At 37.7% G+C, this 144179-nt stretch overlaps 2 protein-coding genes across 2 annotated transcripts in view; one reads left to right on the top strand and one right to left on the bottom strand.

The window, feature by feature from the left end:
- The window catches only part of SMC5 (structural maintenance of chromosomes 5), a 19667-nt gene extending 13076 nt beyond the window's left edge, over nt 1-6591 (bottom strand). Inside the window, exon 1 of the mRNA XM_068227453.1 lies at nt 6414-6591. The gene's annotated coding sequence lies outside the window, so the exon portion shown is untranslated. The remainder of the gene's footprint in view (nt 1-6413) is intronic.
- A 39168-nt stretch (nt 6592-45759) lies between these two features.
- Nucleotides 45760-141571, top strand: LOC136871611 (GILT-like protein 1). Its single transcript, XM_067145073.2, has 6 exons — nt 45760-45945; nt 54198-54377; nt 90146-90322; nt 122057-122203; nt 122310-122372; nt 139800-141571. Exons 1-6 carry the CDS (start codon nt 45832-45834, stop codon nt 139824-139826), a joined length of 708 nt encoding a protein of 235 aa, XP_067001174.2. The 5' UTR covers nt 45760-45831; the 3' UTR covers nt 139827-141571.
- Nucleotides 141572-144179: the final 2608 nt, after the last annotated feature.

Below are 144179 nucleotides of genomic sequence, written 5' to 3'. Positions count from 1 at the left end.
ACTGTGCAACTAGTCCGCGCATACCAAGGTCACGCTAATACATTAAACAAAACTTGCATTAACCAGTTACCACACAGGGAAAGAATCACTCATTTAACACACAAGGTTTTGATGTTATAATTTTTTTTTTTTTAATCAAGGCATTATTTTTCGATGACCCTGTATTTCCTGCATCATCTGACTTCGTTCAACTGCACTCCTTTATACATTTGTTTTGGATTTACTGAAGAAATACTGAACCTGATGCAAGTATGGAATAAGCTATTAAAAAGCAAAACAATGGAAGAACATTGAAGAGTAAAGAACCTCATCACCAACATACTATATGGAGAAGAAAAATGGACAAAAGAAATTACCACAGAATTGGAGAAATATCACAGGAAGACCAAGACCAAGTTTACCACAAAGACAGAACTTTTCAATACAAACCAACAACAAAATCCTAGCAAAAGACATAGGTACAAGGAAAATTATTATTTGACAAGGACAAGGTATGTGGTAGATGGAAGCAGTACACTGAAGAACTATATGTGACCTGTTGCGCGGAAAGGGACCTGAAGTCGGATTTTTCATTTTTGAGATTTTTGCAGGTCTAAATTGGCATCAGATACTGAGCATTTTTAGAAAAGTGTTCATACTTTCTAGGTGCAATACTTCAGAAGGTATTCAATATTGTCTGTTGCCATTAAGAAAACTGTATTTTGAGAAAAATGCAATTACAGATTTCACTAATTTTCTTACCAGTTGTACAAAGTTTTCACGACATCGAGCGTCGAACTGTTGTGTGACATAGCTTGTTAAGAAGACCCATAGGTAACGCAAGGAGTCAAAACCTCGAGATGCATTTTTTTTTTACACCACAGACACTTTGCTCAGTTGTGCTGTAAAATTTCCATCGGTCACATATGAGGATGAAAGGCAAGGGGAGGAAAGTTATTGTACTGGGAACTGCGATGAGATTACAGAATCCCATAGCACAACAGCCCTGACAGGCCATGGCCTACCAAGCGACCGCCGGTCAGCCCAAAGGCCTACAGATTACGAGGTGCAGTGGGGTCGGCACGACGAGCCCTCCCGGCAGTTATTCTTGGCTTTCTAGACAGGGGCCACTATCTCACCATCAGATAGCCCCTCAATTGTAATCACATAGGCTGAGTGAACCTCGAACAGACCCTCAGATCCAGGCAAAAATCCCTGACCTGGCCTGGAATCGAACCCGGGGCCTCCGAGTAAGAGGCAGGCACGCTACCCCTACACCCTGGGGCTGGCTCAGCAGTAAGGTTAAGCTATTACAAAAAGTGAATTTGAGCATGTTCACCTCTTAAGCAGGGAAAGCTACCAATGTAGGTGGCATCGCAGCTGAACTGTTAACAAATATGGGAAGAAGGATGAGGGACTTATGAAACAGGAGAGTTGCCAGATGTTGTAATAATAATAATAATAATAATAATAATAATAATAATAATAATAATAATAATAAAATAAATGTTACTGGCCTAACGTCCCACTAACTACTTTTATGGTTTTTGAAAACCCAGAGGTGCTGGAATTTAGTCCTGCGCAAGTTCTTTTACGTGCCAGTAAATCTACCAACACAAGGCTGATGTATTTGAGCACCTTCAAATACCACCGGACCGAGCCAGGATCGAATCTGCCAAGTTGTCAGAAGGTCAGTGCCCAAAACCATCTGAGCCACTCAGCCCTGCGGTTGTCAGATGATTTAGAAAGTCAAACCACCGCAATTCCAATAATGAGGAAGGTTACCGAGTATTCCCATTACAGAACTGTCTCCAATTTACTCCATATTGCAAGAAACGAACTAAAGGACAAAATAGAAAACTATCTAGGTGAGGATCAATTCGGATATCAGTGATGTAGAGGAACAAAAGAATCAGATCTTGTGTTACTTATGATTCTTAAACTTAGAAGAGTGGAATGCAACAGGAACACTTATCTTATGTATGTTCACTTAGAGAAAACATTTGATAAGAGTAAACTGGAACAAACCATTCCAAGCCATGAAGAAAATTGATGTGGACTGGAAAGAGATAGATTTATCACCTTTATTGGAATCAATCAATCATTAATGGAAATGACAAGGAAGCAAGAATCAGAAAGGGAGTAAGGAAAGCATGTTCACTTTCTCCAGGTTTGTTTAATTTGTTTACTGAGCAAGCTATCATGAATATGAAACAAAAGATGAATGGAGTGGTGATTAATTGTGAAAGAATTTTCTGTATCAGGTTTGCAGATGATATTGTAGAACTGGCTGACTCCGACAAAGAAATGAACAGAATGTTGAATGTGATGTCCAGGTTCATTAACGAATGTAAATTAAAAAGACTAAAACTTTAGCTGTAAGTAAAAGCAGTAGAGCAGTCAAAATAAATATCAAAACTGAAAATATCACAGTTGAAAAAGTTTAGCATTTCTGCTACTTCACAAGCATGATCACAGAGGATAATCAATTTATGGTAGAAGTGAAAAGATGAATAGCTTTGGAGAAACATGCTTTCCTGAGTAAGAAATATCTTCTAAAAAGTAAGCACATTAGTTAGCTTTTGCAAAATCATTTGTGTGGAGCACAATAAATTTGATTATTTAACAGCAATAAACCAAAGAGAAATGTGGATGCTAGGAAAAGCTGAGCTGAAGAAGGAAGATGAGACGAACCAGCTGGTCAGAAAGAAAAACAAATGAACAAGTATTACAGGAAGCTGAAGAGGATAGGAAGTTAATAAGAGAAATGGAAGTGAGAAAAATTAAATTTACAGGACATATCCTGAGCCACAACTCCACGGTTACGAATAATGTAGACGAATTATAGACTATCCACTTCATGTCCGTATTGATAATGTAATCCAATAATTAATGAAGAAAAGGTTCCACCTAATCGATACTTTCTCTTTTATTTAGTTTTAGGCTATTTAAAAAGACATTAAAAATAATCACAGAACATGTTTCGAATGCATTGCATTCATCATCAGCTGCTTACAACTGGCTTAGGTAAAAATAGCTTAAAAAGGATATCGTGATTTATATTAAACATTAAAAAACATTAAAAAGCAGATGTTAGTAGAACGCATATAGGTGGGAGGGGGGTTTGGGAAGGGGAGGGTGCATTGAAGGCGGTTGTTAGTTGGACACTAAACTTAAAATTAAAAACACTTGTTGGACTAAAAAGTCTTAGGTTCACTATATATCTTGTAAGTTTTTCAGTAAAATCACTTGCTACTGGAAACTTGTAGGTTCTTTGATAAAATGCTCCTGTTGAATTGTTTGTAAAATGTTTGTCTTCTTAGAACAGCATCTGGTTTAATCCCGTCACTTATTTCTTATTAGGTGGAAAGGTGTGGCTTGTTGATAAATGAAGTCTGCTGTATGGTGTTTAACAGGCTTGTTAAAAATTGTATCGTCTGTATTACGAACTGTAACCGGCAGAAAAAGATTACATCAATTAGTTTTGGTCGTCTGGAACGTAATGGCTAGGGAGGCTATTAGTGTTAGAAGGTGTGGAAATGTGAACTTACCCTTGTCCTGTTTGTTTACATTACTTACCGTGCTGCAGGAGTAGGTTTGTTTCAGCTGTCTTCGACCTTGTGTTGTAGCAGTGTACTGTGGTCTGTGAGCTAACCTGGTTAGGAGGGAGGGGGGTAGCGAGGACGTGTCGTCATTTAATGTTTCGGGCGGGGAGGTGGCCACTGTCCATGATGTGATTGCTTAGTGTGTTCACTGGGCGTGTTTGAATCCTTCGTAGTAACTCCATGTATCTCAATATGTATTCGAATAAGGGGTTTCTCTGCTCATTTATTTTATTTAAGTTCTTGTCCCCATTAATTGACTAGTCCAGAAATATGTGGATGCTTTCCAAACTGTTCATTAATCTTCCCTTGTTCAGTCTATTGAGAATTACTAGGTCCTGTTTAATATTTGTAAATCTATGGCCTGTTTCACTCATATGAATTCCCATTGCGGAGAACCTTCTATGTTTCTCTGCATTGACATGTTCTAGGTACCTTATTGTGAAATTACGTCCTGCTAACATCTGCTTTTTAATGTTTTTTAATGTTTACTCTTTCCCACTCATATTAAAATGCATGTTTTCCCCAGAATTAAAGCAATTATTTTCAGCCATCATTATGATAATGCAGATATTTATAAAAATGTATATTGTACAAAAACTAATGAACAATTAAATCGAAAATGTTTTCATCAAATATAAGGTAGAAATACTCTAATGCTGTACTAGCTACAGGAAGAGAATGGCAAGGTCCTGCCTCTTTAGTAAAGTCCGCCGGTTCGACGTAAGACAATGTATTTGTCCACTGAAAGTTAGGCCTACAATCTATGTCATCACGCATGTGTACGTCGTCATTTCCTGAAATATCGTCATTTTCATTTTCACTTTCGAGTTCACTGAGTTCACTTGAACCACTACTAACAGTTCCACAATCAGGATTATCGTTCCCCAAACGTTCAATGTCGTTATTGCATAAAATATTTTCATGCGAATTAAACGTCGACGTGTTTGTTTGCAATATGTCACTGCCTTCCGTATTTCGTGTTCTAATATGCCTGCTAAGGTTTTAAAAGAAGAAAACTAATATCTTTGGTCTCTAGGAAGTGTTCATGCTAGTAACAGTAAGTTATATTTGTCTATCGGCCGATAGATGGCTCATACTAGAAGTAAAAGTACGCTTTACTACGCTATGGGCGGGAGAGGGTTAATATAAATCACGATATCCTTTTTAAGCTATTTTTACCTAAGCCAATTGTAAGCAGCTGATGATGAATGCAATGCATTCGAAACATGTTCTGTGATTATTTTCAATGTCTTTTTAAATAGCCTAAGGCTAAATAAAAGAGAAAGTATCGATTAGGTGGAACCTTTTGTTCATTAATTATTGGATAATGTAGACGATGCGGTATTAGGGAAGATGGGAAGAGACATCCTTTGGAAATCTTACCTGACTGATATACAAAGAACAGCGGGATGTAAGATCTATGCCACATTAATGCTGCAGCACTGAGTACCACAAGTTTCTTCTTTCCCCCACTCCCCCGGTCAAATATGCAGCCGGCAATGTGTGAAATCAGGTGAGCTCTTTTGAATGCATTATTAAACATATTCAAAACTAGATTTTGCTGATGGTGCATTACTACTACTACCAACGTATCAGTTATGAACAGGCTGCAAAATCAGGTACATCATCTCTGTAGTGCTCTGTACCGCGTGCAACTGATCATGTAAGTAAAATTGGCACAGATTTTTTTCCCCGCAATGGGGCCAATGACCTAGATGTTAGGCCCCTTTAAACAACAAACATCATCATCATCATCATTATTTTTCCACTATGATCCCATTTCTCTTTGGTTTACTGCTGTTAAATTATTGAATTTATTGTTCTGAATCCATAATATTTACTTGGATAACTACCAAAACATTTTTAATCACCATCTCTGAAGATGGAACATCATGGGATTATGAATGTATGCATGTGTATCTCTGGTAAGTTAGTTCTTCCTCCTTCCAGGTCAAGGAAATGCCTTCTGAAGAAATCATACTACTATTTCATGAACCATCAGACGAGGAAGAAGTGTGTGTTGATGGTTCAAAACCATGTTAGTGAATCTAAACAATCACTGGCCGATGATGAAGGTGCCAGGGATAACATGCACATGCAAGACGACTATATCTTACATTGTGTGCTGGTAAAGATCAATGTGCCATTTGGATTGGTAAACTATTGACAGTTACAAGAGAAACAAGATCTAAAAAACAAAATTAAAATACTGCCCAATCCAAAGCACAATGCTAGACACACTCCCAAAAAAGTGGAAGCATTCATAAATAAAGACATGATTGATGATATTGTAACAAATACAAATATATACATACAAGAGAAAGATCTGATTTACAATATTTCACAGGAAGGGACAGTTAAAGTACCTCACAATCAGAAATAATAGATCTTTAGGGAGTGTTTCTAATTGCTATCAACAGAGGCAGGCACGTTAACATCTTAGAACCATGCGTGTCACATGGCACTGAAAAGACAATTCTCAGAATAGAACTGGTAAGCGCTTTTTTCTAACTCTGGTCACTGAGATTCAACCATATAACTACCAGGAAAGAAAGAGAAGCAAATGACAAACTTGGAGTCTTCCACGATTTGCATAGTAAATTCTTAAGAAATATCCAAAATAAACAGAGCCTTGGACAATTTACGACTATCAATGGACACTTTTTGTGGACCACTGTGAACACTGTGGTTTTCCCAGGTATGGCTTGAAGGAGTATGCTTTATGTGACAGTAAGACTTCAAGGTGTACTGCGACAAACGGAAGAGTGGACCATATCATACTTCAAATCAACCGATGGATGTAGTAAAGAGGCCATCTATAATACTCACATGAATATTGCTACCGGCAACTACTATAGTAGCTGTCCTTTAGCACAACATCTACTGCAGAGAGGGCTAATGTTTCTTGGTACTATGAAGAAAATGGAGTTTCTACCAACCGAGATGCAAGAAGCTGAATCTTTCCCCTTGGGGTTTCAAGATGACTTTGTTCTGTTATCATCTGCAACAAGCAAGAATAAATGTGCAATTTTATTGCTAACAATCCATGACATTGATACTGAAACCAAGAAGTCTCATATAAACTTGTACCATAAGTGAACAAAAGGAAGGATCAATACTGTTGACCAAATGTGCGCTTCATACTCAACACAAACATGATGTGCTGCAACTGTATTTATTTCAGTTCAATATCTTTTAACGGACCATTTATATTGGAACTAGCTGAGGTACCCGTGCTTTGCTACGGAATTCTACATTGTATACAAAATTCTAGGTTAGGTAGAGTACACGTTGTGAGCAAGACTGTATTAAATTGCATAGCTCTTCACGTTACCCTGGAAACGCGACGGAGAAATCACCAAACGCCTTTTCTCACATGAAGACTGCTTTAGGGAATTTTCATTGTAATGGTAGGGCCGCTTGCCTACCATCAGTCACAATCAGGTTGGGGAATTGCATTATAATTGGAGACACTCACTCTCCACCTGTCTTTTTACATCATCAGAAAGACGTCTTAGTGGTTTTCCCAACTGAAATGAACATAGGTCATTACAATGACGTCAGTAGGAATGCCGGGAGTAAAAGCAATTATTTCACATGAAATACTCGATCAAATGAAAAACCACACATTTTTTCCTTTTAACGAACAGTACTAAGCTGTCGTTCTAAGATCCAAAGATCCAGAGCTGGAATGACCAGGCCGCAGAGAGCCGTTATCTGTGAACACACACTATTTTTTTCTGGGAAGGGGTGTGTGTGTGTCGAATAGTGAAGAGTCCTAGGGCAAAAATTATGCCCTTTCATTAATATGTTTCCTAGGAGTACTCGATGAGTCAGAAAATCTCAACTCACTACACTGGCGGTGGAAAAATCTATCTGACTTGGAGGCCTCCAATTTGGAATATGCCTAAACTGTAATTCTAGACCAGGTCATACTATTACTACTACTACTAAGTGAGCTTCTGCCTTAAGTATGCACACTCTCATGCAAAACAGCGCGTCAGAGTAGGGATCGAATAGCTGGAATACTACGACGAACCAGTGTGTTACGTACCAGCAGTACGGTATCAGAAAATATATGAACCAGAGGAATGACATGCTAAAGAAGAAAGTTTTCTAACTCCCCAGCTATTTCCCACCAATATTCAGTCAGGCTGTTATACACAGTACGCAGCAGTAATCCCATCTATCGGAGTTGAGTGGCAGCGTAAGAAACAAAGAACATGACAACAATGACCAATGTGACTGAGCTCGATAGCTGCAGTCGCTTAAGTGCGGCCAGTATCCAGTATTCGGGAGATAGTAGGTTCGAACCGCACTGTTGGCAGCCCTGAAAATGGTTTTCCGTGGTTTCCCATTTTCACACCCGGCAAATGCTGGGGCTGTACCTTAGTTAAGGCCACGGCCGCTTCCTTCCTACTCCTAGCCCTTTCCTATCCCATCGTCGTCATAAGACCTATCTGTGTCGGTGCGACAAAAAAAAAAAGAAGAAAATGACCAATGTAATGTTATTGTTGATCAATGTTATGCGCTTTCAATATTGTAGGCCTTCACATTTAGTTTTCTTCCGACTCTGAAATACCACTCTTATCATAGTCGGTACGGTAAAACTGAATAAAACATAAATTGTCGGAAATTGTATTTTCTATAACTTTTGTTATGTAGTACTTTTCGATAAGACCACTATTAATATAAATATTCGAGAATTAAATTTTAGGCCTTCCCCTAAACTACCATTTCACTCAGCATGAGTAAAGTGATTTATAGCCTAGATTGTAGCGGCTCATCACCTGACTTCACATACCGGTTTTCATTAAATTCTCTTCAGCCGTTTTCTCGTGATGCGTGTGTGTACATACATACATAAATTACGGAAAAGTAAAAAGTGCATTTCCTTGTTATTATGGACATGACCGAGACAGAAATACCATTCTTTCCAAATTCTGAGCAATGTACAGACAAAACTCTTATTTTATATATATAGATTATAAAATTTTAATCATCAGGACTTGTGGGACATTTGGTACCACATCTGTCAATTTTTCTGGAGCTTGCTTAGGTTGCACAAGATCAAGCTTCTAGAAGTTACTAAGGAATGGACGACCACGGAAGACTTAAATGGATTGGTTAAGACTATCGAAATGTAAACTGTTGGAGGTTTTGTTATGCTGTTTCGGTTTCCCCACCTCGGGCGAACTCCCTTCTGGAAGCGCGTCGGAATGTAGGTTCATTCTATGTAGATTGGACGTATTGTCCGGGAGCTCTGTGCTCCATGAGGAGAATCTGCATTATCTTTAATGAAGGTAGTTGTTCCAGATTTTCTTTCTTAGCAGTTTTCTGTTGTCATTGTCTGAAGATGTAACTAAAATAATTTGAACTTGTAATAGATTGGTTAAAATTTCATTTAAATCTCAATTCACTCTGCATATTGGAATAGATCGTCATAGCATCCTAATTTAATTTTCTGTCATGGCTATGTTAACCTTAATTTATATCACATCAAGACTAGCATCGGTAAGGTCATAGAATGTTTGTAAACTAATTCTATCAATTTGCACATGTCTTTTTCTTATTTTCCAAATTTGGCCATCCATGGACCGATAGAACTTAAGGCTTCTTGACCTTTCTTCTCTTCTCTTCCCAAAACCTCTTCATTCTTTCGCTTCTCACCTTTCTCTCCTCTTCGGAAATTATCCATTCAGGTCTCTATTTTAGTGGTTTCTCTTCAAATTAGTTTAGACTGTCGACTCTTCTTCTGAACTCTCTTCTATTGTGGATCATCTGCAATGTAATTCCAACTTTTTCTGCATCCTTCTTGACCTCTTCTACCCACTTGGAGGTGGCCTTTAACCCCATGATGTATTTGAAGATTCTTTTGGTCCACCGTTTGTCATCCATTCATACCAGGTGTCCATAGAATTTCAGCCTTCATTTCTGCATTGTGTCTGTGATCTTTTCAGTGTACTTGTAGATGTCTATTTTCAAGACATATGTATTATATGTGTGATTGTTCTCAAGCCTTATAGGTTATATTCATGTTTAGGTAACTGTTCTTTATTTCCTTTTTGTTTTGTTCTTTAAATAATAAATAGATGTTAACTAAATTAATCTTCACTTGAACTTCAGTTCAAAAACGTTCTTTGTATCGTGCCTCGTAGGGTCCCCTCCGCTTCCCACACCCTGGCCTGTAGTTGACATTTTGTTTTGCCTGATTTTATTTGGTTTTATGATTGTTTTTTAATTGTTCTGAAATTTAATAACATTTCCATGCTCTAAATTTTTATTTTAATTGTCGATACCCCTTTCAAGGATAACAAAGAACCACAAGGAGACGAACTCCAGCTTTATTCCTTTTAACATCTGGACATAGCTGGGATAAATTCACGTTTTATTCTTTGCAAAGCACTTGCAGAAAAGTTGTAGACAGAGTTTCCAAAGATCTTCACTATTTCTCTCCCATTATCGCTCTGAGCCACATGTATGGAGGATAACAGAACAATAACACTACTGTAACTTGCAATTTAGGCAAAGGACATGTGTGCAAAACAACATCTTGTGTGGTGTAAGGATTCTTACGGCGATAGAAATTCATAAAACTGAATGAAGATGCATTATATTCCTAAATCCATGACTGAATTAACTCGAATGTCATGAGAAGTAGAATACAACACACACACAGATCTCACTGACAATGAAAGTTCCCAAAACTTGTAACAAGACACACATCTTCCTATTTTTGTGGCTTATTACTTCCAATGCTTTTTAGAGTTTGCTTACTTTGTTATATTGTTTGTTTCTTAAAGCTTGATTTTTCAGTCCTGAAACTAGTTTTAAAATATTGACTGTAGCTATTTGGTCCTGTTTTCAACATAATAATGTTCGATATATAATCAAAATAATAACTTGAGATGTGGCATTCGCTGTGCTTAACTGATGAGAAAAATAATGGTGCACTTGCTGCAGGGTGAAAGGTAGAAACTGAAATTAGGAATGATTGTATTGACTAGGTTGTATCGTTTTAGATCATGATGATAAATTTCAATTAATAGTGGCTTATATTTTATTATAATGCAACTCAAATTTGTTGCTATTCATGAGGTATATTTTTGGGCTTATGCCGTGTAATTAATTATAAAACACACTCAACGTGTTTCGAAAGGAACCTTGCCTTTCTTCATCAGGATACAAGAGAGAAATGAAACGACGCATAACAGGTTGCTAGGAGAAAGCAACAAGGAAGTTGAAATGGTGCCCTAAGATGTAAACGGGATGCCATTTTAGCCCCAGATAGAGACAACGAATGGCAACAGTAAAGCATTACTCTCTAATGCTTCTGATAATAGGTAGCCATGATTCACTGAGGTTGTAGCCTGCATCGCGGTTGAAATTATCTGGGCGTTTACGTATTTCAACCACCTCCCTGATAATTCTTGGGCGATATTGCTTTATACGGGCAAGAACATCCACTTCTTGGAACAAGACATCATGACCAGGTGTTAAGGCATGATCAGCAACAGCTGATTTATCAGGTTGGTTGAGTCTGATACATCTGGTATGTTCTTTGTTTATCTATTAACTTCTGAGTTCAACTGCCATGTTTCAGTATCACATATTTCTTTTTTTCCAGTATCACATATTTCAACAAAGGACAGATGTAGATACATACCTAAATAGAAATTACTGAGCTCTTATCTGTTGTACTCATCGTTGGCAGGTGTTTGTAGTAGTAATAACACAACCTTGGGAACATAAGTGGCATCAATTAACAATAGAGCAGTTGGTGTAAAGGTTCTGTTTTTTCTGTAATCTTTCCTATTAGCCTTCCTTTGAAAATATTTGCTTTCTTCCAGCTCTACAACATTAGGGCATCTGAGGTCTTGGGAGGGGTCTTTCATACAACTTTCCTTTCTTAAGACTCCTTTCTCCTGCCTTCTTAACCCTTAGTGGTTGAATAAGTTTGATTAGTTATGTGAGCCTATACATTTATTTTTCTGAAATAGTATAGGTCTAATGTTGTCTGAACTTATGCTATTTTTATATTAATCCCAAACTGAAATACAACACTTGAAATGACTACATAAATGCTGAATGTAACTTAAAAGCTTTTAAGTTACATTTAACAGAGTCGACACTGTAAAGTATGGCTTCCTTCTTAACAAAATACATAAATGCTGGGAATGGACAATTTGTGCATATGCTTCTCTTATTTACTTTTATTCTCTGTATAGCACATCTTGAGCTGAAGGTAGTGAGTATTGTTTTAAGGAGAAGTACAACAGGGCAACCATCCCAGAGTGGAAAAAATGGACGGGATTCGACACTTTGAAAAATGAAGGTATTAGTGAAAGAAAGAAAAGTGCCATGAAGGGTGGGAAAATGGAAGATTCCCTAGGCCTTGGGAACATAAGGTCGGAAAAGAACAAGCGTTGAACAAGGGAGGTTGGATAGGATAGATGAAAGTGAAGAGCCTGGCACAAGCAAGTGGAAACAATGTGAGACTAAACTAAAGGCTCCGTGGTTGCCAACCCACACTCTCAAGTGAAGAGTCCCTACGGTCCCATTTCATCTCCTTTTACGATAGGCAGGGGATACCGTGGGTGTTATTCTACTTCCCCCACCCACAGGAGGCATTTTGAGCTGACCCTGCAGTCTAAGGGTAACGAGCCTGCCCCTTACCCGGAGGCCTCAGTTTTGATTCCCAGATAGGTAAGAGATTTTTACATGAATCTGAGGGTTTCTGCGAGGACTATGCAATCTGATCCGTTAAAGGAGAGATACTCACCGGGAGTATGTGTAAGTAAGGGTAGCATCCTGATTCACAGAATTTTTACTAAGCACACTAAGAACGTTTTAATCTATCAGAGTAACAGAGTGCCACTCCCATTTGACAACTTGGCAAACGAAATGGGATTCGATGGGGAGCAATCAATTTTAATGGGGCTCATCGAAGATATAAAGTAGAACTAGGTGAGTCACCAAAGAGGATGCATCTGAATGTATTAGGAGTTACTGATATTTGAGAAAAGAGAGATAACGAGGAAGAGGTAGGAGATTATGTGTTCTTGATGGGTGTTAGAAAGGGAAGGGCAGAGTGTGGGGAAGGACTGTTCATCAGGAATACTACTGCACGCAATATAGTTTCTGTTAGGCATCTAATTGAGTGAAAGATGCAGTAAGTTTTGAAAGTTGGAGGAATTAGGGTGAGAATTGTCTCAGTCTACTCACCATATGAGGGTGCAGATGAGGAGGAAATCGATGTTTTATGAAGCAATGAGCGACATAATGGTCAGGGTCAACAGCAAGGACAGGATACGGCTAATGAGCAATTTCAATGCGATAGGTTGAAGTAGAACTGAAGAGTATGAGAAAGTGATTGGTAAATGTAGGGAAGATATGGAAGCTAATAGGAAAGGGAAGCATTTATTGGACTTCTGTGCTAGTATGGGATTAGCAGTAACGAACACATTCTTCAAGCATAAGGCTATTCAGCTTATAAATCTCATATTTTATCCTGTATTGGCTAAACACAACTAAGGTTAAGTTATAAGTAGGTTCCCACCTTCCAATACTTATCAATTTCTATATAATAGTTTTATTAATTATATAATATAAACCAGCTTAATTTCTAGGACATGTTTCGTTCCGATTATGGAACATCTTCAGCTAAAATTTTTTGACAAAATGGCAAGACAATTAAAACACATTGATAGTTATGCTGATACAATAGCTAAAAGATTTGACAAAATGGCACAAAAATTAAAACACATATGATAGTTATGATGATAAAATAAAATTTTCATTCAGTGTCCAAATTTGGATACTGACTTCTTGAATTTTTAACCGACATGAATGACTCTTCACGACTCTCAACACTGACCTTAAAGGCATCTAATAAAATCTACACTATAATAAATGCCCATGCTCCCACTAATGACAAAAACAACTCCTCAAAAGACCATGAGGAAACAGAAGAATTCTGGGACCTATTGGACCAGACCATAGGTAACATCCCCAAACACCATATAAAATTATTAATAGGCGACATCAACACTCAACTAGGCAGAGAAAGAAAATACCGTGGCGAAAAATGGCCAGCACCAAGAAAACAAATAAAAATGGAGAGAGACTAGTTGACCTGTGTAGAAACCATAATTTAATCTCAAAATCTACATGTTTTAAGAGGAAACCTCAAAAACTCAAAACATGGAAACACCCTGACTACACTAAAGGAGAACGGCAACTGGATCACATCTGCGCGCACAAATATCAGCACAAAGAGATCTATAACGTCAAAGTCTCCGACGAATAGACACAGGTTCAGATCACTACGTAGTGTAAATTAAAATTAAACTCACTCCCCAGAGGAGACAGCAAAAGCAAGCCCTTAAAACTAAAAGAAAAATAGATCCTACCCAGCTAATCAACAACAAAAATTACCAGAAAGCAACTGAAAAAATAAAAATCACAGATAAACTTGAAGACTTAGTACACAACCTTAAACAAATTGCAGAAGACCTGGCTCCAATAAAACCACGTAAAAAACACCAATGGTGGAACAGTGAATGTGATGAAACAGTGGAGAAAAGACATCAGGCATGGCTATTACATCAGTCCCACAAAAAAAAAAAAAAAATATCCTATCAAAATCTAGTAAAACAGAGGAAAGAAACTACCCAAGTCTTAAGAAGAATAAAAAGACAACACCATAAGGACACACTGCAGTTAACTGAAGAACAATTCAATAAAACTCAATCAAGGGACTACGACAAAACCTTCAGAAAGCAGCTCCAAAAATATGAACCCCCGACCCTACTGATGAAGGATGAAAATGGTAAGCTGGCTCATAACAATAAAGACAATGCAGAAATTCTGGCTAAATATTTCAAGTTTTTAAATTGTGAGGAACCTACAGAACTCCTTCATTTGGACACCAACACCCCAATAAAAACACCACCAGAGAACATCAATCCCCCCCACAATAAAGCTCTGAATAAATTAAAAAACTACAAAGTGCCAGGAGAAGATCAGACCTTTGCAGAAATCTGGAAATATGCAGGAACATCAGCAAACGTTGCTCTCCATCAACAACTTGTCTCTATCTGGATTAAAGAAGAACTACCAGAACACTGCACAACAGCCCTCTTTCACCCACTGCACAAAAAAGGAGACAAAACCGACCCTAATAACTACAGGGGGATCTCGCTCCTAGACATAACATAAACAATATTTTCAATAATCATCCTTAATAGGATAAGTTTACAATTTAAGAAAGAACTAGGAGAATATCAAGGAGGTTTCAGACCCTGGAGGAGCTGTCCTGATCAGATAATGAGTCTTAAGATGATAATGAACTATAACACGAGAAGAAACAGATATGCTGATAACATTTGTAGATTTCAAGAAAGCGTATGATTGCACCCATAGAGAATCTCTGTTTAAAATTTTAAGACACCTTGGACTACACCCCAAATTAATAAACATGATAAAATTGACTCTCACTAACACCAAATCGAAAGTGAGTTTAGGGGTGCAACATCAGAGACATTTGAAATTAAAACTGGACTACGGCAGGGAGATGGGCTCTCACCACTATTATTTAATTGTGCTCTGGAAATGGTAATGAGGGAATGGTTTAGGAAATGTCCCCCCAAAATAAAGATTGGCCGAAAAATCAAAACAACTTGCCTGGGTTTCGCTGACGATTTAGCATTACTGGCAGTGGACAAAAAAGAAGCAAAAACCCAGATATCAGAACTTCAAAACATTGCAAATAAAATTGGCCTCAAAATATCATTTGAAAAAAACAGAAATTACACCCCAAAAACCAACACAACTAAAAGAAGTTACCATAAATGGTAATAAAATCAAAATAGTAACTCAATTTAAATATCTTGGAGAAGTAATAACACAAGCTAAATGAAAAAATCTCAATCCAAACAAGAACAAATAGATTAGCTAAAGCACAAAAATTTGCTATTTTGGTTTACATCGCACCGACACAGAAAGGTCTTATGGCGAAGATGGGATAGGAAAGGCCTAGGAATGGAAAGGAAGTGGCTGTGACCTTAATTAAGGTACAGCCCCAGCATTTGCCTGGTGTGAAAATGGGAAACCACGGAAAACCATCTTCAGGGCTGCCGACAGTGGGATTCAAATCCACTATCTGCCAGATGCAAGCTCACAGCTGCTCGTTCCTAATCGCACGGCCAACTCGCCCGGTAATGCACAAAAATTAACATGGGATATCTATAAAAAGAAATGTCTATCAATAAATGCAAAAATAAAACACTACAACACAGTTATACATTCTTCTTTCTTCTTTGGACATATCATAAGGATGCAGGATTCGAGACTTCTGAAACAACTAGTACAACACAATCTCGTCTCAAAAAATACCACAACAGGATGTAAATGGATCAGAGAAGTTTTTTTTCTTTTTTTCTTTTTGCTAGTTGCTTTACGTCGCACTGACCCAGATAAGTCTTATGGCGATGATGGGACAGGGAAGGGCTAGGAGTGGGAATGAAGCAGCCGTGGCCTTAATTAAGGAACAGCCGGAGCATTTGTCTGGTGCGAAAATGGAAAACCACGGAAAACCATCTTCAGGGCTGCCGACAGTGGGGTTCGAACCTACTATCTCCCGAATACTGGCCGCACTTAAGCGACTGCAGCTATCAAGCTCGGTAATCAGAGAAGTAAGAGAGGATCTGAAGGAAATAAGCCTTACAACAGAAGATACCACAAATAAGATAAAACTGAATATAAAACTCAAGAATACAAACCTCCGCTTTTTCCTTACACAAAACAAACCAACAACACGCATATTTTCAACTGAGGAAAGGGCACAAAGTTCGGAGCGTCTGAAGCAGTACTGGGAGGACGGCAAAGCCCGAACAATCCCTTCAAAGAGACCTGAACGATGGATGGACTAAAGTGATGCTATGTGGTCATAAAAGAAGAAGAATAGCGTGTGATATATGTTTGCAGACAAACATGGGTAGAAAATATCCAGGATGAGGAAATTAGAAGTACATGCACATGATTAAAGAAAAGTTACAAACAATGGACAGTAAGCAGGTTCAGGATACGGAAAGAGAAAGGATGGTGGCCGTGACATTAATTAAGATACAGCCCCCACCATTTGTCCGGTGTGAAAATGGGAAACTACAGAAAACCATCTTCAGGTCTGTTGACAGTGGGGCTCGAACAAATTTACTTGTGTAGAGTAGATTAAATTTATTTCAGCTTGTATTCCATTCAACTATGATGCTAGGTTATATTTTGGTTCTTTCTGGTTTATTTCAGAATAATAATCGAGGTAATCGGTTTGAACAGCAAGCTTATCTTGAATTACACTGTGTTAACAATCATATAAATTTGTGAGTGAATTATGAACTTTCAAACATCATGAAGAATTTTTTTTTTTATTTATCACCAGAAATTGCTTGTTTTATACCATATTGTATAATAAATATCAGCCTTATTGTAATTTGTGTTCATTTCTGTAGTTGTCAACCCTATCCTGTTACTGCCTCTGATAACTGATCAGCCAGCATTACGAATGGTACACCTCAGTATCTCTCGCGTTGCCGACGTGAGTTACGCCAGGGAAAAGGGGGGCAATATGCTATTTTATAAGGCGAAGGACTTAAGAAAATTTGGAAACTTTGTAAACATTAAAGTACAGTACATACATATCTTTATTTTCCATACATAGTACATACCATAGGTTTATTGGTAATAAAGAAAATAAGCCACTACTCTCCTCCTAAAACTAATTTACTATCTACTACATCTACTCAGTAGCAACCCACACGTGCGCGGATAGGCAGCACACATGCAAGATGCTACCGCAACCACAAACTACACTAATCACAAAAGTACCTTATCCTACTACATAAGACTAATTTAAAATATTTGGCTGGTTGTGGCACCTGCCCTGGTAAGGAAACTGGCCATCCAACCCGCAGATACCACCACCAGCCCCGCCTCGTGAGGTCGGATACCGGATCTCACAGGTCACTTGCTGACAATGTGTTTCCTCCCATACCTTGCTTAGCAGACCACATGTGGCTGACTTCCTTCTCTCTCCTCTTTCTCCACGTGCAGACATGCTTAAGCATTCCTTCCTTGGGATGGGTCAGGCCCACCCCTCCCCCTCAATGTTTCAAATGAGCACCTTGAGGCCTTGTGCCATGACCAATCTCACCATAGAGAAGTTGTTTAGGCAGTCTGCTATCATTCATATGCTGGATGTGACCAACCCATCTAAGGCAATGAGTGATGATGCTGCTCATATGCCCCTTCTCAAGAATGCCACACTGCTTATGTAGTCATCCCATTTGATGTTCATGACGGATCTAAGTTTCTGCTGATGAAAGTGTTCGTTTCTTTATGTCACAACGGTAAAGTGTCCACGTTTCACATCCATATAGTAATGTTATGACTGCAGCTCGGTACACCATTAGTTTGGTATATATTTTGAGATTCTTATTAAAGAAAACTTGGTGGGAGAGGTGGCCGTAAGCTGAATGGGCAGAGCATATTCTATTTTCCACATTATTTTTCTGAGTTGCAGCGCGTAGTTAGAACACTACCAAGGTACTAACTGCTCAAGAGATGTTCCTACTATGGTGACATTTAGTTCAGGAATGGTACTTTAGTCTTCTGGGTGTTGGTCAGACCAAATTATTCATAAGCTTCCTTAAAACAGTTGATGGATATTTGAAACTCCTCAGATGTATGGGCAGGTGTTGCATTGTCATTAGCATATTGAAGCTCCATTATGCCAGTATTATGAGTCAATCTCTGAGAACTTAATTTCCACACCTACATGGTCGATAGTAGAAGTCTCGTGAAGCATGGCTGCCAAGTACAGGGCGAAAAGGGTGGGGGCAAGCACGCATCCTAGCTTAAGCCCATTTGTGATACGGAATTCTTCTGACAGCTCATTCAGGTGAAGAACTCATCCAACCATTCTATCATGAAGAGCCATGTGAAAACCTATCACCTTCTTCTTGCCCTCGACTTTTGCTTCTACTTTCTTCAATATCTACCCTAACTCAGAAGTGCCAACCTTTGAAGTGGGTTTTCAGTAATTTTCCCTCCCCCAGAAAATTTTAGAGTCAAATCCAAAGTATCCTCCTATATTCTCAATAATGACAGCCTCTTTGGCCTTCCAGACAATAATCAATTCTAAACTATTTCATATTACACAATAAAATTTGCACATTACCAGTTAGTTACGTCTTAAAACATTAATTGTAGCTTGTTTCACACCCAGCAGCTGCTTTTCAGTGTGGATTTTCTTGAAGCATCCTTCCCCCTGTGATGGCATTTTCACTTCCTGAACTATAAGCGATTCCAGAGTAGATGTGCTTAACTCTCAGATACTCATGCGGGCTACAGGTGTAGAACAGTAATTTATTTTGTTGTGGTACACAGTATATTCCTTGGTATGTATTTTGATTCTCTCTATAGCTACCTGTCAATGGCGAGTGTGTTTCCGGCTTGACTAGGCGTGCCATTTGGGCACCATACAGATTAGAAGTGGCCTGGGCTACAATAGTAGCCTGTGCAAACATTGCTGTTTCAGTGCCGATAATGACAGAGCAAAGGAAACGTCGCTGTGCGGCGACCAAGGAGATGACTTTCAAATCAGTCGGTGGTTAGACGAAAGTACTGTAGTGATAGTATTGTTAGCAGCGATAGTGACGACAGTGAACAGTATGTACTTACACACAAAATATACCAAACTGAATCTGAAGAAGGTACAAGCAGTGACGAAGATACCCAGCCCGAGTGTGCAGCGACAAATGACGATGCAGGTACCGGCAGCAATATTGCAGATGGTTCATTGCCAAGGACAGTTTCAAGTGGCTAAGGGATCATCCACGTACTAATGTGCATACATGAGCACATAATATTATCGTGCACTTTCCTGGCCCTACGGGAATTGCTCGTACCGTGAAAACTGAAATTGAATGTTTAGAACATTCTATAGATAGCAATATAATACAAATGATAACCACAGTGACATATATTTATATAGGTGAATTAAGAGACAAGTTTGAACATAATCATGATGCAAAATTTACTGATACTACAGAAATACGTGCTTTGATAGGCATTATCTACCCAAGAGGGTGTCTACGCAGTAACAGGAAGAACAGTAAGCAAGTGTGGGATAACTTCAAAGGATCAGGTGTGGAAGCTTGCTATCTAGCAATGAGTGAGAATAGGTTCCACTTCCTAATGTGATGTCTGAGGTTTGACGACATTAGCGACCGGCACGATAGGACAAGTATTGATACACTAGCTCCTATTAGGGAAATATTTGAATTTTTTGTACAGAATTTCCAGCGTTTTTATGCACCAAGTGGATACTGTACAACAGACGAGCACTTGTTGGCATTCCATGGAAAGTGTCCCTTCAGAGTATACATGCCTAAGAAGCCTGCTAAATACAGAATCAAGGTTTTTGCTTTAGTGTGTGCTAAAATTGGTTATACCGTAAATCTCGAGGTTTACGTAGGGACACAACCAGAAGACCCCTACAAACTGTCTTAATGCTTCACAGGATGTAGTGATGAGAGTAGCTGAACATATACAAGGAACAAACCGAAACTTAACAGGGGACAATTGGTTCACATCCATATCACTGACACAGAAGTTACTCAAAGAGAAGAAACTAACTTACGTGGGAACAATAAGCGTGAAATTCCACAAGAGTTTAGGCCTAATAAAAATAGAGAACTAAACAGCTCTCTCTTCGGATTTCATGGGCCTATGACACTTGTTTCTTATTGTCCAAAGGAAAAGAAGACTGTTCACTTGCTTTCATCTATGCATCATGACAGTGCTATTGATACCAATATAGGTGACTTGAAGAGACCTGTTATTGGAACATTTTATAACAGAGCCAAAGGTAGAGTGGATACTGTTGATCAGTTGTGTGCTAAATACGATACTGCGTGTAACACCAAACGCTGGCAAATGGTAACCTTTTTCGATTTGTCGAACATCAGTGCCATAAATGCACGGTGTGTTTTCTCGGCCAATGATAAATATAAGAAAGTATGCAGGCATTTGTTTCTTGAAGCAGTCGCATGGGACTTGATAAAGCCACAAATGTCTCAGAGGTCAGAAGTCAAATCAATTCTAGTTTCTCATCGAAAACTTGCCGAGTTTCTTCTAGGAACTGCTATTCCTGTTGTTCGTCCTTTAGCTGACCAAGAAAATCAAGTAGGGAGATGCTTCTCGTGTGGACGAGGCAGGAATAAATCAACAAGGAAGAGCTGCAGAAAGTGCTATAAAAAAGTCTGTCCGAATCATTCTACGTGCATTTGCGAGTGTGCTTCAGTGAAGATGAAATGTGAAGTGTGACCATGCTTACTGAGTTTTTGGTCAAATTGTATAGGCCACAAAGGTAAAAATTGAAAAACAATCGGAGGAGATATTTTTAAAGTGCTCTCTAAAGAACCAGATAAACAAGGAAATGCCATTTGGTCCTTGTTTCAATGAGGGTGAAATCCTGACATTCGCCTCTCCGCGGTAGAGAGGGGGCAACCCTAAAATAATATTTTATATGCAGGCGGCTAATGAATGAAGGGACCGATTATCTCCCGGTATAAGGAGATCCCCTATACCAAGTGCCAACAGTCTCTTTGCGAGTGGACGAGCGGGTATGGGTAAGGGCACTCTATTGTCCTGGGGACAAGAAATTGTTCCCAAAGGCGGAGGAACCAGTTTGGTCAACGGCATTAGGATACAGAAGGCAACGGGAAACCACTGCATTAAAAATCCTCAGAGATATTCCAATAAATCCACATGGCATGGCTGCAACATCAAGATCGGAGCTGGCCATGTGGATCATCTACCTCCATTTGGAAACGACGGCTTAAGAAGAAGAAAATACCTTAAAATGTTCACAGAAACTCTAGGACAGTTTTTTAACCTGATATTGTTTTTATTTATTTAACATGCATGTATGTTCTAATGTTGGTATGTGGGTACTGTAACTATTTTATTTCTGTTTCCATGGTAGATTTCCCTTAGTATGAGATGCAATCAAATTTTTCTTCAAGGGTTTATATTTCCTCCTCTCAACAAAAGAAAAACCGACGAGTAACGCTGCATCTATGCCTAGCGCGAGTCTCTGAGGGTTAATGTAGGCCTGAGTTCCCTCTAATTTTCCTATCAACACTGAAAACTCTTTCTGTGGGAGCCTTATCTACCCTGACAGTTTCAAAACTTACTTCATTATTTTTCTCCCTCTCCTGACCCTGTTTCATCGCACTCTTCCTATTCTCTACTCTATATTTTCCTTTCCTACCCCCCCCCCCCCCCCCCTCGTCTGTAACACTTTCCTCTGCTGTACTACCTGTAGCTATTCGTACCAATCCCTCTCCTGAACTATCACCCTGGCTAGACCCCTTGGCTCTAAATTTCCTTTCCCTTAAAATATTAGCCCACTTCTCCCCTTCCTTGCGTACACCCTGTATACCTACCTGACCATGCACATTGTTTGAGGGAGACCTACAGTTATTCCTGTACTGCGTTAGAAGCCTAATTATCTCCCTGAAACTCTCTAACTCTTTCCTCATACTCGTTTCCTCAGCTATATTTAATCACATGAATTATGAAAAATCGATAAAAAATAACATACTCTGTGAATAAAAGACCAAAGGAAAGAAATAATGTAGGGCTATTCTACAGAAGGATTACATAACAATAGAGAAACCAATCTATAAGTATATAAATAAAATAAAAGTTTTGTCTGTAGATTGCTCAGAATTTGAATATGGTATTTCTGTATCGGTCATGTCCATAAGTAATAAGGAAGTGCACTATTCACTTTTCTGTAATTTCTGTCTGTATGTATGTACAGCTGAAGAAAATTTAATGAAAATCGGTATGTGAAGTCGGGGGATGAGCCACTACAATCTAGGCTATAAATCATTTTACTCACACTGAATGAAATGGTAGTTCAGGGGAGGGCCTAAAATATAATTCTCAAATATTTATATTATTAGTGGTTCTATCGATAAATACTACATAACTGAAGTTATATAGAATTGCATTTCTGATCATTTATGTCATACATTGTTCCTGTACCGGCTTTGATAACACACACATTCATGAATTTGTATTTTTGTTGCCAAGTCCATATCAGTGCCAATCCACGAGAAATTGGGTTAACAGAATTTAATGAAAGTCGGTATATAGAGTTGGGGAATAAGAAACTACAGTCTAAGTTATAAACAATTTTATCTGTCCTGTATGAAATTGCAGTTTAGGGGAAGGCGTCTAAAATTTATTTTTTAAATACCTATGTTATTGGTCCTATCAAAGAGTACTACATAACAAAAGTTATAGAGAATAAAATTTCGGGCCATTTCTGTTTTATTCAATTTTACCGTACCGACTTTGATAAGAGTGGTATTTCAGAGTCGGAAGAAAATTAAATGTGAAGGCCTAAAATATTGAAAGCGCATAACATTGATCAACAATAACATTACACTGACCATTGTTTGTGATGTTCTTTGTCACTTATGCTGCCGCTCAACTCCGATAGATGGGAGTACTGCTGCGTACCGAGTATAACAGCCTGATTGAATATTGGCAGGAAATAGCTGGGGAGTTAGAAAACTTTCTTCTTTAGCATGTAATTCCTCTGGTTCATACATTTTCTGATACCGTACTGCTGGTTCATAAAACTCACTGGTTCATCATAGTATTCCAGCTATTCGATCCCTACTCTGATGCGCTCTTTTGAATGAGCAGGTGTGCACTCTTAAGGCATAGGCTCAGTTAGTAGTAGTAGTAGTAGTAGTAGTAGTATGACCTGGTCTAGAATTACAATTTAGGCATACTCCAAATTATTGCACCACAATTCACTACATAACTCAAAATTCAACCCTGAAAAGAGCCGATTCTTAAAAAGAGCTTCTTCCTCCTCACTTTTATTAAAGATAGATAGATAGAGCCAGATAGATTTTTCCGCCGCCAGTGTATTGAATTGAGATTTTCCGACTCATCGGGTACTCCTAGGAAACATAGTTTTTGCCCTGGCACTCTCCACTATTCGAACCCACCCTCCGTAGAAAGACCAAGAGTGTTCACGGATCACGGCAGTCTGTGGCCTGGTCATTCCAGGTCTGGAACTTTGGACTGTTAAATCGACAGCGTAGTACTGTTCGTTAAAAGTGAGAAAATGTGTGGTTTTTCATTTGATCAAGTATTTCATGTGAAATCATTGCTTTTACTCGCGCCATTCCTACTGCTGTCATCGTAATGACCTATGTTCAATTCAATTGGGAAAAGCACTATGACAGTCTTTCCGAGAATCTATAAAGGTAGGCCGAGAGTGAGTGTCTGCCATTATAATGAAACACCCCAACCTGATTGTGACTGATGGTAGGCAAGCGGGCCTACCATTACAACGAAAATTCTGTAACGCAGTCTTCATATGAGAAAAGACGTTTGGTGATTTCTCCGTTGCGTTTCCAGGGTAACGTTAAGAGCTATGCAATTTAATACAATCTTGCTCACAAAGTGTGCGCTACCTAACCTACAATTCTGTATACATTGTAGAATTCCATAGCGAAGCATGGGTACACCAGTTAGAATACCAATAAAATAACTACCTAAACTACAATACTACTTATGCACGTTATAATTTTACAATTGGCTTAATGTCGCACCGACACAGATAGGTCTTATGGAGACGATGGGACAGGAAAAGCCTAGGAACGGGAAGGAAGCAGCCATGGCCTTAATTAACGTACAGCCCCAGTCTTTGCCTGGTGTGAAAATGGGAAACCACGGAAAACCATTTTCAGGGCTGCCGACCGTGGGGTTCAAACCCACTATCTCCCGGATGCGAGCTCACAGCTGCACTCTCCTAACCGCATGGCCAACTCGCCTGGTAAACAGATAGGTCTTATGGCGACGATAGTACAGGAAAGGACTAGGAGTGGGAAGGAAGCGACCGTGGCCTTTATGAAGGTATGGCCTCAGTATTTGCCTAGTGTGAAAATGGGAAACCACAGAAAACCATCTTCAGGGCTGCCGACAGTGGGTTTCGAACCCACTATCTCCCGAATACTGGATACTGGCTGCAATTAAGCGACTGGAGTTATGGAGCTCAGTGTGTTATTGTTTTAAGCTACCACACACTAACAGAAAACTGAGGTTACCCTGATGGAGATGATCAGTGGAATTTCATGTATGTTTCTATCCTAAATAGAAGATCGTAGTGGGCTTACAGTAAAAGAGAGTAACATTTGGCATAATTAGTAATATTATTAAAACATTAAAGTACATATGTACATACACCTAACTATAACACCACACACATGACTTTCTTTAGTGGCATTGTTATACCTACCAACTTTACAAAACCAAAAATCAGGAGATTTTGATATGAAAATCAGGAGATACAATTGGTCAAAACTGCTTATTATACATGTCTTGCGTAATACAGGAGCACTATGGTATATATTATAACACTTACTGTCCTAAAACCCGACTGTTGCTATATGAGGCTACAAGACTAAAAATTACACATCTCTATTCCCTTACAGAAAGTATGCGAATGAGATGATCGGTCTCTGATAAGCCTTTCAAAAATAGTATAAACTCATGCTCTACATTTGTTAATTTGTTAAAAATGAAGCCATGTTTTTCAGTGTTGACTTAGTTAAATGTAACAAAACACTGAAATAGTGTTTAGTGACAACGGACTTAACATCGGCAGTCTAGATAAATACGTTTTTCATTATATTAATAATTGTATATATTTTATTTTTTGTCATTACTGTTTCATGTTATCACTAATCTCTCTATCATTGACAAGTTTACGCTACGTAAACAATACTGTACATATATAAGCTTGTTTTTAAGTGATTTGATAGAATCTGAGGATGTTCTTGTAGAACGAGACATGTCATTCTTTGTATGTTAGTGTGTGTTTTACAGATATGTTTATAGTGTTTTAATTTACATTGTATTTGCTGTGTGTTTGACAGACTGAAAAGCCTTTGTTACATTTTACATTCATGCTCTACACGTATGAATCAGTCATGCGCTTAGATGCCATTACTTAGGAAATGCATAGATTAATATATTGCATCACGTGCCCGCGCGATTATCCAAAGCACAATGCAATTTTTATCAATAAATTAAAATTCACCAGAATTGTCTTCAAATGGCTCCTAAAATCTCTGGAAAAGTCATTAGTCGCTATCTTTGAAATTGTGTCACTAAATTCCTAAAAGAAGTCTCCAAATCTAGCAACTAGTCTCTCGAATCAATTAGACTGATGTGAACAAACATGAACATAGCATGCGAGAACGAGAGATTGACAATCGATATACAGGATTCAATAAATATCGCACATTCATGCGCATTTCTCGCATTAATAAACGTTGATATTTCATTTGAAAGCGGCCAATGAGCAAAGGTCTCCCAACCACTGGCGTACAAAGCTGAAATAGCGGGATTTGGAAACGAATGTTTGAAGTTCACCAATAAAAAGAAGCTAAAATCGGGAGGCGGGAAAAACTGTTGAAAATCGGGAAAGTCTTCTGTTACCTATGGCTATAATGAGAATCTTGAGTATTATGACCGCAAAGTCTGAATATTTTGGCACTGTTTTTTGTAATGTGCTGAGGTCCAGGGCTGGCAGCAAACAACGCCAAGTACCATGTCTGTGAAGTCTGAATACAGTTATCCATGACTGGCGCGGACAGTTCAAAGCAAAACATGGATGTTAAAAGTGTACCAGATGTAATAACCTACTTTAGCAAGGACAAAGAGTATTTTAATGCCTATTGCTCACGGTAAAATGTTTTGTAAAATTTGTAGTACAATTAATTTTATAAAAAGTTGGTGAAAACGAGTTGAACTCACTTCTGAACTTAGATGTGTATATGCTGCCATCTATTGACAAACTTTTAAACCAAGAATCAGCTGTTCAACTTACAGTGTGTTTGAGAGTATGGCTCCAACAAACAAAGCAAAACTTGATGCTTTAGCTGCAATTATATGTTGTACAGTGGTAAAAAGGAAGAAAAGAAATGCCAGTAAATGCTGGATTCGGGATTGGATCAAAAAAAAAAAGAAGAAGAAGAAGAAGGTAGAGGATTGCTGTGATTGGTCAAAAATTAGTTGAGGTTAGAAGACCTGCATTCATATAGGAATTCGGCGATTGTGTTTTCAGCCTCTTTTCTTGCATTTCTGTTGTGGTAAAGTGGCGTTTTAATTTCGTACAAACAAGGATATTTCTGGTATTCGTCCAGTAAAACACTAACAGCTTCCTTAGTCCACCCGGATCCTGCCATTTTAGAAAGAAGTGTTTGTTTACAGTCCAGCTTTACAATCTTCTCACAACGTAGTGCCAGCATCATTGTGATGTCAGCTTCCCTGATTGGTTCGTTTCGTAAAATTAATTTTACGGAATAGAACATGTCCTATTTTATGAAAAGTTTTATCAAAGATTTTATAGAACTTTAATTTGACCGTGAGCAACAGAAATTTTATAAAATTAAATTATTGTACAATAAATTTAACAGAAAATTTTACCGTGAGCAACAGCCATAAGGAAAGTGCAAGACCTGACTATTTTTTACAATGTGCTTTACGCCGCACCAACACAGATTGGTCTTATGGCGATGATGGGATAGGAAAGGGCTAGGAGTGGGATGGAAGCGGTCGTGGCCTTAATTAAGGTACAACAGCATTTGCCAGGTGTGAAAATGGGAAAACATGGAAAACCATCTTCAGGACTGCAGACAGTTGAGTTCAAACCCACTATCTCCTGAATGCACGCTCACAGCTGTGCGCCCCTAACTGCACGGCCAACTCGCTCAGTAGACCTAAGACTACTGCAAGGAAAGCTACATGCGTACCTGTAACATGCAAGAATACTAATAATGCACAGTGGATACTACTGGTATATTTATACGTAACAGTGTTCTCCCTGGAACCTTTTTAATGGGCTCTGCCATTTTTACAGACCGCCCGGCTAACATAATCCGGGTATGTGCTAGTTCCATCATATTAAAATGTATTTGAGTCGCTGTGTGTTCCAAATTTAAATTGAAATACTGTAAAACTGTTTATTCAAATGACAAATCTTCATTATTGTCAAAATAATTGAATCAATTACATCGGAGTTTAAATGTTTAGCTTGATTGCCACAGTGTCGTGCGTGAGGAGTGCCTGGATAAGCGTGGAATCGAATGCGATTCCGCATGATGTCACAAACCCGTATGGCACTCCACAGCAACAAAATGGTAAGTCCCTGTGTTACATGATTATGAACAAAGAATAGAATTGCAAGAGACAATTCTCATGGTTGGTCCGTATTGAAGCTGACTATAAGCAAATTATCACAAAATAATTTATTCTATTGTACCACCTATTCAATACAAGCCACGTGCTACGTGGGTGAAATTTACATAACTATGTACACTTCTTAGGAACATGTTTTGCCCCTTGTTAAGGGCATCATCAGCCTGTCAAAAGTCAGAATCATTAACCTACCATACAAGGAATACACTGAAAATATGTTACGGTACATTTTAAAAACATCTTAAGTTAACATGCTACAATTATAATATAGAAAAATGCCTATTACTAACCAATCACACAAGGAATACACTGATAATAATATGTTACACTTTTAAAACATCGTAAGTTAACATGCTACAGTTACAATATAGAAAAATGTCTATTACAAACTAAGAGTGTTGAGAATAAATAGTATCTGAACTCATGGGAAATAAATTTAAAAGAATGTAAATGAAAACTAAAAGAAAATTTTTTTAAACAAAGACCATGACTTTGCAGGTCTTGGGCTAGTAACAGTCGAAACCGGTCTCCTTATAATTTAATATATTGTACAATGTGTTGAATGGTGGAACATCCCTCAAACTCTATCTTATTAGATGCTTTACGTCGCACTGACACAGATAGGTCTTATTGTGGTGATGGGATAGGAAAGGTCTAGGAGTGGGAAGGAAGCAGCCGTGGCCTTAATTAAGGTACAGCCTGGTGTGAAAATGGGAAAACACGGAAAACCATCTTCAGGGCTGCCGACAGTGGGGTTCGAGCCCACTATTTCCCGGATGCAGGTTCACAGTTGCATGCTCCTAAACGCACGGCCAACTCGCCCGGTATATAAAGTAGTAAAAATTAAAAGAAGTGAATGTGGAAACCTCCTTGCGCTGGAAACAAATGATGGTAGTTCGATAACAGAGGAAGGGATTAGAGATGAAATGAAGAAGTATTTCAGCATGTCATTAAATGGAGATGGAGACACCATCACCTGTAGAACAAATGAAATCCAGAAAAACCAACCCCCATTAACATGGCTTGAAGTCAAAACAGAACTAAAGAACATACAAAACAGGAAGTACTTGAGCTTCGATGATCTCACCTCAGATATGATAAAGGCAGCTGGAATACCAGGCTGAAGTTGGCTGTACAGAACGTCTCAGTGATTCTGGAAGAAAACACAATCCCAGAAAATTGGAGAAAAGGGATCATCATCCCACTATTTAAAAAGGGCAACAGACAGAAATGTGGAAACTATAGGGGCATAACGTTGTCACACATCCTGAAGCTGTTGGAAAAGATCACTGAATGAGATTTAGCATCAAGCTTTCACAATCAAGACAGAAATCTACTCTGGGACTGCAGAATACCACAAAAAGTAAAAACAACCCTGTACCACACCTACTTCATACTCATTCTCAAATATGGTTTAGAGGCATGTACTCTACTAAACGATGACTACAGCAGAATTCAAGTAACAGATATGAGATTCATTAGAACTATGAATCAAACTATTAAACTGGAGCTGGAAAATGATTATTATGATGAGTCTGCAGACATATTTCACTTTGTCTATCCTAGGCCTAGAGATACTTAGTTCACTAGGCCTATATATCAGATAATGGTCTGTATCATCGCAAAATCCCCGGAAAACCCGCACATTCCTAACAGACTTCATGAATTCAAAGGAGTTAAGATATAGGCTAGTTTATTATGGATCTGGTGCCCCTACCCTCCCGTGTGTAGGAGTGAGTAGCCTTTTACTTGAAGAACGTATTTGTGACTGCTGCTAATCCCATAATGGCACAGAAGTCCAGCAAACGCTTCCCATTCTCAACAGCTTCCATATCTTCCCCACACTTACCCATCACCTTTTCGTATCCTTCAGTTGTATTTCCAACTCTTGAATTGAAATTGCCCAATTAGCACTATCCTATCCTTACTGTTGACCATGACTATAGTGTCACTCAATGCTTCATAAAAATGAAATGGCGTATGGCTTTTAGTGCCGGGAGTGTCCAAGGTCATGTTCGGCTCGCGAGGTGCAGGTCTTTTAATTTATTCCACCTATTCAATACTTATATTATCACGTATAGTTGTTACATAATTAAATTCTTAGTTACATGGGACATGTTTCGCCCTCAATTAAGGGCATCTTCAGCCTAAATACAATAATCAAAAATACAACTAAATTAAAAGTGGACGTTAAATACAATCATCAAAAATACAACTAAAATAAAAAGTGGAAGTTAAAAGTTTAGTCTGTTCTTAAAATTCAGAACAATAAAATTGTGAAAAATGATAAAATAAAAAGATGCTAATGGAAAACTGTCTTATGATTAAACTATAATCTTGTCAGAGACTAAAACTTCTATTAAAATTCGAATTAAAACAGTTCATATAAAATATTGGAAAATCAAAGTGGTAGTAATAAAAAGCCAACGACATGAGGGCGTGTACACAAGCATAAACTTGATTGTCATGAATACAATCTTTTCAAGGCCGTTGATGAAATTCGTAGTAAGTAAGGCAGAAGCATCTATTGAAAAATTGTAAGAGGCCGTTAGCACCGGTAGGTAATAAAATGGCTGAATCCTTGCCAGAAAATGTCAACAGATGCAGAAATAAGTTTTCTGTAAGAAAAGGAAAAGAAGAAATAAGAAATTGAACGTAAGGAGAGAATTCAGTCTTACATAATTTTGAAACAGATGAGGACTTACATGTAAGTGGAAGTTGTTATTTCTTAACTACTGTTGAGTTGGTTGCTGCCCGTCTGTTGGCTCTAAGTCTGGTGTTATAACTGTGCTGCAGAGGCGGTAGCGAACTCGGAGGGGAAGGAATAGGGGAGTGCGGAAGGGAGGAGAGGATGGGTGGAGTCAAATGTGACGAGGCTGACAAAGGGGCGGAGTCAACTGCATTGCTGGAAGTAGGCCTAATATCTGTAGGTATGGGAGGAGTATTAAGGTTTGAAGAATTAAATATATTAGGTATCCTAAATTTATTCGAACTAACTGACTTTAATAATTTCGGCATTAATTCATGTAACATACTTTTATTGTCCGTGGTTTCATTGAGATTCTTTTGCTTATTGTACGTCTGATCTAAATAGATGTATAAACTTTCTAATTCATTCAGCATTCTTCCTTTTTGTATGTTTCTAATTATCGTTAAGTCTTTCTCTATGGATTCAAATCTGTGGCCAGTCTCCCTCATATGCAAACTCATCGCTGAGTATTTCCTATGTTTTTCCGCGTTAACATGTTCCATGTATCTTGTCATAAAATTTCTCCCAGTCTGTCCAACATATGAAAAATTACACTGAGTACATTTAAGTCTGTATACTCCCGATCCTAAATAACGATTCTTATCATAATTAACTTTTTTATGATTAAAGAATATGGACTGGTTAGTATTAGTAGTTTTAAAAGCTATATTAAAATTATGTTTCTTGAATACGCTAGTAATCTGGTGTATAGCTGGATTATTAAAAGTGAATGTAGCATACTCAGTTTTTTTGGTCTTTTCTGGTATCAGATTCGTAGATAATTTGTTCTTAATTTTATTGATTAATTTGTTGATCATTTCTATTTTGAAACCATTTTGTTTAGCAAGGTATCTAATATAATTCAATTCTTTCTTCAAATTCATGGGAGATAGAGGGATTCTAAATGCTCTATAAATTAGACTGTGAAAAGATGCTTGTTTATGTGAACTCGGGTGTAAAGAGGAATTGTTTATAGTTGTAGATGATTGTGTCAGTTTTCTAAATATTTGGAAATCAAAAGTGTTAACCTTACGCGTAACTGTTATATCTAGAAAATTCAATGAGTTATCGACTTCGTCCTCTTTCGTGAATTTCAAATTAGGTTCGATTTCATTTAATTTATTTAAGATTTCTTGACTATTAGTGACATCTTTGTTTATGATTACAAATGTATCATCTACATATCTCAACCATAAATCTATTCCTTTAATTTTTGCTATTATTTCATTGTGTTCGATTGAATCCATAAATATGTCGGCAAGGATGCCCGATATTGGGTCACCCATTGCTAATCCATTCTGTTTATAAATATTATTGTTAAATGTGAAGTAGTTATTGTCTAATACGAACTTTAACAATCTAGTGAATTCTTCTACTTCCATTTTACTAAGATTACTGTGTTTATAAATATTATCATGAATGATATTAACAGTTTTATCTGTCGGAATATTCGGGAACATATTCACTACGTCATACGAACACATCATCTGGTTTGGAAGTACGCCAAATCCAAGCAAAATGTCACACAAGTCAATGGAATTTCTTAATGGTTGTTTATTAATAAAAGTGTAATGTCTTTTCAAAAAATTGTGAATGTATTTGGAGACTTTATACGTGGGAGAATTACGGCAATTGATAATCGGACGAATCGGAATATCTTTTTTATGTATTTTGGGCATAGCTCTAGTTTCCGGGAGCCTAGGATTCATATTGACAAGTTTTAATTGTTCTTGTTCAGTAAAGAGAGATGTGGATCTTTTAAGTAAGGCTTTTAAGTTGCGTTGAATTTTAGTTAGCGGATTTTTTGTTACTAATGTGTATTTATTATTATCAAAAAATCTTCAGTTTTTTTGATATATGTATCTTTATCCATCAAAACGATCGCACCCCCCTTGTCAGCCTTGGTTACTATAATATTGTTATCTTCAATTTTCGATTTCATGTTTTTTATTGTTTTCTGTTGTTTGGGATCAAAATTGGAATAAATTTCTTTAGCCAGTCTGGGTAATTTCTTCTTTAACTCCAATCTTACTTCATCTTGTACATCGCGTGGGAGTTTTGATATGTTCGCCTCCGCTTCTGCAACTGTGTTAATGATATCTATTTCTCTATCTTTATTAGGCCAATTGTATTTTGGACCCCTTTTAAGTAGGTCATTCTCTCCTTCCGTAAATTTTACCTTGGTCAAGTTAACTACCGTGGGAGTGACATTGTCCGATGGGCCCTTAATTTGTTCTTGTTTCGTTTGTTTACTACGACGTATTTGTGTGTCTATTAAATGATTCAATTTCTTATTCAATGTATCCTGTTTCTTACTAAGTGCGTATGTTAATTTGTGTTCCATGTGTTGATAAAAAGACTGCCATTCTAATGGGGCTAAATCCTGTGTCACCGCTAAGTGAACGTTATATAATTGCAAATTCAATTTGGACTTCTTCCTGTAATATGCCTTGATTTCATTTTTAAGCCATAATTCATTTACCTTATTTTGGGTTACATTATGGCTTGGATTGCTTATGTTCTTACGTTGTGTTGATTTTAGAAAAGTAGGTACAAGTTTTAGTCTCAGACATTGTTTAAGAAAAGCTAAATCTTTTCCTAACTTACAAATCTTCATTTTCAGATTGAGAAACTTATTTAATCTACATTTTGCCTGGTTGGCTGTCACATTACATGTTATAAACCTCATTTTAGGTCCGTATTGAAAATTTAACAGTTCAACAATGATAAAGGTGTTTTAATTTATTCCACCTATTCAATACTTATATTATCACGTATAGTTGTTACATAATTAAATTCTTAGTTACATGGGACATGTTTCGCCCTCAATTAAGGGCATCTTCAGCCTAAATACAATAATCAAAAATACAACTAAATTAAAAGTGGACGTTAAATACAATCATCAAAAATACAACTAAAATAAAAAGTGGAAGTTAAAAGTTTAGTCTGTTCTTAAAATTCAGAACAATAAAATTGTGAAAAATGATAAAATAAAAAGATGCTAATGGAAAACTGTCTTATGATTAAACTATAATCTTGTCAGAGACTAAAACTTCTATTAAAATTCGAATTAAAACAGTTCATATAAAATATTGGAAAATCAAAGTGGTAGTAATAAAAAGCCAACGACATGAGGGCGTGTACACAAGCATAAACTTGATTGTCATGAATACAATCTTTTCAAGGCCGTTGATGAAATTCGTAGTAAGTAAGGCAGAAGCATCTATTGAAAAATTGTAAGAGGCCGTTAGCACCGGTAGGTAATAAAATGGCTGAATCCTTGCCAGAAAATGTCAATAGATGCAGAAATAAGTTTTCTGTAAGAAAAGGAAAAGAAGAAATAAGAAATTGAACGTAAGGAGAGAATTCAGTCTTACATAATTTTGAAACAGATGAGGACTTACATGTAAGTGGAAGTTGTTATTTCTTAACTACTGTTGAGTTGGTTGCTGCCCGTCTGTTGGCTCTAAGTCTGGTGTTATAACTGTGCTGCAGAGGCGGTAGCGAACTCGGAGGGGAAGGAATAGGGGAGTGCGGAAGGGAGGAGAGGATGGGTGGAGTCAAATGTGACGAGGCTGACAAAGGGGCGGAGTCAACTGCATTGCTGGAAGTAGGCCTAATATCTGTAGGTATGGGAGGAGTATTAAGGTTTGAAGAATTAAATATATTAGGTATCCTAAATTTATTCGAACTAACTGACTTTAATAATTTCGGCATTAATTCATGTAACATACTTTTATTGTCCGTGGTTTCATTGAGATTCTTTTGCTTATTGTACGTCTGATCTAAATAGATGTATAAACTTTCTAATTCATTCAGCATTCTTCCTTTTTGTATGTTTCTAATTATCGTTAAGTCTTTCTCTATGGATTCAAATCTGTGGCCAGTCTCCCTCATATGCAAACTCATCGCTGAGTATTTCCTATGTTTTTCCGCGTTAACATGTTCCATGTATCTTGTCATAAAATTTCTCCCAGTCTGTCCAACATATGAAAAATTACACTGAGTACATTTAAGTCTGTATACTCCCGATCCTAAATAACGATTCTTATCATAATTAACTTTTTTATGATTAAAGAATATGGACTGGTTAGTATTAGTAGTTTTAAAAGCTATATTAAAATTATGTTTCTTGAATACGCTAGTAATCTGGTGTATAGCTGGATTATTAAAAGTGAATGTAGCATACTCAGTTTTTTTGGTCTTTTCTGGTATCAGATTCGTAGATAATTTGTTCTTAATTTTATTGATTAATTTGTTGATCATTTCTATTTTGAAACCATTTTGTTTAGCAAGGTATCTAATATAATTCAATTCTTTCTTCAAATTCATGGGAGATAGAGGGATTCTAAATGCTCTATAAATTAGACTGTGAAAAGATGCTTGTTTATGTGAACTCGGGTGTAAAGAGGAATTGTTTATAGTTGTAGATGATTGTGTCAGTTTTCTAAATATTTGGAAATCAAAAGTGTTAACCTTACGCGTAACTGTTATATCTAGAAAATTCAATGAGTTATCGACTTCGTCCTCTTTCGTGAATTTCAAATTAGGTTCGATTTCATTTAATTTATTTAAGATTTCTTGACTATTAGTGACATCTTTGTTTATGATTACAAATGTATCATCTACATATCTCAACCATAAATCTATTCCTTTAATTTTTGCTATTATTTCATTGTGTTCGATTGAATCCATAAATATGTCGGCAAGGATGCCCGATATTGGGTCACCCATTGCTAATCCATTCTGTTTATAAATATTATTGTTAAATGTGAAGTAGTTATTGTCTAATACGAACTTTAACAATCTAGTGAATTCTTCTACTTCCATTTTACTAAGATTACTGTGTTTATAAATATTATCATGAATGATATTAACAGTTTTATCTGTCGGAATATTCGGGAACATATTCACTACGTCATACGAACACATCATCTGGTTTGGAAGTACGCCAAATCCAAGCAAAATGTCACACAAGTCAATGGAATTTCTTAATGGTTGTTTATTAATAAAAGTGTAATGTCTTTTCAAAAAATTGTGAATGTATTTGGAGACTTTATACGTGGGAGAATTACGGCAATTGATAATCGGACGAATCGGAATATCTTTTTTAAGTATTTTGGGCATAGCTCTAGTTTCCGGGAGCCTAGGATTCATATTGACAAGTTTTAATTGTTCTTGTTCAGTAAAGAGAGATGTGGATCTTTTAAGTAAGGCTTTTAAGTTGCGTTGAATTTTAGTTAGCGGATTTTTTGTTACTAATGTGTATTTATTATTATCAAAAAAATCTTCAGTTTTTTTGATATATGTATCTTTATCCATCAAAACGATCGCACCCCCCTTGTCAGCCTTGGTTACTATAATATTGTTATCTTCAATTTTCGATTTCATGTTTTTTATTGTTTTCTGTTGTTTGGGATCAAAATTGGAATAAATTTCTTTAGCCAGTCTGGGTAATTTCTTCTTTAACTCCAATCTTACTTCATCTTGTACATCGCGTGGGAGTTTTGATATGTTCGCCTCCGCTTCTGCAACTGTGTTAATGATATCTATTTCTCTATCTTTATTAGGCCAATTGTATTTTGGACCCCTTTTAAGTAGGTCATTCTCTCCTTCCGTAAATTTTACCTTGGTCAAGTTAACTACCGTGGGAGTGACATTGTCCGATGAAATTCACGAAAGAGGACGAAGTCGATAACTCATTGAATTTTCTAGATATAACAGTTACACGTAAGGTTAACACTTTTGATTTCCAAATATTTAGAAAACTGACACAATCATCTACAACTATAAACAATTCCTCTTTACACCCGAGTTCACATAAACAAGCATCTTTTCACAGTCTAATTTATAGAGCATTTAGAATCCCTCTATCTCCCATGAATTTGAAGAAAGAATTGAATTATATTAGATACCTTGCTAAACAAAATGGTTTCAAAATAGAAATGATCAACAAATTAATCAATAAAATTAAGAACAAATTATCTACGAATCTGATACCAGAAAAGACCAAAAAAACTGAGTATGCTACATTCACTTTTAATAATCCAGCTATACACCAGATTACTAGTGTATTCAAGAAACATAATTTTAATATAGCTTTTAAAACTACTAATACTAACCAGTCCATATTCTTTAATCATAAAAAAGTTAATTATGATAAGAATCGTTATTTAGGATCGGGAGTATACAGACTTAAATGTACTCAGTGTAATTTTTCATATGTTGGACAGACTGGGAGAAATTTTATGACAAGATACATGGAACATGTTAACGCGGAAAAACATAGGAAATACTCAGCGATGAGTTTGCATATGAGGGAGACTGGCCACAGATTTGAATCCATAGAGAAAGACTTAACGATAATTAGAAACATACAAAAAGGAAGAATGCTGAATGAATTAGAAAGTTTATACATCTATTTAGATCAGACGTACAATAAGCAAAAGAATCTCAATGAAACCACGGACAATAAAAGTATGTTACATGAATTAATGCCGAAATTATTAAAGTCAGTTAGTTCGAATAAATTTAGGATACCTAATATATTTAATTCTTCAAACCTTAATACTCCTCCCATACCTACAGATATTAGGCCTACTTCCAGCAATGCAGTTGACTCCGCCCCTTTGTCAGCCTCGTCACATTTGACTCCACCCATCCTCTCCTCCCTTCCGCACTCCCCTATTCCTTCCCCTCCGAGTTCGCTACCGCCTCTGCAGCACAGTTATAACACCAGACTTAGAGCCAACAGACGGGCAGCAACCAACTCAACAGTAGTTAAGAAATAACAACTTCCACTTACATGTAAGTCCTCATCTGTTTCAAAATTATGTAAGACTGAATTCTCTCCTTACGTTCAATTTCTTATTTCTTCTTTTCCTTTTCTTACAGAAAACTTATTTCTGCATCTATTGACATTTTCTGGCAAGGATTCAGCCATTTTATTACCTACCGGTGCTAACGGCCTCTTACAATTTTTCAATAGATGCTTCTGCCTTACTTACTACGAATTTCATCAACGGCCTTGAAAAGATTGTATTCATGACAATCAAGTTTATGCTTGTGTACACGCCCTCATGTCGTTGGCTTTTTATTACTACCACTTTGATTTTCCAATATTTTATATGAACTGTTTTAATTCGAATTTTAATAGAAGTTTTAGTCTCTGACAAGATTATAGTTTAATCATAAGACAGTTTTCCATTAGCATCTTTTTATTTTATCATTTTTCACAATTTTATTGTTCTGAATTTTAAGAACAGACTAAACTTTTAACTTCCACTTTTTATTTTAGTTGTATTTTTGATGATTGTATTTAACGTCCACTTTTAATTTAGTTGTATTTTTGATTATTGTATTTAGGCTGAAGATGCCCTTAATTGAGGGCGAAACATGTCCCATGTAACTAAGAATTTAATTATGTAACAACTATACGTGATAATATAAGTATTGAATAGGTGGAATAAATTAAAACACCTTTATCATTGTTGAACTGTTAAATTTTCAATACGGACCTAAAATGAGGTTTATAACATGTAATGTGACAGCCAACCAGGCAAAATGTAGATTAAATAAGTTTCTCAATCTGAAAATGAAGATTTGTAAGTTAGGAAAAGATTTAGCTTTTCTTAAACAATGTCTGAGACTAAAACTTGTACCTACTTTTCTAAAATCAACACAACGTAAGAACATAAGCAATCCAAGCCATAATGTAACCCAAAATAAGGTAAATGAATTATGGCTTAAAAATGAAATCAAGGCATATTACAGGAAGAAGTCCAAATTGAATTTGCAATTATATAACGTTCACTTAGCGGTGACACAGGATTTAGCCCCATTAGAATGGCAGTCTTTTTATCAACACATGGAACACAAATTAACATACGCACTTAGTAAGAAACAGGATACATTGAATAAGAAATTGAATCATTTAATAGACACACAAATACGTCGTAGTAAACAAACGAAACAAGAACAAATTAAGGGCCCATCGGACAATGTCACTCCCACGGTAGTTAACTTGACCAAGGTAAAATTTACGGAAGGAGAGAATGACCTACTTAAAAGGGGTCCAAAATACAATTGGCCTAATAAAGATAGAGAAATAGATATCATTAACACAGTTGCAGAAGCGGAGGCGAACATATCAAAACTCCCACGCGATGTACAAGATGAAGTAAGATTGGAGTTAAAGAAGAAATTACCCAGACTGGCTAAAGAAATTTATTCCAATTTTGATCCCAAACAACAGAAAACAATAAAAAACATGAAATCGAAAATTGAAGATAACAATATTATAGTAACCAAGGCTGACAAGGGGGGTGCGATCGTTTTGATGGATAAAGATACATATATCAAAAAAACTGAAGATTTTTTTGATAATAATAAATACACATTAGTAACAAAAAATCCGCTAACTAAAATTCAACGCAACTTAAAAGCCTTACTTAAAAGATCCACATCTCTCTTTACTGAACAAGAACAATTAAAACTTGTCAATATGAATCCTAGGCTCCCGGAAACTAGAGCTATGCCCAAAATACATAAAAAAGATATTCCGATTCGTCCGATTATCAATTGCCGTAATTCTCCCACGTATAAAGTCTCCAAATACATTCACAATTTTTAGAAAAGACATTACACTTTTAATAATAAACAACCATTAAGAAATTCCATTGACTTGTGTGACATTTTGCTTGGATTTGGCGTACTTCCAAACCAGATGATGTGTTCGTATGACGTAGTGAATATGTTCCCGAATATTCCGACAGATAAAACTGTTAATATCATTCATGATAATATTTATAAACACAGTAATCTTAGTAAAATGGAAGTAGAAGAATTCACTAGATTGTTAAAGTTCGTATTAGACAATACCTACTTCACATTTAACAATAATATTTATAAACAGAATGGATTAGCAATGGGTGACCCAATATCGGGCATCCTTGCCGACATATTTATGGATTCAATCGAACACAATGAAATAATAGCAAAAATTAAAGGAATAGATTTATGGTTGAGATATGTAGATGATACATTTGTAATCATAAACAAAGATGTCACTAATAGTCAAGAAATCTTAAATAAATTAAATGAAATCGAACCTAATTTGAAATTCACGAAAGAGGACGAAGTCGATAACTCATTGAATTTTCTAGATATAACAGTTACGCGTAAGGTTAACACTTTTGATTTCCAAATATTTAGAAAACTGACACAATCATCTACAACTATAAACAATTCCTCTTTACACCCGAGTTCACATAAACAAGCATCTTTTCACAGTCTAATTTATAGAGCATTTAGAATCCCTCTATCTCCCATGAATTTGAAGAAAGAATTGAATTATATTAGATACCTTGCTAAACAAAATGGTTTCAAAATAGAAATGATCAACAAATTAATCAATAAAATTAAGAACAAATTATCTACGAATCTGATACCAGAAAAGACCAAAAAAACTGAGTATGCTACATTCACTTTTAATAATCCAGCTATACACCAGATTACTAGCGTATTCAAGAAACATAATTTTAATATAGCTTTTAAAACTACTAATACTAACCAGTCCATATTCTTTAATCATAAAAAAGTTAATTATGATAAGAATCGTTATTTAGGATCGGGAGTATACAGACTTAAATGTACTCAGTGTAATTTTTCATATGTTGGACAGACTGGGAGAAATTTTATGACAAGATACATGGAACATGTTAACGCGGAAAAACATAGGAAATACTCAGCGATGAGTTTGCATATGAGGGAGACTGGCCACAGATTTGAATCCATAGAGAAAGACTTAACGATAATTAGAAACATACAAAAAGGAAGAATGCTGAATGAATTAGAAAGTTTATACATCTATTTAGATCAGACGTACAATAAGCAAAAGAATCTCAATGAAACCACGGACAATAAAAGTATGTTACATGAATTAATGCCGAAATTATTAAAGTCAGTTAGTTCGAATAAATTTAGGATACCTAATATATTTAATTCTTCAAACCTTAATACTCCTCCCATACCTACAGATATTAGGCCTACTTCCAGCAATGCAGTTGACTCCGCCCCTTTGTCAGCCTCGTCACATTTGACTCCACCCATCCTCTCCTCCCTTCCGCACTCCCCTATTCCTTCCCCTCCGAGTTCGCTACCGCCTCTGCAGCACAGTTATAACACCAGACTTAGAGCCAACAGACGGGCAGCAACCAACTCAACAGTAGTTAAGAAATAACAACTTCCACTTACATGTAAGTCCTCATCTGTTTCAAAATTATGTAAGACTGAATTCTCTCCTTACGTTCAATTTCTTATTTCTTCTTTTCCTTTTCTTACAGAAAACTTATTTCTGCATCTGTTGACATTTTCTGGCAAGGATTCAGCCATTTTATTACCTACCGGTGCTAACGGCCTCTTACAATTTTTCAATAGATGCTTCTGCCTTACTTACTACGAATTTCATCAACGGCCTTGAAAAGATTGTATTCATGACAATCAAGTTTATGCTTGTGTACACGCCCTCATGTCGTTGGCTTTTTATTACTACCACTTTGATTTTCCAATATTTTATATGAACTGTTTTAATTCGAATTTTAATAGAAGTTTTAGTCTCTGACAAGATTATAGTTTAATCATAAGACAGTTTTCCATTAGCATCTTTTTATTTTATCATTTTTCACAATTTTATTGTTCTGAATTTTAAGAACAGACTAAACTTTTAACTTCCACTTTTTATTTTAGTTGTATTTTTGATGATTGTATTTAACGTCCACTTTTAATTTAGTTGTATTTTTGATTATTGTATTTAGGCTGAAGATGCCCTTAATTGAGGGCGAAACATGTCCCATGTAACTAAGAATTTAATTATGTAACAACTATACGTGATAATATAAGTATTGAATAGGTGGAATAAATTAAAACACCTTTATCATTGTTGAACTGTTAAATTTTCAATACGGACCTAAAATGAGGTTTGTAACATGTAAGGTGCAGGTCTTCCGATCTGACACCCGTAGGCGACCTGCGCGTCGTGATGAGGATGAAATGATGATGAAGACACATACACCCAGCCCCTGCGCCAGCGAAATTAACCAATTATGGTTAAAATTCCCGACCCTGCTGGGAATCGAACCCGGGACACCTGTCACCAAAGGCCAGCACGCTAACCATTTAGCCATGGAGCTGGACAATGCTTCATTAACTTGTCAACTTCATCCTCACATGGAGAATACAATGAAACAAGTCCCGTCCTAATTTCTCCAACTGCCAAATCTACCCACATCATTAACTCATTTACATGCCTAACAGAAACTATGCTGGGAGCAATAGTGTTCCTGATGAACAATCCTACTCCACATTCTGTCCTTCCCTTTTTAACACCTGTCAAGTACACTTTATAATCTCCTATCTCTTCCTCGTTATCTCCCTCTACCCAAATATCAGTAACTCCTAACACATACAGATGCATCCCCTTTGCTGACTCAACCAATTCTATTTTCTTTCTTCCATAAGCTCCATTAATATCAATCACTCACCCATAGAATCCCATTTCGTTTGCCAAGTTGTTTCCAAGGAGTCCCTCACCTGTCACAGTGAGACTCTGTTACTCCCATAGGTCCAAGGCTTCCTTGAAACGTTCTGAGTGTGCTTGGTAAAAAAAGTTCTGCGATCCAGGTTGCCACCCTCACTTGTACATAGTAGCAGTATCTTTCCTCTAACAAGTTAGAGATCATTGGTGGATTGCATAGTCCTAGCCGTCTGAGCACAAGGAGGGCACTGACTTAGAATATGTCCGAGATGGCAACTCCCATCCTGTAACAAGTAGTATCCTCACAATCAGGACCAGATATTAGGCCACTCAGCCCTTGCCCATGGTTCAAGAACTAGGACACGACTACAGTAACCCACACCACAAACAAAAAGGTAGGCCTATACCAAATTTTACTCTTGATTTATCCTAAATCCAGTATAATCTTCTATTTCCGATAGAAATTACTCGTACTACTGGTCCAGAGCTAGCCAACGACCAAACACCAGATCATAATCGTTTGAAGCTAAAATAAGAGTAACTGGACAAAGATATTCAGTAACAAAATAGGCCTACAACACGTTCAAGCGCAGTGACAAAACATTCAGTCAATCATTGCAGATATTGTTTTGTATCAGGCCTGGACCTGAACAGATAAAAGACGACACGTCCAGCGCAAAGCCACAAAAGAAAGTCGTGTGTGAAACGAAGTACTCGAGGGTATGTACATATATTTTAATAATGTTTACTAACTGTACTAAATTTTACTCTTGATTTACACTTTACCGAGCTCGATAGCTGCAGTCGCTTAAGTGCGGCCAGTCTCCAGTATTCGGGAGATAGTAGTTTCGAACCCCACTACCGGCAGCCCTGAAAATGGTTTTCCGTGGTTTCCGATTTTCACACCAGGCAAATGCTGGGGCTGTACCTTACGGCCACGGCCGCTTCCTTCCCACTCCTAGCCCTTTCCTGTCCCATCGTCGCAAGACCTGTATGTGTCGGTGCGACGTAGCAAAAAAAAAAGATTTACACTTAAGCCATTGCGATTTTCTATTTAAGATAGAAATAAACATGAAATTCTATCCATAATTTACATCGATGTAACCAAGATGATTGACGTTTAAACATGTACAATTTACAGAATAAGTCACAAAATTCGAAGATTACAAACATATCGTATCGAGAAAGAACAATTACTTTTCAATACTTCTTAGAACATCTCAACTGATATATTTTACAAATATTTTGTACCAACGTTTGCTCTTAAAAAGAAAAAGTGGCATTCAAAACATCATAATTACAGTCATAACATTCTGTCTCCAGACAAGACTTACCTATAAGAAACAGTTCGGGGGTTTCAATACTTGTATGAACGTATTAACACAAAATGCAGTATTAGTATTTTGTAACGACGTTTCCTTCTTAACAAGCCAGCGTTTTCATAACTACAAACTACGCATTACATCCTTATAATCTTTGTAGGGCGAAAAATTGGAATCTCGAAAGAACTTTCCCTCTCAAACTGTCATAATAACATAACAGGAATAGACCAGTGTTGCCAACTAGTAATTTGTTTCCCCGTCATACCTACACCCGGAAATCCGCCAAAATAAAAAGAATAAGGGTACCTACCTAGTATTTCTAGGCGTAAAGACAAGGAAAAAGTAAACATCTTTACTTAAAGACAACGATTAAAACAGTAATCCATCCACATTTTACATGAACGTTGTGAAATTTCGTGGTTATGTAGAATAATGATCGTATTTTTTCATACGTTTAAAAGTGGCACGCACAGTGGAAACTCAATTCATTATCCTGGTTTTAAGCTTGTTTCTGAATGAGGTTTTCACATCATTGAGCATACTGAAGGCGATATAATACGTAAACATTTCTGTCAGTAAATGCGTCGTCCGTCAAAACCATATTTTTTCTGTCACGTACATTGAAACTCCGTCGCGTTGGCGACTCTGAAACAGAGACAGAAATACAGCAAGGTTCACCAACTTTTACTTATACGCTTAGAGCAGAGCCATCTACAGTATAACTGTAGTCGGCTATGCTTTAGAGAAAGAAATCCAAGTTTATCGATGTAACCTATAAAAGTAATAAATACATTTAATGGCAGATTATCACTATACAGGCAGAAGTGTGGGCTCAATTATATTAAAGTATTACCGCCTGAATGTCCTAACATTTCGTGCCTGTGGTTTGGTATTACTGAATGCCATTCGTATTCCGTATGTTTTTCTTCTAGCATAAGTGAAGTGTATTTGTTAGTGATGGGTTGCGACTGGAATCGCGAAGAATCGATTCCATATGCCTGGGGAATCGGGTACCCGATTCCGGAATCGATTCCGAGGAACTAGTAGCACCATCTATGGTGCAGATACGTAAACACGTGCAGCACGAATGTGTTCTGTAATGTGAGTTCGTTTTGGTACGGTAGGTCTGTTTACAAGCCATGCCTGCTTTTATTGTAGTTTCCTGGAGTTATATACTCTAATGCGACTGTAGTTTCATCAGAAACTATGATCCTCTGTTTGAAACTATTCAAATTGTATTAAATCAAAACTTGTACGGGGATTATGACATAATATAACAGTACTCTTTCTACAAAATACAATTGTACTAAGGAGACAATCTTAACTAATGTTAAGCAGTGATGAAAAGAAAAATAGTAATTCTGAGAGTTTCTCATAATAATATTTAGTAGTAGTATGAAATGTTCTTATTTTTCTACAACTTTTCCCACACCTATGGGGTCGCGGGTGCGAACTGTATCGCGCATGTTGATTTGGCCCTGTTTTACAACCGGATGCCTTTCGTGACGCCAACCCTATGTGGAGGGATATAATCACTATTGCGTGTTCCTGCGGTGGATGGTAGTGTAGTGTGCTGTCTGAATATGAAGAGGAAAATGTTGGGACAAACACAAACACCCAGTCCCTGGGCCAAAAGAACTAATTGGAGGCGATTAAAATCCCCCACCCTGCCGGGAATCGAACCCGGATCCTCTAAACCGAAGGCTGACCATTCAGCCAGTGAACCCGACAGTGGTACGGTATGTTCATTGCAAATTAAATGCAACGGAAGCCAGTATGTTAGGAAACAAGTTTTATACTTATTAAAAATGTGACTTAATTCCACATATTTTATACGTTTATACTAGCGATAATTGAAAACCACATTAGGAAAATACAGTATGAGCATAATAACAATGCCGATTGCTACACCCAGTATCGAAATGTGTAATGTGATTTCCAGACTACCAGGGTAAATTGTTATTTCATTATGTGGCATAATTCATTCACGACAACCAGTTACACATTTCACTGTATACAAAAGAAATAGTAAATATTACACGTTCGAATTTACTCCACTTATATACGGAAGACTCACTCTATTGAGTGCGACCGGAACACTCTCGTGACGTCATCGGGAACCGATTCCTCGCATGCGACATTGAGTGCGACCGCGGAGTCGTAGGAACCGATTCTCGCGATTCCAGGCGTCATTCGCGCACATCACTAGTATTTGTGTCTGTGCGTGAGATTCGTGTGCGCTATATTTGTCGTGGCATTTTTGTCTTTGATGTTTATGTGAATAAAATGCCGTTCCTTTCCAGTGTTTTACGTGTTAAACTTGCTATTTTTGCAGTAATTTGTTTTGTACTATGGCAAGCATTACGTACTGTCCCTAGCTTGTCAACTATTTCAAGTGACGTAAGCTATTTCATCATATGTTTTGTAGTAATTCAACTTGTCAACTACACCCTCACATGGAGAATACACCGAGACAATTCTCGTCCTAATTCCTCCAACTGCCAAATATCTCTAAAGTACCTCTTCATCCTAAAAGATTATGTTTTTCTGAATTTCGGGACACGTCAGAGTATTGTGTTTTGGTCTGTAGGTACATCTTTATTGGTGACCCAGTTTAGACAGGAATGTGCACTAACTAAATGTAGTTTAATATAGTCTACTAGAGAAGTACAGCGGCCCCTAGAAAATGATCAAATGCAGTCTAGACCTAAATACTCATAAAATTCAATGTAGCTTGTTATAAACCATGTTGCATGTTTTAGTAATGTTAGTATAATATTAAAACAGATGGAGATGTGTCTTGCTTTTATGCTTATATTTAAATACGCTGTAAAACTAAGCCTTAACATTTGAACAGTCTAATTTCTACATAACCTACTGCTGGGGCTCAGTCCCCCTTCCCCTCCTCCCGAAATATTTGTGTTTACACTGGATACAGTTGAATTTTTCTAGCATTAACGTCCTGAACTTGCTCAGATAAATAGTAAATTTTGCCCAGAAAAATGTTAAGAATTTTAATTTAGACATAGTCACATAATACATTATGATGAATTATGGATGTATGATTTAGTTAGAAATATTGTACTCTTTGTGGTTCTATATGTTTGGCAAAAATAAACAATAGGCTGTGGGGCAATTCGACCTTTTCAGATTATCCTGCTTATTTTGGGTTTGTCATATGTTTGCACTCTTGATGCACTGTCATTTGGTTCTCTCTCACTCACGTCTCACGAAGGGCTTGATCGTGCAGTGGACAGAGCTGCCAACTGTTCATATAAAGAACTAGTCCTAGTGCATCGGCGCTACTTTCGAATTTACGAATCTCATGAAAAAGCCATTGGTCTGGATTGGTTAGACTATTGGTCTGGATTAAGCAAAGGGGGACTGGGGGCGTAAGCCCCCAGGTTAGAAGCCGCAAAGCGGCGCTAGGCCTCAAGTATCCCCCGTTACACCTCTATTGGTCTGGATCGGTTAGACCATTGGTCTGGATCAAGCAAGGGGGGTCTGGGGGGCATAAGCCCCCAGGTTAGAAGCCGCGAAGCGGCCCTAAGCCTCTAGTGTCCCGCGTGACACCTCCATTGGTCTGAGCAGTTGTGTTTTTCTTGTGCGTGGGTTGGTAATGGAATTCATTTACTTCATTGCTACGAGTGACGTCATATCCCATTGTGTCTCACCCAATGGTAATGCTGGAACATAGTTAGGCGATGGACTATGGCACGTGATAAATTGTATTAGGTTTTCGGTAATATGTATCCATATTTCACAATGGTCTCTTTTCTTCGAAGGAAACATATACCATGCAAATAGTTAGCTTCAATTTTCCTTATGTACATGTTGCACACACATTTTCTGCCCATTTGCTCTGCTCTTGGTCCTCGACATTCGGTGAGTGCGTTCTGGCGATGAGTTCACAACAAACTGTGAACAATTGAAGCAAGCGTACCAATCAAATAAGTGTGTGTGTGAGTGGCAACATGTTTGAAAAGGAGCAAGGGAAGGAAATAGTTTTCTTCAGCTGAGCTGTTTGCTAAAAAGACCAAAGTAACAAGGTGCCGAAAATTCGAGTTCCACACACAGAGAGACTAATATACCATTACCATCTTCAAGTACTAATACAGTGGCACGGAAACAGTTGTACAGGTGAAGAACTACAAACATAAGTACAAGAGTAGTTATGCAAAATTCATCGCTTTGCCATTTGGCAGGTATGTTGGAAAGCAAAATATTCCTGACGGCCTAAAGTTTGAGCTCCTAAAAAACTGTTGGAAAGCTAGCAGGACATACAATTTCCCAAATGTAACCAACCCTAGGTGGAAAGGAAAAGTAGAGTGTTTGTAAGTTTTATTTCAGTTGTATTAAATATCACTCCCTTGAGGAACCGAACTATAAGTTATTTTTCTTCCTAACCTGAGTGGGGTAAGCCTATGTGGGCTGTCACCCGAGCAAGCGGCTCTTTGACCGTAGAGAGGGATGATAGTATTTTAGATTAATTTATAGTTTGAGAAAAATATATTTTTACATACGTAATAAGAAAAAAAATATTTGTTTTTTTTTGGCAGAAATCGCCACCACTCCCAAAGGGAACACTCGGGGCAAACCCACATCGCACCCACCATAGTAGACCCTGCTGTTCCCCCATTTATTAAAATTCTCATCGCTCAGCTTCGATCCGTTTGAGGGACATCTTTGCATTTACTGTGTTTGATTTTAAGAACATCACTGGGGTAAGTGTGATGTATTTGGAAGGACAGGAGAGGTAAGAAAGTACCTCATCCAGAACTGGTGGAAGTTACTGGTTCTGATGTATAACAGATGGTAGAAAGTAACGATTACAATTTTATTTCAAGAAATAAAAATGCACTTTACGGGAGCAGTAGTAGCTGGGTGGTCTCAGGATATCTTATTCATAAGTTAGAAGTAACAAACATGAAAGTCAACAAGTGGATGACTTGCAAAACATGAAAGTAGCAAGAATGATTGCTGGTACAAACAGGTGAGAACAATGGCGGGAGGGTATTCGGAACGAGGATATAAAGGCTAAGTTAGGAATAAACTCGATGGATGAAGCTGTACACACAAACCGGCTTGGGTGGTGGGGGTCATGTGAGGCGAATGGAGGAGGATAGATTGCCTAGGAGAATAATGGACTCTGTTATGGAGGGTAAGAGAAGTAGAGGGAGACCAAGACGACGATGGTTAGACTCAGTTTCTAACAATTTAAAGATAAGAGATATAGAACTAAATGAGGCCACAGCACTAGTTGCAAATAGAGGATTGTGGAGACATTTAGTAAATTCACAGAGGCTTGCAGACTGAACGCTGAAAGGCATAACAGTCTATAATTATAATGTATGGATGTATGTATGTATAAAAATGCACCTAAAAATACTTTTTGTAAAAGGAAATGATTACAAGTAAAAATTGCCAAGAATTTAATCGTTACAAATAATTTGATTACTTTTACTCAATTATTTCCCAACTCTGATAATGAGGTAAGACATTTCTTTATAACATTCAGAAAGAGGGACATGCTATTCCCTGGAAGGATAGAAATCTGACTGCAAAGTTCTGTGTGTGATGTTCATTTTCATGACAAGCACATTATTAAGGCTGATAAATTTGTGATTAACGGCAAAGAGGCGAAACTTGTGCGACTGAGATGGCTGTCATGGAGCTTAAGGATGAGGAACAGACAGTTTAATAACTAACTTCTGGTGAGGGAGAGTACCAAGAATGAATCCATGGTAATAAAGTGTGTATAATTTATTTAATTTAATTTCCGGACAGACAACTACAACACGGTTCAACCCGGAAATTAAATTAAATAATTCTTCACACTGTGGAAGCTTCACTTCTAAAAGTGTGTATAAAATCATGTTATCCACGCAGTGGGAGTAGAAGTGGAACTGGAGCAACTGAAACAGCAAGGTTCCAGAAGGTTCTTAAAGCAACTCATATAAATCATGTGGGGACACTGGAGAAACCAGATGGGTCGTTTACTCAGGCGAGGAAGTTAAATTAATAAATTTCATTGTTTGTCCATATTGAACCAAGATTACAACTTTTATTATAATTTGGATCCTCCTTATTCAATACAAAAAACTGTTGTTTAGATGAAATTACAACATATATTTCAATGAGAACTAGTTTCGACGCCCTTTTTGCGTCATCATTAGCTGATATAGGTTCTTGGAAAAATTGGCAATCACATAAGTTTATCTACGTCAAATTGAACACAATTTAAAACCATATTAACAACCTAAAACTGTGTTACAATTAAACTGTTTCAAAGTCCATATTTTCTACAAGTCCGAGACATTAGTCCACGTTAGTTTATTAGTGATCAAACCGGTTTACATATGTTTTCATCAATTTAAGGTTTAAGACTCGCAAGTTCAGCTGAACCATGAATACATATTTATATAAGTAATAATAATAACAACGTAAACATTTCCACCTTTTCAATACTAAAATACATTCATAAAATTATAAATTACACGGTACTAGTTTCGACCCATCTAGGGGTCATCATCAGCCGTAATGGAGCAAAGATCACTTTTGGCGAAATCCTAAGAAAATGTTATTTTAAAGAATAACAAGTGAAATGAGATGTTATTATGGTAATAGTTAATAATACAAGGAATATACATACCAAGTGGTTTTTAACAAAGAATAAAGTATAAATGGGGTGTTGTAAAAATTATAATCATGGAAATCAGTAAGTTCTTGTATTGAAATGAAATATGGCTTAGGAAGAGGGCTTAAGGCGGGGCTGAAGGGTGCGGGAGAAAGTGTAATTGTCTTGGAAAAGTACCTTTGATTAAATTTAGGATTGAGTTTAGGTTGGCTGCATTATTGTTTCTGAGGAAAGTGATAAATAGATCGAAGAGTATGTTGGGTTTCTCTGAGATTTCATTGAGATTGTGACTGGCATTAAAGTATTGGTCTAGGTGTATGTAGTAATTTTCCATTATGTTGAGTAAAGGGCCCTTGTTTGCTAATACAAGGATGTCCATGTCTTGTTCAATATTGGTGAAATTATGGTTATAATCTTGCATGTGTTGGCCGATGGCTGAAAATCTGTTGTATTTTATTGCGTTAGTGTGCTCGTGGTATCTGATAATGAAGTTTCTCCCGGTTTGCCCGATGTAGGTTTTTTTACAGGTGGTACATTTGATCCTATAAACTCCTGATTTTAAAAAACTGCTGGTCTTGTTGATGTGTGAAGTATTGTATAAAACGTTCATGTTCTTATTGTTGGTTTTGAAGGCTATTTTAACGCCTTGTTTCTTAAAGATGTTGGTTAATTTGTAGATATCATTGTTGAACGTGAAGGTGGAAAATGTTAGAGGTTTGGTTATTTCTTTTTTGAGGGTAGTTTTTGGGCGATGTTTGTGTTTATTGATTATCCTTTCTATAAAATGATTGCTGAAGCCGTTGAATTTTGCGATTCTGCGGATTGTGTTGAGTTCTTTTTTTAGATTATTGGAATCGCAAAATATATATATATGTACAGGATAAAATACAATATATATAAAACATTTCGTGCACATGAACATTCGTATTTTGCTTGTTGGTCAATTCATCAAATAATACACCAATCACATTAGTGGCATAACACGTGTTTTGTCCAATTGTGATAGCTCTTGCATCATTTTTTTGGCTAAGAGGCATGTTTTCCCAACAAAGTGTGAAAGGAAAACTGAAGAAATTTTGTTACTTGTGACAAAAATGATACAATGTATTGGCAATCCTCCATAGCTTCTGCTCCAGTATCACAAAGGCTTTTAAAACTCAAAAGGTATTGTTGCTCACAGGTGCAGTAAAATCATCACCTAGCATTTGGGTTCAAAAAGCAGCTCATGGAGTGGCATTAATAATGCCTTATCCCTAAAATTGTTGAATATACCAAAGCGTGTTGGCCGTGCGGTTTTCGTCGCCATAAGACCTATCTGTGTCGGTGCGACGTAAAGCAAGTAGCAAAAAAAAAAAAAAAAAAAAGTCATGTAGCTGTGAGCTTACATTCAGGAGATGGTTTTCCGTGGATACGTGTTTTCACGTCAGGCAAATGCTATACTGCAATTAAGGCCATGACTGCTTCCTTCCCAATCCTAGCCCTTTCGCACCCTTTTGTTGCTGAAAATCTTCAATGTGTTCGTGCAACGTTAAACCACTGGCATCACACCAGGCAAATGCTGGGGCTGTACCTTAATAAAGGCCATGGCTGTTTCCTTCCTACTCCTAGCCCTTTCCTATCCCATCGTCGCCATAAGATCTGTCTGTGTCGGTGCGACGTAGCGTAAATTGCAAGACACTAGCATAAAAGATAAAATGTTGAATACATGTGTTTTAGCTTAAATAAAATCTCCCTTAATGGAAGCCATCTCGTATGTTGGAGATTGATTTAAAATTTGGTTTTCACAAAGTGGTACACTCTTTTCTTATATGTACAAAGTAAACATATATGTATCAAGTAAATATTGTTCAGCCTGAGGTTATTATACCTCTTTTCTCCATTATGTTCTGCTCTCCTTGGTTGTCAGTAGAGCGAAAATAGTTCTCACTTATAGTCCAGTAGAAATAGTACCGTATTAGATGTAGAACTAATTGCAACAAAATTGATTCTTGTTGTAAATGGTAAATAACTGCTCCCAATCACCATACATATGTGCAAAATGCATTTTTGGCCCCCATCTTGAAAAACATTTTAAAAATTTAAAAATCGTGTGTAATCAAATTACAGAAAATTGCATGCTAGAAAAGAATATAATATTGGCTTTTAGGGGTAAAACGTTTACAAAGATGAAATAGGGGAAATATGTTGATAAAAAGTATATCTACATGGCCCTGAGCATTCAGGAAATTATGAAATTCACTTTCACATGGTTTTGCGAGTTGAGATAATTGTAATAATGGTAAATGTGCAAGAATATACCTTCAAAAAATGGGGTAATTAAAAACAACAAATCCATATTTCTACAAAATGCTGAGTAAAGGCCATTTTACTGTATGAAGAAAGAACAGGAAGTGGTCTGGTGTTTGGATCAATATGTACCTCGAGCAAATGCTCATAAAATGCACTAAAAGTTGTTCTGGTATAACGTATGGAGGAGGAATGACTGAAAGTCTATGTGCAACTTGGATTTTGAGCCATTCTAAATGCAGTGAAGGAACACGTGCAGTGAGTAAGGTTCAGATGTTAAGGAAATGTCATATTTCATTCCTGAGGTCATTTTACTCGAAACATGAGAAATAACTGTGAATGATGGGTCCCTGACCCTGTTTAAAGCAATTTTGTGTTGAATATAAATGTATATTTCGACTATTTTTATTGCTTTGGTCATATTTTGCTCATTTTAGTGTTATAAGGTCATACATATTTGGTTATATTTTGAGAATTTTAGTTCAAATTGAGATATGGTTTTTAACAAGGTACGTGTTATCTGTGTCGATTTTCAAACACAGAATTTCATTATACTGTAATAGATATATTTTTGTTTATTTTCTAGAAAGAGATAAGTAGCAGGTTCAGAAGACATGATTGGGTGAAAGAAATGCTGTACGAACGTACACCGACAGATACCAAAAATCATGCTAATACTTCATTTTTGTTTTCTATTTTATTTTTAGGAAATCAGGATAAAAACTGAATGAATATACAAAATATATAACATTTTAATTTACCTACTGTAGCTCTGACAGTTTTTATGATTAGAAGTATCTGCTCTATTAATGTTTACATCGTTATGACACATTTAATGTTTGTAATAAGTTACTCTACTACTTGCAGGAAGTGGTCTCGTGTTTGGACCGATATGTACCTCGAACAAATGTTCATGAAATACTTAAGTCGTATTTTACCCTTTTTGGCTCATATTTAGCTAGTCGTTAGGGCATATTTGCTTGCATATTTTGTACGTTTTTAGGTCACAAATTTCCCAACTTCAGCACTGAGTTTGCTGACATTGTTTCACATATTAATACATGCTGATTTAATTGATGTAAGGATGGCCGAAGATTTCTAAGATATGGAAAAGATAATGCCATTTTTTATAGATCACCCAGTCCATTTACTGCTTCTTCAAGTGATCTATGGAATATTTTTGATGGAATTACTGAATTTCTATTACACTATAGCCAGTGCTCAACAAACCTCACATGTAGGTGCTTGCATATTTTGATCATGTGTAAAACTTATCAGTTTTAAAATGCTCTTGATCTTTTATTTGATGTGCATACCATTCTGATGCTTCAGAGTTACTTATATTGATGGTTCTTCGTTTAATTTTCATGAGTCAGCACTCATATTCTCTTGTGCTTTAATTTGATACCAAGTGGTGCACTTATTCCATTTCTCACTTGCATGCACACTAGTCACAAAATTCTGCTGTATTTTTATGTAATGCATAGTTTCCCAGAGTTTGGTTCGTTCCTCCCTGATGTTGAATTATTCATTTGAAAACAAGAATTATACTAAATTGACTTGGTGTGATGGTAGCAATAATGAAGAATCATTAACACAGTGTTTATAAACAGGCTTTATGATTAAATTCCAACATGTGTGAGCCAGTTATTCTTGAGCACAATACTATTGAAGTATAGACATTAAAAGCAATTTTTCTTGCACTGAAATGTTTTTTCTTTATTTTCAGGAGCATGGTTCAAGACTTGAATTGCCTGCAACTTTGTCTTTTGTACCTATAGAAGTAACTGTATTTTATGAAGCTCTCTGCCCTGATTCACGTAGCTTCATTACAAAGCAGTTGCTCCCTGCTCATGAAAAAGCTGCACGCTTAATGAATGTTGTCTTGGTTCCATATGGAAAAGCTCAGGTAAATATTAGTACTGCAGTTCTACTTATAAAAAAAGGGAGAGAAAAGGGTGGGTTTTTTGAGGGGTGGGGGGTTGCAGAGGAGAATTTTATATTTACCATCTTTAAGTAATTGAGGAGATGGAAAGCAAAATTTGCCTGCAAGAGGAAGACATACATGCTATGTTAACCTCTTCAGCGTGGTGGATTTAAATGCCCTGTCGTCTCTGTGCTGCAGGAGGAGTTCTGAGCGTGGTGTTTAAACATTCTCAGATTCATGTGAGGCTTGATTCAAAGCACCACAGCTTTGGTACTATTGTACGGATTTCAATACAACTTTCACATGCATGTTCAGAAAACCCCATTCTTTTGGAATATATGATTCTATCTTACCTTAATAGTTGAGTTAGGTGTGGAACATCTTGAAGCATCCTTCAACGCAGAGACCCGCTTCGCAGTGTGGACACCAAAACACTGTCTCTCTCCGAATTTCCTGTTTGTAGCACATGACATAATCAGATAAATTTTGAAAAGTTTGGAGGGTCCCTGATATGTATCAAGTTCCTCGTTGTTGAATTGCATAAAATTACTAATTGATTCAAATATATCCATTGAAATAACAGACCCATACATTGACGTAGACAGAATAGAGAGCATTTAGAAAAATAGCTTCGTAGCGTAGGCTTTTGTATTATAGCCACTAACATATAAAAAGCAATCACTACGTATATCTCATCTTTCGTGGCTGGTTCACAATCCCACATTCTGGAACAAAGTGGTAATAAGCCCCTAGATTGGATTCTTTACTCAGCATATAAATTGTTTCACGAACTATTAGTTCCACTAACTCGTCCATACAGAACATCTTAAAAACAGTCACACCATCACATTCCCCAACTGCTTCATTCTGAGATTCCGGGTTTACTATAAACTGTTCTATTTGACCCACATAACTAGACATGTTTCACATCGAAATGTATTAGCCGTGACATGCAGATTGCCATTCTGTGTACTATCAATCGTATCTGATTCCGAACCAAGGACTTCGCGTGCAGCGATGTCATCCACATCACTCGAATCACCATCTGAATATAACAGACTTTCGTCAGACGCACTCAACTGTTCTAAAACATCCTTTATTTCCACACTCGATAACTGGCACTTGCTTGTAGAAGCAATTTCCACTCATGACTGACGGAATGCAGGACAGCTTATGATAAGGAAAAAGAACAGAAAAAGCAGTCTCAAGAGAGCCCTAAATAGATAAAATTTATGATTATGTTGCCAGTCAAGTTCTTCCCTGAGAGGAAATGAAGGTATAATGCAAGAAGTGTGCATAGCAGTGCCAGATAGCAGACAAAAACAGTGTTTGTCCCTGGCGGCAGAGATAAACATTCCTTGAAATATCACTCGAATTTCAGTGACAAAACACTATCTAAATACCGATCAAGGTATATCGTTCGAAAGCTCAACCTTCCGCTTCAAGGAGAAACGAGTTAAAACACAAACAGCTTCGATCGTAACCGCTATATCGCAGTACAGTACACGCGTGGGGTGCGAGCAGTGTTAATCATTGTACGCTGACAGGTTATTATCTGAATATACAGTACATTGTGACTGACAAGCGACTTGTTATAGTGTCTGTAATTATTTTAAGTGTTAAAAATCATTTGTGACATTGAAGAAACATTCAATATAACTTCCATATTGTTCCTTGAAATTCATGATAAAAAATCAGTGTGTGAAATATATGCAGGCATTTTATAAACCCAAGATTTTTCAAAAAAAAAAGCATGTTGAATTTGTTCTGTATTTATAACACATCATACATACATCCCAATTAGCATTCAGTCTTCAAGCCTCTAAGTTCCTTTACAATCTTCTACTTGTATCTGTGTGGAATTTGTAGCCGCACTCGAGATAATTACACCTACACGAACTAATAATAATAATATAGATAGAAATGAACCCTAAAAAAATATTAAATAATATTGATAAAAATGAACTCGGAAATAATAACACTGACACTTAATATGAAGAGGGATATCGTAAAATGGCATAGTAGCAGTGGTTACACATCAAAACACGGAAATACGATGGTAGATAATAAATACGCAAAATCAAACCATATGCAAAGGGAACACTTACAGGTCTAATAATGACAACTAAGGTCGGATTGTGGAAGATGCGGGATCCCTACCGAGGTCCATGAGAAGGTATGTCGTTATGGAGAAGAAAAGGTTTACGATCATCCACCTCGAAACTCATCATATTAACATTAACAAAACAAATATTACAAGAAACAAAGTTAAATGACATAGCAACTGGTACTTAACTGACAAACCAAAGATGTTTAACAAACTTTAGCAAAAAATACAGATCCACAAACTGGATTCTTAAGTAACTTTGAAAACACAAGATTGACATCGTAAGATTGTGCAGAATTACCAGGTGTTGTCTATTAAAAATGGAGGTGAAAGAATTGAAACAGAAAACAACAGGAATCTAGGGCAAACTCAGACACGTTGAATTTAAAACTTTGAAAATCATATTAAACGTGAAAATACCAAAATGCAGAAAGAATTAAATAAAATCAAACATAATCAGAAAAGGATAGAAATCGCACTTACCAAGAAAAGGCAGAAGTTCACGAGGGGAACTAGGCCCCGGGCGCAAACAATCAAAGAACTCGCATCATACTCCCGAAGCCGGCAGAAGACTGGAAATGGCCAGATCACAAACAACCAATCGGATACAATTTCCACTTGATTCCCGTTTTTTCTCCGATTGGAAAGCCCGTTCTTTTGGCCAATCCAATGGTATGACCATATATGGTCATTTCCTGACTTGCTGAAGCAAGAGGAATTGCATCACGTAAATTCTCCACATGCAGTACCCACTGGTCCAAAAGTTATGTACCGCACGAGTTTTACCACAATGTTACAATTTTGGTATACAGAATTAAAAAAATAATTCTTCAAGTTAAAACGTCCCAAGTGTCTTTTCTTCATGCTTGCTGACATTAATTTAAGTGATGAATTACATAAAATTTACACACAATAAAAAATCACTTCGAAAATAATTCTCACATCTTGCAATGTTCATTTACAGTTCCATATATCTTGATGTTTTCTTAAATTAATTTTTTTTTAAAAATTATTACAAACATATTCAAATTAATGTTTTCTTCCAGTTGCATAAAAGATATTCCAGCAGAGTCCAGAGTTCTTATTTCTTCATTTTTCACAAGATACAAAAATTTTACGGACAAAAATGAAATCCTGCTGTCCTTTCTTGATGACAAAATTACAATTCTGCTGTTCTTTCTTGATGACACACCTGTCACATCTTCCCCACCTTCAAACTCGAGCTAAGCTCGAGGGTAAAAAAAACACTTAAACTTTACTGAGGGGGTTGTGACCATACCACATCCGACACTTTACATCACAACACTTTCGTTCTCTTCAGGAACGTCTATACAGATAAAAACAATCACAACTAGAGTGTTGGTATTGTTGTCAAATGAAGGCACTGGCCGCGGCCGATGCCAACGACCTCCATCAATGTTGCAGTCCCACCTTAGCTCTCTTGTAGCCTCAGCACAGCCCACCAGCTTAGTGAACTGGCCCATAATAGGCGAAGGTTGCTGGCGCAGCACTGCCTACTGCCGCCATCAGAAACACCTTCCCATTCCACCATCGGATATTAGTGGCCACTAAGTACATTGCAGGCTTCAAACAGACACCATACGTTGAACAGGGGCCATGGTATTGCGGTCACTGGAACATAAGCAGACACAGTAGAAACTTTAAACTGAAGAAATAAGGCCACTGGCCTGAACTATCGAAGAACTAAAGGTTGAGTTCCAAGGGTGTTTTTTTAAAATAGTTTTTTTTGTAATAAATAACAAGACTCCTTAGGGAGGTCCCCTCCCATAGTTCTGGGATACCCCAGCCCCCTTGGCAAGTGCTATTTCAGAATTCAGGAAAATATTAAAAGACTAAAAGAAAATTGCCAGAGTTTACCCTAGTACCAAAACATTACAAAAATCCCTAACTATGCACATTAATAAAATTCTAGTCTTATCCCAAAATGCATTATATTCCAGTATACCTAATATGGTCACAAACGACCATCCTAATTACAACTAATATTCTTAATTAAACTATAAAATCCAGGAAATCACAAGCCAGACTTTTACCCAAAATTTTGCTTATAACTAAGATCCCTTATAACTACAAAATTAAGTTACCGTGTGCATTCTTAATCACCCAACATTAAGAAAAAAAGAACAAAACAAATAACAGGCTAAATTCAGGGGGCCGATTGCAGAAACGATGACTAGTTTTAAGCCTTAGTCATCGTCTACCTAAACAACGTCTAAATCGTTAACAATCTTCCATTGCATAAACAATGTTCAGTCGATGTTTAACTAGACATCCAAAGTATCAATTTTGGTTTGAAAATGGAGACAGAAGTATCTTTCATGCAACTCTTTGCTTGTCGCAACCAATGAAATTCGTCGGTGCGCGCCGCCGACGCCAGTCAGCTGTTTGTCTTCCTACACATTACTCAAATATGGCTGAGCACAACTTGACCACAGATAAGAGTATCGCTTTCGGTGGAAATTAAATCTCATAATATTATCGACACTAAAGCGACACGCCACCGTACGGGGAAGTGTAGCTTTCATTATAGCGTTGTTACAGTGAGTGCAATCTACTCATAAGTACGGTAGCTTCGACGAAGGGAAGATGAAACAATAATAATGTGTAACCGAGTGTGTTGTACGGGCCATATAGATGTAGCTTGCATTCTGGAGATTGTAGGTTCGAAACGCATCATCGGCAGCCGTGAAGATAGTTTTCCGTAGTTTCCCTATTTTTACACCAGGCATATCTACTTGGGCTGTTATTATGGCCACGGCTCTTCTTCCCCAGTCCTCTTTAAACGATAATCACCACCACTTGCCTTTTCCTATCTGATAGTTGCCGAAAACTTATTATATAAATCCCATACAACCTACTTTTTAGTTTTCACTATTATGTGTGTTTACTTGGCAGTAAATATAAGTGAATCCCTCCCGGTTGATGTATGTGACAGCCCTCAGACGATCGGGACACGTAATTCTGTTATGTATGAAGTCGAAGTGACCTATAATTCCATGGAAATTACCCCACGTACATAATAAAATATATCGGTTGCCAAGAATTGTATTCAAGTTGACAGTTACCGGACTGTCACTTTGTCAGTCTCAAGAAATTAGTCTCTCGTAAAGCAAAACCTTATTTTATGATTATCTCCTCGTGCATGTCAAACGAATAGCTGCGAATTAGCAGCGGGCGACCCACAGAGAGGCCGTCGGACTAACCTTTCTTCCCGGAATCGTCACAACGTGATAATAAAAATTACATATTTCATGGTACATAACCTCTGATTGTGATTCACTCCTCTCATTTGAGGTTAAACAGTGCTCTCTGCAGTGTTTAAATATGACCGGTTGAACATCGGTTTTAGAGAGTGTCTAAGTGATAAATAACGTCTCTGCAATGCGGCAGCCATGCTTAGGCATTGTTTAACCGTAGACATCGTCTAAATACCGTTTCTGCAATTGGCCCAGGATGTTGCAAGGAAACTCAAAACAGAGACATAACTACTTAATTACTTTAGCGTGCAACCATATTCAATGAATTGAGGTTAGTAAGTCTATTCATTTACCATATCATGTACTCACAAAAATTTTAACACAGATAATACACATTACATGTCACACCGTTCAAATTAAGGCGGAATTAAGCCAGGAATACAAAATCACAATCACATTACTTTACCCATAAACAGAAAATTCCAAATGAAACCATAAAATAATTCAAGATAGCTCATACAGAAATCCAACTCACTGATATAAGCAATAAAAAGGCACAAGTACAACCTTCATAACAGAAATTATCAGATAACAGCACGACACACAAGACTACCGAGCCCATCTGTCCTCAGACACACACAACACCGCCAAAACACACAAGACACAAGTGCAATGATCCCTGAATCAGCATAACCAACCAATGGTAAAAGGCACAAACAACCTCAATACTGACTCCATCACACGACATCACAAGAACACAGTACACACACACAAATACCTGTGCAATGACATCAAGTAGTACCCACAATAGAAAAAGGACAGTACGTGACCTCAAGTACCCTTGAACTTATTACACGACAATGAGACTCTTAGGTCTAATATCGTACTCCCAGGAGAGGAATGGCCTCTCAGCACCTTAAGCCCTAAGTCTCAGTACACACACCAATGCCTTCCCAAGGCACCCAAGATGAACACACAATTATTTACAAAAGTAGAAAGACAGATACAGCTCAGCTACAAATTTAGAACCTTACTCAGTTGACAGGATCCCATACTCCTGCAAACTGTGTAAATAAATTTAGAAGACACGAAAGCAACAACAAAAGAAATTTTAACGCAGAGAAAATCAAATAAAACCAAACAAGCAGGAAAATTGACTGGCTTAACTAAATCGTAACACCTTCAACATTTCACTAGTGATGAACTTAAAATAACAGAAACCAAAATCTTGATGACCTGCAGACTGACTACAAATTTAACAGAAATTAATAGCTCAGCATAATAACACCGAAATGAACATTTGCAGAAAATTTTCCTAGTAAAAATTTACAGTAACAATGGACATCCTTTTCCATCTAGCCACCTAATACCAAGAAAAAGATTACGAGGAATCTCATACCAGATGTACCAGATTTCAAACATGTCACGAGCACAAGTGCAGATCTATAACCCGTCAAATTTGCCAAAATGGCCTCATCGAACGCTGGACTCTAAATATGGTGAGCACGTTTCACCCCACGAGACTATCACAGTCAACGTAGACCCTTCCTAGCAAGTATAGGAATACACGGGTAAATAAATATACGTGACCAGGAAACAGGCACTTACATAATGGAAAAGCTCAATAAGACAAACTAGGAAACTTTCACTCAGATTAAGAGATCCTATAGCCTCTAATCTGATTGGCGAATTTAGCAACTAACTGGGAACCGTCCCAAATAGTCCCATACCTACTCGGAAACGAACCCAGATACAGCAAAAGACCAAAAACAACACCACATGACCGGAAATTTAAATATATACCGAGCTAAAATACGACGTAAACTATCAATTTTAGAAGATCAAACATGTAGAATACTGCCAAATAGAATGAGACATCCTGCTAAAATTAACCAAAATACAATGATCAATATGACAATTCACACTACAATTTACGTAGTCTGGAAGAACAAGCAAAACGCGACACGAAGTAACTTACGATGTAAGGTGTGCACAACTCGCAGTGGGTCAAACGCTCAGCTGTTTTCAACAGACACCTCAGCTATTCGAGAGATAAACGTGAATTCAGACATGGAAGTACAGTACATAGCATGATTTCACGTTGTAGTTTAAAGCAACTGGGAATTACACAGATGTTACAATCGGAACACAGATGGAAGAAACTACTGTAAATGACAACCACACATTGAAATTTATCACTGAAGATTTAATTTAGAACACGGCACACGCGGTGTGATACTATAACTTTACCAAAAACATGTGATCAGCGGAAGGCTTGCTACCAAATAAATTATAATTAAAATTAAGAAGGAAACAGGAAAAAACTTGTTACAGATGGTGACTTACCATTTCCTCCAACCGTTAATTACAAGGTGAAACACAGCAACACAAGCTGCACATTGCGGCACGAAAAACACGTGGTGTGTAGAACTCGAGCAAGAATCATGAGAAACCAAAAACAGGAATTAAGAATACATACGTAACAATTACAACCTATAAAAGAAACATGTTAGTAACTTATTCAAACATAAGATCTAAAAATTTTACAAAAGTGAGCCGAGAATGGTTATCGTGAACCTCACCTACTTCCATAACTCACACTCTAATAACAAATGTAGCCGCAGTCGAGATATACGTCTGCATGGACTAATAATAATATAGATAGAAACAAACCCAAAAAAATAATATTGATAAAAATGAACTCGGAAATAATAACACTGACACTTAATATGAACAGGGAAATTGTTTTCTGAAATCTCTGTTTTCGTAAGTTTTCGGCGATATTTTGAGTTTGTAAATTTTTGTCTATTTTTTGAGTGTTTTCTGTTTGCAAATTCCGTGTTTCGGCAAAGTATTATCAAAATTTTAAGTCTTGTTGCCTGTTGTATTCTATTTGGCAGTATCCTACGTGTGTGATCTTCTTAAATTGATATTTTACGTCGTATTTTACCTCGGTATATATTTAAATTTCTGATCATGTGGTGTTGTTTTTGGTCTTTTGCTGTATTAGCAACTGGCTGGGAACCATCCCAAATAGTCCCATACCTACTCGGAAACGAACTCAGCTGACTTAAATGCTTTGTTCTGCACTACACTATTTCATTCTTTTCAATAAGCTCTTGCTGGCAATTTCCAAGCACGTAAATTAAGTTCATAATTTTCAAAAGTCTGCGAAGAGTTGCACGACAAAATGTAGGCAATGTATCATCACTATTAACTGAAGCTAATATTTTATTAAGAGTTGGTATTTCATTTCTTAAAAAGAAGTCACGAATTGTCGTATTTTTCGCTTAGCTTTGTTGTTTTATGTTTTCTTATGAATAAACAGTTTCCTATCAGATGTAAGTTCTTTCGTAGCACAGTAAATGCTCGCCTTAGAAATATGTGTTACATCAGCCACTGCACATGTTACTTCATCCAGAGTAATTTTGTAATTCCAGGATTTTCTTCACGATATTTGGAAAACACATTTAACACGTCTTCTCGCCACTCATAAGGGGTTTTCCTTTTCTATGTTTAATCACAGACTGGTCTGGTTTGCAAATGATTTAGGCCAACAATTATGGCACACACTCGCTCTCTCTCTCTGTCTCACACACACAGTCTACTGCACGGACGTTTGCACTTCCAGTTAATTAAAAATTATAAATGGTAAATGTTGTGTATTATTTTTATTCACAACCTGGACACTTGTGCTTCGGATCAGCAAATTGACCTACTGGGCTCAAAGAACGTTTGGGAAACGGATCGCCATTTCCCGCAAACTCTTCTGTCAAGTGACTTGCCTCCCTATGTCTGGGAGATTTCATATATTATTTGCAAATGCATGTGGGAAGAATAGGGTTTACTCAAATTATATTGCTAATAATGAGCAAAAGCATCATATGTTATTCCTGTTAAATTTCTTCCGAACGATGTACCGGTAAGTTGAGCAACGTTAATTTTTGTGCAGATGTTCATATGTAATGAGTGCATTCCTAAAACCAAACCTTGCACCAGTTGTATACTCAGATTCTCAAAGATGGTGGGACAGACTAGCATTCAATCCTCTTAGGTTTCACCTTTACTAGCATCACTTTAATGTTGGTTTAAACATTTTAATGCCCTTGGTCGCCTGAAGTAGCCTACCGCTAACCCCATTGGTCCCCAATACACCTCACTTTAAAAAAATATAGATTTAAATTTCCACAGGGAACATGAAATTATTTATCCTAAATGAGTAAATTAATAATTCCAATCTAATTGGTCTGTTGTTGGAAATAATACATTTTCCATCTTTCTTGGTTGCCAGCGTTTCATCCCGCATGCCAACTTGTTCTCATCAGTTGGAAACTAGCACACCTACCGAGACGCATGATTAGTGCACATTGGCTGCTTGGAATCACAGGCAGTGAGAGACTTGATCTCTTTTACAAAAATTGATATCGTAGATGTTTACCGTATGACAGTGTCCGGTTAAGTGTTACACTGAGATATTTTGGGTTTGAGTTGTTTGGTAAGATGCTGTCGTGGAGGGTCACTTTTGAGCCAGTTGATACTCAGATGAAAGCAAGACGTTTCTGTTTTGGTTTTGCTAGGTGTCGGACCTCACTTTTGAAATAAATTTGTCAGTAAGCAGAGATCTTTCAATAGCGTGTCCTCAAGGCTGTTGAATGTTGTCTGTTTCATGACTATACAAATATCATTGGCATAGGCAAATTGTCTTGACATGTTTCTAGGATATCTGCGAGATAAACACTGAATAACAAAGGGGCTGGTGGAACCTTGTGGGAGTCTGTTTGGTTTGCACAGGGTATTGTTCATGACCACTTGAATTATTCTATTTGAAAGCATGCGATTGATTAGATGTGTGTGTTTTTACACTGTAAGGTTTTTAGGAGTTTATACATTAACCTGTCCCTCCCTACAGGGTCAAAAGCAGGGATAATATCTACGAACATCACACTGGTCTTTAGCTTCTCTTCAAATCCAGCTTCAGTGAATGTTGTCAGAGCAAGTACTTGGTCTGTGCATCTTTGTTCCAGTCAAAAGCCAGCTTGCTCTGCAGGGAAGATCTTGAAAATGGGTGGACTGATTCTGTTGTAGATCCGTCTTTCCAGTAGCCTGTAGGTTGAGCTTAATAATGGTATGGGTCTGTAGCTTTTGGGAGCTGATTACAAGTTTGATGTATGGCCAGAGGTAGTTATGTGCAGCTGTGGTCAAATGTTGCCAGAATTGGATCTAGTATATTTTTTCGGTTAAGTGTCAAATGCAGAATGGTGGGTCTTTTCTGGTCTATAGTTGCTGATATGTGTGATATGTGTCTGTAAGAAACGAAAGGTAGAATTAAGAATTTATGATCTGAAGAATGCATGTTTGTGTGTGTGTGTTTCCAGTAGAATACTTACTATTGCTGCTGTGGTTGGCATGTGCTTGCTTTGGCTGCCTGGCGTGTACTGTATCGTGTTCTTTTGGTGCTAGTGTCCGCTGCTGCAAGTGGAGGGGTGGGTGGGGAGAGTTGTTGTCATAGGGGTGGAGTTGGGTGTATCAATTATCTGCACAATGGTGCGTGTTGAATGTTTTTTGTTGATTTTTTAAGGCGGAGATGGCTTTGTTGAATATGGTGTTGGTTTTTTCTGTGATTTCATTTATATTGTAATTAGGATTGGTATATTGATCCTAGTGATATGTATAGTTCTTCTGTTGTATTGAGTAAGGGGCCTTTGGGTTTTATATTAAGTATTTTCATGTTATTCTCAATGTTCATAAAATTGTGTTTATATTCGTCAATGTGTTGGCCTATTGCGGAGAAGTGATTATGTTTTATGGCATTGACCTGTTCATTATATCTGATTGTGAAATTCCTACCGGTACGTCCGATGTAACTTATTTCGCAGTTGTTGCATTTAATACGGTATATTCCTGAGTGGTGGTATTTATTAGTATTATTGATTGTCTTGTCCGACTCGCTGCCTGAATGGTCAGCGTACTGGCCTTCGGTGCAGAGGGTCCCGGGTTCGATTCCTGGCCGGGTCGGGGATTTTAACCCTCATTGGTTAATTCCAATGGCCCGGGGGCTGGGTGTTTGTGGTGTCCCCAACATCCCTGCAACTCACACACCACACATAACACTATCCTCCACCACAATAACACGCAGTAACCTACACATGGCAGATGCCGCCCACCCTCATCGGAGGGTCTGCCTTACAAGGGCTGCACTCGGCTAGAAATAGCCACACGAAATTATTATTATTAATTGTCTTGGTATTATGTAAGATATTAGTGCTATTGTGTGCTGTCTTGAGCTATTTTTAGGTTGTGATTTTTAAATATATTAGTTAGTGGATATATATGCGTATTATTGAAAGTAAGTAGTGCGTAGGGGAGACTGGGGCTAGTTGTTACAAACAGCTTTTTGAAAGAACCAATAGGAGCAGCGCATCCCTCTCCATATCACGTGTTGACCTTGCCATCCCTCACAATCCGAGGGAGTCTCAGGCTGGGTGTGGATCTGTGAAATTTTTAAAGTGGAAAAGTTTATTTTTACTGTGTGTTTAGGCAGCGTCTTGCGCCTTTCCGATCTTTAACCACGTAATCAAATTACAGGTAAATAGATTTTTTCTGTTTGTGATTTAAACCCTCAGCCATAAGCCTTTGTTTTCTAATGTAAGATAATTCTATCTTTCCAGTGTGGTTAACTGTAACACAAAATATAAGATGGTGGCTACTGGGGCTAGTTGTTACTTACCGCGCGGAGCATGTTGATACATGTAACAATGTGCCCCACGCTGTTCTTATTTTGATTCTCTCGTTTCTTACAGAGAACGTGGTTCATTCCCGTAAGAAGACAACTGAAAGTGGTAACACTGACATGGAGACATTCGAAGCAGCCGCTGTAGGAGTAAGATCAAATGAATCTTCCATTAGGAAAGCTGCTACAGCGTTCAGAATTCAATTAATGACTTTGCACCATTTCACAGTATCTCAAAAGAATTTCCTTGGGAAAATGAACATGTGAGGAACAGAATTGTCAGCTGCGCTAACTGCGAACTAAATTTCCCCTTTCCCCTGATGTTACTGCACCAACTTGCTTTACACTGTTTACTGCCAAAATTTTGCTGGGACCCTGAACTGTTGTGACAGCTGTTTCATCGCTGTTCCAAAGATTGAACGCAAGACGATTCTTCGTGGAACAAGCCTGGCTCAAGCAGATCCACAGTTACCATGAGCACAGATAGGCCTAGTCTCAAATTACCAGAAACATTAGAAGATAGAAATTCAGCATTACGGCATGTTAGTCTGCAAGAAATTCGTCCAGACTCGGGAAAGCAGGTGAACGAAAAAGAAAAGCTAATGGTCGTAAAGTTAGGAAGTCCTTAGTACTGACATAGACATCCGTAAAAAATGAATTTCAAGAAGAAGAAGAAGAAGAAGAAGAGTTGGAGGTAGAAAACTTAAATGCCTTGGAACTGCAACGAGACAAAGAAAATCTGAGAAAGAGTCCGCTAAAGAACAGGAGGTTCCAAGTCCCTCTTCTTCAGAAGACGAAAAATGTGTTGAATGTCAAGGATATTGGTCAGAAAGAAAAATGAGGGCAGAATGGATTCAGTGCAAAACGTGCAAGTTTTGGTGTCACTAAAACGTGCTTCTAAAAAAATAATTTTTTTTTTTTTGGTAGTAATTGTAAGACCAATAACGATGATAGTGGTGATGACTAAGAATGTAGAGCAGAAACATAGCCCAGGCCATGTCTTTTGAATGACCAACCCTAGTAAATCATGTCACTACCTATCATTATGTTGATTGTGTTTTCACTGTTTGCTTCTTGGTAATGATCAATTTGAGATATAAATTATTTTGAGAGGCATATTTTCATATTTTTTTCTATTCACTGTAGGCTACGTGAATGAACTTCTACTCAGACCATTATAAACTTTGTAGAATATTGGTTTAAAATAATGTTAATTAGGGGGGGTGATAAACTATTATATTAATTGTGTATGTATAGTCAGTCCTCAGCCATAAGCCTGGTTGGATCCTCAACAGCTCCGCCATCAGCTGTCATGGATGGCCTAGGCATCACTGAAGAGACGTACTAGGGAAATGAGGAGTGAGGTAGTTTCCCATTGCTTTCCTCGCTGAGCCAGGAGTCGCGATTACATATCAGTCTGCCAAGCCCACTGAAATGCATGCACCAACCGACCCTATGAGCAACATTTTCACACCATTCATAGCAGGGACTGGCTGCATAAGGAATTACATTACTAGCATCGCTCATACCTCAGTCACTTTCATGTTGTCAAAGCCAAGGATAAGACTGAGACAGATAATTATGTTATATTTAATGAATGGGCTAAACATATTTTGAATCTAAAATGAAAATTATAAATATTTATTATATTTTCAGTGACATTTTACTCTATGTAACAACGTGCCCCTCGCATGTAACAACCTGCCCCGTTGTGGGGCATGTTGTTACAGAATACCTAAGCAGAGAAAAATGCATCTTATTGACAAATGTGTTCATGTTCTAGAATTTTTCAACTGCAATTCTTATGATAAAGGTTTGTTCTTTTTATCAGCAAAATTGAAATTTCATTTACTATTCACCTTAAAATTAAAAAAAAAAAAAAATGAAAACCAAAAATCGTAACAACATGCCCCAGTCTCCCCTAGTCTTTTTTAGGTTTGTCTACTTTCGTTAATCTAGTTTTTGGTTGAGATTTGATTTTTTGAATGATAGTGTTGATCATTTCTTCCTTGTAACCATTATTTTTAGCTATCTTGTGGATTAATCATATTTCTTCATTAAAATCAGTTTTTGATAATGGTATGTTGAAGGCTCTGTGGATCATACTGTAATACGCTGCTTTTTTATGAGTATTGGGGTGGATGGGAGTCTATTTTGATTGTGTTCATTGTATGTGTAGGTTTCCGGAATATTTTGAATGACAAGTGGTTTTCGTGCCTGGTTATAGTCAGATCAAAGTAATTTAATTTCCGGTTGTTTTCAGTTTATTTTGTGAATTTTATGTTCGGGTCTATTGTGTTTAGTTCTTCCACTCAGAAATTTTCATTAGTATGTCTATTATCGATGACGACAAATATGTCGTCGACAAATCTACATCAGAAGACTATGCCGTCTGTTTTGTTAATGAAATTGTGTTCTAGGTAATCTATGTATATTTCAGGTAATATACCGGAAGCAGGTGATCCCATTGGAAGGCCTTGTTGTTGGTAAATTGTGTTGTGAAATTTGAAATAGTTATTGTTTGTGGCAAATTCTAGTGGTTTAATGAATTCTTCAATTTCTAGGTTGCTTAATTTACTATGATTTTTGAGATTGGATTGAATAACTTCTATGGGTTTTTTGGTAGGAATGCTAGGGTACATATTGGTTATATCGAATGAGGCAATGGTATGGTATTGTTCTATTTGCATTTCCTTAGTTTTATTGCAAAAAGGTATTGAATTTTGTACGGTTTTGTTGGCTTGTAAAAAGTAATGTTTCTTAAGGAAATTTTGAATGAATTGTGAGAGTTTGTATGTTGGGCTTGCTCTGTAACTTATTATAGGTCTCATCGGTATGTTGTCGTTGTGTATTTTGGGATAAGCTTTAGCAGTTGGTAGTTGGGGGTTCATAGTCGTGAGTTTCGTAGATTCTGTTTCTGTAAGTAAAAATTGTGTGTTCTTAAGTAGAGTTTTTAGATTCCTTTGTATACTATTGGTTGGGTCTTTACGTATGATTCGGAAGGTATTGTCTTTAAAACATTCTTTGGTTTTTGTTATATATTCGTCTTTGTCTATGATGACTGTGGTATTACCTTTATCTGCTTTCGTTATGATGAGGTTATTTTGTGTGATTTTATTTTTAAGTTTATTTATATGGGCTTTGTTTGCAATGTTATTGTTTGGGTTGTTTATATATTGTGGTAGCTTTTTTATGATATCATGTCTAGCTTCTTCACGTAGGTCGTGTGGAATCTTCTGTATGGCTTGTTCAGTTTCTGTGACGGCAGTTATGATATTCTGAAATGCTGACATGTTGCCCCAATTGTGTTTTGGTCCCTTACTCAATATATCAGTTTCTGCTTCGTTAAATGGAACATTAGTAAGGTTTTTCACTGGTGAATGGAAAGTATGTTCAACATTTTTGTCATTCAAAACAAAACTAGCAGTTTCAACCATGAACACAAATACTTCAACCCACCCAAACAAAAACATACAAACTCTCACAATTCATTCAAAAATTCCTTAAGAAACATTGCTTTTTTCAAGCCAACAAAACTACAAAATTCAATAGATTTTTGCAATAAAACTAAGGAAATGCAAATAGAACAATACCATACCATTGCCTCATTCGATATAACCAATATGTACCCTAGCATTCCTACAAAAAAAACCCATAGAAGTTATTCAATCCAATCTCAAAAATCATAGTAAATTAAGCAACCTAGAAATTGAAGAATTCATTAAACCACTAGAATTTGCCACAAACAATAACTATTTCAAATTTCACAACACAATTTACCAACAACAAGGCCTTCCAATGGGATCACCTGCTTCCGGTATATTACCTGAAATATACATAGATTACCTAGAACACACTTTCATTAATAAAACAGACGGCATAGTCTTCTGGTGTAGATTTGTCAACGACATATTTGTCGTCGTCAACAATAGACATACTAATGAAAATTTCTGAGTGGAAGAACTAAACACAATAGACCCGAACATAAAATTCACAAAATAAACTGAAAACAACCGGAAATTAAATTACCTTGATCTGACTATAACCAGGCACGAAAACCACTTATCATTCAAAATATACCAGAAACCTACACATACAATGAACACAATCAAAATAGACTCCATCCACCCCAATACTCATAAAAAAGCAGCGTATTACAGTATGATCCACAGAGCCTTCAACATACCATTATTAAAAACTGATTTTAATGAAAAAATACGATTAATCCACAAGATAGCTAAAAATAAAGGTTACAAGGAAGAAATGATCAACACTATCATTCAAAAAATCAAATCTCAACCAAAAACTAGATTAACGAAAATAGACAAACCTAAAAAAGACTACGCACTATTTACCTTCAATAATACGCATATATATCCACTAACTAGTATTGTTGCTACTCTGACCACTACTCTTATACTTACATCTCCTTCACACAATATACATAACATTTGTTTGAGCGCCAGTTGCTTTTTTACGAAAAACAACAAAATTCGGTAGAGCATACCTCTTATATCAATTATCTCAAGGCGTGAGGTGATAAACTCACATATTTGACAATATACAGGGATATGGATCAGGACAATATTAAATTACTGCTGCATTTCCACAATTGAGGATTGTACATGGAACTGGAATCACTTATTATAATTAAAATAAAACTGAGTTTATGACTATAATTTACGTCACAATGAACAATCATTTACGTCTTTTAATTTAACAAAAGAAATATATCGTGAGATTTGCGGTATTAAATAAAAGGAAAAATTTAATCTAAACAAAAAAAGCTATTGGCATGAACTTGAAGTGAGATGTGATATCGCCGCTGATTACACTCTTCTTCATGTTATGAATGCATAACATGTCTGATGCTTTAATTACCTGTTGTCTGCATACACCGCTGTTGAACTTGAAATTCTTGGGAAAACCTGTGAGCTGAAGTCGGGAGCCGTCTGCTGTTCTGCCGTCTTCTTATATAACAAGTAGTTGGCCTACATACCATGTACGCATGCAGGGAGCTCCAATGTAATTACGTCCACTCAATATATTATAAGAAATTAGAAAATATTCTTGAAACATCTTGTGAAGTCCATCCTCACAAGAAGATGATGTTTCTTTATCAGCATCGTACCCGTCTCTGCTCGGATACAACCACCACTTGTAGACCTCCTCGATGATTACAAGACCTCTTGAAAACACAATTCTTAGCTCTGACCATCACACTAAGACCACTTCTTCCATTTGATACATCTGACTGTTACATATGATCTCCACGATATGAACTGCTTATGAACTGAGTAGATATGATCTGAATAATATCATCTGAATACCTCTCACTACCGTTGCCTTGACTTATATAACCTCGCGATGACGACTCATCTCCCCACTCACTCTTCATCCCTTCCACTTCCACATACAGTAGCTGGCGAATACTGACACTTGGTCGCAATCACGTGTCCACGCACTGATGTCATCAGTCATGTGTCGTCTAAGCGTACCCAAGCGGTTCGGGAATGACTATGTCGAATGCGTCACCGGGAAATCTCCTTGCACAGCTAAACATAGCCTCGATTGCAAAATACTATGCCAGCTCATCTAGCCAAAGTTACAAGCCACAGCATGACAATATGAAACCAACAAATCTCACTTACTACAATACAGAATAATTACAAACATATTCACTTAACCTATGATGAAATACAATAATATACGTGATACCTAATTATTACAGTCTAAATGATGAGAAACAGAATATATAAAATCTAATGAATAGGGTTAATAATAATAATAATAATAATAATAATTACTGAATGGACTCTGTAACCCTGTTGTACGGTTACAGAACGCCTCCCTCATGAATTAATCGATTAAATGAATCGATTGATTCATGAAATATATACATAATCACTTGAAATCGAGTACACCATATATACATGTATAAAAATGCCCTTTACAAATTGGTTACATGTTATCATCCATCTGGATGTTCGTTGTTACACATATAAAACATTGATCAATTATCATTTTCACTTTGATTATACAGTATTATTTACATACAGATTACATTTCTTTCTCACTTCTGTCGTTTCAAACGTTCATTGAGTGTTCAAAAGTAATTCTCGAAGACATTTCATTATATACACTGTCTCCAAGCACTGGAGTTTATTGCACTGCCGTGCTTCACTTAATATCACAACACACGCTAATTTCACTGAAGTCCTGTTCGCAATGCCAGCTTCATAAAATATGGTGAATTAACATAATAATGAAAATTACTCAACAAACTCACATGATATATTTCTTAAGATTTCTTATATTGTATGTGCCTACGATATTTCCTTCCTTGTCTTCTAATGAATAAGCACATTTCCCAATCCGTTTCACTACGGTGAAGTATCCCTGATATAACAAGAAAAACTTAGAAAATTGACCAGCTTCTGCTGATGACGGGAGTGGCACTCTGAGTAAAACCTTGTCACCAAGTTCAAATTCATCCTATGTAGTCTTACAAAAATTATCATGCACAATCTTACCGTGTTATCCTTCTTAGGTATAATAACAAGTGGATTTAAATTAGGACTACATGATGGTTCGATTATATTATAATCTAGCATAATGTCAATCTGCTCTTCAACAGCGCTAGCGTATTTTAACGGAATGGGATATTTCGGTCCTACAAAAGTTGAGTTATCAATAACATTAAATTTGTGTTCGTAAAGATGTGTTCTACCAGGCCGATCGCTAAAAACATCACAATGTGATATCAATAATTCACACAATTCGTCCTTCTGACTTTCCGCTAAATTACATTTCTCCACTGTCTCATACAATTCATCTCTAGAATCTCTCTGTATAGACACATGGCAGACATCAATATTTTTCCTCATATTAGGAATTTCACAAGATTCTTCCGTACTAGAACACACTTTATTCGCACTAATTTCTGACGAAACATCATATGGTAAACTGACTTCCCTGCTACTCTTTCCCCAAATAAGATTGACATTACACAGATCAAAATTTAATTTAGCCTTGTGGCACGTTAACCAGTCGGTACCTAAAATAACGGCATAAACTAAATTAGGCACAACTAAGCATGGTTGGAAAATACATTCTCCACTTATGCTAATGGGGACAGCTATTTGTTTATTCACTCTTTGAGACTTGTTTCCAACAGCTGTTACGATGAACGTATTCCTCACTGGAATTTCCGCTACCTCATACTTCTCTCTCAAAACTTCCTCATACAGCTTGGAATTTACACATGACTTCTCACTACCAGAGTCCAACAAAATCTTAACTTTTCTGCCCCATATCAGCAGTTCAATCGTCGGTGTAACAGTAACACTACTTAAATTATCCTCATTACATAATATAAGATCACTTAACAATTCTTGCCTTATATCTAAATTTCAATTACACTTATAAAATTTATTGTCTACGATTAAGTCGTCACTTAAAACATTTGAATTATTGCTACTTAGGTCACAATCATGTTCACTTACAACTATAGGCTGATCGACATTAACATACTTATCTACCTTATACGTGAACTCACCATTTACGGACTGTCTCAGTGACCTGTTTATACAGTCCGTTGCGCGTTTAAAGTACTTGGTTCGGTTACGACTTGTTGGTTACACACCTCAGTCGGCCTCCCCTGTTGCCTATTTCCTCTAGCGTCATTATTATTATTATTATTATTATGGCCTGTATTCTCCCGCCTCCCAGCTTCTGGTTGATTACCATAATCACGCCTCCCAGTCCTGAAATTTTCCGAACTATTCTGATAATTTCTCTCCCTGTGGAAATTATTATTAGGTCTCTCCTGATATTCTCTTCTGTAGTTACGATTATTCATAGTCCTGTCCTGATTATTAGATTGGTTACCCCTTCCTTCTACATTCCTATTAGGTGTCCTACTATTATTCAAGCTACTACCTAAAGCATCAAAACTTTCCAACAAAATCTCCATTTCCTTAATAGTCTCCACTCTTTGCATACAAACAGCTTCTCTTATTCTATCGGGATAGTGCTTAGCCATAAGTCTAACTATATCAGCCTCAGGTCCAATACATTCTAAATTTCTCCACACCAAAACATGAGCCAAAAAGTATTCAGTCATTCTAACACCCTCGTTAGAATTATACCTGCCAAACATTACTCTCTCTCTCTCTCTACTCTGAACACCTTCACTCCAAAATTTAGCCATGAATTTCTCCTTAAATTCAGTTAGACTAGACATCGAGCTTTTATATACTTGAAACCAAGACTTAGTCTCTCCTACGAAAGCATTAGATAAGATCTCCAATACAGTTTCCCAGCTAATAATATTGTCTCTTAATTGAACAGCAAATTTCTTCTCTACTACTCTCATAAATTCCATCGGGTTAAATTCTTTCCCAGAAAACTTAGGTAAATCATGATCTCTAGTGATTAAACCATTATTTACAATTATCTCACGTACATTTCTACTATCATGCACTTCTTTCTGGAGTACTCTCTGGCAACTCAGAAATTTTTCTTCCAATGTTTCCTCAGCCTTTTCTTCAATTTTTCTTAACTTCTCCTGTAATTTTTCTTCCGATTCTCTCACCTTCTGTGATAATGATTTTTGTTCACTCTCTAGATCACCTACTTCTCCAAGTTTTCTTTCCACATGTTCTACCCTACTAATACATTTCCTAGTTTCTTGCCCCACTGTATTGGTTATCTTTTCCAACCTTTCTTCCACTAACTCATTGATTTCTACTTTATTAGACTCGATCTTGGCGCCTAATTCATCAATCTGTTTGATGCATGTCTCACTAATTTGCTCGATTTCCGTATGGAGATTGCTCCGACCCAATTCCATCTCAGCTCTGATGTCACTACACTCTCTATTTACCTTACTTTCTAAATTATTAATTTGCTTACTTATTTCTAACACCTTATGATCTATCTTATTACTAACATCATCAATCTTCTTATTAATACTATTTATGGCATTACTCTGAGCTTCAATTTTTTCACTAATGACCGCTTCAATTTTCTCACTCATAATATTATTCTGAGATTCAATTTTCTCACTAATGATCGTTTCAATTTTCTCCCTCATGATATTATTCTGAGATTCAATTTTCTCACTAATAACCGTTTCAATTTTCTCACTCATGGCATTATTCTGCTCAGTCATTTTGGACATCAGCAAATTAAATAAACCCAGGTCAATCACCCCTTTACTTTGATCTTGCGTGACAGCGTTTTCCTCAGTTTCTACTATTTTCTGACTTTCAGTAGGTCCCACCTTAGTCACCAACTTTCTATTTATGTTACCACCTTGGATTTCCTTGGACACAATAACCTCAGCCTCATCACCTGACTGCATATTGCTATCCTTGTCCATCTTCGGTTTCCTACTAATTTTTCGCGATCTCAAAGCTATTTCCCCTTGCACTTCCTCTGACATTACCCCTTAAATACAAACTTCAACAAAATGACCTTCCTAACATTACTCGGTGAATTTAACATGTGCGTACTCATTAAAAGAACTGATCCATGTATATTGCCATTCAGAAACACTTTTTCTGAACCTTTCGAGTCCCACGTTGCTGGCGACACGTTGTTGCTATTCTGACCACTACTCTTATACTTACATCTCCTTCACACAATATACATAACATTTGTTTGAGCGCCAGTTGCTTTTTTACGAAAAACAACAAAATTCGGTAGAGCATACCTCTTATATCAATTATCTCAAGGCGTGAGGTGATAAACTCACATATTTGACAATATACAGGGATATGGATCAGGACAATATTAAATTACTGCTGCATTTCCACAATTGAGGATTGTACATGGAACTGGAATCACTTATTATAATTAAAATAAAACTGAGTTTATGACTATAATTTACGTCACAATGAACAATCATTTACGTCTTTTAATTTAACAAAAGAAATATATCGTGAGATTTGCGGTATTAAATAAAAGGAAAAATTTAATCTAAACAAAAAAAGCTATTGGCATGAACTTGAAGTGAGATGTGATATCGCCGCTGATTACACTCTTCTTCATGTTATGAATGCATAACATGTCTGATGCTTTAATTACCTGTTGTCTGCATACACCGCTGTTGAACTTGAAATTCTTGGGAAAACCTGTGAGCTGAAGTCGGGAGCCGTCTGCTGTTCTGCCGTCTTCTTATATAACAAGTAGTTGGCCTACATACCATGTACGCGTGCAGGGAGCTCCAATGTAATTACGTCCACTCAATATATTATAAGAAATTAGAAAATATTCTTGAAACATCTTGTGAAGTCCATCCTCACAAGAAGATGATGTTTCTTTATCAGCATCGTACCCGTCTCTGCTCGGATACAACCACCACTTGTAGACCTCCTCGATGATTACAAGACCTCTTGAAAACACAATTCTTAGCTCTGACCATCACACTAAGACCACTTCTTCCATTTGATACATCTGACTGTTACATATGATCTCCACGATATGAACTGCTTATGAACTGAGTAGATATGATCTGAATAATATCATCTGAATACCTCTCACTACCGTTGCCTTGACTTATATAACCTCGTGATGACGACTCATCTCCCCACTCACTCTTCATCCCTTCCACTTCCACATACAGTAGCTGGCGAATACTGACACTTGGTCGCAATCACGTGTCCACGCACTGATGTCATCAGTCATGTGTCGTCTAAGCGTACCCAAGCGGTTCGGGAATGACTATGTCGAATGCGTCACCGGGAAATCTCCTTGCACAGCTAAACATAGCCTCGATTGCAAAATACTATGCCAGCTCATCTAGCCAAAGTTACAAGCCACAGCATGACAATATGAAACCAACAAATCTCACTTACTACAATACAGAATAATTACAAACATATTCACTTAACCTATGATGAAATACAATAATATACGTGATACCTAATTATTACAGTCTAAATGATGAGAAACAGAATATATAAAATCTAATGAATAGGGTTAATAATAAAAATAATAATAATAATAATAATAATAATAATTACTGAATGGACTCTGTAACCCTGTTGTACGGTTACAGTATATTCAAAAATCACAACCTAAAAATAGCTTTCAAGACAACACACAATAGCACTAATATCTTATATAATACCACGACAATCAATAATACTAATAAATACCACCACTCAGGAATATACCATATTAAATGCAACAACTGCGAAATAAGTTACATAGGACGTGCCTGCTGCCATTTCTTGATGGATACAGTACTTTTGCATCCATCTCTTGGCACAGGCCAGAGTAAAGTGTAGCTTTCACCGAAGTCCCAGTCTCATCCATGGCTGTGACAATATGGAAGCTGCTGGGGTATGGGTGGTACTGAGTAATGGCATTCAGAGCACGACTAGTGCATCTGAGTGTTATGAAAGGTGTTGCTCATAGGGTCAGTCGTGCTGCAATAGCACTTTCTGACCCAGTGAGGAAAGCAATGGCAAACTACCTCACTCCTCGTCTTGCCTAGTACGCCTCATTTTGGTGCTGCCATTGGTTTTTGCGGTTTCCTTATAACCGCATAACCTTTGGTGGTGCTATTTGAGGATCCAACCAGCCTCTGGGCTGATGACCTAACAGACAGACAGGACGTACCGGTAGGAATTTCGCAATCAGATATAATGAACATGTCAATGCCATAAAGCATAATCACTTCTCCACAATAGGCCAACACATCGACGAATATAAACACAATTTTATGAATATTGAAAATGACATGAAAATACTTAATATAAAACCCAAAGGCCCCTTACTCAATATAACAGAAGAACTATACATATTACTAGATCGATATACCAATCCTAATTACAATATAAACAAAATCACAGAAAAAACCAACACCATATTCAACAAAACCATCCCCGCCTTAAAAAACTATTATTCACAAAGATGGTAATATCGAAAACATACATAATTATAGACCAGTATCAATACTATCGGTCTTATGCAAAGTGTTTGAGGATATACTTTACTACAATATCTATCGACATGTTGAGAAAGTCATCATAGAGCAACAACATGGCTTTATTCAAGGGAGATCAACAAGTTTGAATTTAGTAAATTTTACAAACTATGTGTCCTCTATTTTAGATCAAGGAGGGCAAGTGGATGTCATATACACGGACATGACAAAAGCATTCGATAGGATTGGTCATCATAAACTTCTAAACAAGCTTCACAGTTTTAGTTTTAGCCCTGAACTAGTCGAATTCTTTAACTCCTACTTCAGGAATAGATTTCAATTTGTTAGTTTCAAAGGGGTAGCTTCATCCATGTACAGGGTAAATTCAGGCATAAACCAAGTTTCAAATTAGGTCCACTGTTGTTCATTCTGTTTGTTAACGATATTGGCTCTGTGTTGAAGAATTATAAATTTCAGTTATATGCCGATGACTTGAAAATTTACAGGCAGATTAGTTCAAACAAAGATAACGAAAAATTACAAGATCTCACAGCACTGGTTGAATGGAAAAAAAACCACAATTCCTTTCAATTCAATGTTAAGAAATGTGAATCAATGATCTTTACTAGAAAATGACAACCAAAAATCCATTCTTATGAAATGAACGGTATCAGCCTAAAACAAGTTGAAGAAAAGGATTTAGGAGTGATATTTGATAGTAAACTTCAGTTCAATATACACATAAATAACACCATAAGTAAGGCCTATAGGAACCTAGGATTTCTAATGAGAAACACAAACAAATTCAAGAATATCAAAGCGATAATACAGGTATACAATTCACTAGTTAGAACAGTAATAGAATATGCCTCTATAGTCTGGAATCCATCATGTATCAAACGTATAAAAGAAATAGAAAATGTTCAAGCTAAATTTCTAAGATATCTGTATTTCTGTATCTCTAAAACTAGTGCAAAATATGTGGCATATAGTGACTTAATAACAAATTTTGGGATAGATAGGTTGCATACGAGGAGAACATTAACCTGTGTAAAATACCTACATAGAATTCTCAAAGGTAAAGCAGATAACCGAGAGTTACTCCACCAAATAAATTTATATGCACCGTTTGGAAGCAATAGAAATAATTTAACTTTCTTTGTTAAAAGGTCAAACACAAATCACCATATGAATTCACCATTAAGCAGAATATGTCAGTTAATTAATAAAATGCCAAACGTGGACATATTTCACGACGAGAGTATCTTGTTAAGGTCAGTCAGAAGGGAACTCGCACAGAAAGAAGACGTAAAGTAAATAGAGTAGCATTATTGTGTACCATGAATAATATAGTCCTTAGATTAATTTAGATTAAATATGTATATTTTAGGACGAATTAAAATAAGAAGTTGAAACACACACTTACCACTGTCCATAGTTCATAAGTATAATATTAGGCAAGGGTCGAAAAATACCGGGCGCCCAGTCGCCATGGCGCCTGAAATTTTTTATCTGGCGCCTTAATTTTGAAATTCGGTTTTGAAAATTTATTTTCCGAAATCCGGAGTTCCTTTACATGTACGTCCCCACCACTTCGTAACTTATGGTGTTTCTCGTGTTTACTGTAGCTGATATATTATAATATCTGCAATAAACATTTTCACTGCTTTTGCAGTCTTGAAATTCTGTAATTGGCGCTTCGTACTTTGGAACTTGACGTTTCGGTTCTGCGTGAGAGCTGCCTCGCGATCATGAGAGACATCGTTGTAACCCGTCAAACAAGTAGCTTTTCATGGGGACATATGGAGAAATGCAGAGAACTACTACGTTAAAATTCCACGAACATCACATTACCGCCTTCGTTCCCGTGACTTCCGTCTAGCGACTGACACTCAGGAGCCGTCTCGGCCACGGTTACTAGACTCTAGTCTAGTAACCGTGGTCGGGAGTCTAGTAACCGTGGTCGAGAGTCTAGTAACCGTGGTCTCGGCTATATCCGTTGTTACTCGGCTCATAGAGCCGAACGCATCGTGTCGTCACTAGTTCCACTCACCTTTGATTATTTGAGAATCTGTATTATTGAATTATAAAAGAGTCATTAATAACTTCGTGTGCCCAGTATGTTCTACCGGTACATCCTTTAATTATAGACAGACTAGACTTTCTTTCCTTTCTTGTAGTGTTTGCTTTCCCGAAGATGCCGCGCAATAATATGCTTTCTCTCAACCTGTAGCTTGCGGTAGTCAGATGAAGTTTGTTAAAACGAGGAATTTATTTCATTTTTGAGAATTCTTGAGTGAAATTATTAATGAAGCTAGTGTATTATTTAATTCTAAAGTAGTCGTGAATAACTTGGTGTGCTCAACATGTGTTGTGCATGCTTTAATTATAGAAAATTGAATCGTCATTTTAAGATGAAACATTCAAGCAGTGATATTTACATGTAACTTCTGCATCTACAATATTATATGGGCTTCCACCATAACCATGGCCGGATTAAGAGGGGAGCTAAAGGGGCTGCAGCCCCGGGCCCCGCGTGCCAAGGGGCCCCGGCCCTTGGCCGAACCTAAAATTGTATGAAAAGGCCTGCTGCTCCACCACCGTGCATGTATATGAATATTTACGCTCGCAAAATATCGAACACGCACTCTTCCTTCCTTCTTATCAGTTGTCCGCGTTAGTATTTCATCACTGCTAGAATCAATTACCGTCCTTAGGCACGAATCCGCCCCAGGGGCTCTGAACTTTGGAGCGTGGGTTGGCTACCACGGGGCCCTCAGCTGAGTCCTGGCATTGCTTCCACTTACTTGTGCCAGGCTCCTCACTTTCATCTATCCTATCTGACCTACCTTGGTCAACACTTGGTCTTTTCCGACCCCGACGCTATTAGGTTTGCGAGGGCTAGGGAGTCTTTCATTTTCACGCCCTTCGTGGCCCTTGTCTTTCCTTGACCGATATCTTCATTTTTCGAAGTGTCGGATCCCTTGCATTTTTCCCTCTGATTAGTGTTATATAGAGGATGGTTGCCTAGTTGTATTTCCTCTTAAAACAATAATCACCACCACCACCACCACCACCGCACGAATCCTCGCTACTTACGCACTGTAGTTATTGTAAAGGTTATTGTTGACGAAAATTTAAATCTGGCAGCTTGCGAGTACGGCCAGACGGGAAAGGGGGTGAAGAGCTCTATGAAGTGAGCGGGAGGGGAAGCACGGAGCACGGTGGAATTCGGATGCTATACTATATCTTTGCATCAGGAAGAGAACTTCCAGTTCACCTCTGATTATTGAACCATTCGTAAGTTACAACTGTAATGTTTTTGTAAAATGGATAGAAAATATCCTAGTGGTGCCAAATAACGTAAGTTCTGTTTTGTATGTCGATTAGATAGTGATGATGAGACAAATGTAAAATATGTTTTGACATTATGAAATATTAACATGAAAAGCAGAGAAAAATAGTAGTCTATTTCAATACTTCCCTATTCATTAATTTTAAGTGCAAGTAGTTCTATAACGACTTCAGTATGCTAGTCTTAGGTGATGTTACGAAGAAGGGGCCCCACATTTTTAAATAGCCCTGGGCCCCCAAACACCTTAATCCAGCACTGGCCATAACGATATGATAATGTGAATATTTGTAATATTTCTAATAGTATTAGCCACTTATTTTCTGTTTAGGATGTTAGAAATGATGCATGTGTACGAAGTAGCATTAGAAGTGATAATAAACTGGGCACGCAGTAGCATTGTCAGCGTGAGCCTACAGTATAATTATGTTCCCAATACTCCTTAATACTCTGAGCTCGAGGAAAGTTAAAAACCTTAGTTTCGAAAAGGTCAAGCAAAGGGAAGGGTGTATGTAAATATCCTACCACGACGACAATGCGCGATTTCAGCCGATGACGGCTCCTGAATGTCAGGCGCTAGAACAAAAGTAACTAGAATAGCCAACCTAGCCGTTCCTAAACTATTGCCGTCAAAGCAGTGCTGATAAATTCCCGTGGAATTCATTCTTTGCATTTAAAACATACAGAATGACGGTTTATCAATTCTTGTATTTTCACTGAACACTATTTTCACTTTTAATTTAATTACAGCATATTTGTATTGAACGGTTTGCACTTTAGAAAATAATACGGTTGTTTTCATTCCTGTGCGGCGGCGGAAAATTGGCAGCGTTGCATCAGACATCGAAGCCCGCGAACTTGTAAGCCATTTAACTGGTGATTTATTGTAGTCTATTACGTGTTTTACGTTTCTGTGTTATACTTCAGAAAATTGGGAAAATGAAACGAACAAAGCCGCACAAATTGACTGATGCGAGTCAAAAACAGTGTACTCTTTCAGATTTCTTCGTAAGTAAAATGTAACACAAAGTGATACAGAAGCGAGTAAATGTGAGAAAACACTTGATGGAAGTGCCCATTGTAGTGTTCAGGACGACAATGACCAGAGTGAAATTTGTGGTGTTCAAAACAATAAGTCAAACATTAAAAATACGTCGAAATTTCAGTCAGGCAAACGGAAATTTCAGCAATCGTAGCTTGAATTACTACTGTGGCTGCGCTATGAGGAAGGAACTGCGAAGTGTGAATTATGCAGTAAATTTCCTAGTATTGCCGACCAAAATTCTAAAGTTGTATCCGGATTTTCAGGACCCTTTAAACTGGAAACTTTTAAAAAACACGAAAAATCCTATCCTCACTCGAAGTGTCAGGAGGCTGAAAGTTTCAAAAAAAATCCCGAATGTGCACCCTTAGCTAAGTGTGTAAAGAAAATGGATGCTAATATGTTACAGCATATGAACGCATTGTTCATGGCATCTTACCATACTGCAAAAAATAACAGACCCTACACTGATTTTGAAAGTTTGGTTGCATTGTTGAGCAAGTTGAATGTTACTGATTCTGAGAAGTATGTGAATGATAAACAATGCAGAGAATTTATTTCATACATTGCCTCAGATCTTCGTGAAGATTTGGTATGTAAAATTAACCCATTTATGCCCAGCGGGTCGTTTGCGACCCACCCGAAAGAAAAAATTCTGCCGAGCGTATTTTTTGTTGTTTCGCGTTGATAGCACATTTAGTGTGTGTAGTAAGATTGCCCGCACTGCCGTATCTTGGTTGGAGCAGTTTTCCCGCCAAAACGCAGATGCTGCGCGGCAGCTAGTTGAGTCATGGTGGAACCTGCATCGCGCTCTCGCCGTTATTGGTAAGTAGAGTGGTTAAAAGTTTTAAATTGTAGTGTTCAGTGTGTTGATGTTGTTTGGGGATATCTGACGCATCTTTAGATGCCTTTAATATTTCAATATGTCAGTTCGTTCTAACAATACACCACGAATAACATAGTGTGGGTCGCAAACGACCCGCTGGGCACAAACCACAGAGCAATAGTACTTTAGCGCATCTTTGCATTTAGATGGTTACAACACAAGGAATTGGCGGAAAATGTTCTAAATTAGTGTTTTTGAAACAATATCCACTATTCGGAGCACATTTAAGTCGTCCATTCAGTAACTAATTAGCAAATTACAGTTTTTAAATACTTATTTCGTCTTTTTCAGGCGAAAAAATTTAACTACTGCTGAAATTCTGTCAGAGCTTGAGGTATTGACTGCCAGCGATATTCCTGGAACATTAGTGGATGTTTTTATCACTCCACCGGATGATAAGCCTATTCGGGCGACGAAGATGATTGCTGCAATCCAAACAAAATGGGTGGGTCACAACTAGGGACTGAAGCACAAGACTATTTATCAAGGTGCAAAAGCTAACGAAAAATGCTCTAAAGATGTTGACTTAGCGGAAAGCGTTGTTTTGAAATTCTGCAATGTTTTGTCTAAGTTTTACCCAGTGTATGCTTCTCTTTTTACTGCGATACATTTTTTACTTGCTCAAAGTTGTTGTCGGAGTTAAAAAGGAGGAATGCGATGCATTGGCACGGTTTGGGCTAACCGGATGGACGGCTGCCATTGCCAGACAAAAAGAAGACGAGGAATAAAAAAAGAAAGGGGATACTTTGAAAGTGCAGTTGATAAAGAAGATCAAATAGTGGCTGTGACATGGAAAGACAACAACGTTGTGAACATCCTGTCAAACGAGCATGGCGTAGAACCTGTTGGAGAAGCTGGGCGGTACTCATTCGCACAGAAAAAAACCTGTGAAGATACCTCAGCCACATTTTGTTTCTAAGTACAACAAGACCATGGGAGGAGTAGAACAAACGGACAATGTATCTACTTTCCGCATCAGCATAAGAGGCAAAATATGATATATGCCAAGTCTGCTCTGGCTTCTAGACGTTGTGATGAGCAATGCTTGGATTTTGTCGAAATCTCACGGCATGAAGCTTGACGCCTTGGCTTTCCGACGATTCACTGTGACCAGCTTGTTAGAGAAGCATGGAACCCCTCCTCGCAATGTTAACACGAGTGCACCAGTGACTGAAGCCCTGCAGGAAAGCCACGGTAGTCATCTTCTGGTGGACAATCAGCCCCGGCGACGTCGCGTCTGCGAAAGTAAAACTGTCCGAGCATGCCAAAGATGTGCTGTTGCCTTACACCATTATTGTTTTGGAGAATTCCACAAGAAGTAAAGTGCACTGTGTAAATGAGAACGTGGTTTTAGCTTCGTAGCTTAAAATTTTGACTTATTCAGTTTTTTTATGCAAGACAAAATGTTTTATAATAATGATCCCAAAGCCTGTTGTGCCATTTCAGTACTGAGTATTCAAAGGAATGTGTAAGACTGACTAGGAAACTCGACTGATAGTCTATTTTATATTATTAATGTTAATGTTATATTTTGATACTCTTTACATTTGTAGGAGAGATTCCTTTTTATGGCATTTAGTAGAGAGCAACTTCTTATTAACATTTTCTCTGTAGTAGATGTGTCATTTTCATTTTTCACTAATAATGAGTCATAAAATACACCAGTTGTTCTTCTTTTATCATTAAAAATATACCATGATGAACCCAAACATGTAAATAGCCAAGATATGCCCCTGGGGTCCATGCCCAGTGGGTCGTTTACGACCCATGCTGTAATTTTTAAACAACAACAACAAATATTTTTAAAACAATTTTCGGGGCGTTTTTTGGACATAAATAAACTGATTCCAGTAGTCAAAACCATAAAATTCGAAAAAAAAATTCTTGGGCATAAATGGGTTAAGGGAAGTTCATATGTCAGTATCTTACTCGATGGATCAACAGATAAATCTGATGATGAGGAGCTCATACTTTACGTTCGTTTTTTAAAAGAAAATAAGGTGAAGGAGACATTTCTTTCTATTGTGTCATTGGAGGATGCAACAAGTGATGGCTATATGGAAGCTCTGGAAACAGAATTGCTTCAGTTAGGGCTTGGAGGTCTCTTCACAGGTACAAAACTAATCAGCATAGGAACTGATGGAGCACCATGTATGATTGGTGTTCTAATGGTTTGGTAACAAAAATATCTGAAAAACTTGAGAACTCGGTAAACGTTCATTGTGTTGCACATCAACTCCAACTCACCGTTCTTCACTCAGTGAAAAATGTGAAACTTAAAATCATTGATGAAATTGATTCTATACTCAGGAAACTATACAAGTTTTATCGACATTCGCCGAAACGACTTCGCGAACTGAAGAAAATTTCGGAGTTACTGGAGTGTGAAATATCTAAATTGCAGTACTTACACCAAGTTAGATGGGTAGCAAGCAAATTAAATGCTTTGCATGCAGTTGTCAAAGACTGGGAATGCCTAGTGGTGCATTTAGAGAATATTTCTGAAAGGAAAGGTGAAGAAGGAATCACGGCCAAAGGTCTTCTAAAGAAGATCAAGGACTTCAAATTTGTCATCACAATTCACTTCTTGTATGATTATCTGAGTATATTCAAAAGACTTTCACTTGTATTTCAGAGGCATGATCTGATTTTAAGTCAGATAAGAGTGCATGTAAATAATGCAATTAATTCATTGCAGCAACTTCAGAACACCAAGGGCCCAATGGAAGAAAAATTTGTTTCTGCTACAACACTTTCAGGAGTTTTCAATGGAATACAGTTATCAGGTGTGTCGGATAAGAATTTCACGACAGACAGGGAACATATTTTGGCAAGTGGGATTAACTTCCTGAAATACACATTTCTTCAAAATGAAGATATTCAAATTGCCACTGGTGTTTTTGACACATATTCCTGGCCTTCAGGAAAACAATTGGAAAATTATGGCAACAGTGAAATACAGCTTCTTGCCACTCATTTTTCAAAACACCTTCAAATTGAGGAAAACAACGTAGAAGACATACTGAGCGAGTGGTACGAGTTCAAAATAGTCTGGAAAGATCTTCCACTGAGTGATCTACTTGAAAAATCGCAGACTATGAAAGGACGATTTACGATTTTAGGAAAGCTCCTCAGTATAGTAGCAACAATTCCTGTATCGACCTCATCATGTGAGCGAGGGTTCAGTACAATGAATATAATTAAACACAAACTGCGAACCAAGCTTACTGTGAAGAACTTAAGTGATCTCATGATGATATCTTTGAATGGACCATCTATAAAGGACTTTGATGCAACAAAATGTATTGATCGTTGGTATTTTGGTGGGAAATCAAACAGGCATGTGTAGTATAATTTCAAAAGATGCTGACTTTGAAGGCGACTGGTGACTATTTGGGTTAGTATTTCTTAAAATATAAACTGTTTCTATTCCATTCTTATATGAATTGATAGACTAGACTACTTAGGGACACACTTCAAAAACAATACATAGCTTAATCCCAGTCTAACCTGTGGTTTTTGTACTGTTTATTTGCAAAAAATGTGCTGGCTCCTGATAAAAAGGTGCTAGCTACTGAATTATTTCTACTTTTTTCTACCCCTGATATTAGGTTTATATTTTAATTTTCATTGTAAATTATTTATAAAATTAGAAATAAGAAATCGGAATGCGCTGTAAGTGGGCAGAAATGCCTGTTGAACAATAAATCAAATAAATAAAAATAAAAAATAAATAATCAACAAACAACATTCAACACGCACCATTGCGCAGATAATTGATACGCCCAACCCCACCCCTACTCCTACGACAACAGCTCTCCCCACCCACCCCTCCATTCCCCTTGCAGCAGCGGACACTAGCACCAAAAGAACACGATACAGTACACGCCAGGCAGCCAAAACTGGCATATCCCAACCACAGCAGCAATAGTAAGTATTCTACTGGAAACACACACACAAATTCTTAATTCTACCTTTCGTTTCTTACAGACACGTATCGCACATATCAGCAACTATAGACCAGAAAAGACCCACCATTCTGCATTTGACACTTAACCGAAAAAATATACTAGATCCAATTCTGGCAACATTTGACCACAGCTGCACATAACTACCTCTGGCCATATATCAAACTTGTAATCAACAATTGAAAAAGTCCATCAATTAAACTAATGAATAAGCATAATTTATAGTAGGACTAAAATAAGAACACCGCTCATGAATGAAATACGGACATTCTCCATTCATACTGCAAAACAAAAAAAATCGACGAATGCAAGACGCCAAACTATTTAAGAAAGTGTTCCTATTTATTATAACAGATTTTAACATGAAGTGTACCGAGCTCGATAGCTGCAGTCGCTTAAGTGCGGCCAGTATCCAGTATTCGGGAGATAGTAGGTTCGAACCCCACTGTCGGCAGCCCTGAAAATGGTTTTCCGTGGTTTCCCATTTTCACACCAGGCAAATGCTGGGGCTGTACCTTAATTAAGGCCACGGCCGCTTCCTTCCCACTCCTAGCCCTTTCCTGTCCCATCGTCGCCGTAAGACTTATCTGTGTCGGTGCGACGTAAAACAACTAGCAATAATAATAATAATAATAATAACATGAAGTGTATATTTTAACATGCCATTCAACATGTACCACATATTTTAAAATGATAATGTACCTGTATATTTAATAATAATTCACCTACATGATTTCTAGGCCTAAAAAGATTCACCCACAATTATTTTAGATTGTATATATAGTCAGTTTTAACTTTAAGTATGCCCAGGTAGAACGTAAGACATACTCTTTGGCTAGTTGTTTTACGTCGCACCGACACAGATAGGTCTTACGGCGACGATGGGACAGGAAAGGGCTAGGAGTGGGAAGGAAGCGGCCATGGCCTTAGTTAAGGTACAGCCCCAGCATTTGCCTGGTGTGAAAATGGGAAACCACGGAAAACCATTTTCGGGGCTGCCGACAGTGGGGTTCGAACCTACTATCTCCCGAATACTGGATACTGGCCGCAATTAAGCGACTGCAGCTATTGAGCTCGGTAAGACATACTCTATATCATGACTTTTATAATGGACAAGGCAAATCAATAAAACTTGACTTATGTGAAGGTAATAGTGTACAGCTGAGGATGACCATATGTAAAAAGGTCGAAACCGGTACTGTAGATTGAATTTTTATATAAATAAATTTGTATTGAAAAGGTGGAAACTTTCTTGTCTATAACATACTGACTCAAGAAGCCGTCACCTTCTTCGTCATAACGAGTCAAGAACTTCATCGCACACTCAAATCTTTGGTTTTTGTGGTCCTCTGTTAGGAGTTTCGGTACCCAGTGAGAGCACAGTTTCCTAAACTTTAGGTGTTCAGAAACAGTGTTGTAAAGCACTGATCTCGACACGTCAGGAAGTTCGTTTGAGAGACCTGTTATTGTGAAGCGCCTGTTCTCACGAATCTTCGCTTCAACTGAAGCCACCAAATCATCTATAATCAAAGAAGGGCGACCGGAGCGGTCCTCATCATGGACGTTGTCACGGCCATCTTTGAATTGTCGTACCCACTTTACGCACTTTGCTTTCACTCATAACAGTATCACTGTGCACTTCACAAATCTGTCAAATTTCTGCAGTAGACAGGTTACTTGCTAACAAAAACCTCACTGACCGAACCTCACACGCGGCGGGCGAGTTGATAGTCTTAAACATTTTCAAAGCACAGAACAGAATCATACAGGTTAGGTACAGAGCTGAAACTGAGCACAGTTGTACCCGAGATATGCCGGTACACGACGCACATGCTTGTCGCGATATGCGCGCGAACTACTAGTGTCTACAAAAAACACGCTTTGTATCATTTACATTTTATTTTTTCCTTCAATTTCAACATTCATTCATTCATTGAATAAATAATTGATGTTTATTTTTGTTTCCAGTTTATTACGAGAGGTTGCTTGTCAAGTTGTACTTCCTCTTAAAACAATAATTACCCCCACCACCACCACCATTACAGAAAGAAGGAAAGCATGTAGATAGGAACGTAGCAAATGCAGTGTATAAACTAATGTTGAGGGTGAAATAGGTAGATTGGATCACAGTTGAAAAGAAACTGTTGGCAAGAGGAAAAAATGCTAGGAGAAATTTGACTAGCAGTAAAGATATTCTGGTAAAACACATCTCATGAGATGGACATATTTACTTAGTTTTTGAGGTTACTGCTGGGAATAAAGGCAGTAGAGGGAGGTGACAAACAGTTTAGATCTAACCAGTACCGTATGTGGTCTGTTGAAACCCTCTCAACAAAAACATTAACTTGACGGATACACAACATGACAGTTAATTCTCTAAACTCTCTGACTTCAGTTGCCTTATTGTTTATCTTGAGTTCTTTTCTGTAGAATAATTTTGTATAAACATTTTATTTGGATTTTCAGTCTCCTTATACATGAAATGTATTGCGTGTTCTTTCTTTTCTAGACCAAACCGACTGTACCATCAGGGTACACATTCACCTGTCAACATGGCCCATTGGAATGCCAAGCTAACATGGTCCATGCGTGCGTAATTGAAAAAGTTCCAGATAAAGATATTGCTCTCAGATATATTTCATGTATGATTAGTGATAATATGGAACCAGAACAAATAGGGGAAACGGTAAGTTCCTGAAATTGCATACTATTAATATTATAATAATGTCTTGTATTATGGTATACGGTATCTAATAAAGGCCTGCCATGTAGTGTAGACACTACACAGTTGCCTGCTTTTCTCAAGGTTGTGGGATTGTATCAGAACAGTCACTTGGGATTTAAGAGTGCAAGTTGATAAACACATTCAGTGCTATGTGATCCTTCTATGCCAGGTATTTTAACGGAAAGAAGCATCTTTTTAGCTTGCCTTTTAGAAACTGATTCGTGAAATTTTACTGGAGATAAAAGTAGAAAACATAAGCTACTGAAAAGGTATAAGAGTGTGTGAAATGGTTCCAGAGGCACAACACATGGTCCATCTCCACATTCCCTGCATCTTTAACTCGATTCTTTACCCTTGAAAGACTTGTATGTAGCAACTGTTGGTTACTTCAGTTATAACCTCGACAGCAGCAACTGAGTTAGGAAACACAAATAGAGGTAAAATTGATAAGTTTTGTAGTTTATCCCATGGCTGACATGATTGATAGGGAGGAACTTCCTTAACGACTGAGTATGTATGTTGAGTACTCAGCCTGAAGGCTAGTTTTGCAACCTCAACAGCTTCACCCATCAGCTGTCATAGGTAGCCTAGGCATCACTTAAGAGCCATAGCAGGGAAACGAGGAATAAAGTAGTTTCTTGTTGCTTTGCTTTCCTTGCCAAATCAGAAGTTGCTATTATATATCAGTCTGTCAAGCTCACTGAAATGCATGCACTGACCATCCCTAAAGCAACATTTTCATACCATTCATTACAGGGACTGGTTGCATATGGAATGGCATTACTAGCCTTGCTCATACTCGGTTACTTTCATATTGTCAAATCCAAGGATGTTACTCAATTACAAGTACATGAAATGACCTGGAATCTATAATTTAGTACTGTTGAAGGCATTCGCATGTTGCAGAGTCAGAAGTTTTTGAGTTACATAACTGGCTGTGAAGATCGATCTCTTTGAGACCATGTGGTATGTTTCTCCAGTCAGCATTACAAGATCAGATCTATAAATAGGGCATGCTTTACACATCATACATACTTCCTCACCTCTCATTTTTTACTTAATTATATAGGTAACTCTGTGCTGGTATTTCACTCCCATCTATTTCTACAACAATGTATGAAGACACTGTAGGGCTGCTCTTGTAGGAATAATATAATTTACTTTAAAGTGTTGTGCGTTCATATGTTTCAATATCTTGCATTGTGTGTCTTTATTGTACATATCTATAACTGTGAGGTTCCTCAGTCTGCCTAAACTAATTCAGTGTAACTAATGTAGAAAATACCTGGAAAATACCCATGAGGTAGTGTTGAAATTACTACAGCTTGGTAGCTCTTTTCTCTGTTCCAAAGTGCATCACTAGTGGGTTTGAACCCCACTGTCGGCAGCCCTGAAGATGGTTTTCCGTGGTTTCCCATTTTCACACCAGGCAAATGTTGGGGCTGTACCTTAATTAAGGCCACGGCCGCTTTCTTCCCAGTCCTAGATCTTTCCTATCCCATCGTCACCATAGGACCTATCTGTGTCGGTGCGGCATAAAGCAAAATAGCAACCAAAGTGCATTGCTTAGACAAAATGTTCTCAAGGTATGAAAAGTGGTCAGCTTGTTCTACTGTCAGTCAGTATCCCTCCTACACAATATTCCACTGATAACAATCTCCGCTTCCTTAAACTTCACCCGTGCTGCGTTTACCAGATCCCACACATCCCCAACTATGTTGGTACTTATACCTGCTTGTTGTACATTGTTAGTACGTTGTTAGTACTGTCATATCTGAAATGGTGATATTGAATTTCGCAATGGTTATTCCTTGGGCAGTCGTACTCACTTCGTGCAAGTACCTTGGTTTTCTGAGCGTTGATGGTTAGACAGAATCGTTCGTAAGCATACTTAAAACAATTAATGGATTGTTGCAGCTCATTGGGTGTAAAAGCAGGTGATGAAATGTCATTAGCATACTGCATTTCAGTTACCAAGATAATATTGGTTGATTGCTGTGAGCAAAATCTGGTGAAGTTGAAGAGTTCTCCATCGTAGCGATAATTTATCTGTGTGCCTGGGTTCTCTGCAGATGATATTTCACAAAGCATGGTAGCCAGTTAAAGAGCAAAGTATTGGGGCAAGTACACATCGCTGCTTCAAACTATGTGTGATTGGAAGAGCTTCAGAAATGGTGTAAAACTTACCCAGATGTGCTGTCACAAAATGCCTGGACGAAACTTGCAAATCATTCCGGGCAGCCAAAGTGTCTAAGCACTCCCCTCATAGCAGATCTTCGTACAGAATCAAAGGATTTTTGCAGATCATAAAATGCCATCAACATGTTTTTGTTATTTCTTTTCTACTAATTGTTCTTCATATCTCTTATGCACATCTGACATTTCCATTTGAAGTTTAGAAAATAAACCTTTTTCGGGCTAGAAGATGGAACTTGAAGAAGGGACAGACACACTTCCCATTTGGCACTGATGAGGCTCTATGTTTCTTCACTGTTGTCCTCTAACCCGTCATAGTTCTTCACTTTCTTGAATCCAATAGTTTCCTCTGCTGATTCAGTGTTTGAGTGCTGACCATTCTTGTTCAATGTCTTCATTGTTAATTTTCATTTCTCCCTGTCCAGCTTCTGCCAGGTCGGCGTGTTGATGACACTTCTCCACTGTTAACTCACCACTCCTCTTCAGTATTTGTATTGCAGTGCAGTCTCCTTTTTCTTATACTATTCTTGACAGAGTCCATCCATTTTGCTCTGGATCACCCTCTTGCCCTCTTTCTTTCTATTTTAGCCTCCAACGCTTGTTTTGGTACCCTCCTCTCCTGCATCCTCATAACATGTCCAAACCATCTCAATTTATTCTTCTCCATCCTATCATTCAATTTTTCTATCCTCGTCTCTTTTCCGACCTCAACATTTCTTACTCTGTCTCCTTGTTTTCCCTACCACACTCCTCAGGAACTTCATCTCACTGGCCTGAATTTTACTCTAATTTCCTGCTGTCAATATCCAAATCTCTGATGCATACATTAATATAGGGGTATAGTACATCTTGTCCTTGTCTTCAATGTTAGTTGAATTATTTGCTATCCTGTCAGAATTTGTGTTCTGAAAGTCTTCAGCAGTAATAGATTCATTAGACAACTTTGAAATGTTAAACTTCCATTGGGACAGATTTAAGCAGTGCATGAGTGGCTTTCTGCGGAAAGATATCTTCAGTCGCAGTATCAGAAGTTTATCTGTCCAGAAGTCATGAATATTTCTCACCATCTTACTAAGAACGTCTTTCTTATTACATGGTCAGGTGATGATATAATCAAGAATATGCCAGTGCTTAGGGCATGGGTGCATCCATGTATTCATGAAACAATCTGGCTGGTGGAACTGAGTGTTGGTGATGAACATCTGATGTTCAGTTCAGATATCAAGAAGTACTAGTCCGTTGACATTCCAGCTACAAAGTTCTTGTTTGCCCATCATATTTTCCCAGAGATGAAAATAATAATGGCTCTTTTCTGGAAAATAGGAGCTATGTCCACACACTTCTAGTCTTGAGTGGCATTCCAACAGTATATGACTGGATTGGACTGATGAGTCTGCTAGTGTGGTTATAGAACCTCTTAGCTCAATAGACTTTATGTTTCCTAATATTGGAGCAAGCTTTATGCATGTATTCATTGTGACCCTTGCAGATTTTTCTGCCCGTGTAGTTACAGGTGGCTCTACATTTTTGCCACTGGAGTTTCAGTCGACACTGTTTCAACATTTCATATAATGTTTCATTTTTTTATTAATTTCAATGACTCTTTGTTAGTCCATTGGACTTTCTTCTTCCTGTACAAAAGTACATTTTGTTGCATTGTTCAGGAAAACATCATCATCTGCTATGAATTTGGTAGCCACACATTCAACAAACACCTAGAATTGTGATGTAGGGAGCCATAGCTTATGCTATTTATTCACCTCTCGTTTATTACGGAATACTGAACAGTGCACAGTACATGTAAAACATTGTTCAATCTCTTATTCTACTGTTAATGTGGCAGTAAGGCTTGTAATGTTCTTTTCCAACAAAACAGTGCCTACCCACACAGTTTACCTGCAATGTCATTCAGGTCAGTGTAAAGGTTCTATAGGGGAGCCGCCATAACTTTCTAAATCACAGCTTTCCGTAATGTTAGTTAAGCTGTGCCATTAACAGTTGGAACATTGCTGCACCTGAAGAACAACCTCACTAGCTGATTACCTTATGGTGAGTTTGTTTTTGTAATTCAAATATTTATCCTGTCATTATGAACTGAAGTACTAATACCACACCTTCCTCAGCAAAAACATGCATAGCACTAAGTATTTACAATAACATGCAAATGTAATAAAAGGCAAGCTTATCACAATGGAAAAATAAAAATAAAACAATAGTACAATGAATATTTAACATTCCTGTGAGTTTGAAGTTATATAGTTCAAATGACCTGACAGATCACCGTGCATAGTTTGTTCAATAAAATTACATTGAAACTCGGTTAAGAAGTTTTCCTGCCTAGGAAGTGTGATATTCTTGGTCCCTTGATCAGTTGCATTAAGATATATGTATATTTTTCCTGTTTAAAGTGTTCTGTTGTAAATATATTTCCCGGTTAAACAGTTCAGATTTTAGAGCCCCTTGAGATAGAAAACGTCCGCTCAAAGCAGTCCATGGTTAGAACCCTCCAGTCTCCGCGCAAGTTGCACCCTGTGTTAGACCGTTCGCGCGCTCGCGGTGTGTCTCTGGTGTCATGGAACCTGTGCGGGCTTGCCAAGGCCATACGATGTCACGCTATGACAACACGGAACCAGATGCTCACTCTCACCTTGTGGAATCAAATCGAACCCATCAGTCGGAATTTTCACTCCACCGTTCCATCTAGTGGAATAGAATCGAACGGGATTCTACATGGGAAACATAAAGCACGCAATGGATGGTTTGATAAAACTTTAATGCAGTAATTTGCGGGCCGCAGCAGGGTGAAGTCATTAATCGAGGTGGCCTAAACATTAATTAAAAACCGTAAAGTGTATTTGTCCACAACATTACTGTTAATCTACCACAAAATTGAATATTCTAACCTGTTTGATTTTTCATTCCCTTGCTTATTTCCTTCCAGGCATTTTCTCTTACGTTGTTGTTGCAATAATGCTTATGGATCTTGTCGTAGAGGAAATTACGTTTTTGAACTAAACTGATAAGATTTTCCGTGTCCATTATTAGTGAGGTGAACAAAAACAACTTCCCGAGATTCCGACTCTATGCAGGAAACAGTCGACTTGCCAGCTGATACACACATGCCGCCAAACAGCCGGCCGAAAGATCCCGATCGTCTACGAAGTTGAACGAATGTTGATAGCCAACTGGGTGTTGGCGGGAGGCACACACAGGCATGGCAATACCATGTGTTGGCATAAAATAGAAAGTTATTTTTAATTTTACCTTTATACGAGCTAAACATTGTATTATCGTGTCACTCGTAATTATTACATCACATTATTAGAACGTAGCACAAGGATGAGGAGACATGAAATAAAATTCTCGCGCGGAAAGAAACTGTTTATGTTTAGATGTGTTAACGTTGCTACTGCGCCTTTATCACTCCCACGTAATACCCCAGATACTTTTTCATGCACTCATTTCTGCAACTTCGAACCTGTGTTTCTTTTCTTCATTACCTATAACATGAAGAGGATTGGAGCGGGAAAATAAACTCAATACTGACTTGGCCATGCGGTACTTGCGAAACAGCCAGAAACTACGCCCGTTGCCGTGACAACCAGTAGGAATGCAGGGGTGATTTAGGCCTAGGTTCTAAAAATCTCTAAGAATAAGTTGCCAGATTTCCCATTTGCTGCCGTTATCCTTGAAGCAGGTGTCGGGGGTGTGAGGAAGATAGAAAGCACATGCTAACAAACTGTAGTACATGTCTTGTCTTTGCGTCTTGTAAGCCTAAGCTACGGATTCCCAAGCATAGTGTAGCATCGTAATTAGTATGAATAGGAGTCGGTGAAGTTAGTTATACTTGTAATATCAACATACAAACGTTTTAAGTGAAAATGAGCGGAACTCAGAGGAAAGAGATCAAGCGAAAGGCACTAACAATAAAAGACAAAGTACCGGGCGAGTTGGCCGTGCGCGTAGAGGCGCGCGGCTGTGAGCTTGCATCCGGGAGATAGTAGGTTCGAATCCCACTATCGGCAGCTCTGAAAATGGTTTTCCGTGGTTTCCCATTTTCACACCAGGCAAATGCTGGGGCTGTACCTTAATTAAGGCCACGGCCGCTTCCTTCCAACTCCTAGGCCTTTCCTATCCCATCGTCGCCATAAGACCTATCTGTGTCGGTGCGACGTAAAGCCCATAGCAAAAAAAAAAGACAAAGTGGAGATTATATGGAAAGTGGAGTCGTCTACACTTTCCCGTGTTGCTTTGGCAAAGGAGCTGGGGATGCCACCGTCTACTTTGATCGGCATTATAGGAAAGAAAGAAGAGATCTTTGCTTCAGCAGGTAATACTTCAGCAAATTGCAAGGAAGTTAAATATGAAAAGTACAATGAAATAGAACAAGCTCTGCTAATATGGTTTAAACAGCAGCGAAGTTTAAACATACCTTTCAGTGGAACTATTGTTCAGGAGAAAGCCGCATGCATATTAAGGGTACCTTTTACCGCGTCGAACTGGTGGCTGGACCGCTTTAAAAATCGAGTCGGCATCGTTTACAAAACAATTTATGGCGAAGCAGCGAGTGTAAGTGCGGAGGAAAGGGAAGCGTGGACGGAAATGGTTCAGCCTGCTAAAATAAGCAAACCTTGCAACGTTTTTAATCTCGATGAATTTGCACTTTTTTACCAGCTTATTCCGGATATGTCTCTACTTTTGAAGGGAGAATCTTGTCACGAGGTAAAATTAAGTAAAGTGCGAGTTACGGTATTGGTTGGTGCTAATATGGAAGGAACAGAAAAACTACCTCAACTGATGATAGGGAAGTCTAGGAAGCCACATTGTTTAAAAAATGTCAGGAATTTGCCGTGCAAGTACACCAGCAACAAGTCAGCTTGGATGACAAGTTCCCTGTTTAAAGAGTATTTGCAGGCATTAGATGCGTAAATGGGGAGCCAGAACACATAAAGGCAATGTGGAAAATGGAGAGGTTTATACTTCAAGAAAGCAGTAAAAACCTGAAACAGTCAACCCTGGACAATTTCTTTTCCAAGTAGGAGCCAAGACTTTTGTGTTTGAAAATGTATTTAATGTCTAATGCAGTACAGAATTTACATTATGTAGGCCTACAGTTCCCGTTTACCGTTTTAATGTTCTTAGTATTTCTTCTTATCTCTTGTGCAAGGTTTTATATAATATGGTACATTCAATTATTTTACTTTATCTCTAAAAATATTGTCATGATAATCAAATTTTTATATTGTGAGTTTCTGTTAGCAGCTCTTATATATCAGCCTATTTCAGTATTGTTCACAAACAAGGATATCTGTTGGCTGTGTGTTTCACATGTATTTCAAAGTTGTAGGGCATTACCCCTTTTAAGAAGTTTCCTGTTTAAGAAATGGCCCTGCTTTACTAAAATTTTCCCTGTTGTCCTCTTTGTCCTTGAGTTCCATGAAGAAGAACTCCCTTCATCATCATTGTTCTTAAACGTAGTCCTAGAGTTTTTACTGTTCGCTCTAATACTTTATCAACAAGAATAGAGGATTGGCTATGAACCCGCACAAATTCCTTCTCATCTTCATAAAACTCACAATTCGTCCTTAACAATTTTTATGCGTGGCTATTTAAAGGGTGTCTTGACACAGAGGGTTCTCACTACATGATTGACTTCTTTTTTGTGACTTATAGAACCACACACTGCCTACGTAAATAAACTTAGACATGATCAAACCAAACCCCATGGCTCTATATCCATTGAAGGGCCTTGGCTTATCAAGCGACCGCTGCTCAGCCGGAAGGCCTGCAGATTACAAGGTGTCGTGTGGTCAGTATGGCGAATCCTCTCAGCCGACATGTTAACCTACACACAATGATAAACATGATAAACACTTTACGAAAGACAGTAATTCAATTGAAGCACAGAAGAGTAACAAGCATGTGCTATACATACATACATTATCATTAAAGACTGTTATGTCTTTCAGCATTCAATCTGCAAGCCTCTGTAAATTTACTAAACATCGCCACAATTTTTGGTTTGCAACTAGTGCTGTGGCCTCATTTAGTTCTATACCTCTCATCTCTAAATCGTTAGAAACCGAGTCTAACCATTGTCGTCTTGGTCTCCCTCTACTTCTCTTACCCTCCATAACAGAGTCCGTAATTCTCCTAGGTAGCCTATCCTCCTCCATTTGCCTCACATGACCCCACCACCGAACGCGGTTTATGCGTACAGCTTCATCTATCGAATTCATTCCTAACTTAGCCTTTATCTCCCCATTCTGAGTACCCTCCTGCCATATTTCCCACCTGTTTGTACCAGCAATCATTCTCGCTACTTTCATGTCTTGTTACTTCTAACTTATGAATAAGATATCCTGAGTCCACCCAGCTTTTGCTCCCGTAAAGCAAAGTTGGTCTGAAAACAGACCAATGTAAAGATAGTTTCGTCTGGGAGCTGACTTCCTTCTTACAGAATAGTGTTGATCGCAACTGCGAGCTCACTGCATTAGCTTTACTACACCTTGATACAATCTCATTTACTGTATTACCATCCTTGGAGAACACACAACCTAAATACTTTAAATTATCGATCTGTGCTAGCTTTGTATCACCAATCTGACATTCAGTTCTGTTGAATTTCTTACCTACTGACATCAATTTAGTCTTCGAAAGGCTAATTTTCATACCATACTCATTGCACCTATTTTCAAGTTCCAAGATATTAGACTGCAGACTTTCGGCAGCCTTGTCTAACCCTTGTAAGTACCCTGAACCAAGAACTCATTCTACCATCAATTCTCACCGAAGCCCAGTTGTCAACATAAATGCCTTTGATTGATTTTAATAATCTACCTTTAATTCCATAGTCCCCCAGTATGGCGAACATCTTTTCCCTCAGTACCTTGCCGTATGCTTTCTCTAGATCTATGAAACATAAACACAACTGTCTATTTCTCTCGTAGCATTTTTCAATTAACTGGCGCATACTGAAAATCTGACCCTGACAGCCCCTCTGTGGTCTGAAACCACACTGGTTTTCATCCAACTTCCTCTCAACTATTGATCGCATCCTCCCTTCTAAGATGCCAGTGAATACTTTGCCTGGTATACTAATCAATAAGATACCTCGATAATTCTCGATAATTGTTGCAATCCTTCCTGTTCCTTTGCTTATAGATAGGTGCAATTACTGATTTTGTCCAATCTGAAGGTACTTTACCAACACTCCATGCTAATCTTACTACTCTATGAAGCCATTTCATTCCTGCCTTCCCACTATACTTCACCATTTCAGGTCTAATTTCATCTCTTCCTGCTGCTTTATGACAATGGAGTTTATTTATCATCCTTTCCACTTCCTCAAGCGTAATTTCACCAATATAATTTTCCTCCTCCCTATGAGCTTGGCTATTCGCAACACCACCATAAAAATTTCCTGTAACGTTCAGAAGATGTTCAAAATATTCCCACCACCTCTCCAGTGATTCCCTAGGATCTATTATGAGTTTGCCTGAATTACTCAAAACACTGTTCATTTCCTTTTTCCCTCCCTTCCTAAGATTCTTTATTACTGTCCAGAAAGGTTTCCCTGTTGCTTGACCTAGCCTTTCCAGGTTATTACCAAAATCTTCCCACGACTTCTTTTTGGATTCAACAACTATTTGTTTTGCTCTGTTTCTTTCATCTACATACAATTCCCTGTCTGTATCAGCCCTTGTTTGGAGCCATTTCTGATAAGCCTTCTTTTTACGTTCACAAGCTACTCTCACTTCATAATTCCACCAAGATGTTTGCCTTTTCCCATCTTTACACACAGTTGTTCCTAGGCATTCCCTTGCTGTTTCTACTACAGCATCCCTGTATGTCACCCATTCTCTTTCTATGTCCTGAACCTGCTTACTGTCTACTGTTCGAAACTTCTCACTAATCATATCCATGTACTTCTGTCTAATTTCCTCATCCTGGAGATTTTCTACCCTTATTTGTTTGCAGACAGATTTCACTTTCTCTACCCTAGGCCTAGAGATACTTAGTTCACTACAGATCAGATAGTGGTCTGTATCATTGAAAAATCCCCAGAAAACTCGTACATTCCTAACAGATTTCCTGAATTCAGAGTCGGTAAGATATGGTATGGCTACACTAAATTAAATGGCAAATACTGGAAGTACAACATTTGTCGATTAGCATGCAGTTACAAGAAATGGTAATGCCACTTCCTGGTCTACAAGGTAAAACATATGACATTCTTAATTCGTTCATCACAAAGCTTGGCTCTTTAAACGAGAACTATCATATGAAAAGTTACACTGGCTCCCCTATATAATAATGTTAAGGATTGTGAGACAGTATCACAGCTGAATTTACATTCATATAGTCTGTGACACACACATAGGGTTATTTTTATTCCCCCTAGGATTCTTGGCTGTAGGGACTATTTACTTGTACTGCAGTAAATTGTTACTTGGCCTAAGTTGCAGAAAATGTCTGCCTATGTACAGATTAGGATGGAATGAAAACAGGATAAGGAAAATTTGACCGGGCGAGTTGGCCGTGCGCGTAGAGGCGCGCGGCTGTGAGCTTGCATCCGGGAGATAGTAGGTTCGAATCCCACTATCGGCAGCCCTGAAGATGGTTTTCCGTGGTTTCCCATTTTCACACCAGGCAAATGCTGGGGCTGCACCTTAATTAAGGCCACAGCCGCTTCCTTCCAACTCCTAGGCCTTTCCTATCCCATCGTCGCCATAAGACCTATCTGTGTCGGTGCGACGTAAAGCCCCTAGCAAAAAAAAAAAAAAAAAAAAAAGAGGAAAATTTGAAGTGTAAGAATATTCTCAATGAAAAATGCAAAAGAATGAATAGCAAACAGGAATGCTGTTGTACGAATAGCAAGCAAATGTCCTAAGAACATCAGTGCGTAAAGAGCTCGCACCTTGGTGAATGGTTTATTCCTATTACTCTCCAAAGCTATCCCTGCATACCTACTATATTTCATCATCTGGATGAATATTTTCTATTCCTGCTGCTTTACAACAACTGTACGTTAAAAAGGAACCAATTCATTGTAGCTTCTTGAGAATCTCGGGACAGATGAAACAAAGGTTTTGAGCTACTTCTCAGTACTATAAAAGGAAATCTTAGACTGCTGACGGTACTGATACACTATAGGATATGGAGAGTGTGGTAAAGTAAACTACAGTGTCTTATAGGGAACAGTATATGGAGAAAAATGGATCCAAGCATATAATTATCCAAAATAAAATCACAGAAGGACTTTTCAGAAATAATCTGGAAAGGCTGGGTCAGGCAGGAATACCTTTCTTAGGGAGGGGAGGAAAAGGGACATGAATGAGTTTCGGGTTAATTAGATGAACTCATTGTAGCTCCTAGAAAATCACTGGACAGATGTAAGGAAGGTTTTGAACATCTTCTACAGTATAAAAGGAAATCTTAAAATGCTGATAGTAGCATTCTCTAGGATATGGAGAGGATGGTAAGTAAGCTGTAGTGTCATAAAGCAATTAAGGTAGACAAAATTAAACGAGCAATGGTGAAGTATGGTAGGCAAGGATATTGGCTTCATATAATAATAGGATTAGTACAAAATTTCACTAACAAACTTTTGATAGGGGACGATGCCCTTAGATGTTAGGCCCCTTTAAACAACAAACATCATCGTCATCAAGAAACTTTTCATTTATGTGGAAATAATAATTGCACTAATCTACATGCAAGGGGCCAGTCCCTGCTATGAATGGTGTGAAAATGTTGCTCATAGGGTCGGTTGATGCACTTCAGTGGGCTTGGCAGACTGATATGTGATAGCAACTCTGGCCCGGTGAGGAAAGCAACGGGGAAACTACCTCACTTCTCATTTCCCTAGTACGCCTCTTTAGTGATGCCTAGGCCATCTATGACAGATGATGGTAGAGCTGTTAAGGATCCCACCAGCGGAAGCGCTGACGGGCTGAACATACATACACATGCAAGGAAACAGAGAGGTTTGCAACTACTGTTGAGGTGGTACTCTGATCTGAATACCAGGAAATTACAGGTATTTTAGAGAGGGAGTCCAGTCCATGGTGGAGGAAAGTTGGGCAAAAACCAGCATGGTTTCAGACCACAGTACTATCAAGACCAGCTCTTCAGTATTGCCTTATTGCAATTAAGTCCACTGGACACTTCTCTCTGTCCCTTGATTTCTCCTACCAGTCTTTCCCAGTGCTGATTTACCTTATGTCTTCATGTAGTCCGGCCAGCCTCGCAGTGTAGGGGTAGCATGCCTGGAAACCCCGAGTTTGATTTATGGCCAGGTTCGTTTTTTTTTTTTTTTTTTTTTTACCTGGCTCTCAGGTATGGTTCAAGGTCCACTTAGTCTACATGAGGAGCTATCTGACGGTGAGAGGCAGCCCCAGTCTAGAAAGCCAAGAATAACAGCTGAGAGCGATTTGTTTTGCCGACCACACGGCACCTCGTAATCTGCAGGTCTTCGGGCTGAGCCGTGGTTGCTTGGTCGGGGTTGTTGTGCCCTGAGGTTTGAGTTCACGTAGTCCACCATTCCATCTCTACTCGGTGCTTTCTTCCTGCAGGAGTCAATATCCATCAGTCTCACAGTCCATTTATTTGGTGTCATGCACAGCCCACACCACACATTTACTTCTCATGTGGCTTACAATGTTTAAATACACATTTGATTCAGCTCACGATTGTACCATATCCAGTACTTCCCAGTTGCGGCATTCTTTGTAACTCTGAAGATCTTACGCAAGACTTTTCTCTCAAAAATGGGGAAACAATAATTATTGTAATCCTGTTTCAGAACTCATAGAACACAACTTATGAGTTTCAACTGACTTGATTCCGGAGGCATATGAAGAGTCCAGTATTGCTCCAGAAAAGCTATTCCTTGAGGATGTAGGACCAGTTACATTCAAGGTCTTACCTCTGAAATATCCACTTTGCTGAAAGAATATCAAGACCTTTTCAAAAAAGATCCTTTCAGTGACGAAACTATCCACAGCGGACAGCATGTTATTTCCTCCATTTCAGAATCCAAACGTAACCAATGGATTAAATTAATGGAAGAGCTGGATATGGGAAAAAGAGTTACAACGCGTGGAGGTTACTTAGGCACCTCAGTAATGATACAACTAAGACCTGAGTACATAGCAACGTTTTTGCAAATCAAATAGCTAGTCAGCTCGTAGAGAGCGGCAAATCAAATAAAGCTGGGAGAGGATCAAAACAAAAAGAAGAAAAGCAGACTAATCACGAAAACAGCATTCTCTTTAACTGGTTTGCTATTCTACATAGAGCACTGAATAAATGCAAAAATGGCAAGGTTATTACCAAGAGAACCAACTAAAACCAAACCCATCAAAAACACAAGTCTGTGCCTTCCACCTAAAAAATCGGCAGACAGCGAGAAAATTGCAAGTGATTTGGGAAGGTAAAATATTAGAACATTGCTTCACTCCCAAAGATCTAGGAGTAACTCTTGACCAAGCACTAACCTATAGAATGCACTATCTGAATACCAAAAGGAAGGTATTTGCAAGGAACAACATTATCTACTTGACGGATGTTAGAAAGGGAAGGGCAGAGTCTGGGGTAGGGCTCTTTATCATGAATAACATTGCACGGAACATAGTTTCTGTTAGGCACGTAAATGAGCGAATGATGTGGGTAGATTTGTCAGTTGGAGGAATTAGGACTAGAATTGTGCCCGTGTATTCACCATGTGAGGGTGCAGATGAGGATGAAGTTGACAAGTTTTATAAAGCATTGAGTGACATCGTGGTCAGGGTCAACAGCAAGGATAGAATAGTGCTAATGGGCGATTTCAATCCGAGAGTTGGGAATAGAACTGAAGGATACGAAAGGGTGATTGGTAAATGTGGGGAAGATATGGAAGCTAATGGGAATGGGAAGCGTTTGCTGTACTTCTGTGCTAGTATGGGTTTAGCTGTTATGAATAAGGCTATTCACCGCTACACATTGGAGGCTAGGGGTACCAGATCCATAATAGACTATAACTTAACAGACTTCGAATTCAGGAAATCTGTTAGGAATGTACAAGTTTTCTGGGGATTTTTCGATGATACAGACCACTATCTGATCTGTAGTGAACTAAGTATCTCTAGGCCTAAGGTAGAGAAAGTGAAATCTGTCTGCAAACGAATAAGGGTAGAAAATCTCCAGGACGAGGAAATTAGACGGAAGTACATGGATATGATTAGTGAGAAGTTTCAAACAGTAGACAATAAGTAGGTTCAGGATATAGAAAGTGAATGGGTGGCATACAGGGATGCTGTAGTAGAAACAGCAAGGGAATGCCTAGGAACAACTGTGTGTAAAGATGGGAAAAGGCAAACATCTTGGTGGAATTATGAAGTGAGAGCAGCTTGTAAACGTAAAAAGAAGGCTTATCAGAAATGGCTCCAAACAAGGGCCGAGGCAGACAGGGATTTATATGTAGATGAAAGAAACAGAGCAAAACAAATAGTTGTTGAATCCAAAAATAAGTCATGGGAAGATTTTGGTAACAACCTGGAAAGGCTAGGTCAAGCAGCAGGGAAACCTTTCTGGACAGTAATAAAGAATCTTAAGAAGGGAGGGTAAAAGGAAATGAACAGTGTTTTGAGTAATTCAGGTGAACTCATAATAGATCCCAGGGAATCACTGGAGAGATGGAGGGAATATTTTGAACATCTTCTCAATGTAAAAGGAAATCATCCTGGTGGTGTTGTGAACAGCCAAGCTCATGGGGAGGAGGAAAATGATGTTGGTGAAATTATGCTTGAGGAAGTGGAAAGGATGGTAAATAAACTCTATTGTCATAAGGCAGCAGGAATAGATGAAATTAGACCTGAAATGGTGAAGTATAGTGGGAAGACAGGAATGAAATGGCTTCATAGAGTAGTAAAATTAGCATGGAGTGTTGGTAAGGTACCTGCAGATTGGGCAAAAGCAGTAATTGCACCTATCTATAAGCAAGGGAACAGGAAGGATTGCAAAAACTATCGAGGTATCTCACTGATTAGTATACCAGGCAAAGTATTCACTGGGCATCTTGGAAGGGAGGGTGCGATCAGTCGTTGAGAGGAAGTTGGATGAAAACCAGTGTGGTTTCAGACCACAGAGAGGCTGTCAGGATCAGATTTTCAGTATGCGCCAGGTAATTGAAAAATGCTACGAGAGGAATAGGCAGTTGTGTTTATGTTTCGTAGATCTAGAGAAAGCATATGACAGGGTACCGAGGGAAAAGATGTTCGCCATACTGGGGGACTATGGAATTAAAGGCAGAGTATTAAAATCAATCAAAGGCATTTATGTTGACAATTGGGCTTCAGTGAGAATTGATGGTAGAATGAGTTCTTTGTTCAGGGTACTTACAGGGGTTAGACAACCTTTTCTGTTTATAGTTTACATGGATCATCTGCTGAAAGGTATAAAATGGCAGGGAGGGATTCAATTAGGTGGAAATGTAGTAAGCAGTCTGGCCTATGCTGACGACTTGGTCTTAATGGCAGATTGTGCCGAAAGCCTACAGTCTAATATCGTGGCACTTGAAAATAGGTGCAATGAGTATGGTATGAAAATTAGCCTCTCGAAGACTAAATTGATGTCAGTAGGTAAGAAATTCAACAGAATTGAATGTCAGATTGGTGATACAAAGCTATAACAGGTCGATAATTTCAAGTATTTAGGTTGTGTGTTCTCCCAGGATGGTAATATAGTAGGTGAGATTGAATCAAGGTGTCGTAAAGCTAATGCAGTGAGCTCGCAGCTGCGATCAACGGTATTCTGTAAGAAGGAAGTCGGCTCCCGGACAAAACTATCTTTACATTGGTCTGTTTTCAGACCAACTTTGCTTTACGGGAGCGAAAGCTGGGTGGACTCAGGATATCTTATTCATAAGTTAGAAGTAACAGACATGAAAGTAGCAAGAATGATTGCTGGTACGAACAGGCGGGAACAATGGCAGGAGGGTACTCGGAATGAGGAGATAAAGGATAATTTAGGAATGAACTCGATGGATGAAGCTGTACGCATAAACCAGCTTCGGTGGTGGGGTCATGTGAGGCGAATGGAGGATGATAGGTTACCTAGGAGAATAATGGACTCTGCTGTGGAGGGTAAGAGAAGTAGAGGTAGACCAAGACGACGATGGTTAGACTCTGTTTCTAACGATTTAAAGGTAAGAGGTATAGAACTAAATGAGGCCACAACACTAGTTGCAAATCGAGGATTGTGGCGACGTTTAGTAAATTCACAGAGGCTTGCAGACTGAACGCTGAAAGGCATAACAGCCTATAATATAATGTATGTATGTATGTATGTATGTATGTAACATTATCCAGAAATTATCGGGTTCAACCTGGGGGACGCATCCTCTCCTTTTAAGAACATCAGCAATAGCCCTCTGTTATTCAGCAGCAGAATACGCCTGCCCTGTCTGGTGTAGATCTAGTCAGGCCAATCAAGTGGATGTCGCCTTAAATGAAACCTGCAGACTCATTACAGGATGTTTGAGATCTACACCACTTGATAAAGTTTATTGTCTAGCAGGTAACCCACCTCCAGATATTCGCCATGAGTGTGCATCCAGACTGGAGAAATCTAAAGCACTTAACCTGACGACCCATACTTTATATGGGTACGATCCAGCAACCCAACGGCTCAAATCAAGGAAAAGCTTTCTCCATACAACTGAAAGCCTCACTGAATCGCCATCAAACTTCAGAGTGAATTCATGGCGTTCCAGATCCAGCCACCTTGCAGGATGGATGACGCCTTCCGAAAGTCTTCCTCCAGGCCACGAGGAAAGCTGGTCAATATGGAAGACGCTCAACAGGTTGCGTTCAGGAGTTGGAAGAACAAAGACCAACATGAGAAAGTAGGGTTTCGTTTGTGACTCCACTCTATGTGAATGTGGTCAGTGAGCCATCTTCTTGTTTGTAACTTGTGTCCAACTACTTGCTCTCTCCAGAATGTGATCGACGCTACCAGGGAAGCATATAAATTAGCCGCTTATTGGTCACACCACATTTAATTAATTCTGTATTTATGTAGAGCATAAATCACATCGTTACCTGCCATCATCAGATATGAATAATGATTATAGTACCAGATTTGTTATTGTCCTGTATAATTGTAAGTATAATGTATGTTTCTGACACGATTAAATAAATAAACTGACTTGATGGGTTGCACAGCTTGAGAAGTTGACTGGACTATTGTATCAGTGATTTTTAGCTTGTATCTTCAGCTTTATCTCTGTTTCACGTGATGCTTGCTTCATGAATACTGCTACCAAGCAATTACCTCCAACTTTTTTGAAGAACTGGTCCTCAACTGATAGCGTCCTGAATTGTATTCCTGCACCAGGTTCTCCCTTACTTGTTGATGGTTATGAATTTCATGTTTTTGGTCCGTATTGAACAATATATAAGTAATAATAATAATAACTTAAATGTTTCCACCTTTTCAATACAATATATTCACAAAATTACAAAATTATACGGTACTAGTTTCGACCCATCTAGGGGTCATCATCAGCCGTATTGGAGCAAAGATCATTTGTGGCGAAATCCTAAGACAATATTATTTTAAAGAATAACAAGTGAAATGAGATGTTATGGTAATAGTTAATAATACAAGGAATATACATAATAAGAGGTTTTTAACAAAGAATAAAGTATAAATGGGGTGTTGTAAAAATTATAATCATGGAAATCAGTAAGTTCTTGTATTGAAATGAAATATGGCTTAGGAAGAGGGCTTAAGGTGGGGCTGAAGGGTGCGGGAGAAAGTGTAATTGTCTTGGAAAAGTACCTTTGATTAAATTTAGGATTGAGTTTAGGTTGGCTGCATTATTGTTTCTGAGGAAAGTGATAAATAGATCGAAGAGTATGTTGGGTTTCTCTGAGATTTCATTGAGATTGTGACTGGCATTAAAGTATTGGTCTAGGTGTATGTAGTAATTTTCCATTATGTTCAGTAAAGGGCCCTTGTTTGCTAATACGAGGATGTCCATGTCTTGTTCAATATTGGTGAAATTATGGTTATAATCTTGCATGTGTTGGCCGATGGCTGAAAACTTGTTGTATTTTATTGCGTTAGTGTGCTCGTGGTATCTGATAATGAAGTTTCTCCCGGTTTGCCCGATGTAGGTTTTTTTACAGGTGGTACATTTGATCCTATAAACTCCTGATTTTAAAAAACTGCTGGTCTTGTTGATGTGTGAAGTATTGTATAAAACATTCATGTTCTTATTGTTGGTTTTGAAGGCTATTTTAACGCCTTGTTTCTTAAAGATGTTGGTTAACTTGTAGATATCATTGTTGAACGTGAAGGTGGAAAATGTTAGAGGTTTGGTTATTTCTTTTTTGAGGGTAGTTTTTGGGCGATGTTTGTGTTTATTGATTATCCTTTCTATAAAATGATTGCTGAAGCCGTTGAATTTTGCGATTCCGCGGATTGTGTTGAGTTCGTTTTTTAGATCTTTATTGGACATAGGTATGCTGAAGGCTCGGTGAACTAGGCTGTTGTATGTGGCTCGTTTGTGGGACTGGGGGTGCACTGAATCTTGGCGAATGGTGGAGGCTGTTTGAGTGGGTTTTCTGAAAATTTTATAACTGAAAGAATCTGAGTTTCTAGTGATGGTTAAATCTAGAAAGTTGATTTTTTTATTTGATTCGGATTCTAGTGTGAATTTGATATGAGGATCAATATTGTTGAGTCTTAAGAGGGTGGTGGGTGCGTTAATTGATTTCTCATTCATTATTACAAAGACATCGTCGACATATCTGGCCCAAAAGAGAATGTTTTCGAATTCGTTGTCAATTTTGGTGTATTCGAGGAAGTCCAGGTATATTTCTGCTAAGATACCTGAGGCCGGTGACCCCATTGCCAAACCATTTTGTTGATATATGACATTGTCAAAAGTGAAGAAGTTATTGTCGATGATAAGTTTTAATATTGTGATAAAGTCTTGTATCTCTAGTTTGCTTAAGTGGCTGTTTTTGTTTAAATTGTTTATAATTATCGGAATTAATTTTGATACTTGTATGCTTGGGTACATGTTTACAATATCGAAAGAGTGGATGGAGTGATCCGGTTGCAAATTGAACTTGTTTAGTTTTTCTACTAGCTCAGATGTGTTTTTAATAGACTTTTTGGATAAGAATTGATAATTTTTTCTTAAGAAACATTGGATGAATTGTGATATTCTGTATAAGGGGCTCGGTCTATAGTTGATAATTGGCCGGATGGGAATTCCGGTTTTGTGAATTTTGGGAAGAGCTTTAGCAGTGGGGAGTCCTGGGTTCATATGTATGAGTTTGGATTTTTCCTGTTCGGTAAATAAAAATGAAGTGTTTTTAAGAGTTTGTTTAAGTAGTTTTTGAATTTTTTGGGTGGGTCTTTTTTGATTATGGAAAATGAGCTGTCTGTGAAAAAGTTTTTTGTTTTTTCAATATATACTTTTTTATCCATGATAACTGTTGCATTGCCTTTGTCAGCTTTGGTTATGATGAGTTCGTTGTCTTTAATTTTCTTCTTGAGGGCGTATATGCGCTTTTGTTCAGCAATTTTTTCTTTATTATTGAGGTTATTTGCGGGGTTGGTTAAATTGTGGAGGATATCAGTCAGTTTCCTTTTAACATCGGTTCTAACCTCATTTTGCGTGTCTTCCGGTATTTTGCTGATGGCTAGCTCTGATTCTGTGATCATAGTAGCGGCTATGTTGAGGCTGTTCAAGTTTGGCCAGTTGTGTTTCGGTCCTTTGGATAAAGTTAAGTGTTCACTTTCACTTAAGGGCGTGTTAGATAGATTTACAACAGCTGGATGAAACTGCGTACGAACGAACGTGTTACTATTGGAGTTTCTAGTTTGTTGGTTATGTAGTTGGCAGTTTTTTAGCCTGTTGAGTTTATTCTCCAAATTTGACTGTTTTTTGGCTAGTTCGTAGAATAATTTGTTCTCTACTTCTTGATAGAATAGTGTCCATTGTGCGTTTGAAAGTAGTTTAGTCGCTGCGAGGTGAGTGTCGTATAATTTCTGATTCAAAAAATATTTCTTCCTGTACAAGAATTTAATTTCGTCTCTTAACCATATTTTGTTTGTTTTGTTTTGAGTTTTGATGGTTTGAGGTGAAGTCCGATGTTTCTTTTTATTGCTTCTTAGAAAATTAGGTGTCAAGTTAAGTGATATACATTGCTTTAGGAAATCGATGTCTTTGCGTAATTTGGCTATCTTTAATTTTAAGCCTAGATATTGAAAGGCTTTCTGTTTTGCCTGGTAAGCTACATCATTGATGGTTATGAATTTCATGTTTTTGGTCCGTATTGAACAATATATAAGTAATAATAATAATAACTTAAATGTTTCCACCTTTTCAATACAATATATTCACAAAATTACAAAATTATACGGTACTAGTTTCGACCCATCTAGGGGTCATCATCAGCCGTATTGGAGCAAAGATCATTTGTGGCGAAATCCTAAGACAATATTATTTTAAAGAATAACAAGTGAAATGAGATGTTATGGTAATAGTTAATAATACAAGGAATATACATAATAAGAGGTTTTTAACAAAGAATAAAGTATAAATGGGGTGTTGTAAAAATTATAATCATGGAAATCAGTAAGTTCTTGTATTGAAATGAAATATGGCTTAGGAAGAGGGCTTAAGGTGGGGCTGAAGGGTGCGGGAGAAAGTGTAATTGTCTTGGAAAAGTACCTTTGATTAAATTTAGGATTGAGTTTAGGTTGGCTGCATTATTGTTTCTGAGGAAAGTGATAAATAGATCGAAGAGTATGTTGGGTTTCTCTGAGATTTCATTGAGATTGTGACTGGCATTAAAGTATTGGTCTAGGTGTATGTAGTAATTTTCCATTATGTTCAGTAAAGGGCCCTTGTTTGCTAATACGAGGATGTCCATGTCTTGTTCAATATTGGTGAAATTATGGTTATAATCTTGCATGTGTTGGCCGATGGCTGAAAACTTGTTGTATTTTATTGCGTTAGTGTGCTCGTGGTATCTGATAATGAAGTTTCTCCCGGTTTGCCCGATGTAGGTTTTTTTACAGGTGGTACATTTGATCCTATAAACTCCTGATTTTAAAAAACTGCTGGTCTTGTTGATGTGTGAAGTATTGTATAAAACATTCATGTTCTTATTGTTGGTTTTGAAGGCTATTTTAACGCCTTGTTTCTTAAAGATGTTGGTTAACTTGTAGATATCATTGTTGAACGTGAAGGTGGAAAATGTTAGAGGTTTGGTTATTTCTTTTTTGAGGGTAGTTTTTGGGCGATGTTTGTGTTTATTGATTATCCTTTCTATAAAATGATTGCTGAAGCCGTTGAATTTTGCGATTCCGCGGATTGTGTTGAGTTCGTTTTTTAGATCTTTATTGGACATAGGTATGCTGAAGGCTCGGTGAACTAGGCTGTTGTATGTGGCTCGTTTGTGGGACTGGGGGTGCACTGAATCTTGGCGAATGGTGGAGGCTGTTTGAGTGGGTTTTCTGAAAATTTTATAACTGAAAGAATCTGAGTTTCTAGTGATGGTTAAATCTAGAAAGTTGATTTTTTTATTTGATTCGGATTCTAGTGTGAATTTGATATGAGGATCAATATTGTTGAGTCTTAAGAGGGTGGTGGGTGCGTTAATTGATTTCTCATTCATTATTACAAAGACATCGTCGACATATCTGGCCCAAAAGAGAATGTTTTCGAATTCGTTGTCAATTTTGGTGTATTCGAGGAAGTCCAGGTATATTTCTGCTAAGATACCTGAGGCCGGTGACCCCATTGCCAAACCATTTTGTTGATATATGACATTGTCAAAAGTGAAGAAGTTATTGTCGATGATAAGTTTTAATATTGTGATAAAGTCTTGTATCTCTAGTTTGCTTAAGTGGCTTAAGTGAGCTAGTAGAAAAACTAAACAAGTTCAATTTGCAACCGAATCACTCCATCCACTCTTTCGATATTGTAAACATGTACCCAAGCATACAAGTATCAAAATTAATTCCGATAATTATAAACAATTTAAACAAAAACAGCCACTTAAGCAAACTAGAGATACAAGACTTTATCACAATATTAAAACTTATCATCGACAATAACTTCTTCACTTTTGACAATGTCATATATCAACAAAATGGTTTGGCAATGGGGTCACCGGCCTCAGGTATCTTAGCAGAAATATACCTGGACTTCCTCGAATACACCAAAATTGACAACGAATTCGAAAACATTCTCTTTTGGGCCAGATATGTCGACGATGTCTTTGTAATAATGAATGAGAAATCAATTAACGCACCCACCACCCTCTTAAAACTCAACAATATTGATCCTCATATCAAATTCACACTAGAATCCGAATCAAATAAAAAAATCAACTTTCTAGATTTAACCATCACTAGAAACTCAGATTCTTTCAGTTATAAAATTTTCAGAAAACCCACTCAAACAGCCTCCACCATTCGCCAAGATTCAGTGCACCCCCAGTCCCACAAACGAGCCACATACAACAGCCTAGTTCACCGAGCCTTCAGCATACCTATGTCCAATAAAGATCTAAAAAACGAACTCAACACAATCCGCGGAATCGCAAAATTCAACGGCTTCAGCAATCATTTTATAGAAAGGATAATCAATAAACACAAACATCGCCCAAAAACTACCCTCAAAAAAGAAATAACCAAACCTCTAACATTTTCCACCTTCACGTTCAACAGTGATATCTACAAGTTAACCAACATCTTTAAGAAACAAGGCGTTAAAATAGCCTTCAAAACCAACAATAAGAACATGAATGTTTTATACAATACTTCACACATCAACAAGACCAGCAGTTTTTTAAAATCAGGAGTTTATAGGATCAAATGTACCACCTGTAAAAAAACCTACATCGGGCAAACCGGGAGAAACTTCATTATCAGATACCACGAGCACACTAACGCAATAAAATACAACAAGTTTTCAGCCATCGGCCAACACATGCAAGATTATAACCATAATTTCACCAATAGTGAACAAGACATGGACATCCTCGTATTAGCAAACAAGGGCCCTTTACTGAACATAATGGAAAATTACTACATACACCTAGACCAATACTTTAATGCCAGTCACAATCTCAATGAAATCTCAGAGAAACCCAACATACTCTTCGATCTATTTATCACTTTCCTCAGAAACAATAATGCAGCCAACCTAAACTCAATCCTAAATTTAATCAAAGGTACTTTTCCAAGACAATTACACTTTCTCCCGCACCCTTCAGCCCCACCTTAAGCCCTCTTCCTAAGCCATATTTCATTTCAATACAAGAACTTACTGATTTCCATGATTATAATTTTTACAACACCCCATTTATACTTTATTCTTTGTTAAAAACCTCTTATTATGTATATTCCTTGTATTATTAACTATTACCATAACATCTCATTTCACTTGTTATTCTTTAAAATAATATTGTCTTAGGATTTCGCCACAAATGATCTTTGCTCCAATACGGCTGATGATGACCCCTAGATGGGTCGAAACTAGTACCGTATAATTTTGTAATTTTGTGAATATATTGTATTGAAAAGGTGGAAACATTTAAGTTATTATTATTATTACTTATATATTGTTCAATACGGACCAAAAACATGAAATTCATAACCATCAATGATGTAGCTTACCAGGCAAAACAGAAAGCCTTTCAATATCTAGGCCTAAAATTAAAGATAGCCAAATTACGCAAAGACATCGATTTCCTAAAGCAATGTATATCACTTAACTTGACACCTAATTTTCTAAGAAGCAATAAAAAGAAACATCGGACTTCACCTCAAACCATCAAAACTCAAAACAAAACAAACAAAATATGGTTAAGAGACGAAATTAAATTCTTGTACAGGAAGAAATATTTTTTGAATCAGAAATTATACGACACTCACCTCGCAGCGACTAAACTACTTTCAAACGCACAATGGACACTATTCTATCAAGAAGTAGAGAACAAATTATTCTACGAACTAGCCAAAAAACAGTCAAATTTGGAGAATAAACTCAACAGGCTAAAAAACTGCCAACTACATAACCAACAAACTAGAAACTCCAATAGTAACACGTTCGTTCGTACGCAGTTTCATCCAGCTGTTGTAAATCTATCTAACACGCCCTTAAGTGAAAGTGAACACTTAACTTTATCCAAAGGACCGAAACACAACTGGCCAAACTTGAACAGCCTCAACATAGCCGCTACTATGATCACAGAATCAGAGCTAGCCATCAGCAAAATACCGGAAGACACGCAAAATGAGGTTAGAACCGATGTTAAAAGGAAACTGACTGATATCCTCCACAATTTAACCAACCCCGCAAATAACCTCAATAATAAAGAAAAAATTGCTGAACAAAAGCGCATATACGCCCTCAAGAAGAAAATTAAAGACAACGAACTCATCATAACCAAAGCTGACAAAGGCAATGCAACAGTTATCATGGATAAAAAAGTATATATTGAAAAAACAAAAAACTTTTTCACAGACAGCTCATTTTCCATAATCAAAAAAGACCCACCCAAAAAATTCAAAAACTACTTAAACAAACTCTTAAAAACACTTCATTTTTATTTACCGAACAGGAAAAATCCAAACTCATACATATGAACCCAGGACTCCCCACTGCTAAAGCTCTTCCCAAAATTCACAAAACCGGAATTCCCATCCGGCCAATTATCAACTATAGACCGAGCCCCTTATACAGAATATCACAATTCATCCAATGTTTCTTAAGAAAAAATTATCAATTCTTATCCAAAAAGTCTATTAAAAACACATCTGAGCTAGTAGAAAAACTAAACAAGTTCAATTTGCAACCGGATCACTCCATCCACTCTTTCGATATTGTAAACATGTACCCAAGCATACAAGTATCAAAATTAATTCCGATAATTATAAACAATTTAAACAAAAACAGCCACTTAAGCAAACTAGAGATACAAGACTTTATCACAATATTAAAACTTATCATCGACAATAACTTCTTCACTTTTGACAATGTCATATATCAACAAAATGGTTTGGCAATGGGGTCACCGGCCTCAGGTATCTTAGCAGAAATATACCTGGACTTCCTCGAATACACCAAAATTGACAACGAATTCGAAAACATTCTCTTTTGGGCCAGATATGTCGACGATGTCTTTGTAATAATGAATGAGAAATCAATTAACGCACCCACCACCCTCTTAAGACTCAACAATATTGATCCTCATATCAAATTCACACTAGAATCCGAATCAAATAAAAAAATCAACTTTCTAGATTTAACCATCACTAGAAACTCAGATTCTTTCAGTTATAAAATTTTCAGAAAACCCACTCAAACAGCCTCCACCATTCGCCAAGATTCAGTGCACCCCCAGTCCCACAAACGAGCCACATACAACAGCCTAGTTCACCGAGCCTTCAGCATACCTATGTCCAATAAAGATCTAAAAAACGAACTCAACACAATCCGCGGAATCGCAAAATTCAACGGCTTCAGCAATCATTTTATAGAAAGGATAATCAATAAACACAAACATCGCCCAAAAACTACCCTCAAAAAAGAAATAACCAAACCTCTAACATTTTCCACCTTCACGTTCAACAATGATATCTACAAGTTAACCAACATCTTTAAGAAACAAGGCGTTAAAATAGCCTTCAAAACCAACAATAAGAACATGAATGTTTTATACAATACTTCACACATCAACAAGACCAGCAGTTTTTTAAAATCAGGAGTTTATAGGATCAAATGTACCACCTGTAAAAAAACCTACATCGGGCAAACCGGGAGAAACTTCATTATCAGATACCACGAGCACACTAACGCAATAAAATACAACAAGTTTTCAGCCATCGGCCAACACATGCAAGATAATAACCATAATTTCACCAATATTGAACAAGACATGGACATCCTCGTATTAGCAAACAAGGGCCCTTTACTGAACATAATGGAAAATTACTACATACACCTAGACCAATACTTTAATGCCAGTCACAATCTCAATGAAATCTCAGAGAAACCCAACATACTCTTCGATCTATTTATCACTTTCCTCAGAAACAATAATGCAGCCAACCTAAACTCAATCCTAAATTTAATCAAAGGTACTTTTCCAAGACAATTACACTTTCTCCCGCACCCTTCAGCCCCACCTTAAGCCCTCTTCCTAAGCCATATTTCATTTCAATACAAGAACTTACTGATTTCCATGATTATAATTTTTACAACACCCCATTTATACTTTATTCTTTGTTAAAAACCTCTTATTATGTATATTCCTTGTATTATTAACTATTACCATAACATCTCATTTCACTTGTTATTCTTTAAAATAATATTGTCTTAGGATTTCGCCACAAATGATCTTTGCTCCAATACGGCTGATGATGACCCCTAGATGGGTCGAAACTAGTACCGTATAATTTTGTAATTTTGTGAATATATTGTATTGAAAAGGTGGAAACATTTAAGTTATTATTATTATTACTTCTCCCTTACTTAGCAGAAGGTACTCAGTCTTTGCTTCTTTTAGGAAGAACTGAATCTTGCTCACTGCAGTCTCTCTGTCCTCATTGTATGTGCATCATCACCCTGAACTTGGATAACAGATCTAAATCATCAGTTTGCAGCAAGTGCTGTAATTAAAAAATACTGGAAGATTAATAGACACTTATGCTTATGTTTTGTTGAATTAGAGAAGGTGTTTGCCAGGGTACTGAGGGAAAAAAAATCTGTTGGCTATGCTTATATATTATGAGTTCAAGGAGAGGCCTTCTCAGAAGTTTCTGGTAAGTTCACCTGCATACACCTCAGCGTCAGTGGGTAGGGTCTGCCACATCCCACTCTGTTGAGTCTAGTGTCAGACCTAAGACAAAACACTGGTTAATAGAGCAAACACCTGAAAAGCCTTACATCGGATCTGTTTTTTGACATGCTCTATTGGTGGAAAAATATCTAATTCACTTCTTGGGAACTTAGAATTTCCATTTGGATTTGTTAGGCGGGCAATAATTCCATTGTGGAGTTTTATCTCCCGCATGTAGTTATCAGACTGTGCTTCTTATATAGGGCTTCTGATAAGTTCACCTGCATACACCTCAGTGTCGGTGGGTAAGGTCTGACACATCCCACTCTGATGAGTCAGTGTCAGATCTAAGACGAAATGCTGGTTAATAGAACCAACGCCTGAAAAGCCTTACATCGGATCTGAAATTTTCAATGCCAAGAATGTTTGCCACTTTAAGCGCCTTTTCCCTTAAGAGCACACCATCAATTGGAATGCCTGTGGCTCTTGAAGTTTCAAACCAATTTTTTACAATTTTTTCAATTTTCTCGTATTTGCAGAATGACACATACTTCCTTTTCCTGGAGTTTGGTCCGCATTGTGAAGCACTTGATTTAAAGCTTCCTCTCTTTTTCACAGTTGTATTCAGCATGGATACAGGAAGCTTCAATTCGCGTGCCAATGAAACACTTGTTCCATGGTACGAATCAACCTTTTCTTTTCTAATATTTGAACTTTCTCATCCATAGTGAAAGTTTTTCTTTCCTTCTTTTTTTTCCCATTATTAGCAGGAAAACAATAAAGCAATAACAAAGGAGGATTAACAAATACACACGGTGGGAAAGGAAGATCGCGGCAATTCATTTTGACCACTCGACTCACATAACAAGAACAAAAAATGTAACAAATAACAAAATTAAATGTGACGAATCAGCGACAATAACTTTAACAACTCCAACAACAAACGCAAGTGTAAAACAATAACCGTGAAATAACGAACTCGTGCAAGGCAAACACTGAATCACTTGATAACATCTACTTCTTGTGGCTTATACTGTACTTACCTATAGGTAAAGCAAACACCTGATATCTTCTTCTTCTTATTATTCTTATTCTTCTTCTTTGCAGTTTTATTGGGCTCTGCATTTTGCCATTACCCAGATACTGTATGTGTGGTATTATACATTTTTTGATTTCTGTTGGGTGTCTGTTACTTGCATTCAAAGTTCATAGGATTATGGTGGAAAGTTTGTGTGTATGTGAGATTTAGAGAGTTAATTCAACTCATCGTCGGATTTGAAAATAAGGTTTAGGACGTTGTGGAAAACACCTGATATCAAAGAATGCGCTGAGTTGGTTAAGCGGAAGTTCAATACTGAGAGTTCTAAGAGTTATTATAGACCATGGTTGTTTGATTTGGTCATCATGCCATGGTTACTCAAAGCGGTTTAGGTTAGTTGCAACGCCATTTTACATCAATTTTTTCCTCTCGAATGGCCTGTAAATGGTGGGAAGCTTTAAATGTCGCAAACGTAAATTTGAGGATTTTAATACATTGTGATCATAGGAAATCTCAGGGGACCCACAAAAAATGTTGTAAAAGACGGTAAAACGTAAATGTGGGGTAATACTGTATATCATCTGCAAACAACATGGCTTCTGTTGCCTGTCTTCTCAATCTCTGTTTAATGTTCTTATGAATTTCATCCAGGACTATGATGAATAGTATGGGGGATGGTACACTTCCCTGTCGGAGACCAGTTTCAACTTTAAACCATTTTGTTTTTCCTATACTAGTCTTCACGCTACTAACACAATTTTTGTACATAGCTTTTATCATTTGCACTTCCACTCTGTTAACTTGTTTTTTCCTTAATGTGTCCCATATCAACTGTCTCGGCACACTGTCATAAGCTTTCTCAATATCAATAAATGTCATCACTATGTCTTTTCCAAACTCCCATCTTTTCTCCATTATATGTTAATGTAAAGATCAGGTCAAACGTTGATCTGTCTTTCCTAAAACCATACTGTTCTTCCATTTCTCCTTCTAGCTTCCTCCTCAGTCTTCCTTCGAATACTCTCTCAAAGATCTTAGCTACAAGGGCAATAAGGGTGATCCCTCTGTAGTTTTTACATTCCTTTTCATCACCTTTTTTAAATAACGGTATATTTAAACCATTTCCCCACTATTCTGGGATCTCTTTCTTCATCATCATAATCATCATCATCATCATCATCAATGTCCCTCTCCAGTTGCCCGGGTGTGGTTTATAAGCCTCCTCCACTCCTTTCTGTCCTTCCACTTTTCTTGCTTCATTACTTCTGCCACATCCAATCCAGCTTCTCTAATGTCTTCCAGATCTGATCCATCCACCTTCTTCTTGGTCTTCCAACTGGTCTCTTTCCCTTAACTTCTCTTTCCAATTCCCTTCTTTTTACCCGTTCCTTTCCCATTCTTTTTACATGTCCGAACCATCTCAGTCTTGCTTTTATCTTCTGTACTAACGGTTCTATAATCATCTCTTCTCTGATTTTAATATTTTGAATTTTATCTCTTCTTGTCTTTTTAACTGATCATCTTAGAAATTTCATTTCTACTGCTTGGATCTTACTATCTTGTCTCTTATTAGTTACCAGCGTTTCTAGTCCATATGTTACAATTGGTAGGAAATACTGTTTATATAATGTTAATATCGTTCTCTTGGGTACGTTGTCATCCTATAAAAGCTCTCTGACTTGATGATAAAATGTTGTATCTTTACTTAGTCTGTTATTAATTTTAGGGTTGATTTCATTACTTCCATTAATAATGCTACCCAGATATGTAAACTGTTCTACACCGAGCTCGATAGCTGCAGTCGCTTAAGTGCGGCCAGTATCCAGTAATCGGGAGATATTGGGTTCGAGCCCCACTGTCGGCAGCCTTGAAGATGGATTTCCGTGGTTTCCCATTTTCACACCAGGCAAATGCCGGGGCTGTACCTTAATTAAGGCCACGGCCGCTTCCTTCCACTTCCTAGGCCTTTCCTATCCCATCGTCGCAATAAGACCTACCTGTGTCAGTGCGACGTAAAGCAAATAGCAAAAAAAAAAACCTGTTCTACATTATATAATGCTAAAAAGAGAAAGATGTTCCATCTATTCAGTACAATAATAAATTGTTGCACAAATTAATGTTGCAACATGTTTAATATGTTATGGGACCGGTTTCGACATATATCCATGTCATCATCAGCCGATACAAAAATGGCAAGAAGTCAACACACAAAAAACATTAAAGGGTAATTGTAACACTTATGACACTTTTCTTGAGGAATTAATAATTGAAGTTCATGTAGCACTTTTCAGTGAAGATAATATTTTTGTAGGCATCTTAGGTTCTTGAGCACTCTCGCTGTAGATCTTGAGGTTAAAAAAGGATGCAGCATAATTCACAATTGTTGTTATGCAAGGAATAAACTTGTTGCTAGGTAACAAATGATATGATTTTGTTTTTGGTACTTCAAAGTGTGGGTAGTGCTGTGTATATAAACTCCTAGAATATGTGGTAGGATATGAATCTATCAGTACTAATATGGATTTTATGAGATCTAAGGAAAAGAAAATAAATTAAAAATAAGAAATAAAAAACAGTGAAAAATGGTAAGATAAGTAATACTATGAGGCTCACCTTATTTAGCCTTGCCATGAAGTACAAGAGGAAGTAAGAACCGAAACAGTGCATGACTACAGTTTTATTTTTACTGATTACCATTCCAAACTCATTCATATTTTCATTCAAAATGTCCAGTCTCCTTTGTACTTCCTTTTCTCCCTTTCCCCAAATCACCACATTAGCTGCAAATACTAAAGCATTTACTTCATCACTATTGATCCTCTGTTTTACAAGTTTTATGATTTCAGCCATCAATATAATAAACAATAATGGCGACAGTGCACTTGCTTGCTTGAGACTTTTTTTTTTTTTGGTATAAAATGTTTCAGAGTCACCACTCCCCACTTGTACACTGCTTTTACTCTCATGATACAACATTTTTATCGTGTTAATTAATGATTTTGGTTCATTCCTTTTCTGTAGGCATTCCCATACATGTTTTCTCTTAACTGTATCAAAAGCTTTTTCCAAATCCAAAACTACGAAGATGATTTCCTTGTTCCTTTCCAGATATTTTTCCATTATCATTCGCACTGTAAATATCAAGTCTGTTGTTGATCTATTCGGTCTAAAGCCATGTTGTTCTTCCTCTAGCTGTGTTTCTATTATATCCCTCAGTCTTTTATATGCTTTGAGGTCTGATATTGTAGGGGAACTGCACCTGCGCCCTGGGCTTTTATTGCGCTCACAAGCTACTATTTGTTTTTTGAGGTCCGGTTTCTAGACATCAACCATCACCTCGTTTAAATGTATTGGTCTGTTCCTGTATTTCTATACTTCCTGTGATTTTTCTTTGGTGGATGTGGAGGTTTAAGGCTTGAAGATTAGAATATGGGCTGGAAAGACTTTAATGATTGTGGCAGGAGATTAAAATAAGGTGCTCAGAAATATTACAGAAATTCAGTTTGTATTCAGATGATTGCTATGTAAAATACCTTATTTCACAATGATACTATGGTACATTATTTTGTTTCTTATAGTATTGTTCTTATGTTCATCCAGTGTGCGCATACTTTTAATGTGCCATGGAAACCAATCCAAGAATGCTCTGCAGGAAAGGAGGGTGCAGAACTTCTCAAACATTATGGTGACGTAACACATGGATTATCCCCTAGCGTGTCGTTCATTCCTACAGTATTACTGAACAGGGTAAGTGAATTAAAATGAACTGTTGATATTTTCATGTACTGTATTTAGAAAATGTTTTTTCTTTGTAACCTTATTTCCTTTTGTAAAGAGGATTTTTCTTTTACAGAGCCAAGACAATCAAGCAGCTATACTGAAAAATCTCTTAAGAGAAGTTTGCAGGAAGTTTGAGGTATGTTTTAACTCTCATTAATTATGAATGTTTTCATATGTAAGCTAAATTGAAGTCTTGAATGTACCAATGGTTCATTCACTGTCCTGTGTGGTTTCTTGATTTGAGGGCAATTTTGAGATTAATGGGGCAACTTCATGTTTCTCATGTCTCTTTGGTGAGACAGTATCTCAATTAAGCCTATGCTCATATGGTGTAAAAATGTTGGATTGGAAGGAAATTTTAGTATGGAATATCTTCTAGCCTGATTTTCGTCAGGGAATAGTATGCGTGTAAAGAGAGTAATTTTATTTGAGTCTGTGGCATAGAGTTTGTTCTTTATTTGGTATATTTAGATTCAATAATTGCTATAATGCATAGACTTCGTCAGTATAATTCTTTATTGGTTTAACAAGTGGACCCCACACTATGCGATCCTGTAGTTTCCTACGTTGAATACGATATGTTGTTGTGTTAGACCAGCCCCATGTTATTCTTCTCGCATGCCCATGGCAGGTCTGGGCACGATGAGCACCAAGGAATAAATAGCCAGAAAACACAACACATACACAGGCAGAAAGATACTGAAAAATGAAAACAAAATAGAAAATCAGTGAAAGCTCAAATCAACCAGAGGTAATGGGGCGATACATAAATAAGTACTTACCTATCATGTTCATGTGGGCCAGGTCAAAAATGCCTAGAGACGAAGTTATGGACTAAACTCAAGCCTATTAAATCAAGAGGATAAAATTTAAAAGGCTACCCCTCCTACTCCTACAATAATAACAGCGATTAGAAAAACAAAAGAGTTTATTAAATAATAATTCAATCAAAATAGTAGATAGCCACACGAAAATCAGGAAGAGATAAAATAAGAAGAAGGAAAACAGGTCCAAATGGAAATAATACAAGAGCTTAATAAACTATTCACTATCCTCATAGCATCACGCCTCATAACGTGATTCAGCCAATAGGTTCAACCATAACAACAGAAATTGTTACCTGGGAACAAAATAGAATGAATCCATGATGCAGAGCTCACCCCAAAGTAATAAATAATTAGATATCCGTATCAACAGGACAAGTCATAACAGATTGTGATACGGTCATTCAGTGAGATGCCACACTCGTCGTTGACTGTAACTCAATCTGAATATATATATAACTTCTTCCTGCATACATTGACCAGTTCAACTCAGTTTATGGATGCGTTTACGATGTCTAAACAGACCAATCCTGGCATAAAACATACCCCCACACAAATCACACTGAGTGGATGGAGGCAGGCGGGGTTGTAATTGACGGAGTTTCCTTGCTTGTTGCTTGGCCTCTTGATGTCTGCAGCATTCTCTTTCAAACAAGTTGACAGCGGTGGATGTAGTGTTCCGCCACAGTGAGTGGTCCACAGCACATTCTTCCCATGTATGTATATTTATACCAGTTGTCTTCATGATGTGTTTCAGCTGGTCCTTAAAATGCTTGGGAGGGGCTCCATGAGATCTACTGCCAGAGCAAAGTTCACCATAAAGAATTTGGCGGGGAAGCCTGGTATCACCATGCTGGGAACATGGCCTAACCATCCCAGTTGATGAGTGTTGCCACAATGCTATTTAGCTGCGCTTTGTTGAGAACTGTCGTGTTGGTCACATAGTCCTCCCAATTAATATTCAGGGTGAGTCTCATTTTCTATTGGTGGAAGCGCTCAAGATTTTTTATATCACAGCGATAGTGTGTCCAGGTTTCACAACCATACACCAGCGTACACCACGAGTTTGGTATGCAGTTTTAGGTTGTTATTCATGTAGACTCTGTGCATTAACCATCTGAATGCTGCATGACCATCCCCAATTCTTTTATCAACGTCTTGTGCACAGGTACACCATTTAGACAAGATGCTTCCAAGATATGAAAAGTGATCAACCTGTTCCAGTTTTTGTGTCTAAGATGGAAATACTGAACTCAGGAAGTGTTAATCCTAGGGCATGTTGTGCAAGTACCTTAATTTTTTTCGCATTAATGACAAGACCTAAGCGATCACATGAATTTTTAAAGCAGTTGACTGGCTGTTGTAGTTCTGCAGGTGTTGGAGCAGGAGATGTGGCGTCATTGGCATACTGTAGTTCTGTCACCCGGGTAACCAGAGTACGTCTTTGTGAGCAAAGTCTTGCCAGATTGAAAAGGCCTCCATCAAAACGAAATTTAATCTCCATGCCTAAGTCGTTTGCAGATGATTCATGCAGCATGGCAGCCACGTACAGTGCTAAGAGTGTAGGAGCAAGCACACAGCCATGTTTCAATCCATGAGTGATTGGGAACGAATCGGATACTGAGTTACCATGAAGAACCTGTCCAGACGTGCCATCATGAAGAGTTTGAACCAATTCCACATAACGTTCGAGACATCCAAAATGTCTCAATACTTTCCTTCCACATAGCAGATCTTGGTACTGAATCAAAGGCTTTTTCCAGATCATAGAAAACTAAATACAGAGGCTGCTGCTGCTGTTCTCTGCATTTTACCTGGAGTTGTCTAGCACAGAAGATCATATCTGTTGTGCCTCTGGAAGTTCGGAAACCACATTGAGACTCAGGCAAAATCCTCTCTCTCAGAGCCGGTTTAATAGAATTCTTGCGAGAATTTTACCTGCAATTGACAAAAGCGATATACCATGGTAGTTCCCACATACACTATGATCACCTTTCTTAACGATAGTGATTCTTCAAGTCGTCAGGTACTTCTCGAGTTTCCCAAATCAAGAGGATGAGAGTGAAAAGTCTAGTCTTCAAGGATATACCTCCATTTTGTATCAGTTCCAGAGGGATGTTATCAGGACCAGGAACCTTTCTTGGTTTTAGTTGATTGAGTGCTTTGGTGAAGTCTCTGTATGTAGGTGGAACTGCCATCCATGGTTGTTGGGGCTGCTGAGCAAAGCAAAGTAATCTCCGTACAGGCCATGAAGGCCACTGGAGGGGTGGAAGGTAAAGGCTTCCACTATCCGTAACCTCGGCACTTGATGGAGTAGAGTGGTTAGCTCTACGCCCGGCCGTCTTTGCCCCCAGGAATTAATCTGGTACTCATTTTTGGTGTAGGCTGAGTTTGAGGGACATTACAAAGAAAGTCCTCAGCAACATTGGAGACACGATTTAGAAGTGAAGAGAAATGTTCCTTCCAATACTCTAAAATTTCTCCATTATCATTTAAAATGATAGAGTTGTCAGCAGTCTTCAATGACCCCGATGAAGATCGAATTGGACCATATATCTCCTTTATGCCAGCATAGAAGTTTTGCAGGTCACGGGCATCAGGTAGTCTTTGCAGTTCTTCAGCTTTTTGTTGCCGCCAGTTATTCTTAATTTCCCTAATTTGTGCCTGACATTTTACTTTAAGTTTCAAGAAATGTGATTTCTTTACATTGGAAGACGGATCTTGAAGATAGGATAGGTAGGCTTCCTGTTTGGCATTGATCAGGCATTTAATTTCATTATTTTCATCAAACCAGTGTACAGGCCATGAAGGCCCCTGGAGAGGTGGAAGATAAAGGCTTAATGGTAATACTAAATTCCCATGAAGGGAATTAGATATTTTTCCACCAATAGAGCATATCAAAAATCAGATCAAAAATTGGATGTATGGCTTTTCAGGCGTTTGCTCTATTAACCAGCATTTCGTCTTAGGTCTGACACTAGACTCGTCAGAGTGGGATGTGTCAGACCCTACCCACTGATGCTGGGGTGTATGCAGGTGAACTTATCAGAAGCTTCTTATGTAGCACAGTCTGATAACTGCATACGGGAGATAAAACTCCACAATGGAATTAATGCCCGCCTAGCAATTCCAAATGGTAATGCTAAATTCCCATGAAGGGAGCAAACGCCTGAAAAGCCATACATCCAATTTTTGATCTGATTTTTGATATGCTCTATTGGTGGAAAAATATCTAATTCCCTTCATGGGAATTTAGTATTACCATTTGGAATTGCTAGGCGGGCATTAATTCCATTGTGGAGTTTTATCTCCCGTATGCAGTTATCAGACTGTGCTACATAAGAAGCTTCTGATAAGTTCACCTGCATACACCCCAGCATCAGTGGGTAGGGTCTGACACATCCCACTCTGACGAGTCTAGTGTCAGACCTAAGACGAAATGCTGGTTAATAGAGCAAACGCCTGAAAAGCCATACATCCAATTTTTGATCAGATAAAGGCTTCCACTATCCGTAACCTCGGCGCTTGATGGAGTAGAGTGGCCGTCTTTGCCCCCAGGAATTTTTTCCTCACAAAACCTATTGTTTCCTCAGCTGACTCATTGATGACCTTCTGAAGCGTGGCCCATTCCTGATTTGTACTATTACTGCTGACCGGATGACTAGCTAGTTTGTTTGAGATTGCATTTTTGTAATCTGTAGCAATGGATTCAATTTAAAGTTGTGGATGGATCTTTTTGGTTTGCAAGAGATTGAGATTCTCAACCAGCTAAAAAAGGAGCTTATGATCTGTCCAGCAGTCATCGACGTTTCTTGCGGTCCTTGTAACAAGGTTATCTTTTTTTTATCACATTGCCTGGTGATTAGGCAGGTAGTACTGAGTATTAGTAATGAAGAGTTTGTGTTCAGCACATAAACCAAGGAGCAGTAGACCATTGGGATTACAGTTGCCAAGTCCATGTTTTCCCATCACATTGCCCCATAATTGGTGATCTTTACCAACTCTGGCATTGAAATTGCCAAGTAGTAAGAGTTTGTCTCTTGGTGGTACTTTAGTGATGGTAGTGATCAGCAGGTTGTATAATTGGTCTTTAGGTTCTACATCAGCATCCAAGGTGGGAGCATAAGCAGAGATGAATGTCATAGATTTGGTTCCAGAGAGTGGGAATCAGAGAGTCATAATTCTTTCACTGACTGTGGTTGGAGTTAGCTGATAATCATTCACCAATGTGGTCTTCACAGCGAATCCCACACTATGAATGCGGTGTACTCCCTCATATTTTCGCTTCCAGAAGATTGTGTAGCCTGAGTTGAACTCTGTAAGTTTACCTTTGCTGGACAGACTGGTTTCACTTAAGACAGCAATATCAATGTTCATTCGTCCAAGCTCATGGGTGACAAGTGCTGTTCTTCTCTCAGGTCTGTTATTGTCCTTCAAATCAAGTAGGATTCGAACATTCCGGGTTCCTATAATCAAAGTTTTGGTAATCATAGTTTTTCGACTGCTTAAGGGGTGGCCCGCTGGGTGCGGCCTCCCAGCCAGCTGAGAGTGTGACTACCGATGTTTAGCTCAAATTTTCTAGGGCCTTCCCCAGTCAGGGTGGGCAGTGGTGATCCTAAATAGGCCTGCCCAAACACAGATGCAGGACCGAATTCCTGAGTAGTCACGGGGTCTCAGAAAGACGACCATCACAGATCTGCTGCCAACGTGCAGGTCCGAACTAGAGCCTTCAAGTTTCACCCGAAAGCCTGCTTCCATCATCCTTATCCCATCGCCGTTGGACTTGAATTGTAGGGAGTGACAGCAGAAAAAGTGCCACCAGCAGGATTTTTTTTTTAAGGTGGATCATCGTTTGCTAGGAAGTGACCCACACACTATGATCTCGGAACCATATCCTGCGGCAGAAATGAAATGCGACAAGCAGGTTCTAGTACCACTACTACAACGGACTGCCGCAGACTCGAAATACCATTGAGTTGCGCCTTCATAGCCAGTCCGTCTGGCATGGCCTCATCTGTCTCTACTACCGATGAGAACCACAAAAAGGAGGTTCCTCTGTCCATTTTGCCATTGGGCCAAGACATAAATGATGGGTTCCAGTGTCATTTCCTACACTGAGGGGACCATCACCCCACCCAAAGGGGCTTATCCGCCGGAAGCCATTGGCCCCTAGGGGGGTCGAGTTATTTACCGCCGCCCTACACTCGGCGTTAGCTGTTTTTACAGCTGGTTGCCAAGCCAGCTAACCCTCCTCCTTTCCCATTCCGGGCTTGGGACCAGACAATGGTGGACACAACAACAATGGTTTCCAGTGAACTCAAAAAAAAAAAAAAAAGAGAGAAAAAAAGATGAAAGATAAATATGGCTGAACCAAAGATCAAGTTAGAAGAAGGCGCACGCAGACATGGCACCCGGGATCAGGGATAGATAAGGCGTTGCTAAGGGAACATATACACACTCAAAAAAAAAAAAAGCCAGAGCCCAAAAGAAGCAAAAATAAGAACAAGCAACACAATTAGGCAATATGATATGTGTCCTACATATCTCACATTCAAACACTTGCATAATAGGATAAAAAGGGGTCTAAAAAACAGGGAACACAAAAAATAACAAAGGTCAAAAGTGCCCCAAAAAAAATGTAAAAGCACGGTTCATAAATAACGTCTCGCGCAGATATTAGAGGCCAAACCTACACAAGATCGGAGGCCCATATTGCATAATCCATGCATCTCTCATATACAATTCAAGCCCCAAAACAGCACAAACCATCCATGTACAGGCCCTTTCGATACACAACAAGGTAGTGGCAACATCAGAAAGCAATTTGGTACATGAATAATAACAAAGAAACTTCCACACATGAACTGTAGAATAAAATCGACATAACACACATCCAAGGTGCAACAGAGCTCATTCTCGCAATACAGACACTCAATTACAGTAAGACACAAATCAATTTACCGAATTGTGACACAAAGAAAAACATAGCTGATATAAATAACATTACATGGGCAACAACAGAAAGAACAAAACGGGCCACCAAATAAATAAATTAATTAATTAAATAAATAAATAAATACCCATGGAGAGCAGGAAATAGTGGCCAACCACAACACCACGTGGCGATATAAAACTGACATCGACAAGGCCAAATTCAAATAACAGGAAGAAAACGAAAAATAAAAGGTAGATACATTACCTTAATCAAGTCATTCATATATGTGCAAAAAAAAGCACGTTGTAAACCTCTTGAGACAAAATGCTTAATGTCGAAAAACGTTTAAATTAATGCTTGTAAAAACAAGCGTGTATTAACATTGTGTTGCTTGCCATAGCCTTTCACCAAGATAAAAAGCTTAGAAGAACAGCCATGGGAGAAAACTAGATAGACAAGATCGGGAACAAACATCGTAAAGTCACAGGACGACAAAGGTGACATCTGTGATCTCCTTGGGCTAAGTTCACGTGTACAATAAAACTCAATAAGTCGACCATGATACCAAAGTCAGTGAGTACGCATGAGTAATGGAGGGCAAGCAATTCATCTGTAAAGCGAACCAGATAAAGATAGAAGTGGTCAGGATATAGCACAATCTTCCCACACCTCAGTTCTATACACCTCTGGGATGCTATCGAGAGGGATGTGCACTTCCTGAAAATTGTTCCGGCAAATGTCCATGCATTGTAGGAGGCTGTGCAGCATCGTGGATCAGAACGGCTTCCCAATAGTTCCAATGTCTTGTCGAGCTCATGCCACCCTGCGTCACCACTGTCATCAGGGAGAAAGGAGGTCTACACACTACCAGCCAGATATCTCTAATTCTATTGCTAATCAGTGTATATCATCTGTACCGATGTTGACACTAAATCTTTGTTGGATCTCCTTCATTAATGTGATGAAAAGAAGTGGTGGCAGGTCTCCATCTTTATTTGGAAGTTACCTGTCATTGTTAATGCTGTTCTGATCAGGGTGCAATGATCTAGTTCAGGGTTTCCCAAACTTGTAGTCTCTGAGGACCCCTGAGCATATTGCATGCATGTCCAAAGACCCCTTAGCCACAGAACAAAAAGCAGAATTTTGTAATGATACCAGGTTTGATTTTATTTGTATAATTTAGGACTAATATTTACTTTCTTTGAAAGTTTAATTTAACTTCACTTACGTAAAGATATTTTATAAATCCACAGTGTGGCACTTGGCTAATAATTATAACAGACAGCAGTCTGGATCTGGAAACTTACTTAAATAAATTCACTTTTTGAGGTTGTTGGATGAGTGGGGCAGATGGTGCTGTTTTCCAAAGACCAGGTGTTTTACAAGCGTAGTCACTCGAACTGAAGATCAGTCTTAGGTTAGCTCTCTTTTTGTACTTCGTTGTCATTTGTGTGAGAGCAGAAAAGGTATACTCAAACAGTTATATTGTCATGAAAGGCATTAGACGCAGTATTCCTTTCTAGAAATTGTAGGTTATAGGGGAAGTCATGAACACTAAAGTTGATCAAAAACCTGAAGCTAAACATGCTACTCCATTTCATTCTTCACTCATATCAGACTTCAGTTTATTTTTCACTTTCTCTCTGCCAAGATACTTTGGCTAGTTGATCTTCCTCAAGGTCATGTGCAGTTTCAAAGAAGGGGTTTCTGATCCAGGAGATTTTCTCAACCAGCGGTGGAAAATATGGTCTGAGTGTGGATACTTTTCCCCCAAGTGTCTCACAATTACATCACTTACACTGCCTTGTAATATTTCTTCTTTTTCCGCTGTTAACTTGTAATATCTACCGTCCAGTTAAGAGCTGCATATACTGTATGTTCCTAAATTTAGTATAATGGTCTGTGAATTATGTGTGTACAGTAACATTTTATTCTTGAAGTACTTACAACTTACGTTATTACTGCGGACCCCTTGGATTATCATCAGTTTGGGAATGACTGATCTAGTTGATTTTTATAATAAAAATCTATAAATCAGTTGATTTTTATAATAACCATATGTGATTAAAATAGTGTACACGGTGTTGTTGATATGGATCAGATAGATGGATCACAGTACAGCATATCGCCTGCAAATTCAATGCTCATCTTATTACCTGCTGTCCAATGTTCTAATTCATATAAAATCACTTTGCTTTCTTATTGCTTGTAGTCTATTGGGTGGTGCTTTGGTACCCATCCTGCATGGTTGGAATCGTAGAAAAATGATGTTTTACAATAACTGAAGTAGCAGTGAGGAGAGATTCTTACTTTATGCTTACAAAGGACCCAGCAGCCTACTCCAAGAAGTTTTTTTTACTTATATAGAAAAATTTAAAATACAACATTGCCGATATGAGTAATTATTACATTTTTCTTTCCTGAAGGACTGTTTAATATTCCTAAATATTCTGTGTGATAATAAGATTGAACTAATATGAATGTGATGATGATGATGATTTGTTCCGGGGGGCCTAACAGCTAGGTCATCGGCCCCTAATGGTACGAGGTGCAGTAAAACAAAACGATAAATAAAACATATAAATGTATCCACTATCTAGAATCTAAAATGAATGATGATGAAAAAATGACCATGAATCCAAAAGAATCAGTGGATCCAGTTCACAGTGCCTTATTTTCTGGGAAGGAAGCGGCCATGGACTTAGTTAAGGCTTTGCCTGGTGTGAAAATGGGAAACCACGGAAAACAATCTTCAGGGCTGCTGACAGTGGGTTCAAACCCACTATCTCCCGAATGCAAGCTTACAGCTGCGCACCTCTAACCACATGGCAAACTTGCTCAATGCACTTAAGAACAATGCTACTATAGACACCATTGAGGATAGAGTTAAGAATATCTTTAGCATCCTACATATCTGTAAGAATGCGAACAGTCATATCAGAACCAGGGTGTAAAGAGATCATGAATTTTATTGAAATAATCAGAATCATTGATTTATTTGATTTAAATCAGATTTTTTCTTAAATTTTACATTTTTTCTAATCACTCGATATTATTTTCAGATTGATGTATGCTTCATTGTTTATTACGTACCTAAGGTGAATAATGAAGGATCATTCTAAATTCTTATGTTTTAACAATATTTTGAATTGGGGTTTGATATATTAAAACATATTTTTAAACTAGTTTTTTGTCTCATGACTTATTCATTTAAATAAAAAACACAAACTAGAAATTGTTTACCCCAAGAATGTTTCTAAACTAGTTCTCTATCTTCAGTTGCTTTTATAGTTTCCTTTATTTAAGTGATTATACCAAAAAACAAGCTTGGAAACTTTGTATACACCAGTGGATGATACTCCAGATGATCTTTTACCATACTTCAAGAGTTCAGTGGCGATGTTTCTATGTCAGCTTTATTGCCTTATGAAATGTGATTTGGAGAAGAGGTCCCCTAGTGAGACAGTGGCTTCTGTAACCCATTGGAGGATTGAGGAAAAGGTTCTGAATGGTACGGCTGCTCACACCTTACTGTTATGTATTATTGAATTTGCAGGTGATATGCTGCACTGTGACCTCTCTATCCGTTCTTACTGTCTGAACTACCCGACGATGATCCCTGTCAACAACACCTTGTACACTATTGAAGTTGATCCTGGTGGCGGTGGTTTCTCCCGAATCTGTGTTCTCATGGTGCCCTCTTGACAAGGTGTCCAGTGGAAAGCCCAGTGCCTGTACAAGCACAATTTCAGAGATGGAATGACCCATATGTTGGATCCTACAGTCTGGCTATCATCAAATGTGCTGAGATCTCGTGTCTTGAGGCATCCTGTGCCTAATTGTTAGTCTCACAGCCAATATGAGTTCTGATGACATCGCAATCATATGTCACGCTGTACGTTCACCAGGCTGACTATAGCACCGTTTCTTAACAGCAGCCACTAACCCTAATCAGTGTATATATGTGGGATGATTCAAAACATCAAGTTCAGGAACAGGTTCAATCATTAATCAGTTGTCATTAATCTGTGTTTAGGGCTGTTGCCCAGGTGGCAAACTCCCTTTACATAATCGTTTCTTAAATGATTTCAAAGAACTTGGTAATTTATTGAACAGTTCCCTTGTTAAATTATTCCAATCCCTAATTCCTCGTCCTCTAAATGAATATTTTCCCCAATTTGTGCTCTTGAATCACAACTTTATCTTCATTTTATGATCTTTCCTAACTTTAAAAGCTCCACTAAAGCTTATTCATGTACTTCTGGGACTATACTGCAATTCGGGTCTAGCCAGAGTATTATACTCCCTTTGTTTTACATCCTCACTACAACCCTTAAATACCCTCATCACCATATGAAGAGATCTGTGATATTTATTTACAACCACATTAATGTGATTACCCCAGTTAAGATCTTTTTGTATATTAACACCTAAGTACTGACAGTGATCCCCATGAGGTACTCTCACCCCATCAACACAGTAATTAAAACTGAGAAGACTTTTCCTCTTGATGAAACTTGCAACCTGAGTTTTCGTCCCGTTTAATCCAGATTAATGCCTGGACAGCAATAGCTAGTAAGTATGGCCTGAGTTTTAGTCACGAAAAGAGTGAGATGATGGTTATGAAAAGAAATGGGCAGCCAACAGGTCACATTATTTTGGAAGAAAAACAACTAATGATAACTAAATTCAAATACCTTTGTGGCATGATATCCAATACAGGTTCAATAGATGAGGAAGTAACCCATCAAATTCAAGCTGGAGGAAACTTCTAACAAGCAGTTTGAGATCTAATATGGAAACAAAAAAATGCCATGGAAATGCATGAGAACCATCTACCAAACGTATTATATACTGATTCTAACATGTACTGTGTATGTGATGATGATGATGATGATGATGATGATGCTTGTTGTTTAAAGGGGCCTAACATCTACTCAAGATGCTAAGAATTTAGAGCCTAGTTTATTCTCATAATTTCATCCCAGTTTTTATTGTTAATTGTATATAATTGTTCATTTGTTTTATGTCAATGTTATTATTGTCCTCTAACATATATATAAAAAAGATCATGAAAGAAAGGTGCATGCTTCATGTATCTCAGGATTAATCATATTGGAAGAAGATGCTACACTCGCTGCCACTCCTGCAATTTATGTAAGCAGCAGCATAATCTTGTATTTTATGTGTGATTTTCGGAAGAAATCTTGAGAAAGAACAGGCCTCACCTTAGGCCAGGTCAGGACAAACTTTTGTGATCAAGAAAATATATGGACACAAGTTGTTTTTGAAGTATCAGCCCTGATAATGACCTGCTACTAATTAGTTACTATCAAGTAGTACACAGGATAAGGAATGGGCTGGAGTGACCACACCAAAACACAAGAGCAAAATAAACACAGAACAACCCCTAAAAAAATAATTAAAAAAATCTATAAAAACTTATTGTTATACCCTGACTCTAAGAACAGTGTTCTGAAACCCACCCCAAAAAGAAAAGAAAAAAAAAAAAAGAAAAGGTGGTGGAAACCCAGGATTCCACTATCTGAAACTACTGAAACACCTCATTAAGGCTTAAGATAAATATAATAAAATTGTATTTAATAAATATCAGAGGAAAAGAATGAAAGTGAGATTTAGAAAAGTGAAACCCTTAAATGATTTTTTTCTTCTCTCTATTTGCTTAACGTTGCACCGACACAGATAGGTCTTATGGCGACGATGGGATAGGAAAGGCCTAGGAGTGAGAAGGAAGCGGCCATGGCCTTAATTAAGGTACAGCCCCAGCATTTGCCTGATGTGAAAATGGGACACCACGGAAAACCATCTTCAGGGCTGCCAACAGTGGGATTCGAACCCACTATCTCCCGATTACTGGATACTGGCCGCACTTAAGCGACTGCAGCTATCGAGCTCAGTCCTTAAATGATTAACAAGTAATAAGAGAGATAAATAATTAAGGTAAAAGTGGATCCCCATTGTTAAAACTTAAGACAGGGGCCGATGACCTTCGATGTTAGGCCCCTTAAAGCAGCAAGCATCAAAACTTAAGACAAATAACATAAGTAATAAGGATATAGAATATTGTGTAAAAAAAAAAAGTTATGCACTAGAAATTGCTGCAGTTTCCTTCAAAATCCTGGATGGCATCATTAGCAAGACCAAGAGAGTGAAATAAGATAGGAGAAGGAGGACTCATCATCATCCTCATTTTCCCATTTCCAGCTGACACCGGGTGGGAGCAAATACGTAGGTTGAGTTATGGCAACTATTTTTTTCCTTGCGAACAGGAGACAACACGGAAAATATAAGATATGCATTTGGAAACGTACAGTATGTACTTGCGAATGATGCCACTAGATGGTGTATGTAAACAACAGTGTGGGTCTAAGCATGCCCCCAAGTTCAGTGGGAGCGTCACAAAATGGAAGTCAACAAGCAGGAGCAACGATCGTATATTAAAATAGCAGTTCTCCGCGGCAGAAGTGCACGCCAATGCCATGCTGAGCTGCGCGAAGCATAGGTGTGCATGGCATGCCCTATCTTTTGGACATCGCCATAATCCTACACAATAACGCGACAACTCACACGGCAGCCATCGTTCAGCGTCACTTACGACGGTGGGGATAGGAGGTTCTTCCACATCCGCCTGATCTGAGTCCATGTGACTATGATCTAATCCCCAAAGTTAAGAAGCCATTACATGGACAGCGTTTTTTTTTTTTTACAAAGAGGGCATCGGAACAGCATTTCGGAGAGAGGTGTCACACGTTAGCGATACACATGCAGCGAAAGGTATTCAGCGCCTGCCCCATCGCTGGCAACACACAGTGGAAACCTTGGCTGATTATTTCGAAGGTTTGTAACCAGTGGAGACCTGTCCTTTGTACGTAGTCTTGTATATTTGTTGTCTATACCATAATAAAACAATGTTCACCAATGGCCCGTGTTCTGTCACTTTCCTACGAGAAACTCCTGAAGTCGGAATTTGTCTTTAGGCACTATATATAAGTACATGCCCTATATTTCCAAATGCATATCTTAGATTTTCCGTGTTGTCTCCTGTTCACGAGGAAAAAAAGTAGCTGAGAGTGCATCACCTTGTCTGACTCCTATATTAAGAGCAAACTCATTTCCAATTTTTCCTTCCACCATCACCTTTGCCCTTACTTCTCTTAAAGTGATTCTGAACATGCTAATCAGTTTCTGTGGTATTCCTATTGTCTCCATATATTCATATAGCTTATCCTTGTATATACTGTCAAATGCTTGTCTAAAATCTACAAACAACATATGTAGATCTATATTATGCTCATAGCATTTTTCCATCGTTTGACGTACCACGAATATTTGACCTACTGTGCTCCTATTCCTCTCCACTTTGTTCTGTCGTTCCGTCCTCCTTCTTCCGACACAATGTTCCAATGTTAAACCATTTCCATGACGTCGTTTGGCGGTATCTGTCGTAGCATTTCTTTGCTACTATTTTTAATCAGTTCACTTGTTATTCCGTCTTATCCTGCTGCTTTATGGTTATTTAATTTTGCAATAGCATTTTCTACATCTTTCAATGTGGGGGCATTTATCCGTTGTTCTGGTCCACTCTGCTCCATATGCCTTTCACTTTCTTCCACATCTTCTCTTTCCTTGTTAAGGAGTTCTCGGAATTTTTTCGGTCCATCTTTCACTTATTTCCTCTTCATTCTGTAATAGCTTACCTTCTTTATTCTTACAGCCATTCAATCTTGGCTTATACCCCTTCCTGAAATAATTAATTTCATTATAGAATTCCTTTGTCCTCTTCTGTAACCTTTGTGTCTCTATACTCTCTAGTTTCTTCTTAATCATCTCTCTTTTCTTCTTCTTACAGATGTTATTAGCTTCACGTCTGCATTTCTCATCATTTTCCCTATTTGACCTTGTATCTCTCTGTAACATTTTTACTCTTGCTGAATTATTCTTTCCAATCACTTCCTCACACTCCATATATCGAACCAAATATTTCTTTTCTTTTTAGCTATATCCAGTGTTTCTTGTGCCACATTTTGTATGCACTTTTGAACTTTTGCCCACCTTTCCTCTATTCCAGATACTTGTCTAATCGTCTGTAAAGTATTATTCATTTTTGACTGGAATTCTTGTTTTCCTTCTGGTTGATGTAGTTTTTCCAAATTCCATTTCCTTCTTTCCATAGGTTGTCTCCTCTGTCCTGTTGCCAATTTTTGTCTTACCATTGCTTTTACCAAATAATGATCAGAATCACAGTTTGGCCCTCTGCATGTCCTTACGTCAATAATGGATGCTGCATGCCTCGTTGTCACTAGTACATGATCTATTTGATTTACCACAGTGCTTACTGGCATCTTCCACGTTCCTTTATGTATTTTCTTATGATCAAAGCCGGTGCTTTTAATTATAAGACTACTCGTAGTTGCAAACTGTCCCAAGTAAAAACCATTCTCATTTAATTCTTCATGTAGTGTATATTTCCCGGCTATTGGTCTCATACACTCTTCCTTTCCCACTTTGGCATTAAAATCTCCTAAAATAATAATCATGTCATCTTGGTCCCTCTTCAACGGTTTGTACTAACTCATCATAAAATTGTTCCTTCCTTTCCTCATCCGCATCTTCAATTGGTGCATGTGCTGATATAACAGTTATGTTCCTAAACTTCCCCTTAATCCGAAGCTTACATATTCTATCTGAGATCGGTTCAAATCCTATTACACTCTTCTTCAATTTCCCATGTACTATAAATCCCGTACAGAACTGTCCTGTTCTTTCTTCTGGCCCACTGTAATAGAGGTTATAATCTTTCTTTTCAATACATCCTTGCCCTTTCCATCTTATTTCCTGAATCGCTACTAAGTCATATCCAAATCTTTTTGTTTCATTTACAATTTCTTGTATTTTTCCCGGTTTCAACATTGTTCTTACATTCTATGTCGCCATGTTTATATCCGCTTTCCTTACCCGTGTCCTTTTCCTAAGCTTTTGTCGTCTTTGATTTCCGTCCGGTTTTCTCGTAGAAGTCTTCTGAACAATACTTTTTTTACAAGGTGAGGCCGTTAACCCCACGCTCAACCCTATCCACTGGCTGGGGACATTGATTTTGGAGCATCCTACTCCTAGACAGGTTGTCTTCACCACGACTAAGGAGTCCCGTCTACCCCGTCTTACGTCCTCAACTAATTAACCTCAGTGAGGATGGGTTGCCTCATCCGTCTTTTCCACCATTCCGAAGGTCTTCTTCTCTGCTGGTGCCGTTAAGGTCTTCACCCATAACCCTGGGCATGGGTTCCACGTTATACCCCGTGGGACTGGGTCCCCACCTGAACTTAGCCATCCTTTTACACCGACCTACTGGAGTAGAGGAGGCCCACCCCCGCAACGTGGATGCGCCAGGCAGGAGTTACTCAAGTGGAGAATAGGGAAGGTGGCCCTATCTCCCTTGAGTCGGGTTAATGGTTGTGTATGGTACCACAACCAAAGGCACATATACTACATACATACATACATATAATAACAAAAATTATAGTTATAACCATAATTTTTGTTATATGTGTTTTAATATTATAATTATACCTGCAACATTGTCTTTGTCTGGTATACATACGTTTTAGTTATCACATGATCTGTTTAATTTTTATTTGGCTGAAGATGGCAAACTATTCCCAAGACAGGTATTTCTTATAATTGCACTTCAGTATGAAACAGAAATAAAATTTATAGCTTATAATGTTATAAATAGGTCGAAAATCTAGCAACGTAGTGTATTTTAACATTATGCTGTAATAAAGAAGTATGTCTCAATTAATTCTATGGCCATATTTTGTACAAATTTTATTAGCTTAAAGCAAAATTATACTTTATTCTTAAAATTATGTGATGATGATCAGTTGCCAGCAATTCAACTTCAATTCCTGGCGACTGCATGGGTGGACTGCCTCCAGGTGATTCGGTCTTCAACCACATACTTCAGATCCTTCAGCAATATGTTCATGTTGGATTTGATGGAGTCTATCCATGGGAATGCTGGCCACCGTCGTCTCCAAAACCTCTCCACTTTTCCAATGAATCAGAGCATCTTATAATGTGTCCAGGATATGACAGCTGTAATCTTGTAATGAATGCCTCAAGAGACAGATCTGGTTTGATCTTTTGAATGACCCATGCATTTGTCTTCTTGAGCAATATTATTCTCCAACACCAGAGCTCAACTGCATCCGTAGGCTTCCTATCTCGCTTCCTTATGGTCCAGCTTTCACAATCATATGTAGTTATGGAAACGTTTAGTATGCAAATTTACCTGTTTTTAAAGTGTAATTTTTAGCGATGTTTACAAAATAAAATTGTGAAACATTCAGTGGAATGCATTTATATGTTATGCAATTATGAGGGGTTTCATGATGATTGTAAAGAAAAATAACAGATGACACACTAGACAGTAAAAAGTAATACGCCAGATCTTAATTGACATGCTAGTTAGTAAAGGTTTGCCTGGCCTAGAGCCTACAACTTTTGAGGTAATCTTGTATCTGTATACAGTAGAAGGGATGAAACAGAATTGTGACTGTTTGAAGTGTTCTGTGTTGCTGAAAATTATAACCACTTAGCTTTTATCATCATCAGTATCGACATTTTTTACTCATTTTAGATGACACCTGTCTGGTCAAGATTTTAGTACCATATCCACTATTTCTTTTGAAACTCTTATATGTCTGATAATGATTTTATGGAATCTTATTCCTAATTTCCTTGGTACACAGCAGCAAAAAATATACTGATTTTTTTTTTTCAGGATCCGAAGCCTGCAGAATGTAGCTGATTGGAACTTTGGCGTGGTAAAATGTGACAGAGAAGTTCCAAATGTGACAGAGGGGCCAATAAGAATATTACTGTAAATAGGGGATTACTAACAACGTGGAGGATAGAATTGTCATAATGATACTTCTAGTGTAGATGTATAATTATAGTTGTTCAACAGTAATCATTGAACTACAAGATCAGAGGAATCTCTCTACATTGCTGCTCAAGATTTCTCATTCTAAAATATTCTCTGAAAGTAAATACATGAGTAACAAACTCATAAGTTTTATTGGCTGGAATGTTGTAGCACTGTTAGCACTGTGTAATTTTGAATGGGATTTCATAATGCAGTCATCCAGAAACACATTGGAAAGATAGAATATATGCCGTAATTGCTACAGCGGACTTTATTAATTTTTTTCTATTACATATTCAGGTTTACCTTGTCAGCAACAGCATAGCAATGCAAATCAAGCAACAAAAAGGAAGAATGTTACTTGTTTGTTCCTTCAATTGTTTTATATTTTAAGACTTTTAAGATTGTTTTCTTGTAGGGTGTTCTTTAACATGAAAGAATAGTCATGGATAAGGCAGGAGATAATAAGAGATCACATATTGCAAGTGGTTCTGTTCGTTCTGTATTATGAAAAATGAGAAATCATTTACCACATCTAATAATTGTGTTTTTTTAAATGATCCATTAATTATACTTCATTCAATAACTTAATTGACATGTAGTTTATGAGTTGAATATATTCCTGGTAGTCTAGTCATAGTTTTTCATCATGCAAGTAACTTGAAATTACAGAACAAATTTATGCATGATGTAAGAGTATTCTTTCATTTTAAAATGGGCAATATGTGCAATCGTTTTTTGTATTAATTGGAAATATTTTGAATTTTTAAAAAAAATATTTGTTATCTAGGCATACAAATAGCAGTGGAAGGTTGGATGTACTAAACAAGGAAAAGAACTATTATAGTTACTTCAGCAACTATGATAGCATATCCATTACCTCTATTTGAGATAGGTTGAGCAGTGTGTACAGTACTATTTTATGCTACCGAAGATTGTACCTTTAATGTGCATTTGTAAGTCTCCTGTTATTTTTTTTATAGTTGTTATTGTTGTGACATTATTATTATTAGTAAATATTATCTTCAATTCATCATCATCATCATCAGTAGCAGCTTAGGAGAACTTAATTTTGGATATGCAAATAAAATCTCTTTTCCAAGATTTTATAATGCTTCTTGTGTAAACAAAAAATGAGTATTTTTATATGGCTAAGCTCTATATGTTATAGATTATTGTGATATCATTTACATTTTACCAATGTGATATTCCTAGATATGAGACTTACAAAGTAAAGTCTAACAGGGAAAGCATTTTTATGCTTCATTTCTTTATTGTGCATATGACTGTAATTTCTCAAGTCTGTATTTTCATTCTTCATATTGCATCTCTTTAAAGATCCAACACAAACTTTTTTAAGATATTGGCATCTAAGATGTCTTATTTCCTTCCATCTTTAGTCTGAAGAAATCTTTTGTATTGTAACTGTGCATTGTTAAAGGTAGTAGTACGTTGTGGTTATTCTGTAAGGAAGTCAAAACACAGACTAATCCATAAATGAAGTGGCCTCTGTTGAGATGTTATCAGGGATAGAGAGATGGATTTTTAAAGATATTTGAATGTAATCAGGGCAAGTAAAAGCTTGAGGTTTTTTCAATTGACAATTAGTAAATCAACCAGAAATGAAACTAATGTTCACCATTTTTGTACAAAGTTATTTGTTCCTTAGTTTACAAAAATCATAAACTACACACATTTAGTAGATGCTTTCTGTAAGAAATGAATACAGTGTGATTCAGAATGAAAGCAATAATGTTTAGTATATTGTGCAGGAAGACAAAATGATAATTTTTCAAGAGGGGACTCCTGTCAAAAAATGCAAGATTTAAGCACTGTGAGGAGTCAAAGTTTGACAATGCTTTGGGTATGGCAATTGGTGTGTGTTTGCCATTTTGTCAAGAAACCTCCACCAACCTAACAAGAGTATCACAACACGTATTAAATTACAGAAGGTGTTTGAATTGTCAATCCCTAACTTGATTACAGAGCCTTCATTGGTGGTGCAGATATTGGTATACAGGCCAAAGACGTGTGGTTGAGTGCTCAGTACATCTGTTGATGCATAGATTCTTGCGATAAGATGCTCCTGTGATGATACACCATGCCCTTGATAGTACCCCAAACAATACAGTCTTTGACCGTGTGTGCACCGACCATGTAGGCTCTGTAGTCAAGTTTGAGGTCGGCAATTCGAACCTCTTTTGTAATTTAATACACATTGTAATGCTCTGGTTTGCTTGGTGGAGGTTTCTTGAAAAAATGTGAAATGTTCGCCCATCACCATTCCCAAAGTGTTTTCAAACTTTGACGCCCCACAGTGCCAACTCATGCATTTTTGGATATGGGGTCCCGTCTTGAAAAGTGATCAGTTTGCCATTCTGCGCAACTTGCTATGCATTGTTGCATTCTTTCTGAATAACCTAGTATGTAGTAAATAATACAACTTTTGATTCTGATTACTAATAATTTGAGAGGCTGAGATGATCAGTTCATTACTACTAATCTTTGTGTTCTCCCATACATCATATATACATACGTACATACATACATACATACATACATACATATTGTTTTGCCTTCCACAGTTGTGAATAAAGAAGTGCCTCCATAAGGCTCTGCTTGGTGATAGTAGTTTGGCCTCTTCCTCTTTCACTTCTCTAATCTTTATACGATTAAATATTGAGTGTAACCATAATCTTCTTTGTATACTTGTACTTCTGTTGACAGTCGAGACAGTTACCTACTGTAACTTTTCTATACGTTGATAAATATTCAAAACAATCCATAATATACCACAGCATATTTAGAAGTTGAGTCTGTGAAATTTTAAATGGCATTCATCATGTTAATAGTGTTTCTCCATACACCCATTCCAGAAATACAGTTATTGCATTCATGTAGAAATCTAATTGGTTTGGTTTCAAGACCTGTGAACATCCAACATTTTCAATGCCTCTGTGTACAAACAACTGCTATAAAAGAAGCAATCATCTGAAGTTATTTTTTGATACTATGTTTTTTTCTTTTTGATCAGATAATAGTGCCAGAGGAACTGACGTTACCATGACAAGCTCTTATAGACTCTATTAGAAATCTCGTCCAGCTCCTTGGCTAAATGGTTGGTAGGCTGGCCTTTAGTCCAAGAGGCCTTGGATTCGATTCCCAGCTGGGTCAGGGATTTTAACATTAATTCCTCTGGCTTGGGGACTGGGTGTTTGTGCCATCTTCAACATTAGAATTCATCTTAGGTAGGACCCAATCCTCACAGACTTGCAGGTCACCTATAGGGCATCAACTTGAAAGACCTGCACCAGGCCTCTCTAAAGGCCACACACCATAAAAAATTAGAAATCAAAAGAAAGAAAGAAAGAAAGAAAGAAAGAAATACAGTATGTGGACATAATTTTCTCTGTTTATTTCTTAAGGGGTGTGATAGTTGATCATCATCATCATCATCCTTGTCTTCTCCACAAGGTGGCCACACAGCTTGAATCCGTCCTTGTGCATGAGAGATTTTCAAAAAGAAAAGTTACATCCCTGCAGTTTCAATTCCAAGGAAAATTAAGAAGTGCTGTGGGGAGTGTTTGTGCCATCAACAACTGGAAAGGCCTGCGTCAGCCCTCTCCAGAGGCCACATACCATAGTAATTGATACCAGGAGCCAAAACTTCAAAAAGTTGTCTCCAATATATTATAAGGAATCTTAAAATAGCCCCTAGTAAAATTACAACTGCTTTTCCTATTAGTGTAAAATCTAAACCAACATAATTTTAACTTAAAAGGTGGGGCTTCAGAGCAGTCAGCGAGAGTCACAAGTATGTTATCACAGAACACTGATGGATCCAAAGCAGCATGTGTAAAGCGCTATGTTTTGCAGTCACATGTAGCCCCGATATAACATTTGGAAGATAGCATGAGGGAGCGCAACTAACCATGGAAAGAGATCCTTTACAGCATTACTTGTATAAGGGCTCCAAAGATAGATATATTTGCAAGGAAAAGCATACAATACTGTGGTTTGTGTCACACCGAAGTTGCTGTATACTTATACGTGCGACTGAGAACACACAATTATGACTACACAGACAGCACAATATGAAACAGGTTCACTGCAAAGCACACAAGAACATAACTCGCTCAAATCTTGGTAATGTGTTGTGAGAAGACAGCAATGCAGGCACAGTCGATTCTCATACCTGAAGTGGATAACGACAGCACTTCAGTGTACATTCAGAAA

Source organism: Anabrus simplex, chromosome 4 (genome assembly GCF_040414725.1).
Source record: "Anabrus simplex isolate iqAnaSimp1 chromosome 4, ASM4041472v1, whole genome shotgun sequence".
Taxonomy (NCBI): Eukaryota; Metazoa; Arthropoda; class Insecta; order Orthoptera; family Tettigoniidae; genus Anabrus; species Anabrus simplex.
This window is presented reverse-complemented; position numbering and strand designations above follow the sequence as displayed.

What these genes read in the sequence shown, in the direction of transcription:
- LOC136871611 (XM_067145073.2), top strand. Translation starts at nt 45,832, where the DNA reads ATGCCGTTCCTTTCCAGTGTTTTACGTGTTAAACTTGCTATTTTTGCA. An exon ending in CAGAACAAATAGGGGAAACG is followed by an intron (nt 90,323 to 122,056) that starts GTAAGTTCCTGA and finishes ATGTTCATCCAG; the next exon opens with TGTGCGCATACTTTTAATGT. An exon ending in CTACAGTATTACTGAACAGG is followed by an intron (nt 122,204 to 122,309) that starts GTAAGTGAATTA and finishes TTTCTTTTACAG; the next exon opens with AGCCAAGACAATCAAGCAGC.